We start from the raw sequence: 144179 nt of genomic DNA, 5'->3' as shown, positions 1-144179 counted from the left end.
ATAATCCTGATTTTTATGGTCATTTCTACTCATGCCACCTCTTTGGCCATAAAGAAATAGGTTACAGGTCTAACCATTGGATGACAGACACATTGCATGCACAGTTTAGATCTATCATGAGTATAAGAAGGTTCATCCTCTTGGCCATGTGGAGTGATATATATGCCATAGATTTGGCCATATGGAAAGAGATTGTTTGTTGCTCCATTACTCAAGAGAAAACATGAAAAGAAACAAAAAAAAAAAAGAGGATCTACCATAAAACTAGTGAAGAACGAAAGGAAGCCAGTGAAAGAGGAGAAGAAGCAGTCCAAGATAGTGTGGAGGAAGAAGGAGCTTCAACTATTCAATAAGTGAAGAGCATTCCCTCCTGTGGTCCATGATTATTTTTTTCATACTTATAGAGGATTTCATAATTCATGAGAGGTGCATAAACTTGAGGGAAGTGTATGATGGAGTTTGCAACAACATTTGACGAGTTATTTTCAGCCTCATATGGATTCAAGCCCACAGGATTAGCTTGTCTATTGGAGTTATATTGAGCTCATGAGGAGCTATGCATGGTGTGGATTTACATGTGATATTTAGCATTTTATTCATTTCTATTCACTCACTCATTTGTGGAAGATTTATATGTGTTTTCATGAGTGAAAAAGAGCACATTTTTTAGCCATGTATATGCTTTTGGTTTCCACTAACAACTTTTTGAAAAGATGTGGAGCCATGCATAGATTGTGATAATTACTTCAAGATGTATTGTGATGACTTGTGACATGAACCAACCGTCTATATGCTATTATATGATGATTACTACAGCCACAAATTTTCCATTATTTCATCATTTCACCTTGGTATTGAGTCTAGTCAATAATTGTTGATTCATCATGGTGATAGGCTTGTTTTGGAGGAGTCTCATGAGTCATTTTGGAGCCATATGTATGGGCTAATTATGATATAATTGTCATGATGTATTATGCATTTGAGTCATTGGTATATAGGTGATGATCATAGCAGCTATGTATTTCATTGATTTATTCATGTAAATGTTCATGGAGCAAGTACTTATGTTGTACTATATTTTGGGTCTTCTAGCCATGAGTCATGAGGTCATGTTATGAGTTATGTATTAGGTCTTATGTCACTTCTACAACCATATATTTATCAATTTATATGTTTCTTGTGTCATGTTCATGTGGAGTCTCCGTCCATATGGTGCTTCTATTTCTCAAAGGAAGCATTGTTTGTAGTGGAAGTGGTCATTTCAACCCAACAATTGGTATCTCTACAGCATGGAGATGGAATGTGTTTTGGGGGAGCATTATTTGTTCCTACTTACTTCAGCCATACATTGTTCACATTATGATATTCTTGGAGGTGTTCATGCTATGCCTCATATTATGCTACGACAGTGGGGTTCTTGGCCTCATGTGATGAGATATTTGGTGGTTGTTGCTATATGGTTAGGAGGGAGATTGTGTGTGGTTTCCTCATATGATGATGAATTTTATGATTTTTCTATGAGGAGGAGTGATGGTTTTATTCTTATGTGAATATCAATGCTATACTTGATGTTGCTGGTAGTTTTTATTATGATGGTGTTGCATTGTTTATTATTGTTTCCTTATGTCGGCATGGTGTTTCTTGCTACTAGTAGTTGTTGGTTGCTATGCTACTCTGGATGATGATTGTATATAGATGTTACTTGTTTATTATATGGAGGTATGGATGACCTTGATATGCATTATATTTCAACCATGTAAAGATGTATTACTCCAATGCTTATGCTTTAGTTCCTATTGCCTATTCACATGGAGTTGACCCTTTTCAATTTATGTCAAAGGGGGAGAGAATTTGGATGGATAGAGATCAACTTTAGAGTTGCAGTTTTAGTGGAGATCAACCTCACATGAGGTTGACATAAATTCCAAAGCAGGATTTTTTTGGCATTGTAGTATTGGCATTGATGTCAACATGCTCATGATGTTGCTAGTTGAGTTGACAATGGGATTATTTTGTTGACATTGATGTCAACAGTATGATGTCACTCATATTGGTTTGTGTTGACATTGATGTTGATCAGATGATGGAATTCGTGGTCTTGGAGGATTTGGCATGTGCATTGATAGACATGTCATGATGGTTTGTTGATGATGCAAGATAGTTGGATGGTGTTGCTATAGGTAGAGGATGTTGCTATAGATTGATCATACAGTCTACATGTGATGGTGATGGTTCCTGACACACTAGTTGAGTTGTCAACTAGGTCTTCATTAGGTTTTCATGTCTATGCTAATGAGGATGACTTATTATAGTGGCATGATGGTGTGATGACGATGCTACAAAGGTGTTTGCAAATCTGTTAGAGGTGTTGGATCTTGTCGTGATGTTGTTGGAGAGTGGAGGACTTGTTGGCACACTTGTCAACCTTGTTTGTTGGTCCTTGTAGGTCAACTTGGCAGGGACACTTGGGAGGCATGTTTGATCTATTTTTAGATTTTTTATAAGCCATGGCAGAGGTTTGGAGGCCTACACGGGAGTTGGAGAATATGTCCCAACATATGGTAGAGGTTTTGTACTAAAGGTTTGATGTGCTCACCTATGCTTCACCCTAGTCACTCCCTTACAGGGTGATAAGAGTGAGTGAAAGTCCTAGTCACACTCAGGCACGCCAGTGAGAGAAACTGAAGGTTTTAGTCGATTTCAACCAGTTTCAAGCATGCGACTGAGAAATTTCACGAGATTTTCTCTGCATTCCTTGCGTTGTCTAGAAGTAAATTAACTTGGAAACTCCTACAGGCTTCCAAAATTAATGAAAAAGGTCGCAAATGGTTTGAAAATTAGATATCATGATGTGAATGCATTTAGTGCACTAGTAATTACCTTCATGGATTGATTTGGTCCAATTTGTGGACCTTTAATCCAATACTTGAGCTAAATTTCACCCTACATGTTTTATATACTTGATCTTGGAGCTATGTGATGGTTGATTGTGAGTTGATGATGTATGTATGTGAGGTAGGAGGTTGCAAAGAGTGTTGGTGTTTCAAACCTATTGGAGAGCTTAGATACTTCAATCTATGACTGTTAATGAGTAAATAATGTGCATATCCAAAGCATGCTCTAGAATAGATCATATTTGATGTTGTTGGAGTAGAGTTTGATTGGATAAGTTTTGTATGTTGTTGAGTAGATTTTTTATGGTGATTCTAACACTTATTCTCTATGGGATTTGCTGATGAATTTTGCACATAGTCATAGTGTCTCATGATGTTATTTGTATTATGAAACATTATATTGTCATGAGGGTCTAATTGTATTTAGTTTATTATGGCCACTATATTTTCTAGTTTGGAGAGATTTTTCTTGTGATGTTTATATTTTGTTTGATGATGAGATCTTGCTGCTGAGGGGGTGTATGCAGATATGATTTCTTGTTGAGAATAGTGTCTTGGGATCTAGTTTGAAAACATATGAAAGGATGTTTTCATAGTGGTGAGGAGTAGTGACTTCATGAGAGAGGAGCAATGATAGTGAAACTTCAGTGAAAGGAACAATTTCTCATCCAATGGTGGTTGGATAATCCAATGGTAGTTGGGAAAGGATCCATTGATCATGGTGGATTTCAGTGGATGGTAGTCTGTAGATCCTTAGAGAATATAGTTTTCTGATCTGATCAGTAGAATCGAGTCTCCTAGCTAATGGGAGTCAACAAGCTATGTAAAATACCAATTTCTTGACTAATAGGAATTCAGAGCATAACAGTAACAACAAGGGTGGTTTTTTCCCTGGAAGGGTTTCCACTAGAAATATCATGTCTTATGTGTGATTGATGTGATGTCCATTTTTATTTTTTTTAGCTACTTGTTAACATATGTGTGATTCAGTAATTAATGTTTAAATTGGTATATAAATATATATATATATATATATATATATATATATATATATATATATATATATATATATATATATATATCACACTATTGATTCACCCCCCACCCTGCACTGTAGTGCTCAAAGGTTTCCAACAACAACTGCAAGTACCAAAATATATGAACATTAATATGGCATAGAAGTGAAAAAAAAATATTAAAAAGAAAAATCAACTGCAGATAATCTCAGTGACAAAATATTCAAAAAATTCATAATTGTTGTGGGTGTTCTAATAACAAACCATAATGTAGAAGATGAAATACAAAGAAAAAACATTCTAAATACATCCTTGGGCCTTAGTCATTGATGGTCATCGCTATTTAGTCCCTGGGACGCTTGATACAATGATAGCAAGATAATAAAAAACTAGAGGAAGGGAAATCCTTGAAATTGTAAAGGGAAATACAACAAATCAATTTGCTTTCTTTGTATTGAAGGTAACACATACAAATTGACAGGAATTTTGGAGATAAGGTAAAAAACCTACTCATATAATATATTTGTAGAAACCCCAACTTAATTCCAAATGTGAATCAAACAAATGAAATTGGTGAACAAGAAATAGAATGATCCTTACCAAAATCCAACTAATCTTATGAGTAGAAGAACCTGAAACCTTACTCCAAGCACTACCTACACATAAGGTAAGGGTTTCATTAGTAACTCTCTCTAAGTGTCAGAAGAATTAAAAATATAAAATGTAGAGAGGAATAACTTTGGGTGTTGCCTCTGAAAGAAAATGAGAAACCCCAAAGGGTTTGTCCTGAAACCACCGAGTTTCCATAATTCAAGCAATATTATTCCTTCATATAGTGAACCTAAAACTTATAAATGTCAATATGTAAGAAATTGAAGGAAAAAAACTAAATAGGATGATTAAAATTATTTGTACAATATTAAAAGTTATTTATGTGATTCAAATCATCCAAAGTAATCTCTTCTTGTAACAAGCATCCCATTTGAAGTATTACAAGTGTAATGGAAGTTGTATGGCCAAGAATTCAACCTAGAACCATGACACCTTGCGAGATAGCAAACTGGCCAAATGAGACCTTGCGAGATAACAGAGCCGCACTTTGGTTATGTGAATATAGAAAATAAGGAAGAATGATGTTGGGAATGGTGGTATAGATCATCATGTTTAACCCTACTAACTCTCCACCATTCGATCAAAAGAACCCAAATCTCCACTGTTGATTATGAACCCACCCAAGAATGCATGTGAGTTCACATGGTTCATGATTACATGGTCATTTTAATTAACACCAAGTGTAACGTGGCGACCTAACAAAACTAACTATATTCATATATCCCATATGCATGAAGAAATAGTTTGCATTATGGGCTTAAAATATTAATAGTTTGGAATTTTAAACATCATATGAAAGTAGACCAAAGCATGGATGGATAATATGACTTGTCAATGTGTCTCACTATCGCAACATAGGAAAGTTTGGTATTTGAAATGTATAATATTGCTATAAGGTTCAAACTTTGTAAACATAAAGAATATTATGGATCTCCTAGCACTATAGTGCCACTTCAATTATTGCCATTTGTAAAGACATATATTGGAAAGAAAATGAAAATGAACACTTCAATTATTGCCATTTGTAAAGACATATATTGGAAAGAAAATGAAAATGAACATTAACTGACTTTAGTATGACTACTATGAAGGGTGGTCAAATGAATGTACATGATCTAAATAAGAGACAAAAATTTAACGTGTATTCAACTATTAAAGTGGAAGACACAAGGACTATATCCAAATGACTTTATTCATCCTCTTGAGAAATTGTAAAGAGTTGAATCATAAGAGAAAAATACAATACAGTAAATGTCGTCGCTTCAAGTTTTCAGTACATAGAAAAAGAAATAGAAAATCTATTAATTTATAGGACAATTATAGTACTAAGAAATTTGTAGGTATTTTAAATGTAGTATTAGAGCCAAGTAGGTTAAAAAATTAGGCCTAAGGGTCAAACCACAATGAATAGTGAATTGCAGAAAAAGTTATGTTTCATAAAACTAATGTGATTAGTTTTGTGAAATATGGTACAATAGTAAATATAAAGGAACTGCAACATGACATATCCATCTAACCAACCGCCTAGTGAAGGAAGTGTTGTTTGGGTTGAGTTGGGATGTGGAAATACACCTCCAATAGCTCAGATTCTAGATATTGTAAGAGACTTAAGATAGGTGTTGGCCAGCATCATAGCCTATCATGAACACTTGTTGAAAGCAAATGAGGAGCAAGAGAATCTCATAAAATAATTGAATGAAAGTCAATTCATTAAACTATTGATATGAAGGCTGGGGGGGGGAAGGAAGAACCGTTAAAGAGAAAAAATAATGAAAAAATTATTGATAATTATAAAAATGAAAATGAAATATTTGAAAGTGAAGAATATTCAGACAAAACATCCCAAAAATTCACTCAATCGAGAAATGAAAATAAGATAAAACTCTAGGGATAGTTCAAAAAGATAAGACCACCAATCTTTGATGGAGAGAAAGAAGAAGATGCAGAATCCTAGTTGTTAAATATTACTACGTATTTTTAAGTAGACAAATACGCCAACAATTTAAAAGCCAAACTAAAAATATATCAGTTCCAAGGCAAGGATGAAATATGGCGGAAGAGGAAAAAACAATACACAGTCTTGATGAAAAAGTAGTCACCTAGGAAGAATTTCATAAACAATTCAATTCAAAATATGTAACTGAAAGATATTATGATGATCGTGCTAAGAAATTCCATGATTTAAGGCTGGGACAACTGAGTATTAACGATTTTGTAGAAAAGTTTACAAACCTATTATGATAAGTTCCCTACATCAAGGAGGAAAAAGTGAAAGAACAATGATTTTTGAATTGCCTTCCACTCTCTTAGAAAGAAAGGATTGAAATTTACAATCCAAAGACCATGGACGAAGATATAAGGAAAGAAAATGAATGTTAAAAATCCTCGTCTAAAAAATAAAAAATGTAAATTTGGAAGTGGAATTAAGAATCCAAAATCCTCTATTATGAAGCATTTTTGGAGAGACCATAAGTGAAGAAGTTTTAGATGGAATAACTAGCCACAACCTACACAGTCTCAAACTAGTTCTAAACAAATCGATCTTAAAAATAAGGAGATGACTAGTGGAAGAGAAATATAACCTCGAAAATGTTGGGGTTTTAGATAACCCCATCTATTGAGGAATTGTCCACACAATACCAGACTAGTTCAAGCATTGGAATTTGTATAAGGGGAAACTATAGTAAATGACATTGCCAAAAATATACCAAGAATCAATGCGGTGCTAGAGTATAGAAAAGAAAAACATAAGTCAACCATGGTCGAAATTGAAGGTACTATACTAGACCAAACTGTATCTATGTTAGTAGATCTAGGATCTATTCTTAGTTATGTTAGTCCAGAAGTAAATGAAAAGCGAAAATTGATTGCTAAAAAACAAAAAAATGCATGGTTAGTTTAACTAAGTACAGGAACAAAGAGAAAAGTAACAAGTTGGGTAAAATAATGCCCTATACAACTGAATGGATGTAAAATTGAACTACATCTAAACATGTTCCATTTAGGTTCCTATGACCTATTAATAGGAATGGATTGGTTGGAGAGAAACAAAGCTATAATAAATTGTTTAGAAAAGACTATTACTTGTATAAATGGTGAAGGAAATGTAAAGGTAATTAAAGCATACCCAAGCCTATATCCACTAGAAAATTTCAACCTTACAGTTGAAAAGAAGTGCTCAAAAAGGATATAAAAGATTTGTTTTCTAGGTTGAAGAAAATGCTCAGAAACCAGAAGAAAAAACTATAAATTATTTGGCTATAATTAGAGAATTGAAAAGTTTTTTTAGCTAGAAGAAATTCTAGGGTTACTACCAAGAAGAGTTATAGCATTTATAATTGACTTGGTACCAAGAGCCACCCCTATGCCAAAGGCACCATATAGAATGAATATTCTTGAACTAATGTGATTAAAAAATCAACTATAGAAATTATTAGATAAAGGTTATATCAAAACAAGTGTTTCCCCTGAGGGAGCCACAATGTTTTTTTAATTAAAAAGATATGAATTTCATGCAGTGAATTGATTATCCAGAGTTGAACAAACTAGCTATTAAGAAAAAATTTCCTCTACCCTGCATAGATGATATGCTTGATCAATTAGGAGGGGAAATAGAGTTTTCAAAGATTGACCTTAGATCATGTTATGACTAGTTAAGGATAAAAGATGAGAATATACACAAAACAACATTTAGAGCAAGATATGGACACCAAGAATTTGTATTACTACCTTTTGACCTTAGTAATGTACTTACTACCTTTATGTGCTTAATGAAAAATGTGTTTAGTAAGTATCTAGATAAGTTTGTATTTATTTTCATAAATGATATTATGATGTTTTCAAAAAACCAAGAAGAACATGAAGAATGTTTAAGAATAGTGTTGCAGACTTTCAGAGAACACCATTTTTACATAAAGTTCAACAAGTGTGACTTTTATAAAGACAAAATTCAGTGCTTAGGTCAGGTTATCTCTAAAGAAGGAATATTTTTTTATCATGAAAAGGTTAAGGCCATCAAAAATTGACTAGTACCTAAGGATGTGACAAATATTAGGTCCTTCAAGGGAATTACTGTTTATTATAGAAGATTAATTTAAGGTTTTTCTAAATTAGCCTATCCCATCACTTCTCTGAAAATGAAATGAGTGAAATTTAACTGGATATGAAAATGAAATGAGTGAAATTTAACTGGATATCAAAGTAGCAAGAGAGTTTTGATAGAATAAAACATTTATTAACAATATCCCCAATGTTAGAGATTGCAGATCCAGAAAAATACTTTGTGGTATGTACTGATGCATGCCTTGAGGGGTTGGGTGGTGTGTTAATGCAATTAAACTATTTAATTTCTTATGATTGAAGAATAATGAATCCTCATGAAAATAACTATGTTTTTTATGACTTGGAATTAGCTATTTTTATACATGCATTGAAGATGTGGAGACATTATTTACTAAGGAAAAAGTTTACACTTATTAGTGATCGCATAAGTTTAAAATATATTCTCAGTCAATCTGATTTGAATGCTAGGTAAGTTAGGTGGTTGTAATTCTTAAGTGAATTTGAATTTGATATCAAGAAAATAAAAGGCAAAGAGAATAAATTTGTAGACACCCTAAGTAGAAGTGAAAATTGGGCAATTGAAATTTTTGTTAATACCACCAAGACAATTTTTATAGAACAAATAAATATTTTAGCACAAAAAGATGAAATTTATCTATAGTTACAACAACAATTACAACATACAAAACTACTTGGCTATCTAGAAAATCAAGATAAATTGTTAAGTTTTAGGAACCAAATTTATGTTCAAATGAAGCTACATTGAAACAACTTATTTTGATTGAACATAACTAAATTGTTTCTCAAAACATCTTGGATATCAAAAAATGATCACAACATTAAGAAAGGAATTTTATTGGATAAGAATGAAATGAGAAGTAGATGAGTATTTGGCTAAGTGTTTAGAGTGCTAATAGGTGAAGGTAGAGCACCAACATCTAATTAGACTACTAAACCATTCACCCATTCCATAGTGGAAATGAGAGGTTATTTATTTAGAATTCATCACTAGTCTTTCAAGAACTAGAAGACAACATGACTCCATTATGGTTGTTATGGAAAAATTAAGTAAAACAATCCATTTTATACCTATTGAATTTACTTTTGGGGAAGCTCAAATTGTATATATATTCATGAAGGAAATATTTCGGTTACGTGGAACACCAAAAATAGTAATATTAGATAGAGACACTAAGTATACTTCTAACTTATGGAAGACACTATTTGGAGGAATGGGTACGCAATTGCACTTTAGTACAAACTATCATCCTCAAACATATGGTAAAAAAGGCAGGAGAAATTAGAATTTGTAAGGCATGTTAAGAATGTATGTTATGGATCGATCGACTAAGTGGGAAGATTAATTTACACTTAGCATAATTTGCATACAATGAAAACTATCAAGCGTCTATAAAAATGAGCCCATTTGGATATATATATATATATGGGAGTAAGTGTCTCACTCTTTTTAGTTGGAGTCAGTTGAAAGAAAATTTAGTGTTAGACCCTAATATCCTTCAGGAAATGGAACAAGTAGTAAGAAAATCAGACGGAATTTGAATACTGCCCAAGATAGGTAGAAAATCTACACAGGTCAAAAGAGAATGCATAAAGAATTCAAAGTGGGAGAACACGTATACATCAAATTCAAACCAAAGAAGAACACTTTGAGACTAGGAACCTATGCTGAAATAGCACCAAGGTTCTGTGAATCCTTTGAGATACTAGCTAGAGTTGGGCTAGTGGCCAACCAAATAGCACTACCAAGTCATATAAAAGTGCATAATGTTTTTCATGTCTTTTTATTAGAAAGGTATGTGCATGAAAGTTCTCACGTGATTGATTGCAAAGTAGTACAAATGGAACCAGAAGGATATTTCTAGGTAGAACCACTACAAATATTAGATCAAAGAGAAACCGTGCTATAAAATCAAGGCATCACTCACATTAAAGTGAAATGGAATCCCTTTACCCTAGAGGAGGCTACCTAGTAGATATAGGAAAAAATGCATGAGGTGTTTCCAACATTGTTTGAAGAATAAGGGAATCGTAAGGACACACTGAGGATAATGTTTATTTTAAGAGAGGGAAGAAGTGAAGCCCCTATGTTTTTCTTTTTCAGAAATGTCTATTTTAGACACTTAAATTATTATTGGAATTAATGACTATGGAACTTAGGATGGAAAATATGTGAGATGTAATTATGTTTTATTTTATTGAATTAATAAACGATTTATTTGGAAGTATTCAAGAAATAACACTTGAAGATTAGAGACTTCTTTCCTATTTATAGAAACAAAAGTATTAGCGGTTAAGTCCACATGGTGGACCTTCCTAAAAATCCCTACGAGAAAGCTATTAAAAATATTAACATAATGGGAGAGAAAGATTATGTTAGTCACTTATCTGGAGAGAAATTCTAATATTGGGTGAAAATCAAAAGAAAGCACAGCGGGAGAGAAAGGTGTGCTTCAAAGAAAAATAAAATGTCTTTTTTATTATATTAAAAACAAAATCGTAGATAACTAAGGGATGTAAGCCTTGAAAGTTGGATTCTTCTAAGGGAAAATATTATGGGAATAAACTATAATAAAACCACTTAGGAACCCGGTTCTTGAAGGCAATAAGGTGTGAGCTTGGGGGGAATTGTTGGAGATAGTTCATGGTTGGGTGGAATGTGATATATTCCTAAATATTCCCCAAGAATCTAGTTATGTGACTCCTACATTTTGAATCTCATAATAGTAAATGTATCATGGATATGAATAGATGAATGTGGAATGAAAGAATTTTCTATGTATGAGACAAGGTATACATGCATAGTTACAATATATTCTTTTGAATATTAGTGAGCTAGTTTGTTTAAGCTCTTTAATGTAACTAAGCACCGAGCATAATAATTAAATGAGTTATGTTGGAAGTAGCATCCAATAGTAGTACACATATAGTGATTATACTGCACCATATGTGTTGGCATTATGATTCAAGTGTTGTCCTTGATGGCAACTCACTCAGAGGATGGTACAGGTGCTCAGAGGTTGGTACAGGTGATGGCAACTTAATCAGAAGACAGATCTTAGTACAGCATGTCAAGGAAGTTCATATACGCATGTTCGTTAAGCCCAAGTCGCGTGTACACGCTAGTTGGATTCAGAAAAAGCGCGTGTATGTGGAAAAGTATCTTTGGTCCATGGTGGTTAGTCCTTGGAAGTTGTGCCTATGATTTCGGACCATTGTGTCTCGACGGGCGTGTCGATCCCTAGTTTTGAAGTTGATGGTATTGTGTTACTATGGTTTTGGCTCTTGGTATTGAGCTAGGCCTAAGACTATATAAGGAGAAGAAGATCATTAGGCAAGATCATCTTTTCAACAAGGCTTGAATATCTAAGAGAGAAAGAGATCTGATATGCAGGTTCTGGGTTGCTTGATCTAAGCCAAGGAGAGATCACATCGGTTGATGGAAGACTAGATCTAAGGATAGATCGGGATCTAATGGTTTGAAATGCACTATCATGATATGGTTGATTATGCGTATTTCTAGATCTGCATATTGTCGCAATGTTATGTTCTGGGTCTAACTAATGTCTGGTACAGCTGCAAATTGAGAAAGTTTATTTTTAGATCTGTACGCAGGTTGGCTTCGGTAAAAGCGCGTGTATACGCGGGTTTTGCTCATTGAAGTAGCGTATATCTTTTGAAGCTTGATTTTGGGTTTACAGTGGGGTCTGACTGTTATTGCAGAGTTCTGTAGTCTGCTCTGTGTTCTGGTAACTGGTGATTGACAGGGTTCAGTGGTTCAGTGATTCAAAGTTTGGTTGTTTTATGCTTCAATGATCTATTGTGGAAATTGAATGAATTGTGGTCTTCAGATTGTAATGTTGTGCTTCAGGAATATCCAAGTCTGAAAATGTATGAAAAGTGATACCTGAAAGAAAGAAGATTGTAGGTCAGCACCTACGTACTAGTATCTTGGCTAGTACAAGAGCAAAGGGGGTTGGAGCTCCCTTCCAAGGAAGTTTGGAGAACGAGAGAAGGTTGTAGCCTGCGTACTGGTATAAGGCTGCACCAGTACAAAAGATTGTAAACTGAAGTTTCATATTAAAGAAAGATAGAGACAACTTGCAGCAGGTGGTTTTCACCCACATTGGGTTTCCACCTTATATCTTGGTGTTCATGTGTGTGGCTTTTGATCTGTTCTGTTATACTGCACATGTTTACTGTTAATGTGGTGAATAATGTCCTGATGCACTTAACTGAAGAATAAGCTAACTAAATTGTGAGTTTTCTTCTTATACGCTGTTTTACTTAGTCACAGTAGCGTGTACACGCTGGTTCACTTAACTGAAGTAGCGTATATGTTTCTGAGCTTTGAAAAAATTTGATTGATCTGATAATACTGATTCACCCCCCCTCTCAGTATTATTTCCAACAATTGGTATCAGAGCGGGTCCTTCAGAGAAGCTTGATCGCTTGAAGGTAGATCATCCATCATGAGTAACTACGAGAAAGAAGCATCAATCAGGCCACCGGTTTTTGATGGAACAAATTTCAATTATTGGAAGGTAAGAGTTACTGCATATCTTCAATCTCTTGGTACAGAAGTTTGGAACATTGTAGAAACAGGCTATGCTTTTCCTTCAGCTACTCCTACAGATCCAGCTGAGAAAAAGGCATATGAAACAAATGCAAAAGCAGTCAGTACTCTATTAGGAAGTATATCCCAAACAGAATTCATGAAGGTCATGCACTTCAAATCAGCAAAAGAGATATGGGACAAAATGATCACTAGCTATGAAGGAGATGAACAGGTAAAGCAAGCTAAACTTCAAACTCTCAGGATTCAATATGAGACTCTCAAGATGTATAATGATGAAAGTGTGGCTAATTATTTTCTTCGGGTAGATGAGATTGTTAATTGTATGAAAAATTTGGGTGAAGAAATAAAAGAGACTATAGTAGTTCAAAAGATTCTAAGATCATTATCCCCCAAGTTTGAATCTAAAGTATCTGCAATAGAAGAAAAGGAAAATCTCAAAGTTCTCACTATGTCTCAGCTACATGGAATTCTAACTGCTTATGAAATGAGAAAGGGAGGTCCATCAGACAGAAGGGAAGCTGCTTTTAAGGCATCAGGAAAAGAAGATTACTATGAAGCAAGCCATGTTCCAGAAGAAGAGGAAGAAGAATCAAATTTTGTCAGAAATCTTCAAAGGGGTGCTGGAAGGTTCAGAGGTAAGCTACCTTTCAAATGCTTTGCTTGTGGAAGAGTAGGTCATTATGCTGCAAAATGTCCTTATAAGGATAAAGGAAAAGAACCTGCTAGATGGAACAAGAAACAAAGTGCAAATAAGAAAAGCTACTACACCCATGAAGATAGTGATGGCTTATCAAACAGTGATGAAGATGAACAAGGTAATAAATATAAGCTGTTAATGGCATTTGAAGATGATGATTATGAGGATGCTGTAGATGTGGATAATCTCTATAATGAAATTACTAGACTCAAGAGATGCATAGAAGAAAAGAGTGTGATCATTGATACTTTGCAATTTCAAATTGATGAAAAGGAAAAACATCTTGAAAAACTAGAAGGTGAAATTGTTGGTCTCAGAAAAGAAATTGAGAAAACAAAAGCTATTAATCTTAAGTTTGTCAAAGGATCTGAAACTTTGGATGAGATTATCAATGTGCAGCGGTCTCCTCTAAACAAGACAGGTTTGGGCTATAATGGAGAAACCTCTCAAGCATCCACCTCAAAAAATTATCTTGATGCAGCAAGAAGAAATGAGCAGAAGAACAATGAAGATAATCAGGTAAAGCAGGGACGAATTACAAACAGAAACTATCAGGGACAATCCTTCTTAAGGGTGAACAAAAGCTACAACCAACCACAGGTAAAATCTTCTCAGTTTGGCACAAGAATAGATGAAAATAGAAATTACAATCAGTTGGCTGGTAGATTCAATAACCGCAGAAGCTTCTTCAATGGACAATGCTTTTCTTGCCATAACTTTGGTCACAAAGCAGCTCAATGTGTTGCATATAAAACAATCATGACTAGGGAAGCTCAAAAACAAAGAAGTATGACAGGGATTACAAAGAGGACCTATAACAACTTTTCGGTTCTTGAAAATGAAGTTGAATGTTCTATTTGCAATAATTTTGGTCATAAAGAATCTGAATGCAGGAGCAGGTTTCAGGAGAAAAAGGAACAAGCCACGAGCACCAAAAAATGGAGAATAAAAGAACCTCAGACAGAAAGATGTGGGATAGCTTTTTATGCAGAAGGACAGGAAAATCTATGGTACATTGACAGTGGATGTTCGAAACATATGACAGGTGATAAAGAAAAACTTGAATCTTATTCTACTTTAGAAAAGGGAAAGAAAGTTTCTTTTGGAAATGATACTCCTGCAACTATAAAAGGAAAAGGTATTGCTCCTTTGAAAGAAAAGGTCAAGGCTGGAAATGTTTTGTATGTTGATGGATTGAAGCATAATCTACTAAGTGTCAGCCAGATGTGTGATCAAAAAACCGAGGTTATTTTCAGATCGAATGGATGTCTTGTTCGTGATCTTGATACAGGTAAAACAGTTCTCAAAGGCAAAAGAACTCCAAATAATCTGTACATATTTGAAGAAGGACAACAACAATGCTATCTTAGCAAGGATGAAGAGCACTGGTTATGGCATCGAAGGTTGGGACATCTAAGCTTCTCACAAATAAGAAAAGCATGCAAATATCAGGCAGTTCGCGATCTTCCAGATATCAAAATTCCAGACAACACCATATGCAAATCTTGTCAGTTTGGAAAGCAAACCAGAACTAACTTTCCAGAGAAGGAAGGATCAGCTAGCTTGCCTCTTGAGCTAGTCCATACAGATGTATGTGGTCCATTTAGGAAAAGGACACCTCGAGGAGAAGAATATCTGATATTATTCATTGATGATTTCTCAAGGTTTGTTTGGTTAGGGCTTATGAAGCACAAAGATGAAGCATTCGAAAAATTCAAATCCTTCAAAGCATTGGCTGAAAATGAATCAGGACACAAAATTAAGTGCCTCAGATCTGACAGAGGTGGGGAGTTCACATCAAATGAATTTTTCGATTTCTGCGATGAACATGGGATAAGAAGAGAATTCTCTACAGCTAGAACTCCTCAGCAAAATGGGGTTGTGGAAAGAATGAACAGAACTATCCAACAAATGGCTCGTGCTATGCTCGATGAATCAGGTACTCCTGCAACCTTCTGGGGTGAAGCTGCACATGCTGCTGTTATCATTCTTAACAAAACAAATGTCCGAGTAAACAGCACTCAAACACCTCATGAGCTTTGGAGTGGTAAAACTCCTTCCGTGAAGCATTTCAAAATCTTTGGGAGCAAATGTTATATTAAGAATACTGATGAGCAACTTGGCAAACTTGAACCTAGAGCAGATGAGGGCATTCTTCTTGGTTATTCTCCACATAGCAAAGCATACAAGTGCTACAATAAAAGACTTGGCAGAATTGTTGACAGTATTGATATAGTGGTTGATGAGAAGGGATATATTCCTAGGCAAGTTCATCATGAAGACATTGAAGAAGATGAAGGTTACTCTCAAAGGCGAAATGATGAAGAAGAAGAACCTCAAGAAGAAGAAGAATCTCAAGAAGAACCAGAGGAGCAGACAAGAATAGAAGAGAAGACTCCATCCAGATATGTCCAAAAGAATCATCCAGAAACTCAGATTGTGGGGCAGAAAGAAGCAGGAGTACAAACAAGAAGGACACTTGCAGAAGCTTCAAGCTACTTGGCACTACTCTCCTCCATTGAACCACAAAATGTGAAAGAGGCATGCAAAGATGAATGTTGGGTCAAAGCAATGGATGAAGAACTTGAGCAAATCGAAAAGAACAACACTTGGGAATTAGTTCCTAGACCAAAAGATAAGAATGTAATAGGAACAAAATGGGTCTTCAAGAATAAATTAAATGAAAATGGAGAAGTAATTAGAAACAAGGCCAGACTTGTTTGTAAAGGGTATGCACAGCAAGAAGGAATAGATTTTGAAGAGACCTTTGCTCCTGTGGCAAGACTAGAGGCCATCCGAATGTTCCTTGCTCTCTCAAGCTTTCAAAACTTCAAGGTATTTCAAATGGACGTGAAATCAGCCTTCCTGAATGGAGACTTAGAAGAAGAAGTATATATTGAGCAGCCAGATGGTTTCATTCTTGGGAATGACCCAAACCTTGTATGCAGATTGAAAAAGGCTCTCTATGGACTCAAACAAGCTCCAAGGGCTTGGTACTATCGGTTGGACAAATATCTTCACCAACAAGGCTTTTCAAAAGGATCAGCAGATAGCAATCTCTATATAAAAGTTGAAAATAACAAATTGCTAATTCTTGTTGTTTATGTAGATGATATTATTTTTGGCAGCAATGAAGAGACTATGAGTCAAAACTTTGCCTTGGTTATGCAGAAAGAATTCGAAATGTCACTTCTTGGAGAATTGACATATTTTCTTGGATTGCAAATCCAACAAAATGAAGGAGGTATCTTCTTGTCTCAAACCAAATACCTCAAGCAGATCTTGAAGAAGTATGGCATGGAAGAGTCAAAGCCAGTATGTACACCCATGGTTACAGGATGCAGCCTCAGTGCAAATGATGAATCAGCAGCAGTTCACCAACCCACTTATAGATCCATGATTGGGAGTTTGCTTTATTTGACAGGTACTCGACCAGATATTACACATGCAGTAGGAATGGTTGGAAGATTTCAAGCCAACCCAAAGGAAACTCATCTTCAGGCAGTCAAAAGAATCTTCAAATATCTTCAAGGGACCCAAAACTATGGCTTATGGTATCCTAGAAATACAGATCTCACTCTTCATGCTTACACAGATGCAGATTGGGCTGGAAGTGTGGATGATAGGAAAAGCACAAGTGGAGGTGCTTTCTTCATGGGTTCCAGATTAGTATCTTGGTTCAGCAAGAAACAAAGTTCGATTGCCTTATCTACAGCTGAAGCAGAATATGTGGCTGCAGCATCTTGTTGCACACAACTTCTTTGGATGATGCAGACCTTGCAGGACTTTCAAATCACTTGCACTCCACCTGTCTCTATCTTATGTGATAATACAAGTGCAATCAGCATTTCAAAGAATCCAGTCATGCACTCAAAGACCAAGCACATACCAATCAAGTACCATTTTCTTCGGGAACAAGTGCTTGAGCAGAAGGTCAAGTTGGAGTATGTTCCTTCTAAGGAGCAAGTTGCTGATATTCTCACAAAACCACTGCCCAGGGAAACTTTTGAATATCTCAGACAAAAGCTGGGAGTAGTTGATGCTTCATCCTGTTGTTGAAGTTTGTTTGTTCTACAGAAAAGTTGGTATACGCAGGTTACGGAAGGGATATGCGCGTATATACGCGGATTCATGATGGGTAAGTCGCGTGTATGTTGGACGCTTGTTGCAGAAAGTATATCCGCGTACATACGCTGTTTTATACAGGAGAAATCGCGTATATGAAGTTCTGAACAGCAATGGGAATGTCAGAATTCTTCAGGCACAGTTTCAGGGAGTGCAACAGGCACAGGTTCAGGGGGAGCAGCTTAAAAGTCTCATAAAGCATTGTTGGCATTTAGATGTTTTGGTTGTTGGTTTCAGGAGAAGGAAGAAATCCTGGTTGCTGATCTAACAAGATGTTTATCAGATGCTGCTGGTGCCTTTCCTAAGTCTTGGTCTAGATCTGTTGTCTCTATGTCATGTATCTCTCTTGTCATATCTCTTTTATGGTGTCAAGGTCATGTAACGGCCTATGTTGGTTTCCCCACTATGCCTGGGATGAATGCTGTAATATAATTGGTTGTTTCTGATATGTCCCCTCTTGGTAGGGAGTATGGATGTATGTATTGAGTCTTTTGGTGATAGGACGGTCCCTTATGGTGTATAAGTCTTGGTTCTTGTTGAAGAACATCTTTTGCAGATCTGGCCTACTGTCAGGGGGAGCACGAGTCAGCACAGCCAAGCAGAGGTATCAGCATGTCCTCAGGGGGAGCACAGCCCTTTGCCCTTGATGTCAAAGGGGGAGAGTAACTTGGTGTGGTGGTTGCCATCAAGTCCAAAGGGGGAGATTGTTGGCATTATGATTCAAGTGTTGTCCTTGATGGCAACTCACTCAGAGGATGGTACAGGTGCTCAGAGGTTGGTACAGGTGATGGCAACTTAATCAGAAGACAGATCTTAGTACAGCATGTCAAGGAAGTTCATATACGCATGTTCGTTAAGCCCAAGTCGCGTGTACACGCTAGTTGGATTCAGAAAAAGCGCGTGTATGTGGAAAAGTATCTTTGGTCCATGGTGGTTAGTCCTTGGAAGTTGTGCCTATGATTTCGGACCATTGTGTCTCGACGGGCGTGTCGATCCCTAGTTTTGAAGTTGATGGTATTGTGTTACTATGGTTTTGGCTCTTGGTATTGAGCTAGGCCTAAGACTATATAAGGAGAAGAAGATCATTAGGCAAGATCATCTTTTCAACAAGGCTTGAATATCTAAGAGAGAAAGAGATCTGATATGCAGGTTCTGGGTTGCTTGATCTAAGCCAAGGAGAGATCACATCGGTTGATGGAAGACTAGATCTAAGGATAGATCGGGATCTAATGGTTTGAAATGCACTATCATGATATGGTTGATTATGCGTATTTCTAGATCTGCATATTGTCGCAATGTTATGTTCTGGGTCTAACTAATGTCTGGTACAGCTGCAAATTGAGAAAGTTTATTTTTAGATCTGTACGCAGGTTGGCTTCGGTAAAAGCGCGTGTATACGCGGGTTTTGCTCATTGAAGTAGCGTATATCTTTTGAAGCTTGATTTTGGGTTTACAGTGGGGTCTGACTGTTATTGCAGAGTTCTGTAGTCTGCTCTGTGTTCTGGTAACTGGTGATTGACAGGGTTCAGTGGTTCAGTGATTCAAAGTTTGGTTGTTTTATGCTTCAATGATCTATTGTGGAAATTGAATGAATTGTGGTCTTCAGATTGTAATGTTGTGCTTCAGGAATATCCAAGTCTGAAAATGTATGAAAAGTGATACCTGAAAGAAAGAAGATTGTAGGTCAGCACCTACGTACTAGTATCTTGGCTAGTACAAGAGCAAAGGGGGTTGGAGCTCCCTTCCAAGGAAGTTTGGAGAACGAGAGAAGGTTGTAGCCTGCAGGTTGTAGCCTGGTACTGGTATAAGGCTGCACCAGTACAAAAGATTGTAAACTGAAGTTTCATATTAAAGAAAGATAGAGACAACTTGCAGCAGGTGGTTTTCACCCACATTGGGTTTCCACCTTATATCTTGGTGTTCATGTGTGTGGCTTTTGATCTGTTCTGTTATACTGCACATGTTTACTGTTAATGTGGTGAATAATGTCCTGATGCACTTAACTGAAGAATAAGCTAACTAAATTGTGAGTTTTCTTCTTATACGCTGTTTTACTTAGTCACAGTAGCGTGTACACGCTGGTTCACTTAACTGAAGTAGCGTATATGTTTCTGAGCTTTGAAAAAATTTGATTGATCTGATAATACTGATTCACCCCCCCTCTCAGTATTATTTCCAACAATATGGTTAGTTATACTATATAAATGTTGAGGATTGAGGCTAAAAAGTTATATATATGTATATGTATAAAAATATTTCCCTCTTCAAGCTATCATTGGAAATTATGTCCATTGAAATTAAGCTCAATTAATTAGTACAAAAATATATGGCTATATACATATATTGTTACAAGAGTACGTGCAAAATGGAAGTACGCAACACAATCAAATTAAAGGAATCAAAGTAATTCACGTAACCATGTGCTAAATTGTTACGAACCGTATAGAATCTTATTGAAAACCTATGGAAAATATGTCTTTTTTTCCAAGGAAAAAAAGCAAACTTTTTTATAAGGAATAAAAAAGTTACAAAGCATATGAGTTAACATTCTGCAAAAAACTACCTGATAAGGAGCAAAGGCTCCTCTGAGAAAGATCATCAGCACCCCTACAGAGCGCTAACAAAGTCTCCTGTACTCGGCCTGAAGGAAAATATGTCTTTTGTAATGTAAGTTAAATTAATTCTTCTAGTACGGAAACATGGAATACCCAATGTATTCCTATGAACCAAATAAGTATACAACGAATTAAAAATTATCCTCTTCGAGGGGGAAACCTCCTTTACATTACATAAATGAATAATTCTTGGATGATACAAATGAAAAGACGTCCTTGGTATATATAGGAGTCTAAGGGGTCAAAATATAATCTGAGGTTACATAAAAATAATAATAATAGTGGGCCTCTATGGGGCACAACAATAACAATATGGGGGCTACATGGGCACAAAAATAGCAATAGAAGGTACACCAACAATAACAATAAGAGGGTTACATGGGCATGACAATAAAAATAAGGGGCTACAATAACAATAATAATAGGGGCCTACACTAACAATAAGAAGAGGGGGCTACACTAAAAATAACAATAAGGGGGTTGCACTAGTGTTATAGGGAACTAACATGCCCCTATCCTTAAAAAAAGCATTGTCCTCAACTCTTAATCAGCTCTTGATGCTTATATATAAAATTCTCATCCTCCCATATGGAATTTTTAGTAGGTAAGTTCTTCCTCTTAATGAGATACTATGAAATTGATCGATTTTGTAGCTATCAAGTTCTTCTCTCTATGACTACTTCTTGATCCAATATGATTCTTCATTCATTCTCAAGTTCTGGCAATACTTTTTGAACTAGAATCTTGTCACCGATAACCTTCCTTAAGCATGAAACATAGTAATAATTTTTTGCAACAGCTTGTAATGACAATAGTACTTGGGTGATAATTTATTATCCTTGTGATCCGAATTGGATCCATGAAAAATAGCAAAGTGCTATGACTGTATCAAATCAGGACAAACTTCAAAAATTTATGAACAAAGAGCTATCAGGAAGACCTCTGGACAGTGGCAGTTTGTAGCCAACAAGGAACGACGAGGACCTCGGCCAAAGCGCACTGACCAAGGCCCATGGAGACCGTGCAGGATGCAAATTGGCAGTTAGGAAGTCTGGATCAGAAAAAAGAGGCTGTTTTTGATGTGCAATTAGTGCTAGGAAAAACCCCTCGAAATGGAAAGGCCCCAAGTGCTCGGTCACAAGGAAAAGTTGAAAACATTGGGAAAATCAGTAAAGCAAAAGGTGGGCCCCGCACTCCAAAACCGACGGAATATCAGAGGCATATTGGGCATAAGCGGATTTGGCAGAAAACAAGTGATTCCATACATTGCACAATGCGTGTCCGGCGGATGAGAGAGAAAACCACCTCTCATCGCGGGCTAACGTCCGAGCAAGTCAACCACGCAATATGAGCAAACACCGTAGGATCTGGGGGCTCCATATCTAATGGCGGAGATTGTGCCCGATGGGAAACCAGATTTGACGGGGGAATTAAGCCGCGACATATAAAAGTTTGAAGTTCGATTTGACCATTGAGTTGACAGATGAATCATTACATAGCGTAACCGAAATACCAAACCGTTGAGGAAGAGCTAGCATAGTTCGTGAGAGGATAAGTGGCCACTTCCCTGTGGGACGTTGGTGATGACGCAGAGGCAGGGAACTCCAAATTTATAGCAGCAGGCGATCCAAAGGGGCAGAAGAGGAAGCGAACAGTCAAGAATAGATTGGCTTTAAGCCATGAATAGACAAAAAACAAAACATGAACAATCAGAGAAGAGAACAGTGGAAAAAAAGATGAGAGGGACAACAAAGCAAGAGGCAGAAAAGAAACAAAGAGTCGAGCTGACCTGTAGCGTAAGGCAACATCGAGCAGATAGAACACTTGAGAGGTTCAAGCGATCCCTGTGAGGACATCTGTCAAGAATTGAGCACCACATTGGACTCATCCCATTGAAGACCAGAGAGGTCGAGACTTGGTAAGGAACGAGTTTGTGCACTCTAGTGGCTTGGGGAATCCATGAACCACCCTACCAAGCATTATTTGTTTCAGGAGACTCAAGTTGAGCTCCTAATTGTAAATATATACTTTAAAGACACAATAAAAGAAGGCCACCACTGAAAGCTGGACCGGAGACGTAGCCCTGGAGAATAGGGTGAACTCCTTATTAATGTGTTGTGTTCTTGTATTTTCTTACTGTTTTCCATTTTCCAGTGTTTGTGTATTTTGCAATCTGATCAATATGTTGCCTAAAGTAACATAGACAGACACCAACACATGAGTCTATAATACCTTCATTCATTAATTATTTAACTGAGATCACTCATGAGTGATTTTCAGATCAAGTGGTATCAGAGCTCAAGGTTGTTAAGGTTAGACAAGTTTCTGTTGGTTTTAGCTATTGAATGCTAACTAGATCAAAGCTCAAATTAGGAGAAGGAGAGTTGGTCGAAACTAATCCTGAAATTGGGAGAGTCTATCCTTGGAAGAAAATGTCAGAGGAAGGTTCTATGGGGCCAGACCCTTAATTCATAGATAGTTTCCTAGCCATAAAGTCCATGGTAGAGGATATGTATAGGGATTTTAGAAAACACAAAGATGAAGATTCATCAAGTTCCAAACAAGATAAAGGAGAAGATGAGTCTCACTTCCATGACCACTAAAAAGGCAAGGGGAAAGAAGAAAGCTTTCTCCTACCTCCTAATAGCCCTAAACATAAAAATAAGGAATCTTTGATTAAACTGGATGTTAAATTTGATTTACCTATATATGACAGAGAGTTGAATGCAGAAAAGCTGGAAAATTGGATTAGAAAAATTGATCTTTATTACAGAGTGCAAAATATCGATTCAGACAAGAGCAAGATTCAGCTAGCAAGCCTACGCCTTGGAGGCACTGCCTTGGTTTGTTGGGAAGGTTGGACCTGTTAGCCTCCTGTTGCAACAAGTGCTCATTTTTCATGATTCAGATTTTTACATGCCAAATATGTCATACTTTGCAGGCTACAGTGTTCCATATTTCCACAAGATACCATGAAGGGTGCTAGTCCAAATGTCGCTACTGTATTCCAATTTTGATGAATTGTTCTAGTTTTGAAAAGTTTTTAAAGGGAGGTCCAAATAGTCTAATCTTGGTCTCCCTAGGTTTCAATTTCCTGTTTTAGAATATAGAGAATGATATCTGTCCAAATAGTTTAATCTTGGCAGATCTGTAGATAGGTAGAGAATCAAAGGAGCCCAACTGCCTAATCTGGGTCCCTGACAGAAATAAGTGTAGACTTAGATAGGAGAACAGAAAAAAGAAAAATTGTAAAGTTGGGTCTGCAAGTCTAAGTGCACCCAAACCAAAAAGAAGAAAAAATGTTAGGTGAGTAGGCTGGGTAGGTAGCTGTAAGGTGGCAGAATGATGATTTATGATCAATTTTGTGTTACAAAGTGTTTTATCTTTTCAGATCACAGTTATCAGGCGGTTTTCATTTGGAGGAGCTCAAGCTGGACATCACTAACTCCCCTTTCTTCTAATTCACCAAGTCACTCACTAATTTCCCCAAAGAGGTCAAGATCTGCTTGATTCCTCTTAGTTTCATCATTTTCCATGTCATTCGTCTTAGTGAATATCTGCCTCACTCAAGGATTCTTTATTTCTCATCTATGAGTCACTTTTCCCTCGAAAATTACCCTAAGGTCCCCCACCTTAGCACCTTCTTATCATCTCCATATTAACTACTAACTCTAGTATATAACTCCCTATCAGTTTTCCCCTTCCCCTACTAAAACTATGTATATAAAACTTCCCTATGTAAATATCCCCTCCCTGGCAATATAGCCATATTTCTTCTTAGTCAGGGAAAAAGTAGTCTATCTGGGGCTGTTTTTAGCCCATCCGTGTCATAGCATGAGTTAGATGACACCTAGTCATGCTAACAACCTCTCCCCTAGCCCTAAAACCCTCAAGAAACCCATATTTTGCCCCTATCCCTAAGTCCCAAGTGTAAATATATTAACCCGTGCTCATTAAACCCATAAACCCGTTTTCCTAAGTCTAAACCCCCACCAACGCGCATATTAAAACGGGAATATTCCCCGGATCCCTGCCCTTATACCTCCGCCATTTCACATTCGCCGCCAACCGTAAGATCGCCCGCCCCACAGATCTACGGTGGGCGAGTCCGTCCCATCTCCGAATCGTCCGAAGGTTAGCGTTCGAGAGATCGGTGGTATTGTTGCCGTACTCCTGCCACGCGTCACCTTCCCGGGCGTGGCGGAGCCCCCTCCCCCGAAACCACCTCTGTCAAAAGGCGGTGCGCCCAAAACCATTTACCGCCCTCCTCCATCCTATGTCAGCACCACGTCGACGCTGACGTCATCCGCCTGCGTGGCCTCCTGCCACTGTACCGCCGAGTCACCCTGCCATGTCCCTGCCACATCATTAGACCTGCCGTACTGCCACGTCACCTCCATACATGCTGACATCATCATGTTGATGTCATCATGCTGATGTCATCACTGACATCACCCATCGTACGAGGTCCCACCCGCTAACGTCATCAGCAACTTTGGCACAAAGGGCGAAAATCGCACTCTGGAGCCCCGGAATCAGTTTCTGAGGTAGTTTTTGATGCGCAAATCGTGCATCGCTAGATAAAATAGGACTGAATGGGGAATCTTTTCATCGCGCAACCCCCAGCAAGCCCGAAAGGTGCTAAATGACCCGCCATTCTTCGCGAAGCGTGCAGAAAGGAGCAGAAGACAGTTCTAGAGGAAACAGAGGCCGAACAGTGGCCATTAATTTTTTATTAGACCCACATCAAAAGAGAGAAGCGACCCAATTCATGTGTCAGAGAGTATCAGAGGAAAGAGAAGCAGCAAAGTGTACCAGTTAAATTGTTTAAAAGAAACCTTCAGTTCCCAAAGCAGGTTAACATTTAATGGCCGCCAACAAAGTCAAATCAGGTGGTGAAAGCCCATCCCAGCTCTCAAATCACAGTTGAAGCATTTAAGGACACCGAACTACAATGGAGCAAAGACCCATACACAGTTATTGCAGAGACAGCTGCACCAGGCCACCGAGGACAACACATTTACTCAGTCCCCATACGGCGGCCCTCAGTGCAGCTCAAGATATTTTATGCATTTATTTCTGGATGGGATTAGGTTAAAGTAATCATCTTTCCTCCATACCTGTTTAGGTCAAACTGTAAATAAGCAATTTTGAAGAGTTTTCCCTATATATACCACCCTCTGCACTGTTTTAAGGGTTGGTCGATTGATAATTCTCACTAGAGACTTGCACTGTATACCTGAGATTTTTTCTATAATCAAAGACTGTTGAAGAGCTTGGAGTATGACTGTCTTATGTGTTGTTAGAGATTTCTGAAGACTGAATGTGGAATTCCTGTGCTGCAGCCTGGAACAATAAGTGCATCTTACCTCTGTTTTATTGTTAACCACTATCTAAATAGCAGGAAGAAAGATTAGCTTAGAATTTGTTTATAGCACTCTATGCTCAATTTCTGTTGTTTCTGTATGTTTTCATTTGAATGAATTGGTAATGAATATGAATTCCTTCTGGCTCATATTTACCTTAATTCACCTATGTTCGCTAATTATCTAGGGATTCTTTACTGCCCCTAGGTAGAGCTCTGTTATCTCCTCCTATTAAGCTGAAAGAGAGATTCTTGATTGCCTCTCATTCCTTAGCATTCATTCCATCTTTAAACCTGAAACATTGTTTCGTGCACAGCTACCTTGCTCCATATATCTCTCTTGTGGTCAATAAAACACACCACCAGTCTTCCTCCTCGACTCCATGCCCAATGTTTTGAGACTTATCAGACTATGCTTTGCCTCTCTACTCGAAGACATCAATTTTCCCACCAAAATCAAAGCAAAAACCCTCAAGCCCAATACTTAGCCTAAAATCAATTTCAACAAGGCTAAATCAGAAAGAGAGAGCCCTCTCTGACTGCAGGTGGGCTAGAACCTGCAGTCCAAAGTTGCTTTGTGGTTACCTCGGCCATATCCTTTCTGGAGCTTAAGGACAACCTGAGTGATAACATAATGGCGACTCCGCTGGGGATTCTCCTCAGATAATTTCACAAAGAAAGTTGGAAAGCTCCACTGAGAGAACCAGACCTTCAGAAGCATTTTAACAAGTTCAGTTCTGATCTGTGAGGGTGGAGACAAATCAGGCACTTCAAAGTTGAACCATCCACCTGGCGACTCCACCTTATTTTCAAACAAAGACTCCACTGGAAGAGCGAACCTGAAAAGGGAATACCTAGAATTTTTCTTCAAAGATCTAAAGCTTCAAAGTTTCAGAACACTACCTCGGCTAAGTAATCCCAGGTCAAAGAGCTAATAGTAACACAGGATGGCTGGATGCATGGAAGATCTTGCAAAACAGCAAGCTTTGGATGAATTCAGAAAGCTGTTATCCCAATATGAACTTGATCAAGATTTTATTAGATATGTGCTGTTAAAAATCAAAACAATAGAGCAGCCTCAAATCAGAATATCTCTACTGGACCTAGTTGTTGAAGAACATGAGAATGAGATTGAATTTTTGCATTCTCAAATTCAATCATATAATTTTTCTAGTCCTAAAGAGTTCTTCCAAAATCTTCCTTCTCCTAGTCATAAGGAAATTGTATTACCTTCCGACTTACAGACTAAAGATGATCAAGCTTTCAAGGGAAAGAATGAAGTATTGGCTGCAGAGGTTGTTACTAAGGATGCAGATGTTCCATCAGACAAAGCAAACCCAGAACAAACTCCCCCACATAATTCTTTTATAGATCATATAGCTGATTACATGGAGGATCTTTTCAACTCAAGATCTTCAACACATTTTCTCTATGAAGACCAAGACATTCAGCGAATACCTTCATATGTCACAATCTTGATTGTGGGAGCACATGACCAAACAATGTCTCTGATTTCACCAACTATTAGTCAGACAGTTTGTTTCTTTCTACAAGTGCTAAAATGGTTGCACTGGTTGTTTCATTTTACCTAACCAACAAACAAGTGTTGATTAGGGTAGGTAGGTAGGATTTCAGTTTTCTGTTTAATAGCAGCTTGATGCAGTTGACGCTTGAAGAGAAGGCCCTAAGCTCTTCAACTCTGCTGTTATATATACAAATAATGCAGCCAGCAAAAGGAAAGTTTTTTAGAGTACAAAAGCAGTAGAAGACCAAGGTAGTCTGACCTATTGTTCTTGGCTTTTCACAAGGAAAAGCCATCCCCAAGTGGAGCCATTGTTAGCCTCCTATTGCAACAGGTGTTCATTTTTCATGATTGACATTTTTACATGCCAAATATGTCATACTTTGCAGGCTACAGTGTTCCATATTTCCCCAAGATACCATGAAGGGTGCTAGTCCAAATGCCACTGTTGTATTCCAATTTTGATGAATTGTTCCAGCTTTGAAAAGTTTTTAAAGGGAGGTCCAAACAGTCTAATCTTGGTCTCCCTAGGTTTCAATTTCCTGTTTTAGAATATAGAGAATGATATCTATCCAAACAGTTTAATCTTGGCAGATCTATAGATAGGTAGAGAATCAAAGGAGCCCAACTGCCTAATCTGGGTCCCTGGTAGAAATAAGTGTAGACTTAGATAGGAGAACAGAAAAAAGAAAAATTGTAAAGCTGGGTCTGCAAGTCTAAGTGCACCCAAACCAAAAAGAAGAAAAAATGTTAGGTGAGTAAGTTGGGTAGGTAGCTGTAAGGTGGCAGAATGATGATTTATGATCAATTTTGTGTTACACAGTGTTTTATCTTTTCAGATCACAGTTATCAGGCGGTTTTCATTTGGGGGATCTCAAGCTAGACATCACTAACTCCCCTTTCTTCTAATTCCCCAAGTCACTCACTAATTTCCCCAAAGAGGTCAAGATCTACTTGATTCCTCTTAGTTTCATCATTTTCCATGTCATTCGTCTTAGTGAAGATCTGCCTCACTCAAGGATTCTTTATTTCTCATCTATGAGTCACTTTTCCCTCGAAAATTACCCTAAGGTCCCCCACCTTAGCGCCTTCTTATCATCTCCATATTAACTACTAACTCTAGTATATAACTCCCTATCAGTTTTCCCCTTCCCCTATTAAAACTATGTATATAAAAATTCCCTATGTAAATATCCCCTCCCTGGAAATATAGCCATATTTCTTCTTAGTCAGGGAAAAAGCAGTCTATCTGGGGCTGTTTTTAGCCCATCCGTGTCATAGCAGGAGTTAGATGACACCTTTTCATGCTAACAACCTCTCCCCTAGCCCTAAAACCCTCAAAAAACCCATATTTCGCCCCTATCCCTAAGTACCAAGTGTAAATATATTAACCCGCGCTCATTAAACCCATAAACCCGTTTTCCTAAGTCTAAACCCCCACCAACGCGCATATTAAAATGGGAATATTCCCCGGATCCCTGCCCTTATACCTCGGCCATTTCACATTCGCCGCCAACCATTAGATCGCCTGCCCCACAGATCTACGGTGGGCGAGTCCGTCCCATCTCCGAACCGTCTGAATGTTAGCGTCCAGGAGATGGGCGGTATTGTCGCCATACTCCCGCCACGCGTCACCTTCCCGGGCGTGGTGGAGCCCCCTCCCCCGAAACCACCTCTGTCCAAAGGCGGTGCGCCCGAAACTATTTACCGCCCTCCTCCATCCTACGTCAGCACCACGTCGACGCTGACGTCATCCGCCTGCATGGCTTCCTGCCACTGTACTGTCGAGTCACGCTTCCACGTCCCTGCCACATCATTAGACCCGCCGTACTGCCATGTCACCTTCGTACATGCTGACATCATCGCTGACATCACCCACCGTACGAGGTCCCACCCGCTGATGTCATGCTGACGTCATCAGTAACTTTAGCGCGAAGGGCGAAAATCGAACTCTGGAGCCCCGGAATCAGTTTCTGAGGCAGTTTTTGATGCGCAAATCGCGCATCGCTGGATAAAATAGGCCTGAATGGGGAATCTTTTCATCGCGCAGCCCCCAACAAGCCCGAAAGGCACCGAATGACTCGTCTTTCTTCACGAATCGTGCAGAAAGGAGTAGAAGACAGTTCTAGAGGAAACAGAGGCCGAACAATGGCCATTAATTTTTTATTAGACCCACAGCAAAAGAGAGAAGCAACCTAATTCATGTGTCAAAGAGTATCAGAGGAAAGAGAAGCAGCAAAGTGTACCAGTTAAATTGTTTAAAAGAAACCTTCAGTTCCCAAAGCAGGTTAACATTTAATGGCCGCCAACAAAGTCAAATCAGGTGGTGAAAGCCCATCCCAGCTCTCAAATCATAGTTGAAGCATTTAAGGACACCGAACTACAATGGAGCAGAGACCCATGCACAGTTATTGCAGAGACAACTGCACCAAGCCACCGAGGACAACACATTTACTTAGTCCCCATACGACGGCCCTCAGCACAGCTCAAGATATTTTATGCATTTATTTCTGGATGGGATTAGGTTAAAGTAATCATCTTTCCTCCATACCTGTTTAGGTCAAACTGTAAATAAGCAATTTTGAAGAGTTTTCCCTATATATACCACCCTTTGCACTGTTTTAAGCGTTGGTCGATTGATAATTCTCACTACAGACTCCCATTGTATACCTGAGATTTTTTCTATAATCAAAGACTGCTGAAGAGCTTGGAGTATGACTGTCTGATGTGTTGTTAAATATTTCTGAAGACTGAATGTGGAATTCCTGTGCTGCAGCCTGGAACAATAAGTGCATCTTACCTCTGTTTTGTTGTTAACCACTATCTAAATAGCAGGAAGAAATATTAGCTTAGAATTTGTTTACAGCACTCTATGCTCAATTTCTGTTGTTTTTGTATGTTTCCATCTGAATGAATTGGTAATGAATATGAATTCCTTCTGGCTCATATTTACCTTAATTCACCTGTGTTCGCTAATTATCTAGGGATTCTTTACTCCCCTGGGTAGAGCTTTGTTATCTCCTTCTGTTAAGTTGAATGAGAGATTCTTGATTGCCTCTCATTCCTTAGCATTCATTCCATCCTTTCAACCTGAAACGTTGTTTCATGCACAGCTACCTTGCTCCATATATCTCTCTTCTGATCAATAAAACGCACCACCAGTCTTCCTCCTCGACTCCATGCCCAATGGTTTGAAACTTATCAGACTATGCTTTGCCTCTCTACTCGAAGACATCAATTTTCCCACCAAAATCAATACAAAGACCCCTGAACTCAATAGCTAGCCTAAAATCCCTTTTTCAACAAAGCTAAATCAGAAAGAGAGAGCCCTCTCTGACTGCAGGTGGGCTAGAACCTGCAGTCCAAAGTTGGTTTGTGGTTACCTCGGCTGTATCCTTTCTGGAGCTTAAGGACAACCTGAGTGATAACAGGACCCAAGCTGATATGAAATGACATGGTAAGACTATCTATGTTTGGAGTGAATTTGTTTCTGCAATCAAAAAGCAGTTCTATCCATTGGTCTACATGTAGCAAGCCATGATGAGCTGGCAAACTCTTCAACATTTGAAAGGCAAACTGTACAGGGATACACTCAAGAATTTAGAAAGAGAGCATTGATTCTAAGAATCTCATTAGACTCACCTGAGACTCTGTTGAAGTACATTGGTGGTCTACACAGCTACATGAGGCACACTATCCTCATGTTTAATCCCACTAGTATAGATGAGGTATCTGTACAAGCTACTCATCTAGAAGCTAGAGGAAAGAATGAAAGTCGAGAAGTTGGGGGATCATCCCAACCCAATGCAAGAAAGAATAAGGAGAAAAGAAAGCAGAAATGGAAAAGCAAGGAAGGCTAACACTACATAGAAAAGCAAGGCTTCATGCACTCACTGTAAAAAGGATGGGCATGATGATGAGCACTTTTGGATTCTGCATCCGAAGCTGAGACCTAAGAAGTTCGAGGGCAAGAAGAAGAAGACCATTGTAGTTATTCAAAAATATTTTGGGTTAGACTTGGGAGATGAAACAACTATTGCAACCATAGGTATAAGAGGTAAGAATTTTGAAGCAGCTACTAGTAATTCTACACAATCTACTATTGATGAAGAAAATGAGAGAAAAAGACATGAGTTTTTCCATATTCAAGTTATTTCCAAACATCAAAAGATTGATACTTTGTTTGATAGTGGCTCACAAGTAAATTTAATTTATGAAGCAATTGTAAAGAAATTGGGATTAATGACTACACCTCAAAAGAAACCATACCCATTAGGATGGTTGAATGATAAAGAACAACTACAAGTGACTAGACAATGCAAACTCAAGTTTTCTTTTGGGTCAACATTTGTAGATGAGGTTGAGTTAGACATAATTCCTTTGGATATATGTGGAATTGTTTTAGGAAATCGTTACTTGTATGACATAAAAGCTATTTTCTATAGAGCTGAGAACAAGTATCTACTTGTTAAACATGGAATCAAATACTTTGTAAGAGCTTATAAGCTCAAGAATAATTATACTCTCATAAACTCAGGGCAGATGAAAAAAATGATAAATTCATGCAAATAATTCTCACTGATGGTTGTAAAGGAAAATAAACCTGATAAAACCAATGTATTTGAGGGTTGTAATGCTAAACAACAAGATGATTTAGAAAAGGTTGTTTTAGAGTATGATATCTTGTTTCAAGAACCTAAAGGTCTGCCACCCAAAAAGGAAATAGTGCATGATATTATTTTGCAGCAAGATGCTCCATTGCCTAACATTGGAATGTACAGTTTGTCCACTTTAGAGAATGTAGAAATAAAGAAGCAGGTGTAGGAGTTGCTCGAGAAGGGGTTCATCATACCTAACACATCACCATTTGGGTCACCAATCATTTTGGTGAGAAAGAAAGATGGCTTGTGGAGATTGTGCATTGATTACCGAGCATTGAATAAGATAAAAATAAAAAATTGTTATCCCCTTCCTCACATCGATGATCTTTTAGATCAATTCAAATAAGTTGTATATTTCTCCAAGCTAGACTTGCATAGTGTATACCATCAGGTCAGAGTTGCAGAACAAGATGCATGGAAGACTGCTTTCAAAACAAAGCAGGGATTGTATGAGTGGCTGGTTATGCCTTTTGGCTTAACTAATGCTCCTTATACTTTCATGAGATTAATGAATGATGTACTCAAACCTTTTCTTGATGATTTTTTTATTGTATATCTGGATGAAATTCCGATATTTAGCAAAACGTGGGAAGAACACTTAAAGCATGTTAAGCAAACACTAGATGTTTTGAAAAGAGAAACACTTTATGTTAAAATCTCAAAATGTGAATTTGGCAAAACATCTCTGAATTATTTGGGTCATATAGTAGGGGGTGGTGAATTGAATATAGATCCCTCTAAAGTGGCAGTCATTGTGAATTGGCCTAAACCCAAATCTGCTACAAAAGTTAGAAGCTTCTTAAGAGCAGCAAAATATTAGAGAAAGTTCATTTCTAACTTTTCCTCAATTGCAACTCCCTTACATGCTTTAACAGGATTTAAAAAGGTGTTTCAGTGGGGAGGCAAACAGCAGAAAGCCTTCAACAACTTGAAAGAAAAAATTAGTACAACACCTGTGCTCGCACTTCCTAATCTTCAAAGACCATTTGAGATCCAAATGAATGCCAGTGACTATGCCATGGGAGCAGTGTTGACACAACATGGTAAACCCATAGGTTATCATTCTGAAGCATTTAATTCTATAGTAGTTAACTATCCTACATATGACAAAGAATTGTATGCATTAGTACAGAGTGTGAAAAAGTGGAAACATTACTTAATGGGCAAAGAGATAGTAATACATATTGATCATCAAACACTTCAATATCTACACTCCCAAACTAAGTTGCAGCAATCCAGACACTATAGATGGACGGGTTTTGTACCACAATTTCATTTAGTCATCAGATATAAAAAGGGCATACATGATAAAGTTGCATATGTGTTATCTATACCCATTATAAATGCATCTACTATACTTAAGCATAATGATGTGTTACATGAGAGTTACATTGAACAATATGCTCAAGATATAGATTTTAAAGATGTATATGCAACTTTAAGCCAAGGAAAACGAGTAGAACAATTGGATTATCATGTAAAGGACCGACTCTTATATCATTGTGGGAAGTTATGCGTTCCACAAACTGAAAGAGTAAAGATAATTCGTGAAGCACACACTTCTCTAATATCAGGTCACTTTGGGGTAAGTAAAACAGTTGCGCAACTGCAAAGACTTTGTTATTGGCCAAAAATGAATGAGATAGTTTCTAGATATGTAAGAGGGTGTACTATGTGTGCAAAAAGCAGGGAAAATTTTAAGAACCCCCCCTAAATTTATAAATATAATAAATGGGTGAATCTCCAAGGTATATAGGAAAAATGGAAGGCGATTTTATCAATAATATAATATGTATATATAATTTTTTGGCGAATCTCTCACCAATCATGGCGAATATTTTACTCAATTATAAAATCTTGTAAGATCTTGGCGAGTCTTTCACTAAATAATAAAACTTTGTAAAGTCCTAGTGAATCTTAGCATAGGCTACATGCTGGTTTAATTCCCCCATTTAAATAGGCTACATTCCAGGTGAATACCATGGATCAATACCATGTGCCATTTTGGTGAATACCATGGGTCAATACCATGTGCCATTTTTATCTTTATTAGAATATTTTACTCAATTATAAAATCTTGTAAGATCTTGGCGAGTCTTTCAGTAAATAATAAAACTTTGTAAAGTCCTAATGAATCTTAGCATAGGCTACATGTTGGTTTAATTCCCCCATTTAAATAGGCTACATTCTAGGTGAATACCATGGATCAATACCATATGCCATTTTGGTGAATACCATGGGTCAATACCATGTGCCATTTTTATTTTTATTAATTCTAATATTAGGGTTAATAATGGTTTTTTGCATGGTATTAATAACAATCTAGTCCATGGTATTTGTCCCATAGTATTTTGGCCATAGGTTTCACCTAAATATAACCCATTTTTTGAGTGTTCGTAAATAAAGGTGACTTATGGAGTAAATATAAAAAAATGTTTTATTTGTTTACTATACCTCTCGTTTATTTATATTTTTTATTAATTTACCATACCTCTTTTACAAATATGGTATTTGGCCCATAGGATTCACTTAAATAAAACCTCTTTCTTGAGCCTTCATAAATAGAACGAGGGTTATGGACTAAATATAAAAAGAGGTTTTATTTATTTACGATACGTCTAATTTATTTATATTTTTATTTATTTACCATACCTTTTGAGTAAGTATAAAAATATGTTTTATTTATTTACCATACCTCCACTTTACTTATATTTTTATTTGTGTACACCCTTACATGTATATAAGGTGACTTATGGAGTAAATATAAAAAATGTTTTATTTATTTACCATACCTCTTTTATAAATATGGTATTTGGCCCATAGGATTCACTTAAATAAAACCTATTCTTGAAAATGGGCGAATGGATTCACTTAAATAAAACCTATTCTTGAAAATGGGCGAATGGAAGGTTGTAAGTCATAATTTCAAGGGCTAAATTTACCTTTTTTACCCTCTCCCTTAAAATAAGGTGGGCTATTTGAGGTGATTTGTAAAAATGTACTATGATACAAAATATTCATCCACTAAAAATTTAAAACCCCTTAATTTCGCCAAAGGGCGAACATTCACCCCTAAAATTATCCTTGGTCAAGGAAAATTTTAAGAACCCCCCCTAAATTTATAAATATAATAAATGGGCGAATCTCCATGGTATATAGGAAAAATGGAAGGCGATTTTATCAATAATATAATATGTATATATAATTTTTTGGCGAATCTCTCACCAGGCATGGCGAATATTTTACTCAATTATAAAATCTTGTAAGATCTTGGCGAGTCTTTCACTAAATAATAAAACTTTGTAAAGTCCTAGTGAATCTTAGCATAGGCTACATGCTGGTTTAATTCCCCCATTTAAATAGGCTACATTCCAGGTGAATACCATGGGTCAATACCATGTGCCATTTTTATTTTTATTAATTCTAATATTTGGGTTAATAATGGTTTTTTGCATGGTATTAATAACAATCTAGTCCATGGTATTTGTCCCATAGTATTTTGGCCATAGGTTTCACCTAAATATAACCCATTTTGTGAGTGTTCGTAAATATAATGTGACTTATGGAGTAAATATAAAAAAATGTTTTATTTGTTTACCATACCTCTCGTTTATTTATATTTTTATTAATTTACCATACCTCTTTTACAAATATGGTATTTGGCCCATGGGATTCACTTAAATAAAACCTCTTTCTTGAGCCTTCATAAATAGAATGAGGGTTATGGACTAAATATAAAAAGAGGTTTTATTTATTTACGATACGTCTAGTTTATTTATATTTTTATTTATTTACCATACCATTTGAGTAAGTATAAAAAGACGTTTTATTTATTTACCATACCTCCACTTTACTTATATTTTTATTTGTTTACACCGTTACATGTATATAAGGTGACTTATGAAGTAAATATAAAAAATGTTTTATTTATTTACCATACCTCTCATTTATTTATATTTTTATTAATTTACCATACCTCTTTTATAAATATGGTATTTGGCCCATAGGATTCACTTAAATAAAACCTATTCTTGAAAATGGGCGAATGGATTCACTTAAATAAAACCTATTCTTAAAAATGGGCGAATGAAAGGTTGTAAGTCCTAATTTCAAGGGCTAAATTTACCTTTTTTACCCTCTCCCTTAAAATAAGGTGGGCTATTTGAGGTGATTTCTAAAAATGTACTATGATACAAAATATTCGCCCACTAAAAATTTAAAATCCCTTAATTTCGCCAAAGGGCGAACATTCGCCCCTAAAATTATCCTTGGACCAAGTCTAGTTGTATATCAGCAAAGACAAGATGCAAGGTGAAGGTAAAAGGCTAAAGCCTATCAGGTATGGACCCTTCAAGATCCTTGAAAAGATTGGTGAGAATTCTTTTCGCCTTGATCTACCAGCTTACATGCACATCTATTCAGCCATAAATGAAAATTGCTTGAGATTGTTTGAACCTTCACTAATTGAAGATCCCGAAGAGCAGAGTCAATTTCCTTCTATTGATGACCTGTTACCTAAATATCTTAATGAATTGCAGGAAGACAGAATTCTGGACAGGAAGGTGAGGATGACGCATAGGGGAGATGTTGAGTACCTCAAAGTTGGGCTGAAGGGTTCAAAGCCGAGCAATGCAAAGTGGATAGAGATTGGAAAAGTGAGACAATTGTACCCTCAGTTAGTCGATGCTTGAAAACCAACTTTTGGTGGTCCAAATGCTTTTTCAGTGGGAGGCCGTGATCTGAATTAGATCCATGAAAACTAGAAAAGTGCTATGAATGTATTAAATCATGATAGACTTCAAAAATTTATGAACAAAGAGCTATTAGGAAGACCTCTGGACAGTGGCAGTTTGTAGCCAGCAAGGAATGACGAGGACCTCCGCCAAAGCACACTGACCGAGGCCCATGGAGATCACGCAGGATGTGAACTGGTAGTTAGGAAGTCCAAATCCGAAAACAGAGGTTGCTTTTGATGCTAATCGCATATTGCTGGGCAAAACCGCTCGAGATTGAAAGGCCCCAAGCACTTGATCACAAGGAAAATCGACAGAATATCAGAGGCATATTGGGCGGTCAGCGGATTTGGCAGAAAATGAGTGATTCCATATGTTGCACGATGCGTGTCCAGAAGATGAGAGAGAAAACTGCCTCTCATCGCAGGCTAACATCTGAGCAAGTCAACAGTGTGATATGAGTGAACATTGTATGATCTAAGGGCTCTAGATCTGATGGCAGAGATTGTGCCTGATGGGAAACTAGATTTTACGGGGGAATTAAGCCATGGCATATAAAAGTCTGAAGTCCAATTTGACCGCTGAGTTGGTGGATGAATCATTACACAGCGTAACTGAAATATTGAACCTTTGAGGAAGAGCTAGCATAGTTCGTGAGAGGACAAGTGGTGACTTTCCTGTGGGACGTTGGTGATGATGCAGAGGTAGGGAACTCCAAATGAATAGCAACAGGTGATCCAAAGGGGCTGAAGAGGAAGCGAACAGTCAAGAACAGATTGTCTTTAAGCCATGAATTGACAGAAAAAATAACAAGAAGAACCAGAGAAGAAAACAATGGAAAAAAAATTAGAGGGACAGTAAAGCAAGAGGCATAAAAGAAATAGAGAGCCGAGCTGACCTGCAGTGTAAGGAAACATCGAGCAGACAGAATGCTTGAGAGATTCAAGCAATACATGTGAGGACATCTGTCGGGAATTGAGCACCACATTGGACTCATCCCATTGAAGACCAAAGAGGTCGAGACTTGGTAAGGAAAGAGTTTGTGCACTCTAGTGGCTTGGGGAATCCAAGAACCACCCTACCAAGCATTATCTATTTCAGGAGACTCAAGTTGAGCTCCTCATTGTAAATCTCTACTTTATAGACACAATAAAATAAGGCCACCACTGAAATCTGGACCAGAGACGTAGCCTTGGAGAATAGGGTGAACTCCTTATTAATGTGTTGTGTTCTTGTATTTGCTTACTGTGTTTCCCTTATTGTTTTCCATTTTCCTGTGTCTGTGTATTTTGCAATCTGATTGATCCATTGCCTAAAATAACATAGACACACACTAGCACATGAGTCTGTAATACCTTCATTCACTAATTATTTAATTGAGATCACTCACGAGTGATTTTCAGATCACCTTGTTAGCTTGCTTGACGATATTTGTTTATATGGTTGTAGCCATAAAAATATTGATTCGCCTACATCGAAACTTCTTTCATTGCGATGGTGACATGCCTGTTGTTTCATTCTATTTTGCATAAGAGTGAGGTTATCCTTTAAGAGTTGGAGAACTTGTTGTTGATGCTCGATGTGATCTTCCACTACTTGAGCCTTACAATTTTCTCTTAAGGATTGTGTGATGGACGATGGATGATATCCATAAAGTGCCATTAATGGGGTCATTTTTTCTACAGTATGGAATGAAGTGTTATACCACCATTCAACCAGAGGTAACCACTTGACCCATTGTGTTTGTTTATCATATACAAAGCAATGAAGATACCCTTCCAAACGTTTGTTCACCATATCAGTTTTCTTGTCAGATTAAGGATGATAAGATGAACTATGAGCTAATTGAGTACTAGGAAAAGAAAATAATTCCACCCAAAAAATTTCCGATGAAAATGGGATCTCTATCACTTACAGTAATATTTGGGGTTCCGTGTAGATTTTGAATTGTTTCCATAAATGCAATTGAAACTATACTGGATTTAAAAGGATGGGTTAATACACAAAAGTGTGCATACTTGGTACGTCTATCAACTACCACCATGATGACACTCTTTCCTTCAGACTTGGGTAAACCTCTGATAAAATCCATTAAGACTTCCTCCCAACAATGACTTAGAATAGCTAAAGGTTGTAACAAACCCAGGGTCTTAAATGTCTCAACTTTATTTTGTTAGCGAACCAAACATTCTACAACAAACATTTGAATATCAAATTTAAGGCCATCCCAAAAACGTTTCTTCTTGACCCTCTGGTAAGTTATTTAAAATCCTGAATTCCCTCCGAAGGGGGAGGTGTGCAATTCCAAAAGAATATTTTATTTGAGTTGCGAATTCTTACATAGATATAAGAAATATTTATACCATAATGAATCATTTTTCCATATAAATGTATTAGATATACTGGAATATGTCTGCAACGTTTTAATGAGTGTCCACACCTCTTCGTCATTCTTACATTCATCGCTTACTTCAGTTACCCAATCATGTTAAATAATAGAAATGGCACAAAGCAACGTTTCCACATCCTCATCAGGGAAAATTTTAAGAACCCCACCTAAATTTATATGTATAATAAATGGGCGAATATCCATGGTATATAGGAAAAATGAAAGGCGATTTCATCAATAATATAATATGTATATATAATTTTTTAGTGAATCTCTCACTAGGCATGGCGAATATTTTACTCAATTATAAAATCTTGTAAGATCTTGGTGAGTCTTTCACCAAATAATAAAACTTTGTAAAGTCCTAGTGAATCTTAGCATTGTGAACTCTAGAGAATTTTTTGAAAAAGTATAAAACCATATATGATAAGAGCCACATGGTGGCAATATCACTATTTTTTTTCACATTTCCATGACATGGAACTTGTTTATAAAATTATAAAAAAGCCAACCAAGTCCCTTATAATATGTAGGTAAGCTTATAACAGAGTCTGATACCTCTACCATGCTTGTCTTCGTTCAAGTGTCATAGCTGCTATACTTAACACTGTGAATCACAACTCTCTCAAAACTCAACTCTATAGTGTAATTAAAACCTTTCGAAATTGAATCTGACAACTCTATAAAAAGGATTACTGAAATAGAAGCTTTTGTGAATGAACCCACTAACTATCACTGCTAAACAATCAATCTAGACTATGAAGTCTTCCATCTTGATCACAATCATGCTCATGATCAAGGGAGTGCGACCACCTAGCCTAACATAATGGCCAATCATAGCTTCCAATAATCAACAACCACCTTGCAAGGACATCCTAGCTAATATCTCATGAATTTTATTCATCAATCTTAACTGATGTAAATCTTATAAAGATAATATTAGAATCCTCTCTAGATTCACTGTTAATACAAGGGTAAAGGAAATTTTCTAGCTCAAGGTACTAGCCAATACCAACTTTGGTATTTGTGACCCCTTTGTGGAGATGCACCTACCCTGCCCCATTGGGTTTGTGCCTTGTAACATATTTCAAGGATCACAAGGCTTTCCAATCTTCCTACTCCATTAGACACACTTTATATGTTATACATAGTGAATGGAAAAGAAGCATTATAGAACACACAATTTCACAGAAGGAAGAAAAATCTTAGCCAGTTCAATATAAAAAACTTAACCACTGATTAATAAAGAATAACAAGTAGTGTAATGAATTGTTTCGAGTTATTTATTTACAAGCTATAAAGAATGTAGTGGAATGGAAAATATTACTTAGGCAACCCTTCAATATTTTCTACTAATATGTCTGTGCATGTAAATATGAAATTAAGAGCATTGTTGAATACAAAGTTTCATTTTCTCTTGCCTCCATTTTGACAAATCAGTGTGAAATCAATGTCACTTTGAATCTCTTTTCCTGTGTGGATGTTTTGACAAATCAATGTGAAATCAAAGTCACTTTGAATTTCCTTTCCTGTGAGGGATCACATCCATAGTTGATTAGTAAAAGATAATCTACTATATATTATGTTCAAGAAACTGAATGCAATCTACAGTGGAAACGAGACCTCAAATCTTATTCTGAATTTGAATATCTCACGACAACATAAGAGATAAAAATGCATCTAGCCTTAGTTGCTAGAAAACAATCACTCCATCATTACAAGACCACCTAGATTTTGGCACTTAATCTAAATAATGGCACTAGTTGTAGTGCTTATTTGCATTAACACCATGGAAAAGCAACAACAATGTTTCAAAGCACACTTACTGGAAAAGTTGTAACGTTCCGAGAATATTTAATGATAGCATCTGAACCTCGTAGCTATGGTGGGGAAACTAGGAAACCCAAATCTTGGAAGATATCTCATACCAAATCTGAGAAAAAAATTAAAAATGGAAAAAATCAAAATCTATAAATCAAGCAATGAATTGTTTACAAATCAAATACAATTCCGTTAACTAATAGTTAAATTGTGGTGATATATTTAAATATTTAGTAATAGGGGAACTTCAAACCATGGAATATTACCTTTGTCATTGCTGTCATCCCTCAGTGACTGAGATTACAAATCAATACTTATGGAAATATTGTAAGAAATTATGTGAAATAGTAAAGAGTAACCTCTATTTTCAAGCAACAAAATCAGGACATTCTTACATCAAGAGCCATAATTGATACATAATCAATGAATCAAGTCCTTGTATGGCACAAGATTGTTTCAGAACCTCTATTTTCTCAATAAAAAAATCAAGACATTGTATGTGGTTATTGCCAAAAGGAAACTGCGTTCTAATTTGGAAGAGGATCTTAACAAAAGACATGGATTTATTCAAAGCTACAAGTCCTAATGGGTTATTGAAAAATAAGTTGGAATATGGGATCATGGTACTTAAATTGAAAAAATGTTCTTTCCTTTTAGAAACATTACAGTTATACAATGTTTTTTGTAAGCATTAGAATTTGAAATTGGGCCTTTCTATCAAGACAAATTTTCATTAACATAATGTACTTTCCTACCTGAAACGTTGTAGATATCCAAGAAAAACTTGAAAAGCATAAGAGAACTTAGCATAATGTACTTTCTTTCCTTCCTTAACATTCTTAAAGAGTTGAGGTTCCCCAGGTCATCAGGTAACTTTCGAAGGAAATGACAGTTAGTAATAGTCCAATTCACAACTGAAGATGTGTCACAAATACGAGGGGGCATCTTTTCCAAATCACAAAAGTGCTCCAGGTTAAAATCTAGCATTATTGGAAGCTTAATTCTCGACTGGGTGTTATTGAACCCAAACATTTTTCCAATCTTCACTAAAATCTTAAAGATAACTTCTCTAAGTTCTACATGACTTTACTATGCTCTTGAAGTGGGGGCACATGTAGCCTCTCCAAGTGAATAGTCTTAAAATAAGTGAAGATAAGGCAGATAGATCATTCAGTGTGGATCTCTTTAACCCATAATTGAATACTATGTCTCTCTTGAACCCATAATTGAATACTATTAGGACTTTCAAATTTTTCATGGAACTAAAAAATGTTGGAAGAAAGTATTTGCTTCTAGAAAAGAGTAAAACTAAAGCCTCTGCTTGAGGACAATTTCTGTCACACCACTAATACTTCTCCATGGAATCTATATAGGTAAACCACAAATGTAGAATTCCATTAGAATATTATGCTTATTAAATACACAAATGAAATCATTGCATTTCTTTAAAATATCTTTTGAAATCAAAATTAATTACATATCGATAACCTAGTGGGTGTAGGATAAAATTCACCCATGTCATTCACAGAAAGCATGAGAAAAAACATAATACTGTATATAAAACCAAGGAAAATTCAAATTCATCACTTCTAGGGACCTCGTAACCACCCTGCCAATACAAAAGTATGTTCTTGTTTGCATTTAGAAAAATTACCCAAATTACAATCTGTTTACTCCAGCCTATGTTGGAAAGTTATAGAAGGATGACTAGTGCAATCAATTCATTTACTCCAGCCTATGTTGGAAAGTTATAGAAGGATGACTAGTGCAATCAATCCATTCCTTTTAGCCCTGGATTTGTTTTAGTTTAAAACAAAAGTATACAAATATACTTGTCCAATGTCTATGCTTTAACCATTCACCTTAATATGTTTTTAAAATATAATTTCCTAAGTCTATTTAATATCTTTATTATCATAAAACCAACCTATATCCATCTTAACTCTACATCTACCACTCTTAGGGGAATGAAATCTATTTATCCCTCTGAGCACTTAGTAGACCTAGAATTAAGATGGATCTAAGATGATAGAATTTCCCCTTTAAATAGTCTATTCTCACATGAATACCATGGTATTACCATGGGTCAATACCATGTGCCATTTTTATTTTTATTAATACTAATGTTAGGGTTAATGATTTTTTTTTGCATGGTATTAATAATAATCTAGCCCATGGTATTTGTCCCATAGTATTTTGCCCATAGGTTTCACCTAAATATAACACATTTTTTGGGTGTCTGTAAATATAAGGTGACTTATGGAGTAAATATAAACAAATGTTTTATTTGTTTACCATACTTCTCGTTTATTTATATTTTTATTAATTTACCACACCTCTTTTACAAATATGGTATTTGGCCCATAGGATTCACTTAAATAAAACATCTTTTTTGAGCCTTCATAAATAGAACGAGGGTTATGGACTAAATATAAAAAGATGTTTTATTTATTTACCATGCGTCTAGTTTATTTATATTTACCATACCTTTTGAGTAAGTACAAAAAGACGCTTTATTTATTTACCATACCTCCACTTTACTTATATTTTTATTTGTTTACACCCTTGCATGTATATAAGGTGACTTATCGAGTAAATATAAAAAATGTTTTATTTATTTACCATATCTCTCATTTATTTATATTTTTATTAATTTACCATACCTCTTTTGTAAATATGGTATTTGGCCCATAGGATTCACTTAAATAAAACCTATTCTTGAAAATTAGGGTGAATGGAAGGTTGTAACTCCTAATTTCAAGGGCTAAATTTACCTTTTTCACCCTCTCCATTAAAATAAGGTGGGCTATTTGAGGTGATTTGTAAAAATTTACTATGATACAAAATATTCTCCCACTAAAAATTTAAAACCCCTTAATTTCGCCAGAGGGCGAACATTTTCCATGATCCTCATCCTTTCTCGAGAGTGCATATGCAACAAAATTTTTCTTCCATTTTTCGTATATGATTTCAAAGTAATAAGCCAGCATCTTTGTGATCCATTTTTGATGCTCTTCTAAAGATAATATTTTTTCTAAAATTTAGTTAAGACTATTGTGATATGTTTTTACCTTGAAGTGTCTTCCCATTAGGTAAGGTTGCCACTTCTTTAGTGCATGTAATATTTCCAACATTTCCTTCTCATAAATAGGTTTTTGTAAATACTTTCCCTTGACTGGACAACTTTCAAAAGAAATGGGTCTTCCTTCTTGCATTAAGAAAACACCAATTCCACTTCTCTAGGCATCACTTTCCACAATAAAGTTTTTGTGAAGTCTAGTGTAGCTAAGACCAGTGCTTAGCACATTGCCTCTTTAAGATATTAAAATTCCTTAGTTTCTTTTGGAGTATAAGAAAATGCATATTTAGTGATATTTTTAGAGGTGCTGCTATTCTCCCATAATTATTAACAAAATTGCAATAATACCCAAAACAAGAAATCCTTGAAGATTCTTTAGGGTTGTGGGTATTTTCCATTCCTTAATGGCTTTAATTTTGTTAGGGTATACCTTAAAACCCTCATGAGACACAATATGACCCAAATATTCCACCTCCTATACTTCAAAGAAGCATTTGGATATTTTTGCATATATGTATTTCTCCTCCGATAGTTTGAGCACCCTGTCAACATGTTGAACATGATCCTTCCAAGACTTGTTGTAGATTAGTATATCATCAAAAAATACTAACACAAATTTTCTAAGGAAGGGTTTGAAAATGGAATTTATCAGACCTTGAAATGTGGAAGGTGAATTAGTAAGGCCAAAAATCATGACCAAAAATTCATAATGACCTTCATGAATTCTGAATGTTGTTTTTAGAATGTTTTCGATCTTCATTCTGATTTGACAATATCCTGAACGAAGATCCAACTTGGTGAAGTAGAATTATCCATGTAATTCATCCATAAATTCGTCAATGACAAGAGTGGGAAATTTATCTTTAATAGTGAGCTTGTTGAGCTCCCTATAATCTAGACACATATGCAATGATCCATCCTTCTTGTGCACCAATACTACTGGAGCAGAGAAATAACTTTGACTAGTTTGAATTATACCGACCTGTAGAATTTTTTCAACCATGTGTTTAATTTCACTCTTTTTGGCATAGGCATATTTGTAAGGCCTAATGTTTGGAGGAACACTTCCTGGAATCAAATGAATAGCATGAACATTATCATGAATAAGTGGGTGCCCTTTGGGAGTCTCAAATAACTTGGAATGATTGTCTAAGACTTTAGAGATATCGAGAAATAGATGATTTTGATGTTTGAACCTCTAGTGAGCGTATTTGTTCACTTATGCCCCATTTCTATTTATTTAGAAGATTTTTCATGCCATTAGAGTTGATTACCTTTCCTGGTTTCACTGCGATACCCCTTAATTAAAATTCCTTTCCTTCCTAAAAAGGATTCAAGAAAAGTTCTTGAAAATTAAAAGTTATCATACCCAAATATTGTAACCATTGGACCCCTAATAGAACATCGACACCACCCATTGGAATGGAAAAAATTGGGTTATTAAATGCATGTTTCCCCATGGTGAGCTCGATATTATGGCACTTTCTAGAGAAATTTATAGTTCCTCCATTTGCAGCCATCACTTGACACTTTGGTGTTGGATATAGGAAGTAATTTAATTCCTTAGCTATCTTACAATGAATAAAATTATGGGCACTACCCAAATCAATCAACAATATTACCCTTTTATTCTTGATATGTCCTTCTATCTTGAGAGTTTGAGGAGTGGTAATTCCTACCAATGCATTAAAATATATGGTCGAACTCATTTCTTCTTTCTTTGGGGTTGGTTCCTGGTGTATATCCTCTTCTTCTGATGTTTCTTGTTCTATTTCTTTCTCGTCTCCACAATAGATTTGAAATAATTTCTTCTGAGCACACTTATGACCTCCAATGTATTTGCTATCACAACTGTAACAAAGCCCTTTTTCTCTTTTTTCTTCCAATTTTTGTGATTTCAACCTTGTAGGTTGTGAAAGGCTAGGAGAAGCAACACTTCTATGTTTATAGTTGTGAGTGGTAGAATTCCTTGTTGCCATGATTTTTCTTTCAATTTTTTTGCCACCTCGAATGCCTTCTCCAATGAATCAGGTTCCCAAAGGTGAACCTCATGTTGGATTTTATCCTTTAAAGTACATATGAAGGTATCAATCCTATTCTCCTTTGGAATAACATTTACCCTGATATTCTATTTTTGGAAGTCCTCAATGTGATCCACCATTGAACCCTTTCATTTGAGATTTATCAATTGGCTAAAGAAGGTGTTGCTCTTTGTATACTCATAATGTGTTATCATTTCCTCTGTAAAAATTGACCAGGTGACAAGTGGTTTATGAGAAAAAATCCAACAATACCAAATAAACTAATTGGGTTCTAAATATAAATATGCAATGTGCACTTTTTGTGTGTGTTGCACATTATGGAGATGAAAATATTGCTCCATATTTAGTATCCGTGTTGTCGGATCCTTGCCATAAAATTTCCTCAAATTGATATTTGAAATATGGTTGGTCTTCAATACAAATTTAGAGTCTCTGAAATCATGATTAACATTCCTTTTTTTCTCATCATGAGTTTCATCTAATACCTTTTCACCATCAGGAAACATTTCTTGTAGCAACTTTGTCAAACCTTCCTTTAAACCTTCCATCTTAGCTTCATGTCTTCTTTTAATCCACCCTTCAAACCTTCCATGTTGATTTTAAACCATTCTTAAAACCATCCATCTTAGCTTCCATTTCATTTTTGGTTACTCTTTGCTAGAGCAAAATTTTTTGCACTTGGTCTTGTAATTTTGATATATCATATTGCATTTCTTCCTCTTCTTCGTGCATCATAGTAGAGATTTCTCGTTGCTTACTGTGTTTTTCCATTTTCTTGATTCGATTCATTTTGGAATTAGAAAATGCTATTTATGCTTCACTATGCCCTTTGAATATCTTCAAACTGGTTTTTCAAACAAAACTTCTGCAAATTTTTAAAAAATACACACCTTTCTCTTGATTTGTTGGAGATCAATATTGAATCTATTGTACCTATATAATTTTCGATCTCCATGGTCTAAAATTTTGTCCTGTGGTAGCCCTATGCATTTTATTTCCAACCCCACAAGCCAATATGAGATTTGAGTCTTCAAGAAAGAGTTATGTCCAATATCCCACGATGACCTAATTATAGACTAGTTCAGTAGATCAAACTTGTATGGAATTCCGCATGTCATTGTTTCCAGCTTAAGCTCTGAAAATAATAAACAATCAACTACATTCTGTATAGTTTTAGTCACTAATGAAATTCAAATTTAATTTTCATAGAGAAATTTATGATGATTTCCCTAGATCTCATGTTTGAGATTGAATTCTGAAGCCTGCAAAAACCCTAACTACATCGAATCATATCTCTGAAAATATGGTGAACCAAGATCATAAATTTGTACATAACGTTCACCAAGATTTCAGCTCCACATGGTCGCAATTTTAGCTTTAGAAGCCACATAGAAAAAACATTATAGCAAAAATTCCATGATGCCCTATTCAAAGAAGCAAAACCCAAGAATCCAAAGCTGTAATACCAATTGTTATGCAACCAACTCAGAAAATAGAAGAAAATATAGACCAATGACTCAAAAATTATCCTCTTTGAGGAGTAAACCTCCTTTAAATTACATAAATGAATAATTCTTAGATGATACAAATGACAAGATCTCCTTGGTATATATAGGAGTCTAGGGAGTCACAATATAATCAAGGCCTACATAAAAATAATAGCAATAGTGGGCTTCTATAGGGCACACCAATGATGATAGGGGGATACAATAACAATAAAAATAAGGGGGCTACACTAGTATTATAGGGACCTAACATTCTATTTGTAAGTTTAGCAAAGTGGATGGATTTGTTAGTATAAGGACCATACACTTATGCATAGTCATTTAAAGGGTATAAGACTGTGTAATTAGAAATAAAACAAAAACTCTAGAAACTATGTATGGAAAACCATTGAGTAAATGATATGACTATAGTGATTTATTTTTACCTAGGAATATGAATATTCTTGGATGAAAGTCATCCAATATTTTAAAACTAGAAAAAATTAGAAATCATAGAAGTATTAAGGATCAAGTCCTATAGGAATCCTTACTTTACTATATTAAAAACGATATTTTGTTAGCTCTAACATACAAATACAATTATACAAATGTTACAAAGTTTTAAACACATATTGATATAAAAGAAATAAAAGATAATTAATAATTATCAATTCAGTATTATGGATGTTCACAATGATACAAGTAGCCATAAGAATCAAAAGCATATTATATATATATATATATAATCATTCGACATGTATTAAAAATAAAGTACTTTTTTAATATTATTGATAATCATAAAAGAAATATAACCCAACATTGAATTAGAAGTGTAACCAAAGGGAGAAGAGAAAGAGTTTCTTTTATCAAGTTCTACACTCAAAACATGGGCTTATATTACATATAGAGCTCACAACGAGAAAGCAAAGAGTCCATAAAAGATACAAATAAATAGTACAGTTTATACATGATGATAGCCAAATAAATAACCCAATTTTTATAACTCATTAAAGCCAAGGTTGAAATATATAAATATAACCCCATAGGGCTGAAATGTATCACATAAAAGAAAACCGTTTTTGGGTTATAATTAACAAGTCAATGCATAGTTTTGCACCATGAAACTTCTTCACGGTTGAAGAAATTAAAAGATGCTGACCAATAAGAATAAGGAGTCAAACGTTAACTCTAGAATATGGAAACTTCCCTAAGAATGAACTAGCCAAACCACTTTTTCATTGGATTCCATACTTATAGTCAAAATCATATAGACAAGAGTTAGAACACTCGAATATATATTTTAAAAAATAAAAGAGAAATGTTGAATAAACAAAAGACGAATGAAATGGAAATATACCTTAGATTGGAAATGGCAAGGCATCCTTCCCACAATTACAAGTGCCAAAAGATACAAATATTAATATGGTATGGGGTGAACAAAATATTAAAAAAAAAAAAATGGAAATCAACTGTACATAATCTCTGTGACAAAAGATTCAACATATTCATAATTGTTGCATGTGTTCTAATAACAAACCTTAACCTTAACGGAGAATCCAAAATAAAAATATCAAACATTTTAAATATATCATTGGTCCTTATCTATTGATGGACGTGGCTTAGTTATGCCTGGGGACACTCGATATCAAAATAATAAAAACCTAGAGGAAGGGGAACCTTTAAATTCTAAAAGAAAATACCCCAAATTATCGCTCTTTTCGTATTGAAGATAACACATACAAATTGATGTGAATTTTGGAGATAGCTAAATGTGAATTTATAATTTCATTTCTTAGCATGAGGGATATGTGAAATTTCTACACTACTCAATATACATGGCATTTAAACTAATATTGACAGGGGATCTAGTTCCTCCATACTTAAACTAGAGTTTAAATAATTTTGGAGATAGCTAAATGTGAATTTATAATTTCATTTCTTAGCCTGAGGGATATGTGAAATTTCTTCACTGCTCAATATTTAGTGAAATATTAAGGTGATACATGGCATTTAAACTAATATTGACAGGGGATCTAGTTCCTCCATACTTAAACTAGAGTTTATATGTATTTATTAAAAAAATAAAATTTAATAAAAGTATATTTCTGTGTCTCAGCCTTAAATAAAATATTTCAATAATATATCTTATGTAACATAGTTTTATATTAGGTTTTTAAATAATGTAATTGGAAATTTTAAAAAATATTAAATTTTTACTTTTAGTATAAGAAAGATGTGTTATTCCTACACTCTCTAAAAATATTTCAATGAATATTTTAAACAAATCATTTCAATTTCCCCACACACATATATAGAGATAATTTGGATTCCCATGCTATCTAAAATGTTTTAATGTAACTCTGTATAAATATACACCTAAAAAGTATTCTATAGTTAGAACATTTCATTAATATGTTGGTAAAAATGGAGATGTGTATTTCCTTCATTAGTATTTTTATGACAATGACACAGACAAAAACATATATAACCAACATAGATCCATCTTAACCTCTAATCTATCAAGCACTAAGAGCATCAAATCTTAGAAGTGAAAACCTTTCAGATTTACACTTTATGACTCAATAAATTTCATCCCTCTTGGCACTTGATAGATAACTGGGGGGTTAAGATGGATTTATGCCGGTCTTAATTATTATTATTATTATTATTATTATTAGTGCATCCATATAAATTAAATGGTTGGTAAATGTTGGCATCAATCCATGATAGGCATCAAAACAATTATGATAATCTCATGTTGCTAAAACACTTAACTAAACTAGCAAAAATCTAAACTCCACATCTACAAAGAGCCCAAAAGGATCAAATCTGTCAAGATGCAAAGCCTTTCTTGATTGAAAAACATGAGGAAAGGTTTAAGCCTTGGAGATTTGATTCCTCTAAGCTAGGTAGATCTAGAGATAAGATAGATCTATGTTGAGAAAATATTAATAAAAAATTTTAAGCATAAGAATTGTTTATTTCCAACCATTTTATATAAGATATACATAGTTGACATTGAAAATTTATTTATGATTTATGTTCTTCACATTTAAATCTTAATACATGCCCCATGCTAAAACAATATCTCTCTCTCTCTCTCTCTCTCTCTCTCTCTCTCTCTCTCTCTCATGTTTGTTATTAATATATTTTTCTTTTAAACATTACATATCGGGTGAACATAATATGAATCACCCATCATACAATATCAATAATATTGTTTCTAAATTCCATCTATCAAATTTATTAAGTAGTGAAGGAATTACATATCTCCTTCATACTTAAAAGTAATTTTTTTTTTCTAATTATTTTATCTCTCTGTACAAAGTTGATGTAAAATAAGGTGAAAATTGAAGTATTTTATTTATGAATTTATTATTTTTAAATGTAAAATAATGTGGGAACATCTCTATTTTATATCTCTGTAGACTGCCTCTTGACTCAATGATGACTTTATTTAAACTAGTGGGACTATATAAATTAAATGATTGGTAAATGATGATACACATCAATCATAATAAACAACAAAACACTTAATTCACTATACATCTCAAGTTTCTAACATAAAAAATATATAAGAATTAACAAAATTATAACTTTATTTAAAATAAAAGTATTACTAATGATAAAAATAATTAAAATATAACTAAAACATATATGCACTTAGAAAATGCATGTAGCAATATTATTAACCATGGATATTCCCCCCATTTAATCATTGTGGACCAATACCATGGCTTATCAATATGACATGTCCAAAAAACAATAACTCATTTCAAATGATATTTTTTAATTAATAAATTTAATTAAAATCGCGAAAATGGCATAACTACTTTTGAGATAAATCTCGACCTTTGATTTGTCTATACTACTAAGAATATCCTAGAATATTACATGGAGGTTAAATCCCTGCCATCCACTCCATAATTATTGATAATTAAATTAAAATCATGGAAGCCCTTTTTCAAAATAGACAAGTCTATCAACATTGTGATTATTTTTATTTTTCTATGTGGTCCACCAATGCCAAAGATCGGTGACGGCGGTGTCCACTGAATATTTATGTTAGAAGATCCCAAAGATCGACCCCAAAAGGAACCCCTATGTCCAAAAAATCTTTATATTTATGCCAGGGAGATCCACCCCCACCTGAAAGAATCACTTCTTTCTTGCCATCTCAACTATGGAGCCTAACTCTTGGAGTGTCCAGAGAATTGTGAACACGTGACCTGTCAATTGCAAATGTCTTTAATGATGAGGACTCAATCAATTGAGTTAACCCAATAGTTATTTTTGTTATTATTGTTATTATTATTAATCTTCATATACAAATATATTTTTTAAATAAAAAAATTCTCCACAAATTTTCACTCAAAATTTTTATCAACTAATTTGCTATTATTATGTTTTATTTCTCTTTAAGTTTTCAATTTTAATCTCCCCTTTGTTTCCAATTTTTTCTTAATCTCCCTTTTGAAATTATTTTATTTTATTTTATTACAATGGTAAATAATTCTTTTAATCTTTCAACAAAACAACTATTTTATAGTTATTACTAAAAACAATTCCACAATTAAAACAACAACTATATTATTATTATTAATATTTTACTCAAATTTTTATTCAAATTGTTTTTCCACCTTTTTGTTCAAATTTGTTTAGTTAATTTTTTTTAATTTTTTTCAAGTTTTTGTTTTTAATATTTCATTTGGCCTTACTCTAATAGTGTTATGTTTTGCAAAAATTTTAACCATAATTTCCAGTAAATTTTTTCTCACATTAAACAAAAATTTGTTGGAATCAAAAGTATGGTCTCTAAATTCAACATTATCCGAGTGTGCCAAAGGTTTTTTAGAGTGGTGAAATCCTTATACATTTAAGAATTTATTTTAAATAACAGAAAAACATGATCTGACTAAAAACTACACACACAAAAAAAAATAGTTATACAATGCATTTCTTTTCTTTCCACATTATTTTACTCTTCCTTAACATTATTTTATTTTGTTTTATTATTATTGTTTTTAATTTTCCTTTCACATTTATTTTAATCATTATTAGCAAACTTTATTCTAAAATCATTTTAATAATTTTGTAGTCTAATAGACAAGATGGTTTTTTCACCTCAATTCCGCCATATAATCTATAGAAAGATTATGTTTTATTATGATTTAAAATAATTTTTTAAATGCTTAAATATATTCAACAACAAAAAATTATGGAAATTTGAACTTTACAAATTAAATAACTTAAATTTATGATTTTTAAAAATTCCTATAAAATTTTGACAAAATTGAATGAAAAAAATGAAAAAATAAAATAAAATAAAATATTTATTAACTTTTTACTTTATCTATCCTTTAATCTTAATTCAATATACTAAATTAGCTCTTTTCGAAATAGGTTATTAAAAAAAAATGTATCTCAATCTTTTGATATCCTTAGGAAGCCGAGTAGGTTGTCCATTAAAAACGGTTAAAAAAATTAAACTTAACCGTATTTATTCTATATATTCACAATTCAATACATCCAATTTGGCATCCAACTCGTTAGAAAATGATCGTGTAGGTGGGAAAGACCATGTGTTACAAAATTACAAAAGTCTGATACTTGCCTTCACTTTGAATCTTAGAAAATTCCACTGGGGGGGTCGAGTGTTGAGTTTCAATTTTCCAGTTGAGATTATGGATGGAGAATCCATTTGGAGAGTTGAACCCCTCCATATTGGGCAATATTCTCGGTCGCTATGATTTTGCTGACATAGCGAGAATGAGATGTACGAATCAAGCACTAGCTTGTCTACTAAGAATGCAAGTGGTACGAAAAAAGATCTAAAAATGGAAACAGAAAAAACAATGAATATGGGTACGGTCTCCTAATATTTCAGGCGCAAGATTAGGATGAAATTGTTAGAACACTAATCACAACTGCGGCCAATGACACCGCCCACTCTTCCCATGTCACCAAATTTAATTTCAGTCTGTGGGAGTTAGCGATAGACAACGGATTTAGATAGAGAGTAAATGGAAATAGGTGAATCCATGTAATACGTTGTGTATAAATGTATGTGCTTTATCATGTAATGAACAAGGTCTTGTGAAGAGTTTTCATTTTTCTGTCATGGTATCGGAGCCAAGGGTTTTGGCTACGGTTTGACAAAAAAAAATTGAGTTGTTAGCTCTATAGTGTGAGGAGTGGTGAGGACCCAGTAAGATTGGAGTCAGCATGGAAGAGTGGGCTAGATACCTCATAGCGTGTGTTCCCTTATTTGAGTTGTTATCTCTGGTGCCAAGTGTGGCTTGAGGAGGTGGCGATGGTGAGGCCTTGTGTAGTGAGCAATTGTGTGTGGTGCCATTTGTGCATGTGAAGATCTGGAATCAATCAGATTGTTGTGGAGGGTCAGCTGTGTTGAACGAGCCGATTGTGGAGTTTTGGTGCGGCTTCATGACATGTAGAGGGTCAAACAAAGCATAGAGGTGTTGAGTTGTGTGGAGAGCTTGTTGTGCAGAGAGTGTGAGCGATTAGTTGTAGATGAACTAACCGCATATCATTGTTTTGTTGATGGAGTGTTGTTAGTGTGTGATAAAATCAAGAGGCATTGGGTGATAGTGCACTGGTAATTTATTTTTTGTGTGATGTTTGTGCCGCTGCAGCTCCAGATGGCCGATATTATGAAGGTCAGTGAAGTTGTTTGTTATAGAGCTTTGTGAAGCTGTTTGTTGCAGTTCACTGGACGGAGAGTGTTGTTTGTTGTTTGATCCCTTGAGGAAACTGTTGGAAGAGGCGTGGAGGAGCCACCTTGTGATGCAGCAAGCAAATACTGTGTTGAGATCTAGTTGTGGGTTTCATTGCTCTGCATAGAGTGGAAAATCAGAGAGCGTGTGTACTGACCCTGTAGTAGTCGACTAAGACATAATCTAGGTCATAATCCATTCTGAGAATTGTCTATTTGTAGGTGAAAGAGAAGGGCCAAAGAGGGTTTCCAGTTGTTAAGTAGGAGATTGGTCGAAAGGGACCACTGAAGCAACCCGTGGGATATTTTTTTGCTTGGTGAAGCCGCACATGATGAAATTGTATATCAGGGTTGCTAGTTGTCATAGGGCACCATGATGCTCAGCTTGGTGCTGCCACGAACCTTCTTGCTAATTTGCAACTTCTCTGCGTCGATTACAAGGGGGACACCGTTGACATCAATTCTCTACACACCAATGTAAAAGTCGTCTATGTAGATGATATTCTTGATTAACGGAGTGAAGTGTTCTATTGAACGTGGATTGTTCTCTTGTGGTTGTGAGTGGCTTCTGAGAGGAAGCAAGTCGACGAGGTGTGGATCCAGCATGAATGAACCAATTAAAGGCCAATTTAATTCATTGTTCAATCCACCGAGAGTGTTGTTAGTTAGTGTCATGTGTGAAGAGCCCTTTAGAAGGTCACTCGTCTGATTGGAGGAAAATGAGTGGGATAATGTTCGATACTGATCTTTTTGATAATGCATTTTTAGAGAGTCTATTTGGAAGTATTTTTGGGCCTGGTAATATTTTTTATTTAGGTAGTATTTTTTAGTCACAAGAACTATTAGATCAACAAAATGATTTTATTTATGATCATAAAGATCTAGAACTAGAGTCCATTCCACATGAGAGCAAAACTTGCTTGTCCTTGAACCCAATTGCTAGTAATGGGATTGGATCCGCTTCTAAGATGGCTGCAATAGAGGAGGATACTACCATGGATGTTGTTCAGGGGCTGCTCGTGTTTGAAGATGAGTTCATTTTGGTGGCTCCTCATGGAAAGTGGGGAGAGCATGGATTGGATTCTATTGTTTTCACTATTCAGGATGTTTCCTTGCATCCTAAATCAGAAAATGTTGCTGACATTAAGTAGCTAATCAAGGAGCAAAGGAAGTTCATAAGGAAAAAAAGCAAGGTGAAGATGAAACTACATCAACAAATAAACAAGCATGGACCCTTTAGCAAGAAGAAAAAAATGAAATGTTTTGTTGTAAGCCTAGTTGAGACTTAGACCAGTAGGCAAGTTAAAGTTTAGGTCGTCATGATTAAGGGGAGGTGTTAGAACATTAATCACAACTGCGGAAAATGACGCCGCCCACTGTTCCCATGTCACCAAGTTTAATTTGAGTCCGCGGGAGTCAGCTATAGACAGGGGATTTAGATAGAGAGTAAATGGAAATAGGTGAATCCCTATAATAGGTTTTGTATAAATGTATGTGCTTTATCATGTAATAAACAAGCTCTTGTGAAGAGTCTTCATTTTTCTGTCAGAAATTAGTGTCCAAAGAGTAGTTAGGGTTAGATAAGTACATGTTGTACAATCAGGGAATGGTTTTGTGATGATGGAAAATGGCGTGATTCCCAGAAGACGTTTGGTTGTATATGAAATATGTAGAGAAATATTTACATTGGGGAATTTTGGCATCAAGGTTCCAAATTTTCTGCAAATGAATCCCAGGTGCTCAGTTTCATAGCTGTAGGAGATGGTCCTTACAACTTTATGGTAATGAAAATTGATGGACTAGAGTGGAAATGGGCAAAGCACGAAAAATGCCTTTTTGCATATCCCTCTCTCAATTTTTCATTTATAATAGAAGGGGACAAATTTATGAAGTTTACGAGTTTGCTACCATAATTTCCATTTTCGGTGAACTTCGTGAGTTTGATTTGATTCCTGCCTCAACATATGGTTGGCACATAATTTCTATATGTAAATTCAAAGAGGCAGATTAATCTATTATCGCATACTGTGTGGTGAATTCATCACGTGCTTCCTCACATGGCACTGGAGCTGAAGCATGTGTTCAAATGGGGGGATGGAATAATATATTTGGTTTTTCTAGGCGATAAGAATAATGGTCACTTCAATTTAGGGGCCCGACGATAGAAGACATGCATCATGGGTGGTTACAATTTGAAATATTTTTATGGCATAAAGTTACAGGCCCAAAAGGATTCGATAATAATTATACTGATTGTCACAAAAAATCTCAATGGTTGAAAAATGTCTTGCTCCCTCACATATATGCTACAAATACGAACATGGTATTCCCATCTCTGGTTGTCTTATTGCATCAATAACGAAAGGTTATTTCTCCTTTTATTTCCATAAGTATTTTGATAGATTATATGTGGTCTATATGGATGTACTTTCATGTTTATTTTTGTTTTTATTATGCTGGTTGTAGAGCATTGGGAAGGTATGTTTTAATAAATAATTTAGTGATGTTTTAAGCAATAGTTGTAATCTTTTCTTTATTATAAAATAGGAAAATGCAAGGAGAACGAGTCTAAAATGATCCAATCACTAACAGTTGTCTTCTCTACGCAGGAAAAGGTAAAAGCAGGAAGGCGCAATGCAAAACGAGGATTTGATGAGAAGATAACGGCTGTCCCTCCAATTCTAAATAAGGTTCAGACCAGGTCGAGTAAATCAAGGAAGATCAGTCCGGAACGAGATGAAGGACTGCCAGTTCGGAAATACAGGCCGAGTAAAGGAAAGCGTTAACAGTTTAGCGGATCCCTCAGGATCTTCGATCCTGAGGGATCTCTACGATCAATCGTTTTGTCGACCGGTGAACTCCGCCGTTAATTGTATAAAAGGAGGGTAGCATTGGAACCTAGGGGATGACTGGTGGTATCTTTAACTTTCTGTCATGAATTTTATTGTCAGTTGAACTCAGACTATTGAGTCTCTCTGAGACCTAGTTTTGTACTCTCATTGATGCGTTAATATAATATCTTGGCGTTAATTTCTCCGTGCGTCTGAAGTAGTTTACGACAGTGCGCCATTGGAAGCTTTGGGCCTGGCTCCAACGGACACTGGCTGAGTGTACCATTACAATTCTGCTTTGTGTGGTTTGTTTCTCATAATCTGTTATGGTTGCATGTTGTTTCATATTTATTCATCTGTAGCTTTCCTGTTATAAATCTCTGTAACAAGTTCATATCATACTTTCAGGATTCTTCGCATACTGTTGATCCGAATTGTTTGCATCAATTACAGAATTCATAAGTAGAATATTTCAGCTATAGGTGATTGGGGTTAATGGATTGTTGGTGACTATTGCAGATCGTGTACATATGATTGACGTTTCCTGTCTTTAATGATTTGCTGTTCCATTTGATATATATATGATTGACGTTTCCTGTCTTTAATAATTTGCTGTTCCATTTGATTAAGCTGCAAACCTGTATAAATGATTGCTTTCCTTTTTGTATGTAAGTGTGTGCCAAGGATTGGAAGTGTTGACCTCGCGAGACTTAGTTTCTTTACTGCCATTCCATTTACTGCCGTTCCATTTACTGCCGTTCCTTTTATTGCTGTTCCATTTCTGAAGTTGTTGTTTCATTCTGTTTTATTGCTGTTCCTTTCACTTGCGTTTATTGAAGTGGCATGAGAGGAGGTTCAAGACTGTTGTGAGATACAGCAGACGCTATAATGCTCCCAGATCATGATCCATACTCCTTCATCAGTTTCTAGGGGGATAGGTTACTAATTCCATACCCTCGACCGACGAAGTTGCTGCGTGTGTGATTTCTTTATGCAAAAGTAATTTAGCATTAGCATCCGTTTACTCTTGTATTCTTTAGATCTATACTACGAAGCATTATCCTGACAAATAGCCTCAAATTAAGATGTCCTTTACAATAACAAAACGCTCCCGGATTGACTTGTAATGTGAGATAACTAGAGGTGAAAAAGACCCTTGTTACAGCTCCACATTTTGGCGCCGTTGCCGGGGAAGGGGCATAGCCATTTGTTTTTTTAACAGGGTAGTGTGTGAATCTGTTAGGGGAGAACTGGATTTTAAAAACGGAAGGTAAGAACCTGCGTGCGGAGCATGTAAAAGCCCTGCTCCACCGTCCGCTTTCCTAGCAGAATGGGTTTAGTAATTTAATTGGAGTGCATGACTAAGCAGAAAAAGCCAGAAAAGAATCAAAAGCCTCCATCCAAAACCGAAAAAGCCAAGGGGTCGGCGACCCTTGGACGAAAGACCTTTATAGACGAAATTTACAAGAAAGCCGGATCTCCGCCATCAGTAGGTTATAGGAAAGTAAACTCTAAACAACCTGCTAGTTCCCTTCAGGCCTCAGAATCACCATCTGAAGCCTTTGCGGAGGTGCACAGTCAGACAGAGGAGCAGGACTTTCAAGAATTTGACAATTCGACTCCTGGACCAGTGCACGAAGGAAATTTTAGCAACCTTTGCGAAGGAGAAGGAGAAACAGGGGAAATCGAGGAACCTAGATCTCCTATTGAACCAAACCAGCCTTTAAATAGTCCAGATAAAGGAAGCACTGCAAAAATCCTCGTTGAGGGAATTCATTCACCTCAGACAGTAGGGGCCATCATTATCCCTGATAAAGGGAGTGCTGTAAAAACAGTTCCTGCTAAGATTACCCCTCCGCAACCAAGGAATACTCTATTGGAAATTCCTGAAGATTACTGGGATATATTTGATTCCATGGTGTAGAATCAGCCAAATACCCAAACCTCTACTTTGCAATATCCCATAGTAGATTCCGCTGGGAATGCACCATTGAAGGCAATTCCGCTTCAACATATCCCGACGTTTCATGGACTCACATCAGAAGACCCTGATGCGTTTCTATTCGAATTTGATGTGTTATGCAGGGGATACGATTACACCACTGATCCCCAGAAGCTAAAACTGTTTCCCTCTACTTTGAAGGGAGCAGCTCTGAGATGGTTCATGGGTTTAGGTGGTGGAGTCATAAACAATTGGGAAGAAATGAAAGCGGCCTTCTTAAAAAAATATCAGGATTACTGTAGATCAAGAGAACTAAAGGATGAAATCTTTCAAATGTCAGCCAGACCAAATGAAACTTTAGAAGAATATGTAGAACGTTTCCAATATAACTTGCAGAGATCTCCATATGCATCGTTACCTCTGCCCGATAACGTGTTGAAAACTGCATTGATTAGAGGTATGAAGGAGCAATGGATTGAAACGCTGAATATTATGGGAAAAGGAGACATTTATTAGGAAAATTTTGCTGACATCATTGATCTGTGTATCAGGAGCTCAAGAGGCAGCACAAGGATAAAACCAGCAGAATATGATCGCTTCACTAGAGACAATCGAACATCAACAGAAGGAGTATCACGAGTGGAACTTGGAAATCTGTTAGAGAATTTTAAAACTGATATCATGGGGACATTAACTACACAGCTTGATATTGTGCAGGCTAAACAGAAGCAAGCAGAGGCGGAACAGAATCCGGCAATTTTCTGCCCGCGGTGCAGGAAGAAACATAGCCAGAAAGAATGCCCGCTCGATACAGTTCAAATATGTGCTATTTGTACCAAGGACCATCGGACTTAAAGCTGTCCCTCGCTCCCTGGTTTGAAGGCGGTGTACAAAGAAGCAGAAGAGGAACCAGAATCAGCATACTTTATTAACCAGCGTCGTCAATGGCAACCTAGGCAACCTGGTATGTTTCAAGATCCCTCCTCTTCTTTTCAATCTCCGCAATTTAATGCTCAGCAACAGAATATGTGGCAAAATCAGTCTCAGCACCCGTTTTCAAATTGGCCGCCTCAAATGTTTCCTACTCCGAACCCTTGGATGAACCAAGCTGGTTGGCCAAACTTTCCTTATCCTCCGCCATATTGGCCAAATAATTCATATCCTCCGCAGTGGACCCCTTCCACTTCGCAAAGTTCACCCTGGCAGAGAAACTGGCCAAGATCGACATATCAAACACCAGGATCAATTCCGCTCCCTCAACCAACTCTGCCAGCCTTGCAAGAAAATCCCCAGCCCAACCTAAGACCGCAGCTCCCAGCCCAACCCAACCCGAACCCAAATAATCGACCAGTTCAATCTCTTCAAATTATAGAATCTTCCGAGATTGAATCTGCTCTGCAGCAGTGCAATGATCTTCAGTTGAGATCTGGGCGAATAATAGAAACAGAGGGACATAGAACCGCTCATATTGAAAACCAGTTACCGATAGAACAGTCGTCACAACAAGAAGAAGTAAGTAAAGACCAGGTTCATCAGCAAGTAATTACATCTTCTCCACCTTTCCCAGAACGACTGACCATTCCGAGACAAATGCAATATCCGGATTTTGATATTCTGGGAGAACTTCAAAACTTGTATATAAGAATTCCATTCCTTCAGGCTATACAGGATATCCCCATATATGCAAAAACCATAAAAGACCTGTGTAGCAGAAAAACAAAAAGAAATATAACCCCTAACCCTAGAGTCCAGGTAGTCGGCACCTTATCCGACCTCTTATCAGGGAAAGAAACACCAATTAAATATGAGGATCCTGGAAACCCAATTGTCACTGTTCAAGTCTGTGGGCAGACCCTGACCAACGTTTTAGTAGATCTAGGGGCTGCGATTAACATCCTGACAACATCAACCTGCCAGAAGCTTGGAATCACATCGGTAGAGCCTACTTCCACTTTACTAGAACTAGCTGACCGATCAGTAGTAAGGCCAGAAGGCACCTTGTATGATGTCATGGTTTCAGTGGACTCTTGGGAATACCCGACCGATTTTCTGGTGATTAATCCAAAAACCCGACTAGATGGACATCCGCTAATTCTAGGTAGACCATGGCTCGCTACTGCTGATGCCTACATTGGATGCTGGCAGGGAAACATGACCATAACCAGAGGACCGGATATCAAAAATTTAATCTTGTACCCGCCAGCCCAGCCAAGCATCACACCTCATATATCGCTGACCAATCTGCGCCCTGCCTCGTATATTACTGATAATATTAGACCACCATTAACAGTTCAGGAAGCGCTAGATTTTAAAGATCAAACGGAAGATGATGCCATCAATAAATTCATTAATCAAACAGAATCCACATCGTATACACAATGCTTTATGATAAAAGCGGCATTTGATAACGAATTAGAGGAAGATCCTCTAAAAGATGACAATGACCCAAATATACCTGTAACCTCTGTTGCTAACAGCAAAGTAATACAAATTGAACCGGGCAAAACTTTAAACATTAACGCTAATCTGACACCTGAGCAAGAGACCAAACTCATCCAGCTCCTACGAAAGTATCAGGAGACATTTGCTTGGGACTATCCCGATATGAAGGGGATTGATCCCCAGCTATGTACACATCGTATCTATATCGAGAAAGATGCAAGACCGGTTTGCCAACCACAGAGAAGACTCAATCCCCATTTAAAAGATGTTGTAAAAGATGAGCTGCAGAAATTATTAGACGTTAATTTTATTTATCCTATTTCTGACAGCAAATGGGTCTCCCCACTTGTGGTCGTACCTGAAAAGAACGGGAAATGGAGGATCTGTGTCGATTACAGAGAATTAAACAAAGCTACACAAAAAGATCACTTCCCTCTCCCTTTCATAGACCAGGTATTGGACACCTTAGCAGGCAAGAAATTTTTTTCTTTCTTGGATGGCTTCAGCGGATATAACCAGATTCAGATTGCCCCTGAAGACCAGGACAAGACTACCTTTACTTGCCCCTGGGGAACGTTCGCCTACCGAGTCTTACCCTTTGGATTATGTAATGCTCCGGCCACATTCCAACGGGCTGTTCTTAGCATCTTCGCAGATTTAATTAATGATGGATTGGAAGTCTATATGGATGATTTTACACCATATGGAGACGACTTTGATCTAGCCTTGGACACTCTCGAAAAAGTTCTAGAACGCTGCATCGCTACCAGGCTTTGCTTGAGTCACGAAAAATGTTACATGATGATGACAGAAGGAATCATTCTGGGGCATTACATCTCAGCAGCTGGCATTCAGGTAGACCCGGCTAAAATTCAAATACTCATGCTTATCCCAACCCCCACTAATCAAACAGAGGTACGCAGTTTTCTTGGTTTTTCTGGGTATTATAGACGATTTATACAACATTACTCACGTATTGCCGCACCTCTACATGCATTAACTGGAAATGTTGATTTTTTGTGGACAGAAAAATGTGATCGAGCCTTCACAGAATTAAAGAAGTTGCTATCTATAGCTCCAGTTCTCAGAGGACCTAATTGGAACTTACCATTCCAAATTTCAACCGACGCCTCAGACACAGCAATCGGTGTAGTGTTGGGCCAAGAAGAAGAGAAAAGACCATACGTTATCTATTACATCAGCAAAAATTTGGCTCCGGCTGAATTAAATTACACTGTCACCGAAAAAGAATTTTTAGCTGTGATACATGCTATTAATAAATTTAGACACTATATTACAGGCTATCCCGTTATTTTGTACACAGACCATTCTGCTATTAGGTATTTAGCAAATAAGCCTGTTACAAATGGAAGAATAACCAGGTGGTTGATCTTGTTGCAGGAATTCGACATTACAATCAGAGACCGACCAGGGAAGGAGAACCCTGTAGCTGATTTTCTTTCACGAATACCAAAATCAGTTGAAACAGCAGCAGTTGAGGACCAATTCCCAGATGAACACTTATTTGTAGTCGCTGTTCAGACTCCCTGGTACGCTGATGTGGCTAATTATCTTGCAGTAGGTAAGCTTCCAAAACATTTAACTCCCAATGAACGGAAACAAATCGGTGCGAAAAGCAATCGATTTTCGTGGGTTGGGGGCTATCTGTTTCACACAGGCGCAGATATGGAAATCATAAGATGTATTCGAGAAGACGAAATCTTTGATATCTTGAAAGCCTGCCATGACGGGCCATGTGGAGGACATTTCGCTGAACGAAGGACAGCACACAAAGTATTACAAACGGGATATTACTGGCCTACAATCTTCAAAGATGCCAAAAAATTTGTCCAGGCCTGTGATAGTTGTCAGCGTGTAGGACGACCTGGCCCAGCAGACGAAATGCCTTTACGGCCTCAATTGGTGATCGAACCTTTCAAACGCTGGGCTCTGGACTTTGTCGGACCCATCAACCCCCCATCAAACCAAAAAACCTACATTTTGGTGGCAACTGAATATGTTACCAAATGGGTTGAGGCGGAGGCATTACCCAGAGCTACAGAGGAGTCGGTAATTCAGTTCTTGTTCCATTTGTTTGTACGTTATGGTCTTCCAAGGGAAGTGGTTACAGATGGAGGACCACAATTTGTGGGACATAAATTAGCTGCAACACTCAATAACCATCACATCCATCACAAAATTACTACCCCATACCATCCGCAGGCAAATGGGCAAGTCGAGAACAGTAATAAGATAATAGAGTCAATTTTGACAAAAACTGTTGCCTCACACCGCCGCGATTGGGCCGCCGGACTACTGGAGGCACTGTGGGCTTATCGAACCACATGGAGAAGTACCACTGGCTATTCACCATATCACTTAGTGTTTGGAAAGCAACCCATTTTTCCTATAGAATTTGAGATCCAAACCCTGCGAACTGCCCAAGAAGTCGGATTGGATTTAAGTGAAGCACAGAAAAATCGATTACAGCAAATTAATGAGTTGGACAAAACAAGGCTCGCTGCATTACAGAATACAGCACTCATCCAGCAGCAGCGAGCCAAATGGCATGATGCGCTCATCAAAAACAAGATATTTCACGAAGGAGACTGGGCTCTGTTATATGATTCTAGATTTCAGGATTTCCCGGGGAAGCTTCAGACTCGATGGTTGGGACCATACGAGATTCAAAAAGTCCATGACAATGGGACCCTTACTTTGATTACAATTGATGGATCTGGATATACATTTAAGGTAAACGGCCACCGAGTTCGTCTGTATCGCAAACCGCTCACTCAGGAATCATTTTGCCAGCAGTTACGCCAAGATACTAACATCAAGATTATGGGAGAGGAAGCAAAAACTTCCTCCCCTATAGATTGGTAAGAAGTTCATTCTTTATTACCACATTTTGTATATAAGATTGTAAATTTTGTATATATGTTGCGAGTGTGTGTTTTGCTGTTCCTTTTCAAAAGGAACAGCACTTGTGAGTTTTGCTGTTCCTTTTCAAAAGGAACAGCACTTGTGTGTTTTGCTGTTCCTTTTCAAAAGGAACAGCACTTGTGTGTTTTGCTGTTCCTTTTCAAAAGGAACAACACTTGTGTGTTTTGCTGTTCCTTTTCAAAAGGAACAGCGCTTGCGTGTTTTGCTGTTCCTTTTCAAAAGGAACAGCACTTGTGTGTTTTGCTGTTCCTTTTCAAAAGGAACGGCACCCTTGAGTTTTGCTGTTCCTTTCCAAAAGGAACAGCACTTTTTGAATTTTTGCTGTTCCTTTCCAAAAGGAACAGCACTTTTGAATTTTTGCTGTTCCTTTTCAAAAGGAACAGCACTTTTGAATTTTTTTATCCCTTTTTAGAAGGAGCAACATTTGTGTGTTTTTTTTCAATTCTTTTTTTAGCAAGCAGCATTTAAGTGTTTTTGTTATCTTAGGACATTACATCAAAAGAACCCTCCCACCCTCCCTTGTAAGAAAGAAATAGTATGCCCTCGTCCTTTCTATAAGAAGAAAACATTGTCCCGAGGCCATAAGTAGCAGCTATATATTTATGCAACAAATATAAAAGGCATGATATATCAAGATCAGCACATCATAGATCGCTATCTATAACAGCCCTAGTATTGATGCAACAACGGAGGGAACCATACACTCATCATTCTTTCAGCCATAAGTCTCACCTCCTCTGCCCTGTTGGAAAACTTCATCATGTTACGTTCCTACAATTTTCTTTATTATTACTTGGAAATAAGAATAGAAAATTTATATTTTCCTATTGGGATAACAAGACTTCTTCCGCCATTCCCACTCTTAAGGAGGGCTGAACCACCCTTATGTGTAACTATACAAGAGCAAAAGTCCATCTCAAAAGAAAAAAGAAACAGCAGAACCAAAAGAAATTATTTGTCAAATGCAGGATAGGGGGTTTCATTAAAGAACCAGCCTACTATGATCATAAGATTGGAAGTGAAGTGGCATTCCCATCATGGCCACCACACCAGGGATATGGTCCAACAGGTTCATTATATAAACAAACCTTGGAACAGGGGGTCTCATCACGAGCCAGCCTGCCCACGTTTCGCGCCTCTCTGGTGAATGGCGTCATGGTTATCTGGTTACCAAGCCAGCATGATGGCCTGCATGTTGACAAGAATTTCTCTTCAAAACTACACAAAGGACTATGGTTCCGGGGTGAAATAAACAACTTTGCCACGGTTATAAACACCGGTCGGCAGCAGAGCTCTGTTAATGGTATCGGAGTCAAAACATATACACCAATTTGGATCTTATTAAATATTTCTTTCTACCCTCGTAATAATTATATCTTACACCTTAATGGATACGTCACATGAACATTTATCATTACCAATTATGGCAAAGGCATTGATTATGACAATCTCAGACTTTCCATGAGTGCTAGACGTCCTATCCTTATGTTCTGCATCACATCACGAAGGCTTATGTTAAACGCGATCTATCTGTCGCATCGATCTCGGTATTTCTTTGTCTAATCTGAAACATGGCAAAACTTTATAAGCTGTTCCATTATGACTCGGTGATGGGATGACCGCCTTCTTCTATTTGACGGCTGAGGCAGCCTATCATTTCGCGCGGGGGGGAGGTGACTTCATTACTCCGCCGGCCACGTGTTAACACATCATTCGGAAATGATATGATACGGAGGTACGATATGCGTTAACGGCATGACAATGCTATTTTTTTGAAAAAGTTGTTATTTATGATCAATTATTCATGCATGCTCTGTGTCTTTTCTTTTTGCCGCAATTACGTTCTTTGCATTGTTGTTCCATCTAGACCCTGAAACAGAACCATGGGGGGAAAGTCTATCAGAAGCGAGCCGAGCGAGCTCATAGTCTCCGAAGCCGCTCGGAAGATCTTAGAAAAAGCAGGGTGGTTAACTTATTTTGGCCGCCTGCGCAAATCAAACGAAATAGTGGCCATGGAATTCCTGCAGAATTTGCAGGAAGAACACTCAGTGGTAGGTGGGAAGCAGATAGCAGTCACGAAGGAAATAATCACGGAAGTAACCGGATTACCAGACTTAGGTCCAATATGGACGACAAAGAAAGAAAGACTGCAAAAGATCGTAGAACTCTTCCAAGATGAAGGGCAGGAGCCTCCCGAAGGACCATTTGAGGAAGAGACGCGTGACGAATTTCATGATGGGATGGCAGGGGAAGAAAACCCCCCTGTCATTGACAAAGAAAATGTGAATACCAATCAGGAACAAGCTGTTCCCAAAACACCAGAAGGAAATCCACCCGCTGATGGCGGGGGGGATGAAAATGTTTGTCGGGAACAGGACGTTCCCCGAATGATAGAAGAAACCCTCGATGAAAGAGGAGCAGAACTGAGGGCTGCCCATGTGCCCACAGCCGAGGCAAAAGAAATTAAGAAGTTGAGAAGAAAACAGCAGAAATTGTTGAATATTATAGCCCAGCTTCGGCAGAAAATTCGGAGTCTGAAAGCCAGTTTGAGAATAAAGAGGACTGTGAGGAGAAAAAGAAGGACAAATACAGCTGGGTCATCTCAGAGAGGAAGACAAAGCACCTATAGACATCTAGTAGGTCGATACTCTGCTAGCAAACCTGCAGCTGTTCCAATTAATACTGAGGAACAAAATGCTGTTCCATCTGGAACAGAGCACCAGAATGCCGTTCCTATTGACATAGAGGAGCAGGCTGATATTCCAAACAGCCCATTAGAACCAACTTCCGTTCCAATTAAAACTGAGCCACAAGGCGACATCCCAGTTACAGAGGGACCACCTTACCCCTTTATACACGTCAAGAAGGAAGGGGAAAATAGAACAATTCACACTGAGACACCACCTTCAGGGAAAATTAAGCGATGAAATGTAAAGGTCCAGGCGAAACTTCCTGCCTCTAGGGAATTATGGGAAAGGGATCCAAAAACCAAGGTCTTGCGCCGCGAGATAAGACAGGCCCAACAAGAGGCTGAACAGCTACGGGAACAAATGATTCCTCGAGAAAAATATGAAGAGCTGCAGCAGGAAGTTGAGCAGAGGATTCCTCGAGAAAAATACGAAGAATTGCAGCAGAGGGCTGAGCAGTTAGAGGAACAAAGGATCCCTCTGGAAAAACATGAAGAACTGCAACAGCAGCTGCGAAACATGAGTGAATCGGAGAGTCATGCTTTTGAAGGATGGCAGAAGGAACAGGAAAAGGTTGCTAAGGTAACATGTTGACTAGATGCTGTTATTAAACAATTGGACACTGTATGTTCGTTGTATGATGATGTTTTGACTTGCAGGGCCCCCGTGAAGAATTATGCTTTATTCCTCCTTGAAAGATACTTAAGATTGAAAATAAAAGCTGTCAGGGCAGGTGCCCCCATTCAGAGTAACACTGTTAATGATTTTATTGATTGTTGCAAACATTATGGGGTTAAGGTCCAACGATTATTATGCGAATTTTATTTGCACAATATGGTGCTTGAGCAGGAAACTGATCTAAACCCTGGCCCCTTTGTGGGGGATATACAGCTGCAGGCCTTTGTTTCATTCGGGGTCAACCAGTTAAAATGGCTCAGGGCTTATAATGCCTTTCAGAGGCAGGAGCACAGCCTAGATCTATGGGTCAGGGCTGAGCCTCAAGATCCAGTTCGCCTATGGCAATCACATAAAAGCCTTATGAGAAACCCTGGCGTTATAAAACTACTAGGACCCATGCATGAGGAGTTGATCCGAAATAGCTTAGAATACTTCCTGGTTATTAAAGATTCCGCCTTGGAGGCTGCCAAATTCCGTTATCGGATTTCCACCCCAAGCATCCAGCTCAGGGAGCCCTTCAGATATGAGAACTTTGAGCTGGCTGCTGAACGATTGCCTTTTTATGGCCAGTGCATTCTGCAAGCTGGACCATCATGGTTAGGATATCGGTTCTGTAGCCCAATTATCTGGCACCCTGCACTGGGGTACCAGGCCTTGTATGATATGCCTGCAGATCAGTTGCATTATTTCTTTGATAATCTGGTTGCCTATCATGGTTGCAGACCCCCTCATGAAGTACCCTCTCCAGCCTATTCTCTTACTGCTCTCCATGTTAATTATAACGTTTTCATGAGGCCATGAAACAGAGTAAGTCGGGGGGTGTGTAGAGCATTGGGAAGGTATGTTTTAATAAATAATTTAGTGATGTTTTAAGCAATAGTTGTAATCTTTTCTTTATTATAAAATAGGAAAATGCAACGAGAACGAGTCTAAAATGATCCAATCACTAACAGTTGTCTTCTCTACGCAGGAAAAGGTAAAAGCAGGAAGGCACAATGCAAAACGAGGATTTGATGAGAAGATAACGGCTGTCCCTCCAATTCTAAATAAGGTTCAGACCAGGTCGAGTAAATCAAGGAAGATCAGTCCGGAACGAGATGAAGGACTGCCAGTTCGGAAATACAGGCCGAGTAAAGGAAAGCGTTAACAGTTTAGCGGATCCCTCAGGATCTTCGATCCTGAGGGATCGCTATGATCAATCGTTTTGTCGACCGGTGAACTCCGCCGTTAATTGTATAAAAGGAGGGTAGCATTAGAAACTAGGGGATGACTGGTGGTATCTTTAACTTTCTGTCATGAATTTTATTGTCAGTTGAACTCAGACTATTGAGTCTCTCTGAGACCTAGTTTTGTACTCTCATTGATGCGTTAATATAATATCTTGGCGTTAATTTCTCCATGCGTCTGAAGTAGTTTACGGCAGTGCGCCATTGGAAGCTTTGGGCCCGGCTCCAACGGACACTGGCTGAGTGTACCATTACAATTCTGCTTTGTGTGGTTTGCTTCTCATAATCTGTTATGGTTGCATGTTGTTTCATATTTATTCATCTGTAGCTTTCCTGTTATAAATCTCTGTAACAAGTTCATATCATACTTTCAGGATTCTTCGCATACTGTTGATCCGAATTGTTTGCATCAATTACAGAATTCATAAGTAGAATATTTCAGCTACAGGTGATTGGGGTTAATGGATTGTTGGTGACTATTGCAGATCGTGTACATATGATTGACGTTTCCTGTCTTTAATGATTTGCTGTTCCATTTGATATATATATGATTGACGTTTCCTGTCTTTAATAATTTGCTGTTCCATTTGATTAAGCTGCAAACCTGTATAAATGATTGCTTTCCTTTTTGTATGTAAGTGTGTGCCAAGGATTGGAAGTGTTGACCTCGCGAGACTTAGTTTCTTTACTGCCGTTCCATTTACTGCCGTTCCTTTTATTGCTGTTCCATTTTTGAAGTTGCTGTTTCATTCTGTTTTATTGCTGTTCCTTTCGCTTGCGTTTATTGAAGTGGCATGAGAGGAGGTTCAAGACTGTTGTGAGATACAGCAGACGCTATAATGCTCCCAGATCATGATCCATACTCCTTCATCAGTTTCTAGGGGGATAGGTTACTAATTCCATACCCTCGACCAACGAAGTTGCTGCGTGTGTGATTTCTTTATGCAAAAGTAATTTAGCATTAGCATCCGTTTACTCTTGTATTCTTTAGATCTATACTACGAAGCATTATCCTGACAAATAGCCTCAAATTAAGATGTCCTTTACAATAACAAAACGCTCCCGGATTGACTTGTAATGTGAGATAACTAGAGGTGAAAAAGACCCTTGTTACAGCTCCACACTGGTTATATGTGTGTTTTATGACAACAGTTGTGTATGGCTCTCAGCATGTTTTCACTTGTAAATGAATGGATAATGCATCTATGGCCTAATAGATGATAATGCAACAAATGACATGAGGGAACAATGTTTCATAGTGATTCTCAAATAAGTATGAGATCCCTACACTTAATTATGTTGTTTACACCTGTACATTACACATTGATGATATGTTTGACGAAATGTCTGCCATGGCTAGTAGGGGTCTAATTAAGGTATTGTTTAGCTCATTTCTTTTGTGGCATTATTTTCCCGTTCCTTGACTCATCTTAAGCTATCATTCGATTTTGGGCAAGTATGAGATCCCTACACTTAATTATGTTGTTTACACTTGTACGTTACACGTTGATGATATGTTTGACAAAATGTATGTCATGGATAGTAGGGGTATGATTAAGGTATTGTTTAACTTACTTATTTTGCAGCATTATTTCCCCATTCCTTGACTCATCTTAAGCTATCATTCCATTTTGGGTTGTGACTTGGGCTTTGGGCGTATAAAAGTGTCTCAAACCTTGGGGACACTGTTGTAGAATGGAAAATTGGGTCTCTAGACACTGGCAGGGAAACTTGTGAGAGAGACTCTAGGTTTCTAGATTCTCTCATGCCTATAGCATGAGAGTGACTGAGGCTTAATATGTTAGTGGGACCCAGGGACAGGATGTCTGAGTTGCTGGCATGTCTCTTGAGGGTTCTATTTTTGATGTGGATAAGTTGGTTGATGTGTTCCATCGATTCCACTTCCTTAAGGTAACATAAGAGGTTGAATCCAATCATAGTAGCCTCTCGTCGCATGTTTACCCCCATTGGCTAGTTACTTTGGTAGATGTGTGAGGAGGATGTTACATAGTGATATAAGAGCATGGTTCACCCCTCAGTTTGGATGGACAGTGTGAGTTGGTCATGCATGCATGTCAATTGCATGTGTGTCTATTACACTTGCCTTCCATGTGCTTGTTGCATTACATAATGTTGATTATGGTTGTAGTAAGGTTGTCATGGATAATTTGATGTTGATCTTGTGGAATGCATCATCATGAGTATATAACTAGTTACATATTATTACATGTCACTTACATGTTTATTTTATGTCACCTACATACATCCTTTTATGATATGCTACATTCTTGTAGGTTTGATTACATGTATCATTCTTGTAGAATGGTTACAAGGATTGACCGGTTATGATCGACTACATGCATTTATACATATGTGTAGTCGATTAGGCATTGATTATGCATGTTCATAGTTAAATGTGGAAATCTGTACAATGAATTATTGGTTTATGTCATGCCTGACATCATAACATGCATTGTTGATATGGCCTTTCATTGATGGCTAGACCTTAGTTATAATTATGGTTGCATGGTACTATCTTTAGATGTTACATTTCTATTTGTTGTTATGATTATGTTATACATGTATCACGTTGATTTCTTGATCTTGCAAATGAGGTAACCTCCCCAAATTATACTAAGGTACATTAATTTATTATGATTTGGTTTATCTGACATATAATGAATTGCAGGAAAGAGATCAAATGGCTAGCAAGGTGGTAGAATACATAGAATTTCTATTATGAAACCATCTCACAAAAATATAGAAAAGATAGATCAACGACTTCAAAATTAGTCTCTTCAAGGGGGCAACCTCCTTTACACTACACAAATGAATAATTCTTGGATGATACAAATGACAAGGCATCCTTTCTTTATATAGGATCCTAAAGGGTCATAATATAATCAGAGCTGACATAACAATAATAATGTATGGGAACAACAATAACAATAGTGGGCTTATATGGGGCACAATAATAACAATATGGGGACCACATGGGCACAATAATATAATAAGGGGGTTTCACTAATAACAATAAGGAGTTACACTAGTAGTAGAGGGAACTAGCATGCCCCTCTCCTTAAAAAAAAGTGTTTTCCTCAATGCTTGAGTAGTTATAGATTCTTCTGTATAAAATTCTCATCCTCCCATGTCGAATATTCAGTGGGTAAGTTGTTCCACTTGATGTTATACTCTTAAATTGATCAATTTCGTAGCTGTCAATTTCTTATTTCTGTGATAGCTTCAGGTTCCAATATGATTTTTCCTTCCTCGTCAAGTTTTGGTTATATTATTTGAACTCAGATCTTCTACAACTTTTGAATGAGTGGCCACGCTTCTTCTTCATTCTCCCATTCATCCCCTGCTTCATTTATCTAATCTGGTTGGATAATAGAAATGGCACAAAACAATGCTTCCACATCCTCATCCTTTCTTGAGAGTGCATCTCCAACAACATTTTGCTTCCCTTTTTTGTAGATGATTTCAAAGTCATAACCTAACATATTTGTGACCCACCTTTTTTGTTCTTCTGAAGATAATCTTTGTTCTAAAAATTATTTAAGACTATCATGATCCGTTTTTACCTTGAAGTGTCTTCCCATTATGTAAGGTTGTTATTTCTTAAGGTATGTAGTATTGCCAACATTTCCTTCTCATAAATAGATTTGTGTAAATACTTTCCTTTGATTGGATGACTTTCGAAATCAAAGGGTTTCTTGTCTTGCATTAAAACAACACCAATTCCATTTCCTAAGGCATCACATTCCACAATGAAGGTTTTTGTGAAGTCTGGCTTAGCTAAGACCGGTGCTTAGCACATTGCCTCTTTAAGATATTCAAAGGCCTTCTTTGCTTCTGGAGTCCAAGAAAATGAATCTTTCTTTAGTAATGTTGTTAGAGGTGCTTTTATTATCCCATAATTCTTAACACACTTTCGATAATACCCTGTCAACCAAAGAAATCCTCACAGATGCTTTATGGATGTGGGAATTTTACATTCCTTAATGGCTTTAATTTTGCTAGGGTCTACCTTAACACCTTCATGAGATACAATATGACCCAAATATTCGCCTCTTGTACTCCAAAGAAACATTTTAGCCTTTCTCATATAATTATTTCTCCTCCAGTACTTCGAGTACCTTGTCAATATATTGAACATGGTCCTTCCAAGATTTGTTGTAGATCAGTATATCAACAAAAAATACTAACACAAATTTTCTAAGGAAGGGTTTGAAAATGGAATTCATCAAACCTTGAATTGTATAAGATGCATTGGTAAGGCCAAAAGGCATGACGAAAAATTCATAATGACCCTCATGAGTTCTAAATGTTGTTTTTGGAATGTCTTCATTCTTCATTCTAATTTGATGAAATCCTCAACGAAGATCCAACTTGCTGAAGTAAATTGCTCCTTGTATTCATCCAATAATTCATCAATGATAGGAATGGGAAATTTATCTTTAATAGTAAGCTTTTTGAGCTCCCTATAATCCAGACACATGCGCCATGATCCATTCTTCTTGTGTACCAATACCACCAGAGCAGAGAAAGAACTTTGACTGGGTTGAATTATACCAACCTCTAGCATTTCTGCAACCATATGTTCAATTTCACTCTTTTGGAAATATGGATATCTTTAAGGCCTGATATTTGGGGGAACACTTCCTAGAATCAAATGAATATCATGATCATGATCACAAAAAGGTGGCAGACCTTTGGGGGTCTCAAATACCTTGGAATGATTGTCCAAAAGTTTTTGGAGATCTGGAGAAATAGATGATTTTGATGTGGGAACCTCTAGTGAACATAATTTCGCAATTGCGCCCCATTTTTATTTCTTTAGAAGCTTTTTCATGCTATTAGAGTTAATTATCTTTCCCATTTCCTTGCAATATCCCTTAATTCAACTTCCTTTCCTTCCCAATTTTATTTTTTTTTAAGTTTTTGAAAATGAAAAGCTATTGTACCCAAAGATTTTAGCCATTTGACTCCTAGTACAACATTAACACCTCCCATTGGAATGGAAAGCATTAGACTATTTAAGACATTCTCCCATGGATAGGTTGATATTATGGCACTTTCCAAAGCAATTTATGTTTCCTCCATTTGCAACCATTACTTGAAACTCTAGTGATGGATATAGGAAGAAATTCAATTCCTTGGCTACCTTACAATGAATAAAACTATGGGTACTACCCGAATCAATCAACACTATTGCCTTTTTTTCTTGATATGCCCTTATATATTAAGAATTTGAAGAGTGGTAATTCCTATCAATGCATTAAAAGATATGGTCAGATTAATTTCTTGTTTCTCTGGGATTGATTGCTGGTGTATATCCTCTTCTTTTGACATTTCTTGTTCCTTTTCTTACTCCTCTTCCCCATATATGTAAATTAATTTCCTTTCATCACACTTATGACCTTTAGTGTATTTTCTATCACAATTGTAACAAATCCCTTTTGCTCTTTTTTCTTCTAATTATTCTGGTGTCAACCTTGTAGGTGGTGAAAGGCTAGGGGCAACAAAACTTCCATCTTTATAATTGTGAGTGGTAGGATTTCTTGTTGCCATAATTTTTCTTTCAATTTTTCTTGCCAACCTGAATGCCTTCTCCAATGAATCAATTTCCCAAAGACGAACCTCATGTTGAATGTTATCTGTTAAAGTCCCTATGAAGACATAAATCCTCTACTTCTCTATAATATCATTTACCCTTGTATTCAACTTTTGGAATTCCTTAATTTGTTCTGCCATTGAACCCTTTTGTTTGAGTTTTATCACTTGGCTAAAGAAATTGTTTCTCTTTTTATCCTCATAATGTGCTATCATTTCCTTTGTGAAAATTGACCATGTGACAAGTGGTTTATGAGAACAAATCCCTTTATAACATAAAAATTTATTTGGTTCTAAATATAAAGATGCAATACATACCTTTTATAACAGTTGCACATCATGTAGATAAAAATATTTCTCCATCTATGGTATCCATGTTATGGGATGCTTGCCATCAAACTTCCTCATATCGATATTTGAAATATGGTGGGTCTTCAATCCAATGTATGATTCTATAAAATCATGATTAACATATTTTTCATCATGAGTTTCCTCTATTACCCTTTTGTCATTAAGAGGCCTTTCTTGTCGCAACGTTGTCCCACCTTCCTTCAAACCTTCCATTTCTTTCTTCAAATCTTCCATGCCTTTCTTCAAACCTTCTTCCCTACCATCGATATTATCTTCCATGGCACATATGAAACTATTTCTCTTAGCTTAGATCACATTCTTCAGATCATCCATCCAATTTTTCTTACTATGTGTTTCTATTTTCTTGATTCGAGTCATTCTTTTTCTTGCTTTTAGCAGCACAATCTTGAATCTGTTGTATCTCTGAAGAGTTATGTTAAATCTCCCACGATTACTTGATTATATATTGTTTCAATAGAGTGAACTTATATGAAGTACCAGGTGTCATTTTTTTAACCTTAGGACCTGAAACCGGTATACAGAAAACTACAAGCCATCCTCTTTCTATAACTTTTTACAAAATTTCAATCTGATGCTCTGAGAGAAATTTATGATGATTTTCCCCATGTCACCTTTTTGGGATGTAATTTGGGAGCTGGAAAAAATTCTAAATGTCGTGGACCATATCTCCGAACATATAGTGAAACAAGATCTGAAATTCGGGCCCAAGCTTCACCAATATTTCTTTGAAAATGGGTTTTAATTTCAGAGTCCGAACCTTTGTATAAAAAACATTATACCAAAAATTCAATGATGACCTATTTGAGATGGAATTCTAGAGCTTGCAAAAACCCTAACTTCCTAAAATAATATCTTCGAAAATATAGCGTGACAAGATCTGAAATTTGGTCCCGAGGATCAGAACGATTTCGGTTCAAATGGTAATTTTTTTTTAGCTTCTGAAACTTCGTAGCGAAAATGTTATAGCAAAAATTCCACAATTACCTTTTTGGAGCAGCAAAAACCTAGAATCTAAAGCTCTAATACCAAATGTTATGAAACCAGCTCACAAAAATATATAAAAGATAGATCAACGACTTCAAAATCAGCCTCTTCGAGGGGGAAACCTCCTTTACATTAAACAAATGAAAAATTCTTGGATGATACAAATGAAAAGACCTCCTTTCTATATATAGGAGTCTAAGGGGTCATAATATAATCAGAGTCAACATAACAATAATAATGTAAGGGCACAACAATAATAGTAGTGGGCTTCTACGGGGCACAATAATAACAATATGATGACTAGATGGGCACAAAAATATAATAAGGGAGTTGCACTAGTAACAATAAGGGGTTACACTAGTAGTATAGGGACCTAACAATCTCCCTATGCATCAGATGAGTAGCGTTGTGTGAGGGACTCTTCTGATTTGGCATATACACTTAGAAGTTTGAAGGAAGAGATAAGGAGTTCTAAGGCAGACAATGACCATATCATACAAACACAAGAGAAGCAAGTAGAGGTTAATGTAATACTTCTTCAGACCTTGTTAGACTTGCAGCGAAAAGGGCCATTTCGGATCAACCAAGGACATGAGGATAGAACTAATGGGAAATATGGCAATAGGTCTCTTAGTATACAAATGTGGGATATATCTGATACAATGAGAGATGGCAGGTTGTTGGACAATCTGGATAGAAGGGGTGATGAGCACAGGTACTATTCTAGTTCTAGTTCTGATAGACACCATGATCGTCATTGTTATCATCCCTATAGAAGGAGTGATAGGGGATATTTACCGAATGAATCCAAGAAAGCAAAGCCATATAATTTTTATGGAGATTTGAAGAATTCGGAAGGTACAGAGGATTGGATACTTGGTGTGAACAAATTCTTTGAGTTTCATGAGTACAAAGATAATAGGAAGGCCAAAATGATTTATCTTCAGCTTGGAAGGTAAATCAGAAATCTCGTGGGAAGATCTTAAGTGGGTTAGAGACATCAAGACATATGACTTGAGTTGGTGGGATTTCATGAGGCTTTTCATGAAGAAGTAATTGTCATATAGGTCTATGACAATAGGGACAAATGATTCTACGATATATGTATAGGGTTAATGATAGGAAAAGAGTACACGACCAAGTTTCTGGAGCTATTAAGGTATCTACCATATCTTATAGACGAGAAGGCTAAAGTTCAAATATTTGTCAATGGTTTTCCATTATCATTTACAGATCCAAATTGAGTATGATGAGCCTCGGTCACTTGACGAAGTCATTGGTGAATTGAAGCATTGATATGAACAGTCAAAGCATAAGAATGAATTTTAAAAAGGATGGAAGGGAAAAGACAAAGGTAAAGGTAAATGGAAGCCTAAGAGAACAAGGCTCAAAATGCAGATGGGAAAGAAAATAGGGCATCGTAAAAGAAGTTCAATGCAGCTAGACAGGGACATGGGTCACAGTAGCAACATAAAGGTGAGGGCACTTTTGTTGGAGCATTGGACATGTGGAGAGGAGAACCTTAGGAGAGATTGTCCACAACATCAAGGTCATAGGCCTAAGATATACAGTGCACATGAGGCACAAAGTGTTGGTGATGTAAGGTAGAGCATTCCTTGTATTTATGTGGCCATGGACAACAGGTAGGAAGAGCACCAGGCATCTATCATTGAGATGGACAGTAAGCTTTGCTATCAAGTTATTTATAGTATTTTAATTGACCCTAGATCTAATTATAGCTATGTTATTCCTGACTTGGTGGATAAGTGTGTTTTGAGTAAAGAATTGCATGCAGGGTCTTGGTTAGTGTGGTTGGCTATAGGTACAAAGAAACGAGTGCATCATTGGGTAAGATCTTGTGCATTTGATTTGAATGGTATGACTACTGAAACACATCTAAATGTACTACGATTGGGATCATACAATATGTTGTTGGGCATGGATTGAGTGTATCTTCACAGAAACAAGGTAGACTATTATAATAAATCCATTGAGTGTATTGATGAAAATGGGGAACCAAGAGTCTTGCATGGTAAGAATAAAGCCACATCAGTTAGGATGGTGAGAGCTATGCAAGAAAATTGTAGCAACCGGAAAGTGTGTGTGTGTTATTTGCATTGCATATTTCTAGTTATAAGGGTAAGGAGGTTGAGGATGTAGATGTGTTGAGTAGGTACCCACTTTTGCAATAATTTCAAGATGTATTTCCTGAGGACATTAAAGAGTTTCCGCATCACAGGGAGGTAGAATTTTCTATTGAGTTAGTGCTAGGGGTAGCTCCAGCATCAAAATCACCTTACAGGATGAGCACACCTGAGTTGGTCGAGTTAAAGCTATAGTGGAAGGAAATGTTGGACAAGGGATATATTAGGCCAAGTGTATCACCTTGGGGCACACCGGCACTATTTGTGAAGAAGAAAGATGGTACTCTCGAATTGTGCATTGACTACAGGAAGTTGAACAAAGTGACCATCAAGAACAAGTACTCTTTTCCAAGGATTGATGACTTGTTCGATCAACTCAAGGGAGTAGCAATGGTCTCGAAGATTGATCTGAGATCTAGATACCATCAGGTATGCATGAAAGAGGAGGACATTTACATGACTGCATTCAAGACCAGGTATGGGAATTATGAGTTTGTTGTTTTTCCATTTGGCTTAACTAATGCTCCAACTACATTTATGTTCTTGATGAATAGTTTGTTGTGTTCGTATTTGGACAAGTTTGTTATTTTGTTCATTGATGATATATTGGTATATTGTAAAGATGAGGAAGAGCATGCTAAGGATTTAGAAGCAATGTTGAGGTTGTTGAGAGAGCATTAGTTGTATGCTAAGCTCAACAAGTGTAGTTTCTTTCATAGTGAGTTTCACTACTTAGGACATGATGTCTCCAAGGAGGGAATTGAAATAGATCCAGAGAAGATAAGGGCCATCATGGAATGGGTAGCTCCTAAGAGTGTGGATGAGGTGAGATATTTCATGGGTTTGGTAGACTATTATAGGAGATTCATTAGGAACTTCTCACAGATTGCTTATCCTATCATATCATTGCAAAGAAAAGGTAAGAAGTTCAAATGGACAAAGGAGTGTTAGGCTAACTTTGAGCAACTTAAGCAATTATTAATGCATGCACCAGTGCTGCAGATTGTAGATCCATACAAAGATTTTGTATTATACACATATGATTGCAAGAGAGGACATGGTGGAGTCCTTATGCAAGATGCACATGTGATATGCTATGAGTCTTGGAAACTAAACTAGCAGAAGCAAAACTACACAACACATGACCTTCAGTTAGTAATGATCATACATGCCTTGAAGCTATGGAGGCACTATCTTCTTAGCAGGAGGTTTATACTTATGAGTGATCATATTGGGTTGAGGTATTTATTTGAACAGCCAAATCTAAATGTTGGGAAGGTTAGATGGTTGGCCATGATCAGTGAGTTTGATTTCGAGATTAGGTACGTCAAAGGTAAAGAGAATATGGTGGCATATGATTTGAGAAGGTGGGTATAAGTAAATCACTTGGCAGCTATGAGCTCCTATGGGATAGACTTACAAGATAGGATCTTGCAGGCAGGTCAGCAGGATGTCAAGTATATGGATATTGTTCACAGGTTGCAGTAGGGTGTAGGTACAGGTACATGTAGTGGTACATGCACAAGTCGGAGTACGGGTACATGCACAGGTACAGGTATAGGTGTATAGGGTATGGATTATTGTCTTACAACATATGGATTGGTCAGATTCAGAGATAAGATATATGTGCCAGATAGCAGGGAGCTAAAGAAAGTGATCTTGAGAGAGCTTCATGCGAAACCTTATTCATGTCACCTAGGTTATCAGAAGACATTGACTGTAGTGAATAAATTTTATTATTGGTCGAATCAAAAGATGGATGTAGCAAATTTTGTGGCTAGGTGTCTTGATTGTCAGCAAGTGAAGGCATAGTGAAAACATCCATGTGGACTACTATAGCTCATGGTGATTCCATAGTGGGAATGGGAGGTCATTTCCATGGACTTCATCATAGGGTTTCTGAAGATAGTGAGACAACTTGATTCCATCATGGTTGATGTGGACAAGTTGAAAAAGGTTGCACATTTTATTCCAGCGAATTCTACACTCTCAGCTAGTGATGTAACACAGGTATTCATTAGATATGTGGTCAGGTTGCATGGTGTTCCAAAGAATATTGTGTCAAACAGGGATGAAAATTTCACTTGCAAGTTTTGGAAGGAGTCATTTTCAGGTTTAGGCACAAAGTTGGCCTTCAGTAGAACTTATCACGCAGACAAATGGACAAACAGAGAGGGTCAATAGGATATTGGAGGACAAGTTGAGGTTGTATGTTATGCATTAGAAATGAAAGTGGGAAGAGTACCATCCACTCGTTGAGATCACATACAAAAATGGGTATTAGGAATCATTGGAGATGAGTCCTTTTTAGGCGTTGTATGGGTGGAGTTTCAACACTCTAATTAGTTAGACTAATTCGGTTAACAGGGTATTGATTGGACCAGACATGTTGGCAGACATGGAACAGGAAATGTAGGAGAACAAGAAAAATTTGAAGGCAACACAAGATAGGCAGGAGAGTTATATAGATAGGAATAGGTTGTTCAAGGATTTCCATGTTGGGAAGCATGCATACTTGTGCATCAAACTGAATAAGAGTTCCTTGTGGATTGGATCTTGTGCCAAGCTGGCACCACAATTTTGTGGACCCTTCAGTATCATTAAGAGGATTGGGCTAGTAGACTAACAACTTGCACTACCTCTGACAATGAAATTCCATGATGTTTTCCATGTGTCATTGCTTAAGAAGTATATTAAATATTTTGATCATGTGATTGAATGGTCTATATTGCAGGTGGGACTAGATGGAGAATTCCAGCTAGAGCCTTAGTGTATATTGAGAAAAAGGTGCTCATGCCCCAAAACCAATCAATCAAGCAAGTTAAAGTGCAATAGAAGCACTTTGGGCTCGATGAAGCTACATGGGAGATGGTGGATTAGATGTAGACCTTTTATCATTCCTTGCTTTTCAGTTGAGTTAAAGCAGTTTTGAGATGGTGTTTTAGTATATGCTTTCATATGGTGTTTTGTTATATGCTTTGATATGGTGTTTTGGTATATTTTTTGATATGATGTATTGGTATATGTTTTCGTGATATTGCTATATATACATGTATATGGATGTAAATACCATCATCAACTATGTTATAAAGTTCCACTAAGAGGTATGGGTGTCATGTCGTTATGATTATGTTGTCATGTTACTATGATATCATGTGGTTATGTTATCATGTTAGTATGATGTCATGTGGTTTGGCACTCAGTAGGATGATCATTGTAAATACTACATCGAGCTATGTTATAAAGCTCCACGTGCAGTATGCCTTCTTTCTAGTGGTTTGATGAGGTGTATGTGTGATTGAACACCGAAGATGGTGTCCCCCAAGGAGGAGGGTTTTGTAACAAACCTGGTGAAAATTCCATGTAATAAAAGTTAAAAATAATAACCATAGTTGATGGGACACTTATTCGAAGATGAGTGTTAGGAAAGACATCGTAGGGGGTATTCATTTGGTTGTTTATGGCTAAGGAAATTTTCAAAGGGAATGGATAAGGCTTTGAAAAGGAAAAATGGAATTTTTGGCACATTTATTTATGAAAATAGTGAAAATTAGGAGAAAAGGGAGGTGAAAGGTCACAAGTTTCATGTGAGGAGGAAAATGAAGGAAAATAATGGAAACTGAAGAAAATAGAGGCCTCATTCATAAAAAGGCTTACGAGGATTAGTTGGTAAACTTTTGTCAGTTTAGCTTTGGAGATCTCTCATTATTCTCTCTCTCTCTCTCTCTCTCTCTCTCTCTCTCTCTCTCTCTCTCACACACACACACACACTCTTGGACACTTAGAGTTTCTTGGATCACTTTGGCATTAGAGAAAGAAAGACAAAGAAGGCAAGATCAAGCAAAGATCAAACATGGAAAGGCAAGATCAGACAGATACAATAGGCTTCATTATAGGTATCAACTTGCATGTGTATTTTCCTTACTAGATTTGGCATGCATGGTATTGCATGTGGTTATTTTCTATCATGGCAAGGGTTTTTCTAGGTGCAGTAGTATTCTTCAGCCTAGCCTTTCCATTTATTGATATCTTTGATGAGATGGGTTCTCATACATACGTTAATGTGGGATAGTTGGATGGATTCAAAGTTGAGTGGGGTGGATCTTTGAAATGACAAACACATGGCCTAGTGGTCCCTCAACTAGACTATGGATCACGGTAAAACCATTGACCTAGTAACCCCTAATTCAAACTATAGGTTGCATTAAAGTTGGGATTGTGTGCCTTGGTGGGCCTAGGAATCCTTGCCGATGAATGGAAAGATATACGGTAAAGAAAAGAGGTTGATTTCTCTCTATTGGGACTAGTAGTCCTAGGATGGGATGTATGGTAAATCTTGGAGATTGTTTCTTGTTGTAGGGCCTAGTGATCCATGGATTGGACTGTGGATTATGGTAAAGCCACAGAGACTAGGAGGCACTCAAATTCCTCACGGTGTAGGTAGAGAACTCTGGTACCATACACGCTTATTTGGTGTTTTTTTATGTGTTCTATGAGTCCCACATCCATGCTTAGAATATGGCACGGGGGTTGTAGTGTTCCAGCTAGGGTACTAGACTAGACTATATTTATTATCGACCAGGATGCGTAAGCTTAGAGGCATGCGTCTAAAGTATATAGACATAAGGATTGTTGGCTAAGTGGTTATGATGTAGGTCACAGGGCTTCTTTACGGAAGACTGGGGTATGTCACCTATCATCCAAACACTAAGGTCACTCTGCTAATATACCTGATTACAATACTATCATTAAATGCATTTACCAAATTACACACTGAAACTAAACACTGTGTATCACTGCAACAATGATATCAATCTCCTTACAAAGACATTACACATAAAACCCTTGTTCAGTAAACACCCAGCATTCACTAATATTTATACAATATCAAAATATGCAGAGATCATAAATGGATTTTGAAATGAAAACAAAGTTCATGACAGTGCTTTTAAAAGACAACACAGGGATCGAATCCCTTACAGGACGCACTTCAAGATCTCAGTGATGACTGTTCAGGCATTACCACAAACGCAAACCATATACATTCAATGGAAATCAAGAGCTATTGAAATCGAAACCCAATTAATTGTAACTGTTGTGCAAACCATATAATACCTATTGAAATCGAAATCCAATCAATCATAACTACTGTGCAAACCATATGATAACCTAAGTACAAATAAAATGAAAAGAACAGTATACCAGTTTAACGCAGGGCCCGTTCGCGTTCCAGAGGTATATTGGACTATTTTCAACCGAATATCAAATAAATGCACTAGACATGAGTTGTAACTGCAACTGGGTTCTTAGTACTAAGTTCAAAAACTATGTTTCATAATGATACAACGATTAACCATCGTCCATTACATTGAACTGTATTTACATATGTCTAGCACAACCATGTCATTTCGATAATGAATGTACATTCGGAATTTGGCTGTTGCCGCTTTTACTACATCGAGCTTTTCAAAATGTTTCTATCCTAACTGATTTCAAAAAGAACAAAAACTAAATCAAATTAGAATGAGTTGTTGTTTCTGCCTTTGTCGCCAGTGTGCCATGCTTTGACCTGAGTTGACCGCGCATGTAGGAGGGTCGATTCGGCTGTAGGATAGGTGTTTTTCCATGCTTGGAAATTCTACTTTTCATCCCTGCCTTTCGTTCTAGCCCATCTGTTGTGCCACATGTCAAACAATGAGCTAATTACAGGATGTTGGAACTTCCTGTAACCATTTCACCAAAAACTTCTAATTCTTCAACATAAAATTCCTAAATCAATTTCAATGCATTTTAATAACTATAAGACTATTAACTAACCAATTTCCAAGGATTCTAAGGGATATATGATGAAAAGGAATGGGTAAATGATATGTTTTAGGAGGAAAAAGGGGTCTTGGGATGATACCAACATCTCTCCCCGACTTAAGGAATTAGCATGTCCTCATGCTATCCCCGAAGTGCTTCCCTTGAACTCTGTCCCTACCTGGATCTCTGCTGCCTTGAGCAGTGTGTCCACATTCTTTTTCACCTGGTTATCTTTCTGACCCTTGAGCTCCTGCTTTAACCTTTTGTATTTTTCTTTGAGGGTCTTCTTCTGATTGTACCACTTAGTGGCCCAGTTAGAAATCTCCGTTTGCTCAGCCTCCAGTTCACTGATTCTCTCCCTTAACTTTTCATTCTTCTTCTGAGTTTCTTTACTCTGCGCCCGGAGCATTTCATTTTCTCTCTTGATAAAATTTTCTAGCATATTAGCATCCATGAGCTCTTCCTTTAATTCTTCAATTTGTTTTTCCAATTTCTTCTGTCTCTTAATGGTAGGTGGTGAACATTTTTCCTGCTTGTTATTGCTTTCTACCTCTATATCAACTTCTGGTCCTGGTAGTGAGTGGTCACCACTCTCAAAATCCATTTGTGCAGGTGCATTGGATTCAAGTTGGTCTTCTTGTAACTGGGCTTTTGGTGTCCTCCTTGTTCTTCGTGAGTAAGTGGTGAAAATTTTATCTTTTTCGGCCCTCTTAGCATCTTCCTTTCTCATGTTCCTAGTCTTTATGCTGCCCACAGGTAGAGGTGCCTTGCTGGCTTTGGATACTGGGATTTCTTCATCAATATCCTTCATGAACCCTGAGTCCTCTTGCACTTCTTCTTTATCTTCCTCATCTCTAATTTGATTAGCAGCTAGGAATTCTTTCCATGGTTTCCCTCTTCTCTGCAATTCATGCTCAATAAGAATTTTAATTAAGCCAAAGTGATATAGGCTCTTGTCTTCATTCCCCTTCTGCTTCTGGATAGTCTTGGACATCTTGGTTAAGCTTTGTAATAGAAAATATGGTACACTGATAACACATTGTTTCTTCAAGTGGAGCAGTAGTTTAATATGGTATAGATAGACAATACTGTAACGGCCTTCACAGGTTATGAATTTTTGAAGGATGTAGACCATCTCATCCCAGGGATGCATCAACCAACTTCTTGGAACACCCTTCTTCCAGTTCACTGATGAGACTCTGGATCTAGACATAAACTGCGTCCACGATTTCTCTTTAAATTGTTTTGTTTTAAAATACTTCTCCCCTTCTGGACTAATCCCTATTGCCTGAGCTATAGTATCCTCTGAAACCCTGAATGAGAAGTTACCTATCAGGGCTTTCTCTCCATTGAATGTGAAAGCAAATTGCTTGGTAACCTCCTCATTGCTTCCATGAAATTTCTCTAGAAATGGTAACCACTGTATTTCTCTGAGAATTTCAATGCAATCCTCATGATATTGTGAACTTTCGAACACACTCGGCTCGACCCTATTAGTCATAGTGGTAGAGGGTCATGCTCTAACCCTTCTCTGTTTATGTTCTTACAATTTTAACAAAGAAATTTTGAACTTGTTACCTGGTGTATCGCTTCCCTTAATCTTCAATATGATGCTCGGCCGGTCGATTGTCTTATGACTGTGGTGGGAGTCGAAACAGAGTGGTTATACTTTCCTCTTTCGGTGCTCACTGCTTCCAATCCTCACTGTGTAAATCGAACCCAAATGATAATACTTCTTTCGGCGCTCACTGCTTCTGATTCTACTTTGAAAGTTATGGGAATCAAATGCGAAAATGATGGTGGGATAACCGGCTGTACTCACTTCACAGCGTATTCATTCATTTTAGAACAGAGGAGTGTTGTACGCTTACATAGATGTCACCACAAGAGCGCTGGGAGCATGTATATATAATGCTGGGTATGGTTTTGGGGAGTCCCTTGAATCATTGGGTACATCAGGTGGTGGAGTCATGATTTGGCTGTGTGGAATAAAATGAATAGGCCGCTTTACATTTGTCTCTTTCCCTTGTATTTAAAATCACAATCCGCCACGTGTCCTATTTCAGTTGGCATTCGGTCGGATGGAGGATGTTGGTATGGCTGGAGGATGTATTTAGCATGACAAGGTTAATGTGTTGGTAATGGGTTTAGAAGTATGAATAAGTTGAAGAAATGATAAGAATCGATGCAATAAGGGATGATAGGAAATGTAGGTGTCCTTGAAATCAATCATAACAGTTCACAATCATCAAAGTTACATTAAAAATCAATCTAAGAAATTAAATGTTTAAGAACAAGAAACATATTACTCTTTTGTTGGTCGTTGTTGTATTGACATGCTGAGTAGCTAGTCCCTTTTTTACTGTTCTTTTGCTTGTTGTAACAGGTCCTCTAAGAAAGATTGAATGCACAGATCCTTTGAGAAAAATTTGAAGATGTAACAGGTCCCTTGAGAAAGATTGAATGTAACAGGTCCCTTGAGAAAAATTTGAAAATGTTCATGCAGCTCCTTATATTGATACAGGTTCACTGAGCTTGGGCATTTGATGGAGTCTTGGTGCCCAAATCCTTGTAGAAACTTGATGAAACTTTGTTGAAGTAGCCCTTGGTGTCAATTTCTTTAACAGGTCCCTTCTAAATGTCTTAAACAGGTCCCATTACTGCTGGTGTTGGTAGCATAGTTGTCTGGACAGAACAGGTCCCCCTGCATAATGTTTATAACCAGGTCCCTCTGAGATAAAACAATGACAAAACAACTTATTTATTGAAGTCTGGAATGCTGGAACAAGCTGCTTTGGAAATTTACAGTGAAGATATAGGATAAGAAATCTTTAAGAATTTACAATGGAGAGATAAAAGAACAAAGTGTTGATGCCTCTCTCCCCGACTAAAATTTTGACTTGTCCTCAAGTCATGATTCAGCTGATAAATCAAACAGTGAACAAAAGAAAGAGAATTCTTACCCGCCAACGAATTGGTTTTCAAGTAGGAATTCGAGGTTAGAGAGTGCTAGAGACTGGTTTTCACATCTAACCCATTATTTTTTATTTTATTTTATTATATATATATATATATTTTAGTTTTTGTTTTATATTAATTTTTTTTATTATTATTATTTTTTATTTCTTTTTGACTCTGAAATTGAAAGGAAATGAAACTAAGGCAGTGATACTGCAGCTGAGGGCTGCAGTACCTCAACCTCTCTTTGCTGAGATAGTGTATAGAGAAAATCTTGCTTGCTGATGGGCTTGGTGTATAGTTTCAGGCAATGACCATTGACTGTGAAGGAGTGACCTTCTCCATCAATAGTTTTGAGCTTGACTGAACCATTGTCATAAGCCTGAACAATTTCATAGGGGCCCATCCAATGGGTGGTGAACTTGGCTTTATGATCTCGGAATTTTGAGTGAAAAAGTAAAGCTCAGTCACCTTCCTTGAACTGCTTCTTCTTAATATGTACATCATGCCACTGCTTCCTTTGTTTTTGCATGAGGATTGTGGTTTCCTCTGCTTGCTGCCTCATCTCATCCAGTTGGTTCAACTGCTGAATTCTTTCTTTTTGTGCTTGGTCCAAATCAATTTGTAAATCTGCAGCCAGTTTAAAAGTATGTATTTGGAACTCAATAGGAAGCATTACCTCTTTGCCGTACACCAATTGGTGTGGTGTAAATCCTGTAGTATCTTTCCAGGTAATCCTGTAAGCCCAGAGTGCATCTTTGAGCTTCTCTTCCCAGTTTTTCCTGTTCATTGCAACAGTTTTAGTAATGATGCCTTCCAAGGTTTTGTTTGTTGATTCCACCTGCCCATTGGCCTGTGGATGGTAAGGGGTACTTTTCCTATGCTTGATTTGGTATTTGTCTGTGATGTCCTTCACTAACTTTGAGATGAATTGAGTACCTTGATCAGTCACAATTTCTCTTGGTACTCCATACCTCACAAAAATCTCCTCAAAAAGGAAATTGACTATTGTGTGTTCGGTTGCTCTAACCAGTGCTTTTGCTTCAGCCCACTTTGTGACGTAATCAGTACATACTAAGATGTACTTCTTAGCATTGGAGGTTGGGTTAATGGGTCCTATAAAGTCTAGAGCCCACTTATCAAATGGCTCTAAGTGAACTTGGGGCTGAAGGGGCATCTCATCGGTAGCTGTTGGTCTGCCCATTCATTGGCAACTGTCACAACTCTTTACATACTTCTTGGCATCCTTGAAAATGGATGGCCAGTAGTATCCAAGAGTAAGAACTTTGAATGTTGTCCGCTTCGCTGCAAAATGCCCACCACACAGTTCATCATGGCAAGATTTTAAAATATCAATTACCTCATCATTTCTTACACATCTCCTAACAATCATATCATAACCGGTGTAAAATAAATCTCCATTAAGCCATGAATATCTAGCACTTTGTTTGACTAGTCTCTTCCTTTCCTTTGTAGTTAAGTGTGGAGGTGTCCTTCCTGTAGACAAATAATTGGCCAAATCAGCATACCAAGGAGTTACTATGGAAATTGCAAATAAGTTTTCATCTAGAAAAGAATCTTCAACTGGAACAACCTCACCTGGATTTTGCAGTCTAGAGAGAAAATATGCCACCTGGTTCTCTTTGCCTGGTCTATCTAACACTGTGATGTTAAATTCCTGTAACAATAGTAACCATCTGGTAACTCTGCCACTAGTTATTGGTTTATTCATTAAATGTCTAATGGCCGAATGATCAGTATGTACAAAGACCTCAGAACCAGTTATGTAATGTCGGAATTTATTCATAGAATAAATGATGGCAAGTGTTTCCTTTTCTGTAACTGTATAGTTTAACTCTGCAGGTGTTAGATTTTTACTAATGAAATAAATGGCATAAGTACAAGATTCCTCTTTTTGGCCTAAGGATGCACCTACTGCAGTGTCGGATGCATCTGTAAAGATATGAAATGGTAGGCTCCAATTAGGCCCTCTCAAGACTGGTGCGGTTGATAACTTCTTTTTGAGCTGTTCGAATGCTTGTTGGTAGTTCTCATTCTAGTTGAAAAGTACATCTTTGGTGAGAATTTTAAACAGAGGTAAAGCTATCTTACTAAAATGTTCAATGAATCTTCTGTAGTAGCTTGCATACCCAAGGAAACTTCTTACCTCTCTTTGATTCTGTGGAACTGGCAAATCAGCAATGATCTGGATCTTGGCTGGGTCAACTTGGATGCCTTGAAAAGAAATATAGTGGCCTAACACTATCCCTTCGTTTAACATCATAAAACACTTTTCATTGTTGAGGGACAGGTTAGCTTCAATACATATTTTCAAAACTCTCTCAAGATTTTCTAATGCATGTTCAAATGAATTGCCATATACTGAAAAATCAACCATGTAGACTTCAACACAATCATGAATTAAATCAGCGAAAATAGCTAACACAGCTCTCTGAAATGTAGCTGGAGCGTTACAAAGTCCAAATGGAAAAACATTGTAGGCATAGGTGCCCCAAGGACAGGTTAATGTGGTTTTGTCCTGGTCTTCAGAGGCGATCCTGATCTGGTTGTAGCCACTGAAACCATCAAGAAAAGAAAATGATGATTTGCCAACTAGGGTGTCTAACACTTGGTCAATAAATGGCAGTGGGAAATAATCTTTGAGCATTGCTTTGTTCAACTGTCTGTAATCAACACAAATGTGCCACTTACCATTTTTCTTGGGCACTATAACCAATGGGGATACCCACTGACTGTCAGAAATAGGATATATAAAATTAACTCTCAAAAATTTTTGCAATTCTTCTCTGACAATATCTTGGAGCATGGGGTTCATTCTTCTATGTGGTTGCCTCACTGGTTTAATGGTGCTATCTGTATAGATATGGTGAGTGCATGTGTCGGGGTGAATCCCATGCATATCGGTGTAGTCCCAAGCAAAGGCTTTTTGGTATTTTCTCAAGAGTTTAATCAATTTCTCTTGTTGAGATGAGTCTAGGTGATTGCCTATGTTCAGAGTTTTCCCTGGGCTAATCTCTATGATCTGACTCTGTGTATTGGTGATGGATTGAACTGGAAAAATTTCGTGAAATGTAGTTTGCAAAGATTGGATGGTGCATGTTTCCTGAAAGTTTTGGACCAAAAGTACATCTGCAACATGATATTGTTCACTTCTCAAATTTTCAGACATATCAGGTTGAGAAAGGAATAATTCTACCAAATCATTATGGTCTTGTTCCTGGAAATCATAGATTTGGTCAATGCTAAAAACATATTGTACTTCTTCTTTATCATTAAATTTATCATCAAGCCACAAATTGTGTGTTACTGCTGGTGATTGTGCCGATGGATAAAGGGTGAGTTGTTTTCTTTCGGTCCCTCTTGAAATGATCATGTTGCCCGATCGACATCCTATAAATGCATCAGCAGTCGCTAACCATGGTCTACCAAGGATGATAGGGTGTCCTCCTAAATTGGATTTGGGTTGAAGGACTAGGAAATCCACTGGATACTCCCAAGAGTCCAGTGAGACAATGATGTCTTCCAAAATCCCCTCAGGAATGACTTTGGACCTATCATCTAGTTCTAGAACAATCGTTGTATGCTGCAAATTTATGAGCTGGAGTGTTCTCATGGTTTCAAGAGTCATGACATTGATTGTGGCTCATGTGGTAAACAATATATAGGGGAAACTGGCAGGTCTGTAAGGATAAGACTCAAAGAACATAGCGCTGACATCCGTAAAGAAAGAACTCGCTCTTCTGCCTTAGCCGAGCATGTAGGAAAAACTAACCATCACATATGCCTCGAAGAAACCAAAGTCGTTGCTAAGGAAGAACACCATTTCAAGAGAAAAATCCGTGAAGCCATTGAAATCATAAAACATCATGGTAACCTTAATAGGGATGGAGGCTGGGACATTAGTAAAAATTGGAACTCTCTACTTAAAAAAAGTTATTCCTCCCTCCCCCCTCTGCATTCCCCTTCTCCCTCCCATATTTCCTTGTCTTAACTTGTCCCTCTCTTGTCCTTAATATTCCTTCTTCCGTAAAAATTTAGGACCTGTAACTACCTAGGCTTATCTTTAATCCCCAATCAATATCATAATTAAATCAAATTAATAATAAATCAATTGTATCTAGGTCAATTAAACAATATAGACTAGATCAATAAAACAATAAAAACCTAATGTATTAACTTTATAAATTAAAACAATATGGTTCAAAATTCAAAACAATATAAAACTTAATTAATTAACATCATATAACTAAGTTAAATATACCATACAAATCTAAAAATAATTATACAACACATAGAAATATAATTCTAAGATAATTGAACAATAGGATCTAAGTTAATAAAACATCCATAAATCATAGTTAATCATTAGTATATTAATCATAGTTAATCATTAGTATTAATCATAACAAATCTACAAATCTAAAAATAATTATACATTACATAGAAATATATATCTAAGTTAATTGAGCAATAGAATCTAGGTTAATAAAACAAACATACAAAAAACCTAGTATATTAATCATAGTTAGCTAAACAATAGACTCCAAATTAAAAATAAAAATAAAAAACAAAATAATACTATACTAATGAAGCAACATAAATCTATGTAGATTATAACAACTATAAATCTATGTAAATTATAATTTAATTTAGATTTTAATTAAATTATGTAAATCTATATAAATTATGAAAACCTAATTGTAGAATAAATCTAAATCTATGTAAATTTAAGCAACATAAATCTATGTAAATTACAAACTTCTCAATGAATTATATAAATTCAAATCCAACATAAAGCGAGGTTAATTATGCTAATTCGAACTCATCTTTAAGGCTAGGTTTAGGGCATGTGCAGTTAATAACTTAAACAAAATAATAAAATTTAATAATTTATTAAATGATCAATGATCAGTGGTCGGCTAAACTTCCTAACTGTCATCCTTCACCTTATTTATCACAACTCTTTTTCCTCTTCTCTGTACATCAAGTCCTGATGATGAGTCTTGCTCTAGACTTGAAACGTCGACAAGAAAAAGATGAACACTGTGGATTATCCGAATTCAATCTCTGAAATACCACTCCACAGAAACCTGCAATCCAACATCTATCAAAGTGTTTGGAATTTGTATGTTGTTAATGATGGTGGTCACTTTGGGAATGCCAGGATCAACATACTTTTCCATGGAGATGGTATTGGTCATAAGGCCTGCTAAATTTCCTAAAACATGAATGGTTTGAGGATCAATCCTTTTCCTAGCAGGCTTCTTGAGGCACATGTCTTTGATGGCTTTGGTATAGATAGGAATGTCTTTTATAGCTTGTAGCAGTGGAATTTTTATGTAGACATTTTTAAGTTCATCTAAGACATCAAATTGTGGTATAGACAGTGGTGGTTTTACTTGGACCAATCGGTCTGGAAAAGGTGGATGCAGTGGTTGCATCTGTTTATCTTTGGTATCATTGTTTGGTTTTGTTGGATTTGTCATTTCATTTTCCTTTTCTGAGTTTTCTTCTTGCTTATCTGTTATTGAAGAATCTTTGTGGAGCACCCTACCAGACCTCAAATTAATGTTTTGCAAAGGCAGTGTGGAATATGAGGTTCCTTCTTCTACATTGTAGGCTGGCCTCTCTGCTCTATTATTCGGATTTGGGACAATTTGAGCAGGAATTTGAGTGGGTCTGGGAGGTTGTGAGTTAGCTGGAAATTTCAGTTGTGGTGCATTTATTGGTGGAGGAGCAGGCAGTGCTTGTTGAGGAGGTTGGGGCTGATAGACAACTTGCTGAGGATACTGCTGATATGGTTGAGAATGTGATGGATACGACTGTTGGTATTGTTGATATGGTTGTGAGTAAGGTGGGTATGATTGAGGATATGTATGATAAGATTGGGAGTAATGTTGAGACGGTCTCCATTGGTGTTGTGGTTGGTTTTGGTGCTGCCATGGCATGGGTACATTCCATGAGTTTTGTGCATACATTTGATCATTCATAGGAAACTGTAGATTTTGATTTGGAAACCTACCTTGGGTTGCTGGCCTTGGCTGTCATGGTCGCTTTGTGCCCATGTAATACACGTTTTCCATCTCTGTATTGGCTGCCATATTACAGTTCTGCAAAACTTTAACTTTAGGACAGTTAAACATATCATGATGTTCAATACAGAAAGCACAAACTTGGATGTTCTCTAGAGGGCAATCTTTTAATGCATGTTTCTTCCGGCATTTTGGGTAGAAGATAGCCATGATATGATCTTCATCTTCTTGTTTCTTCTTGGCTTTTAAAGTGTCAATTTGGTTCCCTAGAGTGCTTAACAGATCTGTTTTAAATTCTTCTAAAAGATTCCCTATTTCGGCCCTTGTGACACTTGCAGAGGCAGATTTTGTGACCCTTGATGACAGGCTTCTCTTTCCCATTTTAGCTTTACTCCTTGAATACTTTTCACACAACTCAGTGATTTCTTCAAAGGGTAAGGAAGAAATGTCACCTTTGCCCATCAAGTTGAGATCATCCATGTATTCCTCTTGGATACCTTTCAAGAATATTGTGCGGACCAGATCAGGAGGCATAGTTCGGTGTTTAGATTTTTGTAAGTTGTAGACAAACCGTTCTAAATATTCCTCTAAGGTTTCATCCTCTTGCTGACTCATTCTAAAGATATCATCTTTAGAGTCTTTGGATCTACAATAAGGCTGATATTTCCTAAGAAATATTCTCCTCATACCATCCCAATCAACTATAGCATGCTCACCAAGCCCCATGAACCATTTTAAGGCTGATGCCTTTAATGTGGCTGGGAACAATATAAGCCTATGGACATCATCTGTATAGCCATAAGTTCGACATACAATGTCAAACTCGAACAAGAATGAGTCCGGATCCTCCGAAGCCATACCATAGAAATTTGGTAGCACAGATGGGGGTATGTTTTTCATTTTCATCTCCTCATCCTCCTGTGGTTCATGTATAGGGAACTTAAAAATTGACTCCTCTTCATCTCCTTGGCGTGGTACTGATCCAGATCCTTCCTCAGCCATTCTAATTGGTCTCTCTGTGTTAGTGTCACTTGGTGGAAAAAGTAGGAAGGAATATTGTTCGGTAACTGTACTACTTTCTCCTTGTGTAGAAGGTCTAGGAAAGTGCTTCTTCTGCGATTTATGTGTGAATAAAGTTTCCCTCTCAATAAGAGTAATTTTCTGTCCTGAATAAAATTTTTCTTCCAATGTTTGGATAACTTCCTCAGCTGGTGTTGTATTCCCTAGAGATTCTGCTCCTGATGATGATGGGTTGGTTTTTATATGGTGGGGGGTTTTTACAAATCTCCCTTGACTGTCTCTAAATCTAGGCATAAATGAACATGATTTATAACTGTGTTTTTGTTTATTTTTGTGTGTTGAATATTTTTTTTTCTTTTTGTCTGAGTCCTTTAAGTACGCCTCCCCGGCAACGACGCCAAAATGTAGTGTTCCAGCTAGGGTACTAGACTAGACTATATTTATTATCGACCAGGATGCATAAGCTTAGAGGCATGCGTCTAAAGTATATAGACATAAAGGATTGTTGGCTAAGTGGTTATGATGTAGGTCACAGGGCTTCTTTACGGAAGACTGGGGTATGTCACCTATCATCCAAACACTCAGGTCACTCTGCTAATATACCTTATTACAATACTATCATTAAATGCATTTACCAAATTACACACTGAAACTAAACACTGTGTATCACTGTAACAATGATCTCAATCTCCTTACAAAGACATTACACATAAAACCCTTGTTCAGTAAACACCCAGCATTCACTAATATTTATACCATATCAAAATATACATAGATCATAAATGGATTTTGAAATGAAAACAAAGTTCATGACAGTGCTTTTAAAAGACAACATAGGGATCGAATCCCTTACAGGACGCACTTCAAGATCTCAGTGATGACTGTTCAGGCATTACCACAAACGCAAACCATATACATTCGATGGAAATCAAGAGCTATTGAAATCGAAACCCAATTAATTGTAACTGTTGTGCAAACCATATAATACCTATTGAAATCGAAATCCAATCAATCGTAACTATTGTGCAAACCATATGATAACCTAAGTGCAAATAAAATGAAAAGAACAGTATACTGGTTTAACGCAGGGCCCGTCCGCATTCCATAGGTATACTGGACTATTTTCAACCGAATATCAAATCAATGCACTAGACACGAGTTGTAACTGCAACTGGGTTCTTAGTATTAAGTTCAAAAACTCTGTTTCAGAATGATACAACGATTAACCATCGTCCATTACATTGAACTGTATTTACATATGTCTAGCAAAACCATGTCATTTCGATAATGAATGTACATTCGGAATTTGGCTGTTGCCGCTTTTACTACATCGAGCTTTTCAAAATGTTTCTATCCTAACTGATTTCAAAAAGAACAAAAACTAAATCAAATTAGAATGAGCTGCTGTTTCTGCCTTTGTCGCCAGTGTGCCATGCTTTGACCTGAGTTGACCGCGCATGTAGGAGGGTCGATTCGGCTGTAGGATAGGTGTTTTTCCATGCTTGGACATTCTACTTTTCATCCATGCCTTTCGTTCTAGCCCAGCTGTTGTGCCACATGTCAAACAATGAGCTAATTACAGGATGTTGGAACTTCCTGTAACCATTTCACCAAAAACTTCTAATTCTTCAACATAAAATTCCTAAATCAATTTCAATGCATTTTAATAACTATAAGACTATTAACTAACCAATTTCCAAGGATTATAAGGGATATATGATGAAAAGGAATGGGTAAATGATATGTTTTAGGAGGAAAAAGGGGTCTTGGGATGATACCAACAGGGGTGATTGGATGAAGAGAGACTTGGTTCACCCAATCTATGCTCTAGTGGAATATGGTAATCCCATCTCCGATTGGCTTGTTACATCATTAATGAAAGGTTATTCCTCCTTGTATTTACATGAGTATTTTGATGGATTATATGTGGTCTATATGGCTTTACTTTCATGAGTATTTTTGTTGTCATTATGCTAGTTATATGTGTGTTTTGAGGAAGTAGTTATGTATGGCTCTCAACATGTTTTCACTTGTAAATGAATGGATAATGTATCTATGGCATAATAGATGATAATGCAACAAATGACATGAGGTTATAATGGTTCATAGCAATTCTCAAATAAGTATGAGATCCCTATGCTTAATTATGTTGTTTACACCTGTAGGTTACATGTTCATGATATGTTTGACGAAATGCTTGTCATGGCTAGTAGAAGTCTGATTAAGGTTTTGTTTAAATTTTTTTTTGCATCACTTTTTCCATGTTCGTTGACTGATCTTAAGCTATCATTCCATTATGGACAATGACCTAGGCTCTGGGCCTGAAAAAGTGGCTCAAATCCTAGGAACATTGGCATAGAACTGGAAAATTGGGTCTCTGGACGCTGGCAAGAAAGCTTGTGAGAGTGACTCTAGATTTCTAGACACTCTCATACCTATAGCATGAGAGTGAATGAGCCTTAAGATGTCCAAAATATCAATGGGACCTAGGGACAAGATGTCTATTGCGCATGGAATCCCCCCACAACATGTTTTGGGGCTCAAAGCCTAAGTTTTGAGTTAATATTGTTGTAAAGCTCCACGAATTGCGGGAGTGAAATGTATGTTAGAGTCATAGGGCTGTCCACCCTAAGTTTTGAATGTAATGTCAGCCTACCCATGGTTCATGGGCCATGGGATTGTATAAATAGAGCAAAGCTCTAAGTGTAGAAGTGAGGAAGCTAGAGCGAAGTATGAGATAGAAGTACAGAGAAAGTGTCTAAGAGTATCTTGGGGCATAGAGTAGGAGAAGGCTCTATAGCTAAGTGAATAGAGGCCTAGTAGAGTCCACCGCTAAGTGCGCAGACCCCTGCAATTGAGTGTGCAGGGTGAAATAGAGTCTGTAAGTGAAGGAAGAGAATAATAAAGGAAATTTTTATCTGAATTACATGTATCTGTCTTAGGTTATTATATGTTGAATATGAATTGCAATCATATTGTTTATTTACTACACACGCTTGTATGAATAATTTATATTTCTAAGTATACTCTACGCATCCAAGTAATCTAAGTTAATCAACTAATATCGGGTTACTAGTAAAGACTTGGGTAATAACACTGTTTGACCCCCGAGTAGGGCTGCGCGAAGGCAGCATCACATAATGCAGGGTATGGGTAAGTGCGCATAGCGACATGTGCACAAGGTCGAACCGCGGACCACTTGAACCCATCAAACATCCCCAGGGTGTGGAAACCTAGTTCTAGCACCCTCCCATACTACTTTAGGTGAGACCTCAGTCTGCGCTCCACGGACTGTTTCCGAAAGGGCCAATAGTACTAGGATTTGTCTGGCTAAATCACCTCTGAACTTGAGTAAGGCCACAACAAGCGAACAAATGATTCCATTACTGGGACCAAAATCTACATAAGGGATCTCTAATGTCATGTCACAGAAATCTGATGAAGAAAGAAATTGAAGGGTGGTTGGAGAGAAAAAATCATGAGTTCGGGGCATAGGAAGATAGGAATCCATGAGTATCAAAGGAACAGTGGTTAGAGCACTACTTATATAAGGAAATCCACGAAATTTTCTTTGCATCCTTCCCCTCTAAGTCGTATGAGTGGATCGCGAAGCTAGCAGATAGTCAAGGAAGGTGTAGGCTCAACAAACCAATTGTGTGGACTCCAAAATTAGTGCGCAGACTAGAAGCTTTGAAAGATAAGATCGTGTGCATTGTGGACCATTGGCTCAATCGAATTATAGGAGGATTTATCACCGAGTTCATGGTAGACACGACAGTCAGCTACAGTGAGGCGGAACGACGCTTCCTCAAAGGACCACGAGGTAAGTACATTAAATCTTTGAACACTTGGATTAAAATGCTATTGTGCAAAAAGCGAGTTATGTGAATAAATTGATGTTTGGGGATACGCGAAGTGGGAGGATATATAGAAACGAAGGTACCGCAGAGATGGAAAATGGCCCCTTAATTTCACCTCAGCAGGAAAGTGAGGAAGAGCTCACGAAAGTCTCTCCGAGAAGTGCGATCAGTCTGATAAGGCAACGAATTTCACGCATACCACCTCCACCTACACCACCACCAATCTCACCATCTTCACCTCCACCTCCTCCCACACCACCTCTACCACGACCACAGTCCAATATGGCGAGTGTAATAAAATTATTGTTCTGGACCAATTTTGGTTCGTGGTAAAAGTTGAATGGGAAGCGCAAGGAGTTGTAGATGAAAATATAAGAAGGCAACACTGGTAAGCACATTGTAGGATTGCGCACTGACATGGTACATTAATCATTCTAATGACCATCCAAACACGGTGATCGCAGATATCCAGACCACGCTAAACAGGGAATTTAGCAGGGCAAAATTAGAGACACAATCAATTTTCGGGTTTAAGGAAATCGCAATGCTTCCAAGTGAAACCCCATGGGATCTGGATCAGAGACTGAAGAGTATGATTCACGAAGCCAACATGAACTTGACAGATGGACAACACCACACATGGTTTGTAGCATCACTAACGCCACATTTAAGGATGGCACTGTCACAACAGAAGTTATCCACCTAGGCTGAAGCTTTGGAGATTGCAATGAGACTGCATAAGACCCTAATACAAGATTTGGGCCTAGGAGTCCAACAAATCCACGTGCAACTGCAGAATTTGTGTCTGGAAACGCAGAGTTCAAAACAAGACAAGACAACTTTTCCAGAGGTGCGCGAGGAGGTATGGTGCATAAAATGTAAAGGTCAGGGGCATGACAAGGACCATTGTCTAGTCTTCACAAACTACTTGGTGGGAGGAGGGTCGATGCCATTAAGACCAGAGGCACAAGCAGGACCAAGCATGGTGCCTTCATTATGGTGTGAGATTTGTTAGATAGGAGGAAAAAATGCTACGGATAATTGTCATCTATTACAGAAGTATACCTAGACGTCCCAACAATTGTTTTGTAATTTTTGTAGGTCGGTCGGCCATGATGAGCACACCTACAGGATCTATGAACTAATGATGGATCAGACCCTTGCCTACAGAGTGCAAACTGAAATGTGAGCCTCGGTCCAAATGTAGGGATGATGTGTGTTGGATTTCAGTGGCACGGACGAGGTTGAGGTGGAATGGGACCAGGAAGGGGTCACGGATAATTGATTTGTTAAAATTGTGGATGGACAAGGCATTATGCCCGCGATTGTACAAATATGATGAGAGCATCATGCTTATATTGTACTTAGTTTGTTCATGAGATGGAGGACTACCCTACATTGATAGCGAGGTTGCACGATAAGGGGATACTCTAGCCTCCCCCGACTCAGAATTTTCAAATGATGAGGTTTGAGCCACATGAAGAGGACCCAAATGTAAACATTGTGCTTCGAAGTGGTATCATGACAAGAGACAACAAAGGTAAGCAGCCTAAAGAAAGTGCATGGGTTTGTAAGGCTCCTACAAAGGAACCTGAATTTGGTTTGGAGCACGTGAAGGAGACATTCATGGAAGCTAAGAAGAGCTTCACAGAGGCCTCCACTTTAGGTACTAAAGATCAACTAGAGCCAGAGATGGATCCTCCAATGCTCACTACTTTTCTGGAGACATCCATGAAGCTGTTGTGTGAAAACAAGGTGGTGAAGGGACTGCAGGAGCTTATCACTAGGTGGCTGGGTCGAGAGAACCACTCATATTCTGGAAGCTCGGAAAGCATACATCGTGAAGAGGAAGGGAAATGAGATTAACTATGTAAATCAGGGAGTATGAAATGGATCAAGTAATCCTAGATCTAGGATCGGATGCGAATGTGCTACCAAAGCATACATGGGAGCACATGGGTAGGCCTACGTTGCAATGGTCCCCTATTCAATTGCGAATGGCAAACCAGCAGAATATCCTACCGATGGGAAGATTGTAGGGAATAATGGTAGACATCGAAGGTGTGAGCATTCTTTCAGATTTAGAAGTGATAGAGATTTTCGATGATAGCAATCCCTATCCCGCGCTACTAGGAATAGATTGGGCCACTGATATGAACAAAGTGATAAACCTGAAGAAGCGCAAAATTATTTTTGAGAAAAAGTCACTGCACATAGTGGTACCTTTATACCCTACGGAAGGATTGTTCTACATAGAGCTAGTGCACAACGATGAGAGTGAAGACGAGCTAGACTATATCTACAAGATAACCACTAGGGAAAAGGATTGGGTTAATCCTACATCGGATGACAAGATTTCCTAGGAGCATGAAAGCTCCTGCCCATCAGATTTAGATGAGGAAACAGAACGATGGCAGAACCAGTTACATGAGGTAACCACACTCAATTACAACATGATGGTAAGATCACTGCACCACATGACAACAGAGGTAAGGGAACTACCTATGTATGACGGGTTGACAACAACGGATGAATTCTTGAACAAATTTGAAAGCGCAGTTCCAGAATAGCAGCAATTCGATGCTCTGAAATGCACACTGCGTGCTACGCCCGCAAGGTGGTGGGGTACGCATTAGAGAAGCTTTGAGGACTGGCACGAATGTAGAGGGATGATGCACCTATGATTTGGGAAACCACAGATGCGGCTAGCAGACATATATGACAAACAGGATGATCCATATGCACACCTCGCAAAATGGATCAAGGTCTATGGGGAAGAGCCACAACCTAAATGGATGCATTTGCTTTATAATACCTTGGATGTCATACCCATGAATTGGTATACTAAGACGGAGCTCCACCATGGTACGAGCAAATGGGATATCTTGCGCAAGGGATTTCTGTAAACTTTCACGATACAGTTGATGATGCACTACAAGTAGTAAAAGCAACTATCTTCAAAATAGCCCAGGAGCCAATGGAAGTGCTTTAGCCAGAATGGGCAACACAACTGAGCTGCTTGCTGGAGTGTTATAATATAAATGTTGAGGAGGATGATGAGGACCCATGAAATATTAACATTCTAGAAATGGAAGGATGTCGCGAGGTTCGAGGACCATTGATTGAGGACCCCAACATCACTGCGCCGCTAAAAACGAAGCAGGTAAACATTGGAATGGAGGCGGAACCAAAGTATGGAACACTTGGAGACTATTGGGATGATGCCACGGTGGATAAGGTTGCTGAGTTACTCTGTGAATACCAAGACTTATTTCCAACCAAAATTACAGATTTAAAATGGATCATTGGTAGCTTAGGGATGATGAAGATCACCTTGAAACCCGACGCGAAGCGGGTTAGGTAGATGCTTTACCACTTGAATATGAAATATAAGGAAAAGGTCCACGAAGAATTAGACAAAATGCTCACAGCTGGAATTATTGAGCTAGTGGAAGAATCCGATTGGGTGAGTCCTATGGTAGTGTAGGAGAAGAAGCAGAAGGGCAAAATAAGAATATGGGTCGACCTCAAGAAGTTGAATAATGCCTACATACATGACCCATTCCCGACACCATTCACAGATGAAGTATTGGAAAATGTTGGCAGCCAGGAAGCATACTCGTTCACGGATGGGTTCTCAAGGTATCATCAAATCAAGATCACGCCGAAAGATAGGAGAAAAATGACCTTCGCAATAGAATGGGGTTGCTTTCAATACACTATTATGCTGTTTGGATTGAAGAATGCACCAGCCATCTTTTCGCGCATTGTTTTTGCTGCGTTCAAAGAATACATCCACAAGTTCTTGGAGTTCTATCTGGATGATTGGATTGTCTTTGGATTAGTTAAGCACCATGTACCAAGCTTACGCTTGATGCTAGATACTTACCGACGACACCAGATTGCGGTGAACCTTAAGAAGTTCACATTCCTCGTTCCCTTCAAGAACATGTTGGGACATGTGGTCTACAAACAGAGAATGATGGTGGACCCTGCGAAGATTATCGTTATTCTAAATTTGGAAGCATTGCGAAGTGTTAAACAACTGCGCGCTACCTTGGGACACACCAGATACTACAGAAATTTTATCAAAAGCTATGCCAAAATCACCATGCCGATGGAAAAAATATTGAAAAAGGATGTTACATTTTGCTGGAATGATGATTGCATGAAAATTTTGGACGTCTTGAAGGGGAAATTGGCCTCCGCCCCAATCCTGGTCTTCCTAAAATGGGATGTGGAGTTTCATGTCCATGTTGACGCATCATGTATCGCGCTCGGAGCAGCGCTCACACGGGAGGGTGGGGAAGGCTTAGATCACCCTATCGCATTTGCAAGTCGAAGGTTGTCCAAATCAAAGAAAAACTATTCCACCACTGAGCGCGAGGGGTCGGCGACGCTATACGCGCTCCAAAAATACTGCACTATTTGCTCGAAGGACATTTCAAGATGTATACCGACCATTCCACGCTGAAATACCTAGTCAATAAGCCTATGTTGGTGGGGCACATATGCAAGTGTCTCTTATTGTTCTAGGAATATGATTTTGAGGTCATAATAAAGTTGGGATGCTTGAACGCAGGAGAAAATCATTCATCATGCATTAAGACAAGTAAGGAACCCACTAATCTTGAGGAAGGATTACCTAATGCACAACTCTTTATGGTGTGTGTCGTGGACAGGCACTTCAAAGATATAATCCATTTTCTGACAACAGGGACTGTGCCAAAGGAATACTCCGTCCAACAGAAGAAGGAATTGGTGGTGCGTGCAGTGGATTTTTCTGTCATCGTGGGGCACCTATACAAAATGGGAAATGATGAGATATTGTGAAGATACATACCTAAATTTGAACGAAGTTAGATCCTTGCGGAAGCACATGGGGGTGTTGTAGGAGGACACTATGGAAGACGCACAACCGCAGAAAATATTCTTCGCGCAGGGTTATGGTGGCCACCACTTCTGTTATATACCTAGGGGGGATAATATGGGGTACCAAGGGAGGTACCCAAGGTAATAATGTAATAATGGGATGGGTGATAGTAATAAATAAGGTGGTTAACCCATATCATGTAAGGGACCACAAGTAGTTAATAATAATACCATGGGCCCATTACATTATTATTAACTACTTGTGGTCCCTTACATGATATGGGTTAACCACCTTATTTATTACTATGGCCCATCCCATTATTACATTATTACCTTGGGTACCTCCCTTGGTACCCCATATTATCCCCCCTAGGTATATAACAACTTCACCAGGATTCAAAAACATATTGTAAGGCCTGCGATGTATGTGTGTTGGGGGCTTGTTGGGCATGCAATCCCCCCACATCATGTTTTGGGGCTCAAATCCCAAGTTTTGAGTTAATATTGTTGTTAAGCTCCACGAATTGAGGGCGTGAAATGTATGGTAGAGTCATAGGGTTGTCCGCCCTAAGTTTTGAATGTAATGTTAGCCTACCCATGGTCCGCAGACCATGGGATTGTATAAATAGAGCAAAGCTCTAAGTGTAGAAGTGAGGAAGCTAGAGAAAAGTATGAGATAGAAGTACAAAGCAAGTGTCTAAGAGTATCTTGGGGCGTAGAGTAGGAGAAGGCTCTGTAGCTGAGTGTGTAGAGGCCTAGTAGAGTCCACAGCTGAGTGTGTGGACCCCTGCAACTGGGTGCGCAAGGAAAAATAGAGTCTGTAACTAAAGGAAGAAAATGATAAAGAGAAGTTTTATCTGAATTACGTGTATCTGTCTTGGGTTATTATCTATTGAATATGAATTGCAATCATATTGTTTATTTACTACGTGCACTTGTATCAATGATTTATATTGCTAAGTATACTCTTCACATGTAAGTAATCTAAGTTGATCAACTAATATCGAGTTACTAGTAAAGACTTGGGCAATAAAAATGTTCGGCCCCCAAGTAGGGTTGCACGAAGACAGCGTCACAGATTGTGGGGTATGGGTAAGTGTGCATAGCAACATGCACGCAGGGTCGAACTGCAGACCACTTGAACGCATCAGACATCCCAAGGGTGCGGAAACCTGGTTCTAGCACCCTCCCATACTACTTCGGGTGAGACCTTAGTCCACGCCCCGTGGACTATTGCCGAAAGGGCCAGTAGTACCAGGATTTGTTTATTTAAATCACCTCCAAACCTCGGTCAAGCCCCAACAAGCCAACAATGTCTGAGTGGCGAACATGTCTCTTGAGGGTTATGTTGCTAATGTGGATAGGTTGGTTGATGTGTTCCGTTGATTCCACTTCTTTAAGGTGACATAGGAGGTCTGATCTAATCATAGTAGCCTCTCGTCACATGTTTACCCTGGTTGGCTGGTTACTTGGGTAGATTTGTGAGGAGGGTGTTATAAGGAGAAGCAACACTTCCATCTTTATAGTTATGAGTGGTACAATTCCTTGTTCCCATAATTTTGCTTCCAATTCTTTTTACCACCTTGAATGCCTTCTCTAATGAATCAAGTTCCCAAAGGTGAAAGTCATGTTGGATGTTATCCTTTAAATTACTTTTGAATACATAAATCATATTCTCCTCTGGAATATCATTTACCCTAATATTCGATTTTCAAAAGTCCTCAATGTGCTCCGCCATTAAACCCTTTTGTTTGCGATTTATTGATTGGCTAAGGAAGGTGTTTCTATTTTTATCCTCATAACGTGGTATCATTTCCTTTGTAAAAATTGACGAAGTTACAAGTGGTTTATGAGAAAAAATCCAACGATACCATATAAAATAATTTGGTTCTAAATATAAATTTCCAATGCGTACCTTTTGTGTGTGTTGCACATTATGGAGATCAAAATATTGCTCTATCTGTAGTATCCATGTTGTTGGATCCTTGTCATCAAACTTCATCATATCAATCTTTGGAATATGGTGGGTCTTAAATGCAAAGTTAGAGTCTTTGAAATCTTGATTAACATTCCTTTTTTTCTCAAAATGAGTTTCATCTAATACTTTTTCGCCATTTGAAAGCATTTCTTGTAGCAATTTTGTCAAACCTTCCTTTAAACCTTCCATCGTAGCTTCCATGTACGCTTATAATCCATTCTACAAAACTTCCATGTTTGATTTTAAACCATTCTTCAAACCATCCATCTTTGCTTCCATTTCATTTTTGGTTACTCTTTGCAAGATCAAAATTTGTTGCACTTGGTCTTGTAATTTTGATATATCATGTTGCATGTCTTCCTCTTCTGCATACTTCATAGTAGAGCTTTTTGGTTGCTTACTAGGTGTTTCCATTTGATTTATTTGAGTCATTTTGGAATTAAAAAATGATATTTATGCTTCATTATGCTCCTTTAATAACTTCAAACTGTTTTTCAAACAAACTTATGCAAATTTAAAAAAAAATACACACCTTTCTCTTGCTTTGTAGAAGCTCGATATTGAATTTCTTGTATCTTTGTAATTTTGGATCTCCAAGGTCTAAACTTTTGTCTTGTGGTAGCCCTATGAGTCTTCTTTCGAAACCTACAAGTCAGACTGAGATTGGAGTCTTCAAGAAAGAGTTATTTACAATATCCCACGATGACCTGATTATAGACTTGTTCAATAGAGCGAACTTGTATGGAATTCCACATATCATTGTTTCCACCTTAGGCTCTAAAAAGAATACATAATCAACTACATTCCGTACAATTTCAGTCACTACTTATGAAACTCAAATTTGATGCTCATAGAGAAATTTATGGTGATTTTCCCTAGATCACTGTTTGAGACTGACTTCTGGAGCCTTCAAAAACCATAACTACGTCAGATCATATCTCTGAAAATATAGTGAATCAAGATCTTAAATTTGTACACAATGTTCACCAAGATTTCGGATCCATTTGATCGCAATTTTATCTTCAGAAGCCTCGTAGAAAAAAAGTTATAGAAAAGATTCCAAGATGACCTATTTAATAATCAAAACCCTAGAATCTAAAGCTCTCATACAAAATGTTATGCAACGAACTCACAAAATAGAAGAAAATATAGATCAATGACTTAAAATTATCCTCTTCGAGAGGGAAACGTACTTTAAATTACATAAATTAATAATTCTTATATGATACAAATGACAAGACCTCCTTTGTATATATAGGAGTCTAAGGGTTCACAATATAATCAAAGTCTACATAAAAATAATAACAATAGTAGGCTTCTATGCGGAACAACAATAATATTATGGGAATACACTAACAATAACAATAATGGGGCTACACTAGTATTATAGAGACCTAACATTCTATTTGTGAGTTTAACATAGTGGATGGATTTGTTAGTATAAGGAACATACACTTATGCTTAGTCATTTAAAGGGTATAAGACTATGTAATTAGAAATTAAACAAAAACTCTAGGAACTATGTATGGAAAATCATTGAGTAAATGGTATGAGTATAGTGGTTTATTGTTACCTAAGAATGTGAATATTCCTTGTTGAAAGTCATCAAATATTTTAAAACTAGGAAAAAAAAATTAGAAATCACAGAAGTATTAAGGATCAAGTCCTATGGAAATCCTTTATTAAAAACAATATTTTGTTAGCTCTAACATACAAATAAAATTATACACATGTTACAAAGTCTTAAAGTCAAATTGCTATATGAGATAAGAGATAATTAATAATTACCAATTTAGTATTATGGATGTTGACAACAATACAAGTAGCCATTAGAACAAAAAACTATATATCTATATATATATATATATATAAATAATCATTTGACATGAGTTACAAAGTACTCTTTTAATATTATTGATAGTCATAAAATAAATATAATCAAACATTGAATTAGAAGTGTAACCAAAGGGAGAAGAGAAAATGTTCCTTTTATGAAGTTCTACCTATAAAACACATGCTTCTATTACATATAGAGCTCATAACCAGAAAAAAAAGAGTCCATGAAGAAAATAAATAAATAGTAAAGTTTATACATGATGATAGCCTAATAAATAACCCAATTTTTATAGCTCATTAAGGCCACAAATGAAATATATAAATGTAACTCCATAGGGTTGAATGTATCACATAAAAGAAAACCCTTATTTGGGTTATAATTAACAAGGCATAACCAGAAAGAAAAGAGTCCATGAAGGAAATAAATAAATAATAAAGTTTATACATGATGATAGCCCAATAAATAACCCAATTTTTATAGCTCATTAAGGCCACAACTGAAATATATAAATGTAACTCCATAGGGTTGAATGTATCACATAAAAGAAAACCCTTATTTGGGTTAAGGTTGAATGTATCACATAAAAGAAAACCCTTATTTGGGTTATAATTAACAGGTCAATGCATAGTTGTGCACCATGAAACTTCACGCAGGTTGAAGAAATTAAAGGATGTTGATTTATAAGAATAGGGTGTCGAAAGTTAACCTTAGTATGAACTAGTGAAACCACCTTTTCATTGGAAATCTACACCTGTAGTAAAAATCATATAGAAAAAAGTTAGAACCCTTGAATATTTATTTTACAAAATAAACGAGAAATGTTGAATAAACAAAAGACGAATTGCAGGAGCCAAATATGCCAAATATACAAACATTAATATGGTTTGGGGTGAAATAAATATTTAAAAAGAAAAATAAAATGGAAATCAACTATACATAATCAGTGTGACAAAAGATTCAATATATTCATAATTGTTGCAGGGATTATAATAACAAACATTAAGGAAAAAGCCAAAACAAAAAGATCAAATATTCTAACTATATCATTGGTCCTTATCTATTGATGGACGCGACTTAGTTAGGCCTTGGGACACTCGGTATCAAAATAATAAAGACGTAGAGAAAGGGGAATCCTTGAAATTCTAAAGGGAAATGCCCCAAATTAACTTGATCTCCTCGTATTGAAGCTAACACATACAAATTGATGTGAATCTTGGAGATAGATTAAGAACCCTACTCCATTACTATAATTGCGGAAACCCCATCTTATTATACCTACCGTATGCAGATATATTTTATTTAACTTTTAATTTGACTATTTATTAGTTTCCTTTGACCAAAAATTTTTAAAACTTTCTCCAAAATTTAATATTAAATATTAATTTTTGTTATTTTTTAATAATATTTTAATTTATTTATTTCCAATTTAAGTTCATTGCTTTACCTTTTTATTCTGTAAACCTTCTTATTTTGTAATAATTGTACTAGGATATTTCGACAAATAGGAAATAGTTATGTATAACTTGGTCTAGTGTAGAGTTAGGTAAAGTGTGTTTCTCTACTATGTACATTTGTAACTTACAATTTAACGGTCACAATATGTTCTAGACATGAAGTGATCCGACGGTTCATTCTCTCCTTGGTATTACCGACACTTGATCCGTGGCTTAACACCCGATTGGTCCATGATCTCTATTTAAAGAGCATGGAGGGTCATTTGTAGGGTGACCATTCATGAGAGAAGTTTATATAAATTTTATTTCTTTTATTAATAAATTTCTTGAAGTGGCCGAGTTGGCTTAGGTCATGGACTATTTCCCTCTTTGAGGGTTTTATCCACGTCAAGAATATTGGTGTATTGATCTGTGATTTGTTTGTGAGCGATGTCCTTTGGTGTTCTATCTGACGAACATACCCTGTAAATTCTTACATGGTATTAGAGCTATTTGAGGGCCACATTTGTTGGTGATCCAAATCTAAAGCTGGTACAACTGCATGTAACAGTCGTTTCCTAGGTTTACTATTTGTGATAACTTTCAGACCGAGAGGAATGTTCTATCGTGTCAGGAGCATCTCTTCCAACGAGGAACCCATTTCATTTCACACGAAAAGGTTTTCGGTAGCCCTAGCTACGTCATTTTTAAGATCTTGAGGTATACAGTGTTTATTCACAATTTTAGCTATTTATCTCTCTGTTTATTTCGGTTTATTTATCTCTCTATTTTTTATTACCTGATCTATACCTTTCATTTCTGCGAATTCTCTTTGCCCTGCCACTGTGTGCGATCTGGGAAAATTAAAAATAGAAGGAAGGATTTTTCTCATGCATATGCTCTTTTCCGCCATGCCTTAGTGTGATCTTGGAAAATCAGAAACATTGCAGAAAATATTTAATTTCTAGCAAAAGCTAACTTCAAGCTATAAGTTTTTTTTTTTGTATGTTCATGTTGGGTTGTGTGGTTTTTTGTTTTGTAGGCAAAAATGGCTTTTTCAAGTAAGCATGCACCACAAAGCTTCAATGACTACCAAAAAAAAAAAAAAACTAGCTCACTTGGTCCAAATTTACGTTATGAGAATAGAAGTCTTGAGTTCAAGTCTTTATTTTTGTTGAGTTACTTTTTCAAAAAACACATGTAACTTATGTTTTAATGTTACTTTATATGAAAGTGTTTTCATCTATTATAAAAAGTGAGTCATTTATAATTCTAAAGTCTCTTTATCTTTTATTTAGGTTACAATTTAGTGGATAGCTCATAAAGTACCATTGTAAAAGTGACTTTAACTTATTTATAAAATTGGGTCACATAATTTTTTTTTAAGCGAGCTAATTAGATTAAGTTTGGAAAAGGGGGAGATTTCTTTTAAAATATAACATTATCATTCATTTCCATACATTCACGTACTTCGTCAGCATCTTCAACAACTTTTCCTCAAAATGCCACAACTTCATCATCCAGACGCCATTTTTAGCGCTGTTTTTTTTAATCGACCTATTTTTTCGAAATCTTTCCATTGGAACACTTGGTTTCAACATCTACAGCTTTAGTTTCTGTTAAAATGGAAAGTCCATGCCAAGTTATTCTTGACAGCACCAACTACTTCCAATGGTGGTCCTACATTGTAGATTTACTAAGTAAAGGTCTTAATAGAATAGCCTCAAGCCAAGAAACTAAACCTAAAGATGAAGATAAGGCAGCCAAATGGGAAAATATGCAAGATCAAGCATGTGGGTTGATAGGGATGTCTATTTCTCTGGACCTTAAATTCCATATCGCAGAACTTGATACCCCTAATGAAGCAATGAAACAACTCACTAAAGTTTTTGAAATTAAAAATGAAATTAGAGCCCATCATCTCGAAAATGAGTTGCTTACTTTGGACTCCAATAATTTTTCTTCCATTGAAGATTTTTTGTCCAAGTTCAAGACCCTTAGACTTCTCTTGGAAGGTGTTAAGGTTAAGAAAGAAGATGGTAGTCTTATTTATTCCATTCTTACTAAGTTGGGACCAATCTACTCTGTGTTTGTTTCCACCTTCAATTCTACTTGAGAAGCCTTCATTTCTCAAGGACAAGACTACAAGTCCCCCTCTTTTGATGCCTTTTGTGATTCTTTAACAAGAGAACAAGAAAAACTCTTACATCCTGATCTTCTTAATCTTGGAAACTTTTCTAAGAAAGCCATAGCCGCCCAACAACAACCAAATTCAAAGAATCCTAAGAAGAAGTATCCTAAAAAGAATTGTCCTAAACCAAACAAGGGTTTTAAGCAATTCCAGTCTCAAAATGATAAGGCAAATAAAAACAAAGAGAAGAAGACTGATAGACATTTCCACTTTTGTAATAGAGATGGCCACTTAGAATCCAAATGATTTAAGAAGATGGAAGCCTTGGAAACAACAATGAAGAAACATAACATCCATTTGGAGCACTCTTCAACTTCAACTTCATCTTCAAGAATAACACTTTCTGCATGTGGTTGTCAAGCATCTCGGTATGATTATGCACTAAATGTATCTTCTTTTTCTCATTGTCATGACTGGCTCATTAATTCTAGAGCTTCTTATCACATGGCCAAAAACAAAGCCATGTTTTCTTATATAAATGATTGTAACTTCAAAAATATATAAGTTGGTGATGATAGATCTCTTAGTGGTGTAGGGACTGGAACTATTCATCTAGACAATGGTCAATTTAATGATATATTATGTGTTCCAACCTTATCCTGCAACCTTCTATTTGTATATTATATAACTCATTCAAGTGAAGGTAAATTGTTGAATTCTCACCTCATGATGTTTTAATTAAGGAACTAATAGATCCTAGATAGATTTTAGCTACTAGCGTTGTTGATGATTCTACAAGGTTGTATAAGTTTAACAACTTTGGGTCATAAACTCTTCCCTCAGTATTTATTGTTCATAATGATGAAGTGAGCAAACTTTGACACGAGCGATTTGGTCACTTCAACTGTCACTCCCTTCAAAATCTATGTAAAGAAAATATGGTGATAGGTCTTCCCATGGTATCTTGTAGAGATGGTGTTTGTTCCTGATGTGTACTCGGAAAACATCGTCGATATAGTTTTCAAAAACATGCCTCTTGGCACGCCTCAACCCCTTTACAGATTGTGCGTAGTAATTTATGTTGTCCACTTCCAGTTGTTTCATTCTCTGGCTACAAGTATTTTTTAACTTTCATTGATGATTTCTCTAGACGCACTTGGGTATACTTCTTAAAACTCGAGTGAAGTATTTAATGTGTTTTTGGCCTTTAAGGCATTTGTTGAGAAACAATCTGAACATCAAATTCTTAAGCTAAGATCTGATAATGGAGGAGAATATGTTAACAACAAATTCATCAACTTTTGCACTGAGCATGGAATTCAAATGCAACATATTGTTCCATATACTCCACAACAAAATGGTGTAGCTGAAAGGAAGAATCGCACCTTAAAAGAAATGGCTAATTGTATGCTTCAATATAAAGAACTTAGTCTTAATTTTTGGGCAGAAGCAATTAACTATGAAAATTACATAGTAAATCGCACTCCTACTAAGGTTTTAAAGAATATCACTCCAGAAGAAGCATGGAGCTCAATTAAACTAGATGTAAGTCACTTTCGTGTTTTTGGAAGTGAAGCATAGGCCCATATTCTAGATGAGAAACATAAAGCTTTAGAACCTAAGAGTGAAAAATTTATTTTTGTTGGATATTCTGAAGATGTCAAAGGATATAGACTTATTCCACTTAAGTCCAAAAATGTTATCATTAGAAGAGATGTAAAGTTTGATGAAAATATATCGGCCTACAAGCCTAGTTTGACAGATGTGCCACCTCTCTCTATCCCTTCTACTTCTGAAAATATTTCTTCTTTGGATGATGACAACGAGGATGATAATTCTCCACCACCTTCTCAAGATTCTCCTTCAGCTCCTCATCTTCCAAAATGGGTCCGTGCTACTCGGGATGCAACAAGTGCTCTTGCAGGTGATCCTATAGATCAGTAATGTACACATTCTCAATTCGATAGAGCCTCTTCTTCACTGGCTCAAGCTTCATTGAATCATGATCCTGGCACCTTTGCAGAAGCTTCAAGCCATCCAGATTGGGATGCAACTATGAATGAAGAATATCGTTCATTATTGGCAAATGATACATGGATCTTGTTCCTCTTCCAAAGGGATGAAAACTTGTTAGATGCAAATGGGTTTACATAACCAAGTTTGGACCAGATGGAAAAGTTGATAAACATAAAGTTCGTCTTGTTGTTAAGGGTTTTTCACAAGTTGAAGACTTTGATTATACTAAAACCTTCTCCCATGTTGCCAAAATGAACTCTATTTGCCTTGTTGTTTCCCTTGCTGCCTCATTCATATGGATGTTAAATCTTCCTTCTTGCATGGGGACTTGCATGAAGAAATCTATATGGAACAACCTTCTGACTTTATACAAACAGACTCCAGCCTTGTAAGTCGGCTTAAGAAATCCCTTTATGGTCTCAAGCAAGCCCCTCGAGCTTGGTATGCCAAAATGGATAGCTTTCTTTTAGATACTGGCTTTTCTAGGTGTCATTCTTACAATACTGTCTACACCAAGAAAGTGGGTAAGTCTCTTATCATTCTTGTTCTTTATGTTGATGATCTTATCCTTATTGGTAGTGATCCCAACCTTATAAAACATGTGAAGTCCAACCTTAAAAAGAAGTTTGAAATGACAGACTTAGGACACTTGCATTATTTTCTTGGTCTTCAAGTCTTACAATCCAAGGAAGGCATTTCCCTTTCCCAGTCCAAGTATGCTTGTGATCTTCTACGCCCCTTTCAAATGGAAGATTGTAAGCCAACCCATTCTCCCTTTCAGTCTAGAGCCAAAATTTCAGTCACTTGTACTTCCCTTGAAGTTGATGCTACCTTATACTGTCAGCTTGTAGGAAAACTTTTGTATCTGACCCATACCCACCATGACCTTTCCTTTATTGTTGGCCTTATTGCTCGATTTGTGCAAAACCCACATGAAAGTCATTGGAAAGTAGCTAAAAGAATACTTCGTTATGTTCAAGGTACAATTCAGTTTGGGATTCATTACAGTGCAGAAGAATCTCCTCTATTGGTTGGTTTCACTGATTCCGATTGGGCTGGTGACCCTGATCATCGAAAGTCTACTACAGGTTATGTTTTCACTCTTGGTTCTGGACCTATCACATGGGTTTGCAAGAAACAAAATGCCATTTCTCTTTCTTCAGCAGAATCAGAGTATCGTGGTGTCGTAGAAGCTAGTAAGGAAGCCCTGTGCCTTCGTCAGATCCTATCAGAGTTTGGATTTCAGTAACAACATCTGACTACACTTTGGTGTGATAATCAAAGTTTCATTCAACTATGTAAAGATCCGGTCCAACATCAACACAACAAACACATTGAACTACACATGCACTTCATCAGAAAGTTCATTTATGACCATGTTCTTGAAGTGCAATATTGTTCAACAAATGATCAAGTTGCAGAAATCTTTACAAAGGCTCTCAGAGAGGCAAAATTTACTAAACTTCGATTTATGGTTGGAGTTCAGGAAGTTGTCACTAAGGTGGGATAGGCTCTAATGCCTCATTCCTTATCCTATTGTGTCATATTTGTACATCCTTCAATTCTATCCCAAGTTGTTCTGAAGGGGGGGATGTTAGGATATTCTGACACATAGGAAATAGTTAAGCATAACTTGGTCTAGTGTAGAGTTAGGTAAAGTGTGTTTCTTTACTATGTACATTTATAACTTACAATCTGATAGTCATGACATGTTTTAGACATGAAGTGACTTGAGGATTCATTCTCTCCTCGGTATTACTGACACTTGATCCGTGGATTAACATCTCATTGGTCCATGATCTCTATTTAAAGAGCATGGAAGGTCATTTGTAAGGTGACTGTTCATGAGAGAAGCTTATGTAAATTTTATTTCTTTTATTAATAAATTGCCTGAAGTGGCCACGTTGGCTCAGGCCGTGGACTGTTTCCCTCTTTGAAAGTTTTAACCACATCAAGAACACTGATGTATTCATCTGTAATTTGTGAACAGTGTCTTTTGATGTTCTATCTAAAAAAAACTTATCGTGTAAATTTCTACAAATTGTACTTCACCATTACATTATACTTCACAATCCAAAAGTATCTAAAAAAACTTATCTTGTAAATTTCTACAAATTGTACTTCACCATTACATTATACTTCGCAATCCAAAAGTTTTAGTAAAATATAAAAAACAGTTTAACAAAGTGAAAAAAAATCCACCAAAACCGTTATAGTGTACCATTTTCACAGTGTGATATTCGCGTAAAGACCTCATTTGAGATTTACTTCGCTTTGCATACAAACCTCATTTAGATATTATAAATATGCAATCCATTGTATTTTAAATTATATATTTTCCTATTTTATTTAAAATCCATTATCATATGAAACCTTCACTAATTTGGATTGACAATTAAATATATCAAACATATCTGATTAAGTCAACTTACGAGTCTTTTTCCAAAAGCGTGCAAAGTACTTAGATGTTTACATTTAATATCAACGGAGTGAAGAGTCTATTCCCAAAAGCGTGCAACGTACTTGGATGTTTACATTCATATCAATGGAGTTTAAATAACTTAAGTTATGATTATCTTTTAATTTATAATATGATATGATTTTTAAATTCTTTTAATAATGAGAAACGGATTATTTAAAAAATATAAAATAGAGTTGGATATTTTCGTAGTATCATAAAATATGGTTAGATATTTTGATTATTGCACGGATAAAAGAATTATTATTCATTTTATTATCAGTGAAATATAGATATTTTATATAAAATATAATTTAATATCCAATCAATAATAATAAAATTTTTATATTGACTATTATTTATATTTGTGCTTTTAATAATTTTTTTGTAAAAAAAAAATAGAATGTGAGAGTGTTTAAATCATTTTTTTATGTTTGAAATAGATACATCTACAAAAACCTATAAAAATTTAAAAGTTTGACATAATTTCTCTATTTTATCATAATCTTGCCAAAATTTCCATTATTTTCAAAGTTAATTTGTAAGTTTCTATTTACATAAATGAAGATATAATACACCAATATCATTTTATTTTAAATAATTAAATACACTCCCAAACACAAAATATACATTATCATGCGACCATGTGCTAATATAGATTTAGCAAGTTGAAGTCCAAAAGATTGATAGTCTTGAAGAGATTTTATTTTCATCACTTAAAATATTAGTTGTCCAAACAAATCAGATATTCTTAAATTTAAGATATAAAAACGCTCATTTTTTTTTTAATTCAAGTTATAATATCAAATTTAAAACCTCTCATATTTATGTTTAACATTTTGTTTTATGTCCTCTTCTTCGTGCAAAGATTTTGTTAATATGTTGTTTATGCTATTTTATATAGTATAAACAAATTTAATTTACCATTAAAAAACAATATTTTTTTCGTAAGATTTTGTTTTCAACTCTCTTACCTAAGAATTTTATTTTAACTTTTTATTATTTTATATGTTGTTTTATAATGTAAAGAAATATAATTCATGTTTAAAACAAATTATATTTGATATTTCTATAGTCAATTATATAATCTTTGTTTCATAGATTTTTATTTATTAATAAAAAAATAAAATTAATAAAATTTTCGAAACCATATAAATATGGAACATTTTATTAAATTTAAACAATTTTATTTTCCCATCTAAATTGAGTTTGCCATGATATTAATCAAATTATGTTAGGCCCCTATAATATTAGTGATTCCCCATTACTATTGTTATTGTATCCTTTGTTGTTATCATTGTGCCCCTATTGTCCCTATATTGTTATTAGTATGCCCCATAGAAACTCACTATTGTTATTTTTGTGCCCTTATGTTATTACTGTTATGTCAGCTTGATTATATTGTGAACCCTTAGACTCCTATATATAGAAGAGAGGTTTAGTCATTTGTATCATCCAAGAATTGTTCATTTGTGTAATGTAAACGAGGTTGCCCCCTCAAAGACGCTGAATTTTAAGGCATTGATATATCTTTTCTATCTTTTTGTGAGATGATTTCTTAACATTTGGTATCAAAGCATTGGATTCTAGGGTTTCGCTGTGCCAAACAGGTCATCGTGGCATTTTCACTATAACTTTTTTTCTGGGATGTTTCAGAACCTACCAAAAGAACCCAGTTGAGCCAAAATCATTCTGAACGTTGGATCCAAATTTCAGAGCTTGTATCGCTATATTTGCAGAGAAATGATCTGAGGAAATTAGGGTTTTTGCAGACTCCCGAATTACATTCCAAATAGGTGACCTATGGAAAATCGTCATCACTTTTGTTTTGAGCATCAGATTGAAATTTCGTAAGAAGTTTCAGAAAGAGGACGACCTGTAGTTTTTTGTGTGTCAGTTTCAGGTACTAAGGTCGAAATAGTGACACGTGGCACGTCATACAACTTCACTCTATTGAACTCGTCTATAATCAGGTCACTGTGGGAGAATTGGCATAACTCTTCCTTGGATAATCCAATCTTGATTAGACTTGTGGTGTTAGAAAACAAACTCACAGGGTTACTGCAGTACGAGATTTCAGATATTCGAGATCTGCAGTTACAGAGATACAACAGATTCAATATCGAGCTCTTGCAAAGAGAAAAAAAAAGTGTAGTTTTTTTCAAATGTTGCATAAGATTGGTTTGAAAAATTAGTTTGAAGGAATTCAAAGGGAATAGTGAAGAATTATTAGCATTAATTAATGCCTCAAAGAAAGAAAATGGAAACACCTAGTAAGCAACTTGAAAGCTCTAGCATGACTCATGAAGAAGAGGAAGAAATGCAACATGATATATCAAAATTGCAAGACCAACTACAACAAATTTCACTCTCACTAAAGGTAAATGAAGCCAAGATGAATGGCGTGGAAGCTAATATGAATGGCATGCAAGTTAAGATGAATGGCGTGGAATCTAAGATGGATGACATGGAAGCTAATATGAATGGCATGGATGCTAAGATGGAAGATAATATGAATGGCATGGATGCTAAGATGGAAGCTAAGATGAATGGCATGGACATTAAGATGAATGGCATGGCCGATAAGATGGAAGAACTGAAAATAAATTTAAATAAGTTGCTACAATAAATGGTCACTAATGGTGAAAGGGCAGTAAAGGAAACTCATGATGAGAACAAAAGAAATGTTAATCATGATTTCATAGACTCTAATGTTGGATTGAAGAACCCCTATGTTCCAAAAATCGATATGAGGAAGTTTAATGGCAAGGATCCCGGAACATGGATACTACAGATGGAGAAATTTTTCGATCTCCATAATGAAAAACACATGCAACTTTATATTTGGAACCAAATCAGTTTGTATGGTATCGATGACTTCTCTCTCGTAAACAAATTGTCACTTGGGTGATGTTTACAGAAGAAATGATAGCACATTATGAGGATACAAAAAGTAACACCTTTTTTAGCTAATTGATAAATCTCAAACAAAATGGTTCAATGAAGGATCACATTGAGGACTTCCAAAAATTGAACATAAGGGTAAAAGATATTCCAGAGGAGCATAGGATCGATGTGTTCATAGGGACTTTAAATGATACTATCCAACATGAGGTTCGCCTTTGCGAACTGATTCATTGGAGAAGGCATTCAGGTTAGTAAGAAAAATGGAAAGCAAAATTATGGCAACCAGGAAGCCTACCACTCATAACTATAAAGATGGAAGTGTTTTTGCCCCTAGCCTTCCACAACCTATAAGGTTGACACCACAACAATTGGAAGAAAAAAGAGAAAAAGGGCTATGTTATAGTTGTGATAGCAAATACACTAAAGGTCATAAGTGTGCTGAGAAGAAAATATGCTACATAGATTGTGAAGAGGAGGAAGAAAATGAACAAGAAATGTCAAAATAAGAGGATGTACTCCAAGAAAAAACCCTATATAAAGAAGAAATGAATCCAACCATATCATGTAATGCATTGGCTAAAATTACCACTCCTCAAACTATCAAGATAAAGGAAATATCAAGAAGAAAAAGGTAATAGTGTTGATTGATTTGGGAAGTACCCATAATTTTATTCATTGTAAGATAGCAAAGGAATTGAATTTCTTCCTATATCCAGCACCAGAGTGTCAAGTGATGGTTGCAAGTGGAGGAACCATAAATTGCTTTGGAAAGTGCCATAATATCAAGCTATCCATGGGAGAATATGTATTGAATAGCCCAATGCTTTCCATTCCAATGGGTGGTGCTGATGTTGTACTAGGAGTCCATTGGCTACAATCCTTGGATACAATAGCTTTTAATTTTCAAGAACTTTTCATGAAATTTTGTGCGGAAAGAAAGGAAGTTGAATTAAGGGGTATTGCAAGGAAACTGGGAAAGATAATCAGCTCTAATGGTATGACAAAGCTTCTGAAGAAGGAACAACAAGGTGTAATTGCACAATTATGTTCTCTAAAGGTTCCCACATTAAAATAATCTATTTTTCTAGATCTCCAAAGAGTCTTAGACAATCATTCCAAGGTATTTGAGACTCCCAAAGGTCTCCCACCTCTTCATGATCATGATCATGCTATTTATTTGATTCCAGGAAGTGTTCCTCCAAACATCAGGCTGTACAGATATCCCTATGCCCAAAAGAGTGAAATTGAACATATGGTTGCAGAAATGCTAGAGGATGGCATAATTCAACATAGTCAAAGTTCTTTCTCTACTCCAGTAGTATTGGTGCATAAGAAGGATGGATCATGGCACATGTGTCTGTATTATAGGGAGCTCAACAAGCTCACTATTAAAGATAAATTTCACATTCCTGTCATTGATGAATTATTGGATGAATTGCATGGATCAATTTACTCCACCAAGTTGGATCTTTGTTCAGGATATCATCAAATCAGAATGAAGACTGAAGACATTCCAAAAACAATGTTTAGAACTCATGAGGGTCATTATGAATTTTTAGTCATGCCTTCTAGCCTTACCAATGCACCTTCTACATTTCAAGGTTTGATGAATTCCATTTTCAAACCCTTCCTTAGAAAATTTATGTTAGTATTTTTTGATGATATACTAATATACAACAAGTCTTGGAAGGATCATGTTGAACATGTTGACAGGGTGCTCAAAATATTGGAGGAGAAACAATTATATGCAAAAAGTTCCAAATGTTTCTTTGGAGTACAAGAGGTGGAATATCTGGGTGATATTATATCTCATAAAGGTGTTAAAGTAGACCCTAGAAAAATTAAAGCCATTAACGAATGGAAGATCCCCACATCCATAAAGAATTTGTGAGGATTTCTCGGGTTGATAGGTTATTATCGCAAGTTTTTTAAGAATTATGGGATAATAGCAGCACCTCTAACAACATTATTGAAGAAAGATGCATTTTCATGGACTCCAAAAGCAACAAATGCCTTCGAACATCTTAAAGAGGTAATGTGACAAGCACCAGTCATAGCTACGTCGGACTTCACAAAAACGGTTATTGTGGAATGTGATGCTTTAGGAAATGAATTGGTGCTATTTTAATGCAAGATGAAAGACCCATTACTTTCGAAAGTCATCCAATTAAGGGAAAGTATTTACACAAAGCTATTTATGAGACGGAAATGTTGGCAATACAACATGCACTTAAGAAATGGTGACCCTACCTAATGGGAAGGCACTTCAAGGTAAAAACGGATCATGATGGTCTTAAATACTTTTTAGAACAAAGATTCTCCTCTGAAGAGCAACAAAAATGGGTCACAAAGATGTTGGGTTATGACTTTGAAATCATCTACAAAAAAGGGAAGCAAAATGTTGTGGCAGATGCACTCTCAAGAAAGAATGAGGATGTGGAAGCATTGTTGTACACCATTTCTATTATCCAACCAGATTGGATAAACGAATCAAGGGAGGAATGGAAGAATGACGAAGAAGTGTGGGCACTCATTCGAAAAATTCAACAAGATCCCAGTATATCTGACACATTTAGCTAGAAAATGATTCGTTATGGTACAAAGATCGCTTATACCTATGTAAGAATCCCCAAATCAAACAAAAGATTCTTACGGAATTGCACACTTCTCCCGTAGGAGAGCACTCAAGATTTTTAAAAACATACCATAGGGTTAAGAATGATTTTTTTTGGGATTGCCTTAAATCGAATATTCAAAAGTTTGTGGCGGAATGTTTGGTTTGCCAACAAAATAAAGTTGAAACAATTAAGACCCCAGGTCTATGACAACCTTTATCCATTCCAGGCCAACGTTGGGAGGAGGTTTCAATGGATTTTATCATAGGTTTACCCAAGTCCGAAGGAAAGAGTGTCATCATGGTGGTAGTTGACAGACTTACCAAGTATGCACACTTTTGTGCATTATCACATCCATTTAAAGCCAATACAGTTTCTACTACATTTATGGAAACAATTAAAAAGCTACATGTAAACCCAAAGATTGTTGTAAGCGACAGAGATCCCATTTTCACTGGAAATTTTTGGACAAAATTATATTCTTGTCTCGGTACTTAGTTAGCTCATAGCTCATCTTATCATCCTCAATCTGATGGGAAAACTGAGATAGTAAACAAATGTTTGGAAGGATATCTTCGTTGCTTTGTATCTGATAAACAGACACAATGGGTCAAATGGTTGCCTCTGGCTGAATGGTGGTATAACACTTCCATACTGCAGCAAAAATGACCCCATTTATGGCACTTTATGGATATCATCCACCATCCATCACATCATATTTAAGAGAAAATTCTAAGGTTCAAGCAGTGGAACATCACATCGAGCATCAACAACAAGTTCTCCAACTCTTAAAGGATAACCTCATGTTGGCACAGAATAGAATGAAACAACAGGTAGATCAACATCGCAATGAAAGAAGTTTTGATGTAGGTGAATGGGTATTCCTATGGCTACAACCATATACAAAAATGTCCCTCAAGCAAGCTAAGAAGGATAATAAATTATCACCAAAGTATTATGGTCCGTACATGTGTTGCAAAGGATTGGTACTATGGCATACAAATTGGAGCTTCCTGTAGCTTCTCGAGTGCACCCAATTTTCCATGTTTCATGTTTAAAGAAGGTTATAGGAGACAAGCTCCTAGTTCAAACAATATTGGCAAAACTTGACGAGGAAGGAAAAATTATATTAGAACTGGAAGAAGTCACAAAAACAAGAACTTGACAGCTACAAAATCGATCAATTTCGGAGTATCTCATCAAGTGGAAAAACTTATCTGCTGAAGATTCCACATGGGAGGATGAGAATTTTATACAAAAGCATCCGGAACTACTGAGCGTTGAGGACAATTCTTTTCGAAAGGATAGAGGCATGTTAGGCCCCTATAATACTAGTGATTCCCCCATTACTATTTTCATTGTATCCTTTATTGTTATCGTTGTGCCCCTATTGTCTCCATATTGTTATTGCTATCGTTCTGCCCCTATTTCCTCCATATTGTTATTGTTATTTTTGTTCCCTTATGTTATTACTATTGTTTCGGCTTGATTATATTGTGACCCCTTAGACTCCTATATATAGAAGGGAGGTTTAGTCATTTGTATCATCCAAGAATTGCTCATTTGTGTAATGTAAATGAGGTTTCCCCCTCGAAGAGGATGACTTCTAAGGTGTTGATCTATCTTTTCTATCTTTTTGTGAGCTGGTTTCCTAACAAATTAATTTTAGTAACATATATATTTTTCAAAACTATATAAATAAATGGAAAAAGGGGAACAAGGGTAATTAATACCTCAAACACATTTTTTAAATGAATTTAACTATCCATTTTTTTGTCATCAAAACTGGTAAGTATTTAATAATTTGACATGCTCATGAAACTCTAAATTGTACATCATAACTAGGCATGACATATGAATGCACTTCTACTATGGCAATTAACAAATTCAAATTTCACTTTATGTCTAGTATACCACTAATTTTCTTATACCGTAAATCACCATCAATCCCATTGCGGTTAGTCTTTACAAATTTCATTCACATCTCTTTGGAATATCATGAAATTTGGGCGATTCCAATGATAAAAGTGATTTTTTAGACCTCAAATAGTTTAACAAATAATACTTCATATAAGAGATTTATCTTTTTTGAATTCTTAGCTAAAGCTATAGAAGCATAATATTAATGTCTCAACTTTCTTTTCATGTTTTGTTATACTTGAGACAAGCAAGATATATTGTGTTCAGTTTTTGGTTTGATTATTTATTAGTTTGTTTTGACTAAAAAAATTTGCAATCTTCTTAAAAGTTTAACATTAGAAATTATTTTTTTCTATTTTAATATTGTTTCAATTTATCTACTTTAAATTTCATTGATTCACCTTCTTACCATCTTATTTTGTAATGCTTTTACTTCATCATCCCATTATACTTCACTGCCCAGCTTTTAATGATAATTATCTTGAGCTATACAACAACATCATGGCATCCATTTACTTTTTTTTAGTCTAGGGAAACCAACAACATCTTGAAATGCATTAATCAACCTGGTTAGGTCCTTATAGTCATGTCATACCCCATTTTTATGTGGATGTCATTGCTTCATTTTTATGAATTGAACATTGTCTTGCCATATTTACAATTTCTTTGTGATTTGAGGGCTAAAACTTGGTATCAAAGGAACACATACATATGGTTTCATTTAAAACTTTTCATTTTTATCTAATTTTTAGTATTTACAACATTTACTACCCTGCTATAAGTATCAAATGGACAGGAGTGATATATTTTTCCAATTTAAATATATTCTGAAAATTTACACTTAAGTTATATTAGATGATTATTGTTCTGTTGACAGTGTTGGACCTGCGAACATGTTAGGGGATCTCCCTAGTAATAAGTCCCAATTAGACCTTAGAATGTTCGGTGTAGGAATCCTAGCAGTGGGTACGGTAATGCCTTAACCGTGGTTTTGCACAAACGCAAGTAAGATGTCCATGTTCGTAGCAAGGGTGTGACAGCTGCAGTAAGCCAAGAACGGTGCATGAGCGGTTCTAACACACGGAGGGTGGGGTGAGTGTGCCCCTTGGTAACCTGTGATAACACAGAGTTAAGAAGGGAACACATGAGCAAAGATGCATCACAACATGGAAGGCAAGTTAGCTCGCAATCCAAAGTGATGGTTAAACCAACAACACATTTAAGAAAGATTCATACATACATATGCAGAAATAGCTACACATACATGCATAAGCGAACTGATACATATATCGTTTAGAGTACTGAAGATAGTTGGAATACAATACAACATATGTATGAAACATGTTGTCTTTGTTATATTAAGAAGTGTAAGTTCCAGTCATACAATACATCCATGTCCAACCACTAGTTCTGACAGCGGAACATTATAGCCACAATTGCCTGCTCCTCCAAAGAGATATACTAGCTCTGCGCAGTGGAGAAGCCAAGGCGTGTTACAATATTGTCCAAGCTCTCTCTAAGATAGTCTTATTATAAGATTGGGTGACCAAAAGCCTATACAATGAGTTATGAGGGACTATTTATAGCGGAGGGTGGGGTGGCCCTTGACATTCCCCTTTGTGACAATTCATCTACCCTCATGACTCTTCATCTACTATATGACTGTTACATCCAACTATCGAAACTTGAACCTACACTTGACAAGACGTTACAGTACAATGCACATGTACCCATGTGAGACAAAATGGCTTGAGCAAGCCATGCAAGACATCAGTATGACTCAGACAACTGTTAGAAGACCAACTCTTAGACATCCTCATGGTGATCAACAATAGCGAACTGATGCCTAGCTTGGAAGTCTGCGATGGTGTCCATGTACTCTATTGTAGCAGCTACAACCACCCTTCAAAATTTTCCCTTAGCTTCGTTTTGGAGCCTCCTTACCAACCTTTCATAGCAGCATGTATTGTCTTGTCAAGTACACATGCTTAAGTGATTTTCTTGTAGAATGATAGCTTATCCACCAAATATTGTTGCATCCCCCTCACTGGTTGTTTCACCGGAATTGGTCTAGCTATAGGCTGAGAAGCTCCCTCAAGAAATTGTGTAATTCTGGAGGGAAACCAGCCTTCCCTCCAGAAATTGCACAATTCTTCCTGGCTGCCCGATGGGCTCCAAAATTGTGCAAATATTGCTGTCACTATTCACTGGAAAAATTTCACAATTCCTCCCAGCAGGACTGCTCAGCCCAAAAATTGCGCAATTCTGGGCAATAGTTAGCTGCTCTGCCTAGAAATTGCGGAATCCCTCTGGGCAGCCAGCCCGAATCCCTCCTAGAAATGTGCATTTTTTCATCCCAGCTGAGCATACTATTGCATGTGTAGTTGAGTTGACCGGTTCCCTCTGGGACTAAGAAAAACTATTTTTCATGCATGGGTTGCTCCTCCCAAGGTAGCATGCAAAGGCATCCCTTTTTTCAGGGATATATTTTAACTACTAGAGGTTACATGAAAATATCATTTCAGAAACCTCCCACCAAGTGTCACTTTCCCTAGATTTGTGGCATGGACGTCACAACCTCAATTTTATTAAAACTCATCAACCGGATGCCATAGAGCTCATTCCTCACATTGATATTACAACTTTGACATCCAACATTGCATCTAGGAGTCGAAGGCACATTCAACTCAGTTATTTTGGGGTAAGCTCGCTTTTCATGTCTTGCACTGCGTTTCTGGCACTTTCTGTGTTTTGCTTTGTATGAATTATGTCTACATGATTTCAGTGAGCACTTTCTTTCATTTTGCTACATACTAGCTTATACTAGCACCGTTTTAGTTTTCATTAACATCTTACTACTTTCACATGCATGGAACTATTTTTGAACGGATGGTCGTCGTTGCGGTGATTCGTTTCACACACTTGCATGCTTTCCCGTTTCCTGAATCTGCACTTCTTGTTTGCTTGAGCGATCACTCACACTTGTTTTCACTCATCTCATCATTCATTCACACTTCTCATGTTTTTAGTTTCCCGTCGGCCAGACTGGGATGCCCTGGCCCGGACAGTGCCTTGCCCGGCTATCACTGTGCATTTCCGGAAGTGAAGACTCTGCCTTCCCTCTAGAAATTGCGCAAGTCTAGCCAAGAACTAACCTCCATGATTACATTGTGAAATTCTTGGAGGCAGTGTCCTGCTGGCCCCATAAACTGCGCAATGCAGTTTGCTGGTTGCATGTCTCTGCTGACTGAAATTGCACATTTCATAGTTTCAGTCCTCAGTAGGCTAGGCTGGACTGTGCATTGTGCAGTTCCATTAGTTAGTCATCCTCCTGATAGCCCAAACTATGCCTTACGTAGTTTTGGCGGTCAGTCTCCTGACCTCCCTGCAGAAATTGCACAACCTTCATGATCGGTCGCATAGGGATGTTGCAAGTTAGTTCTCAAGTTCATTTGGTTTTCTGTTGATAGATTGCTTTCCATGAGTGTTTGCCATCTCCACAAGTATCTTAGGTGTTCACACGAGTACAATGGCCTTCAGGAGAAAAAAAATCAAAGGAAACCATTGAGAGCACAACGTGGATTGCGACCAAGCAAGTGTCTATGAGCTTGCCTACCTCTGAAGACATTAAGTTATTCATAGAAAAGGACATTAGGATAAGATGGAAGTAACATCACAACAAGCAACACCATCAACAGTAGTAGAAGGAAGCACACGCACATGCAGCTAATGCAAGAGGAAGGTTGTTGACAACACAAAGGCGGAACAATGTTGCAAGCTCAACCAGATCCACTTGTGATGAAAGCAACTTTAGAGACTCAGGCTATGAGGTGACATCCTGACATGAATATTGTGCAAAGAAAAAGAATGGAATAGAGAAGGAGTTGTATGTGCTGAAGCAACAACTCAAGGAATAACATGAGTTGCAGAGACGAGAGAATGAGTTGAAGTTGGAACAGGTACAGCAACGAGTGCAACATGCACTCATAGAAGAAACTGCACTCGTACAAGTTATAGATCCATTCCAGCAGCTGTCATAGAGTAGACGTGGTGAGCAATGTTGTTGATCACATGTAAAGGAATTCAACAGTATACATGTCTTTGTGTGTAGGCATGCGATCCCACCCATTCAGTACACTCACTGAGGAAAAGACAAGAAGGAAGTCGGACTGGAGTAGAACATGCATTTGATAGTTGATGCACATGAACACCAGAACACACCAGAAGATCAGCAAGGACACTATGCATCAGTGTGTTTCGAGTTCGGTCGCACCCAAGAAGACCATGAGAATGTTAGCAGATGAGTTGGATGGAGGAGCCACACCAATGCACTGGGATGCGACGGAGGCAAGAGCTTGCTTCAGCAAGATGTCACGATGGAGCGCATGCACACCATCATGAACGACAAAGCTTGGCATCAACTCACCACCTTCACCATCACAAGAATATCAAAGAGTTGGTCTCATCACAATAGAGCAAGTGCCAGTGATGTCTTGCATGGCTTGCTCAAGCCATTTTGTCTCACATGAGCACATGTGCATTGTAATGTAACGTCTTGTCAAGTGGAAGTTCAAGTGTCGATAGTTGGATGTAACAGTCATAGAGTAGATGAAGAGTCATGAGGGTAACTGTCACAAAGGGGAATGTCAAGGGTCACCCCACCCTTTGCTATAAATAGAACCTCATAACTCATTGTAAAGGCTTTTGGTTAGCCAAGATTCTGATAAGACTATCTTGGAGAGAGCTTGGATAGTATTGTAACGAGCCTTGGCTTCTCCACTGCACATAGCTAATATATCTCTTTGAAGGAGTAAGCAGTTGTGGCTGTAACTTTCCGCTATCAGAACTAGTGGTTAGACATGGATGTACTGTATGACTAGAACTTACACTTCCTAATATAACAAATCCATCATGTTTCATGCATATGTTGTATTGTATTATATTCTATCTCGTTTACTCTAAATGATATACGTATTTGTTTGCTCATGCTTGCATGTATGGACTATTATGTTTATGTATGTATGAATCTTTCTGAAACGTGCTGTTGGTCTAACCATCACTTTGGATTTCTAGCTAACTTGCCTTCCATGTTGTGATGCATCTTTGCTCGTGTGTTCCCTTCTTAACTCTGTGCTATCACAGGTTTCCAAGGGGCACACTCATCTTAACCCTCATGTGTTTGAACCTCTCATGCAGCTTCCTTGGCCTGCTATAGCTAACTCACCCTTGCTACCAACAGGGACATCTTACTTGCCTCTATGCGAAATCGCGATCAAGGCATTACCGTATGGCTCATTGCTGGGACTCCTACACTAAACGATACGAGGTATAATTGGGACTTCTTACAGGGGAGATCCCCTTACATGTTGGTGAGTCTATCACTGTCAACATTTTGGTGCTAGAAGGAGGGCCAGAGGACAAGCTGAGTCCTCGCATCTATTTTTAATTTCTACATATCTATCATGACTAACTACAGAGTTGCTCTTCTGGAGTGTATGTCTTATGGAAATGACTTCATTATCTCGGAAAAGCTCTCAGATAACTTGTCACATAAAATATTTGATGGTGGAAGCCACATAGCCTTGGTTAGGCACGCAGTCGGCGTTGTAGGCTCATGTGAAAGACATGGAATATTTGAAGAGTACATGACCTGCATGTTAATTTTCTACCTGCTTCGAGGGAATCCCATGCACTGTCCGCCTTCACCTCATCAAACAACTCCACCACTGTAGAGTGATGTGGGAGATCATGCACACACATTTGTTGAACTGTCACATCCTCCAACCCCACCTGCTCTTGATATCTGTGCAAATTTGGCTTTCCAACCTATTGGTTGTCATGTAGATTTGTTCCCCCAACCTCTGTCCTTGTGTTCTGTTGTTCCTCCAGATTATATTGTCTTGTGTTTTCCCATTCTGAAATCCTCACCTGTTGTGAATGAGGATCAAGTTGTCGATGGAGTTGGTGTTATGCAGCCAACCTGTGCCATCATTCATGATGAGTGTGTGCGGGAATCTAAAGAAGAAGCCACAATGAAGGATGACTCCCTTCCAACCACGCCTCATCCACTTTATCCTGGCATCCCTTGTGATTATGCCACTGCTGATTTCCCCTGTGAAAACCCATTTCGGGATGTCTCTACTTCCAATCATTCACAAGACACGTCATATGTCAGTCTGTCTTGATAGTGCAGAGAGGACACATCTTCCTTCGAAAATTCGTCCAATCTATCATCTGTCATTTCTAAAAACACAGAGGTGAACATCTTTGCTTCTCATCTACCCCCTGCCCGATTCATCAAATCATGAGGATATCGAAAAACATCCTAAATTTTATGATCTTGGTCATCGTAATCTCTCTACTTATTCATCTGATCACAATGTTGATTCAATCGTTGTTAATCTGTCTAAGAAACTGGTCTACGATGATCTATCTGTCAACGAATTCGAAACCCCACAGACTATTGAGGCATTTCAGCCTGAGATAATGGTTATGTCAAGCCCTTGTTATCCTGAGGTTGCTTTCACCTCCGGTTAGGAAATTGTTGAAACACTCAAGGTTTCTCATCACTCTCTACTTTGCACTGAATATCAACCAAACACTAGATTTTGTTTCCTCCACTTGAACTACACAATCCAATCGCCCATGCATTGGAGGAATCTTACATAGGAAGCACACGTGCACAATGTAAGTGGTCTACCTTTCTCATGTTTGCTTGCATGTCACAGTCAAGAGAATGCATACACTCCACATTTGCACGTAGTGTAGCACAACACCATGGCAACTCCACAAAGTGCATGACATGTGCTTTCACTCATCTTTGTTCTTTGGTCGCTTGTAAGCTCAAAATGTGTCCATCTTCAACGTTATATCTTTCATGCCTGCTAGTTTTCACAACTGCTATGTTCGCAAATCGTGCCTTCACCAACATGGATCAACCAATGCGACGGTGGCTGTGTTGGAAGTATCACTTCATGTGAGATGACCCATGCACAATTAGCTTAGGAGTAGGAGTATTGTTTTCTTTTGAGCTATTTTCTTGCATGCATGTTAGCTTCTTTCTTTGTCTCTTTGTTTTCTTGCTTGTTTTTTTCTTACTTGCTTTGCTTCCGCATTTGCTTCTACTTCTTGCTTTGATTTTGGTTTGTTTGCTTCATATTGTTTGTAGGTTAGTTTCGCATGGACTATGTGCGACTCTTGAAACAAGTTGGGTAAAGTAGAAGAGGACTTGTACAACTATCAACATCTGGTTATCTGTTGTCCACTCTCTTATGTAAGACCTTATTGTCTTCAGTCCATGATAAATCAATGGAAAATACGTACTGTTTGAAGTGAACCTTGGTGAAAACACAACGCTTGTGCGCTAACTAGTATCACCTACTCTAGTCAATTGTTTTTGGGTTAATCCTTGTCAGCTCAATCCAGTAGAGTAAAGTGGAGGAGGAAACCTTCACAAGCATGTTAGAGGTATACATAAACTAATTATATGAAGGGAAAACCTCTACTTCTCTGAATAAGTCAGGATCTCTTTTGCCTCTGAAATGAATAAGTGCTATTCACAGTTATGAAGATGAAAAATGAAAAAATGAAAAAGTGAAAAAAGTTTGAAAAAACAAAAAATTAATAAGGAAAAATAAGAGAAAGGCTTTGTTCATAGAGAGGTGATTCAAGTAACTCTGTTGGGGTGCTGACCAGGCTCACTAACAGCGGAGCCATGCTTGTGTTCCTACGTGACTCCGTCGGGGTACTGTCTAGGACTACTGGTAGCGGAGCAACACAGGAGATGAAACTAAGACTTTGACGACTATACTGTTTGTGCATCACATACTCCTAAACCCCAATCGAAACAACTATGTTGGAATGGCTTGGGATGTGTTTCAAATGACCAAGGGCTTAGTAGATGCTACATATTAAAATCAAGCAGTGTGGAAACCAAGATGAACTGAGAAATGAACAATACTTCCGGAGGTGTTAGACTTTCTTTTCACGAACAAGGTCCATTTAGAGAGCTGGAGTTCTACCAATGCGTTGCAAAGTGTTGTAGTGGCTACAACCACCCTCCAAAATTTTACCTTAGCTTTGTTTTGGAACCTCCCTACCAACCTTTCACAGCAGCATGTCTTGTCTTGTCAAGTACACAAGCTTCAATGATTTTCTTGCAGAATGATAGCCTATCCATCAAAGCTTGTTGCATCCCCCTCATAGGTTGTTTCACCAGACTTGGTCCAGTTGCAGGCTGATCATATCCCGGTCTTAATTTCTCTTTTGACCTCAATTTAATTTATTTTATTACAATTATCATCTATTTATTTAGTTTTTATATAAAATAGATTATTATTATTATTATTATTATTATGAGTGAATCCATATAAATTAAATGGTTGGTAAATGTTGGTATCAATCAATGATAAGCATCAAAACAATTATGTTACATCTCACATCTCATGTTGCTAAAAACCTTAAATAAACTAGTATAAATCTAAACTCCACATCTACGAAGAGCCCAAAAGGATAAAATGTGTTAAGATATGATGGTCTGGTTGCAGGTGTGGGGATAATCGTTCAAATCATGAAATGATCTCCTCAAGTGTAGGTGGAAGTTCTTCAATTTCCCTTGGAGTTTCAGTCAACTACCTGCAAACCTAGATATTCTACTAAAATAGTTGAATTACTAATATTACGCAGAAAAAAGCAGAACTTCACTTACCCCGGAACCGAAAGGAAAATAACGCTGCCATTCATAAACTTCTCGCATCCACCTTTATCCCAACCTTTATCACGTTAATTCTTCACCATTGATATTCTTTCTTCACTCCGACGGTTGTCGCTTTCCTTGCTCACAAACTATCCCGGTGATCCTCTGTTGTTGATCAAGCCTGCTTGATCCAACGATTGATGCTTAATATCGCATGGAATTCTTGTTGAATTTTATCAAGCCGGGAGAACACGAGAAAATCAATTTCGTCGTACTACGTGTCAGCTGCTGAATGGAATCACGTGACTATTCGAAAATACTGCTTACCTCCTCGAGCCCATGTGAAAACAACTTTCACCTATGAAGAACATTTTATTCCTCTAGTTAACTCCGACACTTGTTTGCTTGCGACCACCATAGATCTAACATTTTTGTCGATCGAACACGTCTAGACTTCTTCGGGCTTCCTCACAAGTTTATTAGAATTTTCTCATTCCGCTATGATTTTAGCGCTTCCACCACATTTATCTCTTCTCTATGGAATTCAGATTTAGTTAACTAAAACTCTGTGATGAAACATTCGATTTAACTTAATACATAGTGAATGAGGAATTAACCACAATAACACCATATCATATCGAGTTCTAATTCTATAAGCCAAACTGGAAATTAACAATACACAGAGATATTTCAAAGGAATTCAACCCTCCGGGATTGACCAATTATGTCAAAATACAGAGAGACATAGAGATATTTCAATTATTTTACAGTCTAATTCTCCATAGCCAAATCCAGCCAAATCCTCCTACAATAGTTCAAAACATACATAAATATTTTACATCCAACAATCCGATCCTAAACCAATGGATCGAATTTATCTAATCCTAGAAAAATACCTAAACTTCTTGATATTCTCCTCGAGAATATCAACTAAGTCTGAACTACTTGGATTATATACAAAATCATTCGATACCTATATCCTAGCTCAAATCCTATCAATAAACTTCATAAATTGACAACGAAAGGATCCCACTCCTTTGCTTGTAAACTTTTTTTAGATTTTTGGAGTAAAATGAAACCTTTTGTCTTTAAGCCTCATGCTCATGCATCAAACTCCTGAGGACAAAATTCTTCATGGTATCCTATCCATGAGCTCTTATGCAAACGCCCCAACTTCTGTAGCATGGTTTTTTTTACCCATGTAGCATTAGCAATTGGTTGATATTTCCACTTGACCAAGTACTGAAAATAGTCTTATCCCCTCATTTTCTTAAACACTCCTTTATCCAATATCTTCTCCAGATGCAATGCCTTTGCTGTAGGTAATTGTTTTACCCAATCCAACTCTTGTTCTTCCTTGTCTTCTGTTGTGTCATCCACCTGTGCCTCTTCATACCTGTACAAATCAACAACATTTAAAATTGGAGATAATCCAATACCATGGGGTAATTCAATTTCATATTCATTTGCAGAAAATTTCCTTCAGACTCTGCATGGTCCAATTTTCTTAAATTTTAATTTGTTATAGTCCCTTTTTGGAAATGTTTCCTTCCTTAGGTGTGCCAAAACCAAATCTCCAACCTCGAAATTTACTTCTCTCTTTTTCAAATCTGCTTTGTTCTTGTACTTTGTGTTGTTGTCATGTACCTATTGTTTTACCTATTCATGTCCTCCTTGAATCTCTGAAGAAAAATATTATTCTTGAGCACTCCTCATTTCAGATTTACCAAAATCTCTCAATTCAGATACTCCTCCTGGGTATATTCCATAAACTATATGGAATGGACTCTTAAACATGCTAAAACATGATCCCACTGTTTCAGATGTTCACCTGCAAGACTTCTTAGAAGACTACCCAAGATTCCGTTCACAACTTTAGTCTGTCCATTAGTTTGATGATGATAAGCAGAACTGAAACTCATCTTAGTACCAAGTTTCTTCTAAAAGGTCTCCAAAAATGACCAACAAATCTGGTATCTTTGTCTAAAACAATGCTCTTAGGTAACCCATGCAACCTTACAATTTCTTTAAAAAAACAAGTTAGCAACATGAGTAGCATCACTCGTTTTATAACATGGAATAAAATACGCCATTTTTGAAAATCTGTGAATTACTACATAAATTGAATCATGCCCCCTTTGAGTTTTTGGTAAACCCAAAACAAAGTCTATACTTACCGTATGCCAAGGCCTATTTGGAATAGGTAATGGAACATAGAAACCTATGTTTTGGCTACTTCCCTTTGCATACTAACGGACTTTACAATTCTTCACATACTTTTCCACTTCAATTCTCATCTTTGGTCAAAAATAAAACTGGTTCAACTGCTCATAAGTCTTGTCTGCACCAAAATGTCCTCCAAGTCCACCACTATGTTTTTCCTTGATCAAACTTTCTCTCATAGAACAATTTGGCATGCACAATTGATTTATTTTAAACAACAGTCCCTCTTGCAGGAAGTAATCTAGCCACTCTCTTCTGTCTAACAAAACATGACTTCTACAAGTTTCAAATTCCTCTTTAAAATCTAGATCTTCCTCATATAATTCCTTAAGAAAATCAAAACCAAACACTTGAATTTGACTTTCTTGTACCAAAATGCTTTTCCTACTTAACGCATCTACTACTTTGTTTGATTGACCAGTTATATGTTTTAACACAAAATTAAAACCTTGAAGGTATTCTACCCATTTTTCATGCTTCTAGTTAAGCTTTGGCTGTTGCATAATGTACTACAATGCATGGTTATCTGAATACAGTATGAACTCCTTAGACATCAAGTAATGTCTCCACTTCTTCAAAGAATTCACCACTACATAAAAATAATATTTCTTCTTTGAATCATTTAGATTTTCATTAAAATAAGCTACAGGTCTATCCTCCTGACTTAAAACAACTCCAATGGCTTCTCCACTGTCATCACACTTCACTTGAAAAGGTTTATTAAAATCAGGAAAAATCAAAATAGGCTTCTTAGTAATCTTTCTCTTTAACAACTGGAAGTTATTTTATGCTTTAGCAGTCCATTTAAATGGTTGTATGTCCTTCTTTATAGTGTCAATAATTGAAGCATGTATCTTACTAAAATTCCTTATGAATTTCCTATAAAAGCTAGCAAGATCATGAAAATTTCTTACCTCAAAGACACTTTTTGGTGAAGGCCACTCCATGATTGCCTTGATCTTCTCTGGATCCATATTTAACCCATCAACAAAAGCAACAAAACCCAAATATACCAACTCCTCCTCCATGAATGAATATTTATTTAAATTTAATAGTAACTTTTTTTGTTGTAGCCTCCTTAAGACATAATTCAGATGTCTCACATGTTCCTCTTTATATCTACTGTAAACTAATATATCATCCATATATACTATTACAAATTGACCAATAAATTATTTCAAAACTTCATTCATGAGCCTCATAAATGTACTAGGAGAATTTGACAACCCAAAAGGCATTACCATCCATTCATACAATCCTTCATTGGTCTTAGAAGCAGTTTTCCACTCATCTCCCTCTCTAATTCTAATTTGATGATAACCACTTTTTAAATCTAACTTTGTAAAATATCTTGATCCACTCAAACAATCCATCAAATCTTCAATTCTAGGTAAAGGAAATATATACCTGATTGTTATCTTGTTGATTACTCTTGAATCAGTGCACATTCTCCAACCTCCATCTTTCTTTGGGCTCAGCACTGTTGGCACTACACAAGGACTAAAAATCTCTCTAACCAGTCCCTTGTCTAACAGTTCCTGAACCTGTTTCCTAATTTCTTCATTCTTTATGGGAATCATCATATAAGCTGCTTTATTAGGTAGATTTGCTCTTAGAATCAAATCTATATGATGACTGATTTTTCTAATGGGTGGTAACTCATCCGAAAATCATCTACAATGATATCACATTAAATGTCCAACATCTCTTGAATTTCAATTGGTAAATAAAAAAGTTTTGTGGAAGTAATTATTATCTTGGGTTTGCAAATCAATGCAAAATTTACCTCATCCTCTTCCATCTGCTACAAGTACTCCTTTCCACTCAGCAAAAGGGTCTTTGGATCAGGTTTTCTTGATTGATCCAGGTGGCTCCAGATACACACATAGGACAAAGAGGACTCTGGAAAACTCAAAAATAAAAGTGTTTGGATTATGCTCGAACTAGGACCAAAGCGTAGATCTCGTCATCCTAATCGTGGTGGTGTGAACAGTTCGTCAATCTGAGTCCAGACGAGAAAGTTAGAAGTAGTCAAAGTTGGGTTGACATTTTGATGACTCGGTAGGCTTAAGGAGGCCACAATTTGGACTTTTTCTGACCACTGGATTCGGGCCAACCTACGACGAATTCCAAGCAAAATTGTGGGGTCGTTAAATTGTCTCCTTCGGTCAAAAACGAATTTCCAAAAAAAGTTGCATATTGTTTTTTAATAACAAAAAAAATATAAAAAAAGGGGGTGGGGCCCACCAACCCTGCCACCCCCTCCAATCATAACCAACACATATAACATGTTTTGTGGAGGGGCGGGCCATGACCCTTGGCCCCTCCCATGGAACTACGTGCACCGTTACATTAATGGGTGGTGGGTCGGCCCTTGGGGCATGGACCCAACCACACCCTCAAATAAAACATGACCAGCAGAGTTATGGTGGGTGGGCCACCCAAGGCAGGCACGACCCAACCAAATTTATTTAAAAAAATCTTATTATGTGTAAAAGAAGGAGGAGGCAGGGTTTGACCGCCCGACCTCCTCCCTATTAAACAGGCCCTAAACCAACCCACCTAACTACCTTCTTGTTGAATCCGCCAATAATTTTTTTATGTAAACTAGATTTATTCAGTGCACAGGCAGAGGATAGAGGAACCAGGAGCAGGCATGCTTTTTGAGACAAATAAATTTTTTAATTAAATTTTTAATGCAGGGGAACCATGAATTTTGCAGGAGGGACAAATTTTCACTTTGTCAGAATTTAACAAATTTTATATGGATTCAACACCTCTCCTCGCCGTGAACGTGATGGCACTGTCCATTTCTCCATTAAAGTTCTGAATTTTTTGGCCATTTTTAGTATGCAGGGGGAACCATGATTGCTGTAAAAACAGGGAGTGAACCATGAGCCTTGAAATTTTCCAAAGGAGGTAAATTTTCTCCATGTCGGAATGTAGTCAAGTTTATAACCGTTTTTCACAATTTTCCGCAGGGATTGCAATGGCGAGGTATATTCTCCATTTGAGTTGTAGATTTCTAGTCCACCCATGGAGCAGAATCTTTGAGGAATCTAGGGGGAATCTAAAAGATTCCTTGAGCCCCAGATTCTCAACTTCTCGGAATTCAAAGATTGGACAGTCAATTTTGCACTATTCGATGTCAAAAATCTGATGGTGCATTCAGATTTATCATTATCTCATTCTATTCTTCACCCACTTTTCTAAGTGGAATGTAGGTGTCAACATTCATGTGTGAGCAGTCATGTGATTGATGCCGTGAGATCAATGGCATGAACAACTTCAGCAGTTTGACATCCGCTTCTTCAAATGGCCCTTGTTGTGAGGTATATGTAGTGTTCATGTACTTCTTTTGCGATGCATTGTGCTGCGTAGGTCCTTGATTGTTGTTTGATGTGGGATCCTTTTTCTTACTCATTTTTGTGATTCCTGCCAAATGTGACGCAGAATCGCCTATGTGATGTACTTGTCCTCATGATTCATCATGTTGCTTTTGAGATCCCTTTGCTGTATGTTGATGGAATACTCATGTGTCACTCATGCATGTTTGTTTTGAGATCCCTTTTATTCCATGTTGGCGGGATTCTCATCATGCATGAGTTTTTGTGTCATACTGATAGGATTATTTTGACTGAGAGTTCCTGTAGTGGAACATATCTTAGAGCCACTCTCGCGTGAGGGCATTTTCCTTGTATGATCGCGACATCATCTCTTGTGTACATCATCACTATTGAAAACGCTTAATGTAGTTGCCTACACCATCTTGACATCGGGGCCCGGCGACGTAGTCCCTCCTGGATGAACTCCGTTATCAACGCTTATCTTTTTATGTTGGTGATCATTGTCATGTTCCTCTTCTTTACAATATGCACATCTATTCATTTATGTTTCTTCTAAAAATTAAATTTAACACATCACGAAAGTAAAAGGTCTTGGAAGGGTCCTTCGTCACACCCGGACCTAGATCAAATGGTATCAGAGCGGTCTTTGCATGTATGTGAATTGTAGTGTGAACAATGGAATGTGAAGCGACAAAGGATGAAAAGGCGATGTACGAGACCATGCTCAACCTTTACAAAAGGGTAGAGATAATGTATGAAACTATACAGAAAGAGACAAAGGAAAAGGAGTGATTGCAGCTTCAGTTGCAAGCCATGGAAGAGGCCCTGGAAGAACTAAAGCAAAAACAACCAAAGTATTCAAACAGATAATGTTGAATTGAAGATGCGTCTACATGAAGAGAAAGAGGAAAAGAAAGTTTGCTATGACAGCTGCAAGCAAAGGACAAGGCATTGGAAAAGCTGCAGTGAGACTTATGTGAGGTAAAAAGTAGTTGTCCATCTTCATGTATGTTTCTTGATGATGATTTCGTTATTTTTGAAAATCATACCATAGGAATTGGCTCCAAAATATTGAAGAGCATGGGATATGAAGGAAAAGGCTTGAGTGTTAATGGCCAAGGTATTGTCAACCCCATCAAAGTAGAGGAATGACCGTGTCAAACATGACTTGGGTATGTTAGAAAGGAATTTGGGGAATGCACCACGACAGTGAGCGAACCACCAACAATGGGTGATGAGAAACCCTCATCAGTTCTTTCCAAATTGAAAGAGGAGGTAAACGATGTTGATTTCCTTTCAGTTTCATCTTCACATAATATGATTTCTATTGGAGATTTGGAGATCCCAATTACGGGGACAAGCACAAGGCTCCTTACCAGGACGAAGCATGAGGAGGAAGAAGAACTTGGTGTTAATAACCAAGGCATAACTTAGTGTTTGGAGGTTGTATAGAGACGCCAATTCGCAGGCTCGAGATATGCCAAAGGAGAATGTTCGAAGGCATCATATGCTTCTGAGACATCGTCAACATCATCAAGGAAAGAAAATGATGGGAAAACATCCCCATCATCCCATGGCAGTTTCCATTGCAGGGAGAGAGCTGAGGCAAGCTCTCATCACCATACTTACACTAGACACAACAAGGGAAGGTATAATCACTTTTGATCTTCGAATGTTCATTTCGATTATAATGATGCTTTTAATGATGAACGTAAAACATGGCATCGAAAATCATGCACCTTTTGTGGATTACATAACCATACATTTTTTGAGTGTTGTAAAAGAATGACAGCACACAAAAGGATGAGGCGTGAAAGACCCTCTCAACAACATGAAAAGAAACAGGTTAACCAGATATGGAGGAAGAAAACATACTGTAGTCATTGCGATATAAGTGGCCATCAAAGAGCCACTTGTTGGAGGCTCCATCTAGAGTAACACCTTAACAACAAAGTGTCGGTGCGTGAACCAGGTGAAGCAATTGTTTGACAAGAAAAACTGCCATAAGGAGGTGACCCATTCACCTTGATAAGTGAAAAATCGTTTCTAGAAATGTTGGCATTTCATGGTTGTGCTTTTGTAAATCATTTGTTGCATTTTAAGATGTAAAAGTGATGATGTGTTTTCCACCACTTGTTCAACAACAATGATGTCTGGTCTTATTTTGAGTAGCATGATAAACTGTGAAAGCAATGTCGTGTTTCCATCACTTGTCAAAGCAAAACAATAGTGTATGGCCATATTATTGTAAATCATGTGTTGCAGTGATGATGTGTTTTCCATCACTTGTTGAAGCAACAATGATATATTCGCCTTGTTTTCATAGCTGGGGTATTGCATCCATCTTGTTGTAAACTTGACCACCAAGTATGTATTATAAACTCTTGGCAAGTGTGGGATGTTTGGGTCATTAGTTGGTCATGAAACTCAAGCATGTAATTTTCAAAACAAAGTATGATGGGTTGTAGACGTTGTAGGTGTCGGCTCATCACCAAAGATCCAGAGGAAAAAGGTGAAGGAGATGGAAGCGAGGACTTTTAAGGACGCTTGTGATGTAGACAAGGTACAGAGAAAGTTGCAGATTATTTTTCATGCTTTTGGAGGAACAAAAGCTCCTCAGTGGGGAGGATTGATCCAAGTGGCTCCAAAGACACATATAGGACAAAGAGGACTCATGAAAGCCCAAAAATCAAAGTTTTTGGATTATTCTCAAACTAGGACCAAAGCATAGATCTCGTCATCTTGATCGTGGTGGTGTGAATGGTTCGTCAATCAAAGTTTGGATGAGAAAGTTAGAAGTAGTCAAAGTTGGCTTGAGTTTTTGATGACTGGGAAGGCTTAAGGAGGCCACAATTTGTACTTTTCTGACCATTAGATTCGGGCCAACTTGGGCCAGATTTTAGCTGAAATTGTGGGGTCGTTAAATTGTCTCCTTCATTTAAAAACGAATTTCCAAAAAAGCTGCATATTGTTTTTTAATAACAAAAAATATAAAAAAAAAGGGGGGTGGGGGCCACCAAGCCTGCCACCCCCTCTATTCATAACCAACACATATAACATGTTTTTTGGAGGGGCTGGCCATGACCCCTAGCCCCTACCATGGAACCACGCGCACCATTACATTAATAAGTGGTGGGTCGGCCCTTGAGGCACGGACCCAACCACACCCCCAAATAAAACATGACTAACGGAGGTGTGGTGGGCGGGGCGCCCAAGGCGGGCATGACCCGACCAAAATTATTTAAAAAAATCTTGTTATGTCTAAAAGAAGGAGGAGGCGGGGTTTGACCGCCCGACCTCCTCCCTATTAAACTTGCCCTAAACCAACCCACCTAACTGCCTTCTTGCTAAATCCACCAATGAAATTTTATATAAACCAGATTTCTTCAGTGCACAGGAAAGGATAAAGAAACCAGGAGCGGGCACACTTTTTGAGGCAAATTAATTTTTAATTAATTTTTAATGCAGGTGGAACCATGAATTTTGCAGAAGGGCCAGATTTTCACTTTGTCAGAATTTGACAAATTTTATATGGACTTAACACCTCTTGTTGACACAAACGCAATGGTGTAGTCCGTTTCTCTATCAGAGTTCTGAATTTTTTGGCCATCTTCAGTATGCAGGGGGAACCATGATTGCTGTAAAAATAGGGAGCGAAACCATGAACCTTGAAATTTTCCCGAGGAGGTAAATTTTCTCCATGTCGGAATATAGTCAAGTTTATACTCGTTTTTCACTGTTTTCTGCAGTGATCACAATGGCGAGGTCAGATTCACCATTTGAGTTGCATATTTCCAGTCCACCCATGTAGGAGAATGTTTTAGGAATCTAGGGGGAATCTAAAAGATTCCTTGAGCCCCAGATTCTCAACTTCTCGGAGTTCAAAGATGGGACACTCGATTTTGCACTATTCAACATCACAAATCTGATGGTGTATTCAGATTTCTCATTATCTCATTCTATTATTCATCCACTTTTCTAAGTGCAATGCAGGTGTCAACATTCATGTGCAAGCAGTCATGTGATTGATGTCATGAGATCAATGGCAAAAACAACTTTAGCTATTTGACATCCTCTTCTTCAGATGGCCCTTGGTTGTGAGGTATATGCATTGTTCATGTACTTCTTTTTCTATGCATTGTGCTGCACAGGTCCTTGATTGATGTTTGATGTGGGATCATTTTTCTTACTCATTTTTATGATTCCTGCTTGATGTGACGCAAAATTGCCTATGTGCTGCACTTGTCGTCATGATTCATCATGCTGTGTTTTGAGATCTCTTTGTTGTATGTTAATGGGATACTCATGTGTCACCCATGCATGTTTTTTTTGAGATCCCTTTTATGCCATGTTGGCGGGATGCTCATCGTGCATGAGTTTTTGTGTCATGCTGATAGGAGTCTTTTGACTGAGAGTTCCTGTAGTGGAACATCTCTTAGAGCCACTTCTACGTGAGGGAATTTTCCTTATATGATCACGACACCATCTCTTGTGTACAACATCACTATTGATAGCACTTAATGCAATGGCCTACACCATCTTGACATTGGGGCCCAGAGTCGTAGTCCCTCATAGACAAACTTCATTATCGACGCTTATGTTTTTATGTTGCTGATGATTGTCATGTTCCTCTTCTTTACAACATGCACATGTATTCATTTATGTTTCTTTTAAAATTGAATTTTAACACATCATGAAAGTAAAAGGTCTTCGAAGGATCCTTCGTCACACCCAGACCTGGATCATTGATTCATCTTCTTCTTCCATAGGAAACAATGTATGACTGACAACAGCTTTGCTAAATTTGTATGTGTTCCTCTTTCCATCATGCATAGCTGCTCTGTCATACTACCAAGGTCTTCCCAGCAATATGTGCACACATCCATAGGCATCACATCGCACATAATTTTGTCTCTTTATTTGCCCAACTCCAACTCCACTTCACATTACTCATTACTATCAACTGATATCCCTTTTGAAGCCATGAAACCTTGTAAAGTGTTGGATGTTTCTTCGTTTTCAATTTCAACTTCTCCACCACTTCTGTGGAGACCAAATTATCTGTACTACCACTATCAATTATCATCTGACAACACTTCCCTTAAACCTTGCACACAGTCCTGAACAAGGTTTTTCTCTATGTTGGTTCAACAATTTCATTAGTTGGCTTTAAAAAAATTTTGTTAACTACCAAAGATTCCCCTTTCTCTAGTACATTTTCTTCTTCTATTACCTTTGTTTCTTCCTCTTCAGTTTTGGCAGAAATTTCATTCCTCTGATTTATTCTTATGTTTTCTCAACACTCGTAAGCTTTGTGTCCTAGCTTGTTACATCTGTAACATCTAACTTCTCTTCCTCTGCCTATGCCTCCTCTTCCTCTAGAAAAAATCCCTTTGCCACTTTCATCACCTCTTGTGGGTGCACGCTAACTTGAGCTGCTACTAGCTCCATCTCTAGGTGTTGTAGACCTTCCTCTACCACCTTGACTTCCCCTTCCTCAGAAAGTACCTCTATTTCTGGCAGATTGCTTCCTCATGAGTTTTTCTTCGGCCTTGAATACCATCTGATAAGCCTCTTCCACTATTTTAGGAGAAAATACACTTATCTCATCTTGGATCTCCATTCTGAGACCATTTACATATTTTGTAACCTTCTCATCTATATCTTGGATTTGTCCTGCTCTTATGCTTACTTTGTAGAACTCCTCTATGTATTCCTTTACTATCATAGACCTCTGTCTAAGGTTTTGCATTTGTCTAAACAATGTCTGCTGATAATCACTTGGAAAAAACTTACTTTTCAACTTTGCCACCATCCTGTTCCAATTTTTAATTAGTTGTTTGCCAAGTCTTCTTCTTTCTGCCTACTCTCCATCACACCAATGTGCTACATGTCCTTTCAATTTAGTGACATCAAACTTCACTTTATTTCCTTCTTCTATTTCTTCATAATCAAAGAAGTTCTCCATGTCATTTATCTAGTCTATATATTCCTTAGGGCTTAGGTTTCCTGTATAAATTGAAACTTCAAGCCTGGGCTTAGATGTGGATCTCAATACTGAGTTAAATAATATCATCTTAGGAGTTGCATATGCAGGTTCCTCTTCTTCTGCAGCTTCAGCTTTAGGTTTGCTGACATCTCCAATGCCTTCATCTCTTCCCATTTCCATTGCTTCTAATCTAGCCCGCATCTGTTGCATAGCTTCCAACACTTCAGCATGTGCAACTATTCTTCCTCTTCTTCAACCACATCCTCTTCCTCTAACTCTAAAAGTCATGTTGGATTTCTTTTTCTGATCCTTGAGATCCTGTTCAGTGTTAGTAATCTACTCTGATACCACTAATGGTGGTCTAGTTGCAGGTGTAAGGGATAATCGTTCAAATCTGAAACAATCTCCTCAAGTGCAAGTGGAAGTTCTTGTTCAATTTCCCTTGGATTTTCAGTCATTCGCCTCCAAAATTAGATATTCTACTAAAACAGCTGAATTGTTAATATTACCCAGAAAATAGTAGAACTTCACTTACCCCAAATCGAAATAAAAATAATGCCATCATTCACAAACTTCTCACATCCACCTTTATCCCATCCTTTATCACATTAATTCTCCATTGTCGATCTTCTTTCTTCACTCTGACAATTGTCAATTTCCCTGCTCACAAACTAGCTAGGTGATCCTTTCCCTTTGATCAAGCTTGCTTTATCCAATGGTTGATGCTTAATATCGTGTGGAATTCTTGCCAAAGTTTATCAAGCCAGGACCACGTAATAAAAGCAGTTTCTTCGTGCTACATGTCGGCTGTTGAAGGGAATCGGGTGACTATTCTAAAATACTTCTTACCTCCTTGAGCCCATGCGAAAACAACTTTCGCCTATGAAGACCACTTTAATCCTCTCGTTAACTCTAGTGCTTGTTTTCTAGTGACTACCGTAGATCTAACATGCCTGTCAATCGGATGCTTCTAGACTTCTTTGGGTTTCCTCACAAGTTTATCAGACTTTTCTCATTCCGCTATGATTTTAGTGCCTCCTCTAGGTTTAGCTCTTCTCTATGGAATTAGGAATTTAGCTAACTAAAAATCTGTGGTTCAGAAAACATTCGATTTAACTTAATACATAGTGAATGAGGAATTAACTACAATAACACCAAATCATATGGAGTTATAATTATACAAGTCAAATTGGAAATTAACAATAGACAAAGCTCTTTTGAAGGAATTCAACCCTTTGACATTGACCAATTATGCTAGAATACACAGAGACACAAAGATATTTTAATTCTTTTACAGTCTAATTCTCCATAGCCAAATCCTCTTAGAATAGTTCAAAACTTACATAAATACTTTACATCCAACAATCCAATCCTGAATCAATGGATCGAATTTATCTAATCCTATACAAATACCTAAACTACGATATTCTCCTCGAGAATCTCAACTAAGTTTGAACTACTTGGATTAATTACAAAATCAATTAATACCTATATCCTAGCTCAAATCCTATCCAGAAACTTTGTAAATTGACAACTAAAGGATCTCACTCCTTTGCTTGTAAACTTTTTGGATTTTTGGAATAAAATGAAGCCTTTTGTCTTTAAGCCTCATGCTCTTGCATCAAGATGCAAAGTTCTTTTTGATTGAAAAGCTTGAAGAAAGGTTTAAGCCTTGGAGATTTGATTCCTCTAAGCTAGGTAGATCTAGAGATAAGATGGATCTATGTTGGTTTTGAGAAACATAATA

This window comes from Pinus tabuliformis, chromosome 7 (assembly GCF_031772625.1).
Source record: "Pinus tabuliformis cultivar Carrire ecotype Pingquan chromosome 7, CPIR1, whole genome shotgun sequence".
Lineage (NCBI taxonomy): Eukaryota > Viridiplantae > Streptophyta > Pinopsida > Pinales > Pinaceae > Pinus > Pinus tabuliformis.
The sequence above is the reverse complement of the archived record's forward strand: the minus strand, read 5'-3'. Positions refer to the sequence as shown.